A 144179-nucleotide genomic window follows, 5' to 3' on the forward strand; every position below is an offset into this window, starting at 1 on the left:
TTTCTCAGCTTTTGTATTATCTTTTGTTTAGTCTCTTCCCACATATCCTTATCTGCCACACTGGAGTCATGTTCTTTTGTAATTTTAGTAATTTGGTCTCCATTCGCTCCACTGTCAAGATTTTTAATACATATGCTATAACCTGTGAGTATCATTTTTATAATGACATCGATCCTACTTATATATGTATATGTTTTGCACACATCCCTCTCCAGTATCCCTTGTATTTTCTTTGTCCCTTTGTCTACATTATTTTGTACCACTTAAAGTGTGTCCTACATATATTCATAGATGATTGGGATATTCCCTCCCCTGAATATGACCTACTCCTCCAGTTTCTTTTACCCCTTCTAGATGGACCACCACTGTCTTTTTTTTTGGTTGCATTTAAGCCTCGATGTTCTTTCAAACCTTGCAAAATGTGTCATTATTTCTAATTTAATTTCTACAAGTATTTTGCGTTTCTAATGCCATAACGGGAATGGATTCCATTCCTAGGTCAAGGTACAATTATAGTTTACAAAATTAGTATTGTTTCAGCATTTGATGTTAGCCAAGAGTGTTTTTATCATCAACCGTAATGTTACCAGAGCTGCCTTCTGCTGAAATTTCTAGGGTGTTACATGTATCTAGGTATGACTGCACATTCCTTTTATTAGATCTGTTGCTCTTACTACTATTGGAATTGTCTTGGTATCCTTCTTTTGAATTGCTGTAGCTTCTGCCTACAAATTCTGATATTTTATGATTTTTGTGTCTGTCTGTACATAAGACACTATAATGACAGGGTGTAGCAATTTCAGTGACCAATGCTACTTTAGTCAGTTTTTTATTAGACTATTACATGTGGCTTTCTTGCATGCATTTTTTTAAGTGTTAGTAATAAGTGATCCCATGTCATATAAACTTCATAATTTTCTACAATACTTTTTGTTCTTGTTTCCAATTCTCCTCAACCACTTCTATATTGCAGTGGTTACACAATCACCAGTACAAGAGTCTGGCCACATTATTGTACTTTCAGTGTACAGGCCCTCTACCATTAGATTATCACAAGCAGCAACAAAATGTGTTTATTGTTTTCAGTTCTTTTTTACAGAGTTTGCATTTGTCTTTTTCACCCATCTGTTAAATGGACTTTGTAAACCAAATGTGTACATAGTCCACTGTCCTTATTAGCCATTGTTAGCCTTCCATCTCTTGGTTTCATTTCACCTCTCCTTAACAATTTCTGCATCAAATTTTGCTCAACATGAGGTTGTTCCAGGAAATCTCTGTACTTTCCAGTGTATTTATGTCTTTTCCACTTTTCTTTCTTCCTCATCTGATCATTTTCTTTGTGTTCTTTTTTTCTTTTGTTTTTTTTTTTTGGCACATTCAGTTGCTGTCTGATTTTTGTCTGTTTCATTCCAAACTGCTTCTGCTAAACTAAGAAAATATGTCATCTTAAACTTCTTTTACTGATATTTCAAAACTTTTATTATGTTTAGATCTGATGAGGTTAGCAGATATGCATACAGTCTTATGACTGCAGATATGTACATGTAATCAATTTTGAGGAGGTCTATACCTCCTTTATTATGAGGTATATATAATCTTAGTATGCATGGCTTTTATGTATCCTTTGATAAGCATGCAGTATTTTTTGCATCTATATTACCCGATCGAACATTTAGGTTATCAAATACCTAAACATCGAACTGGTAATATTGAAATAAAAAAAATGGTAATGGCTGATTTAATGCAGGGAAACAATTTCCTTGGCTGTAAAAAAACAAACAAACTTTTAAAACCAAATGAAGTGGGGGCTTCACCCCCCCACCCCCTAACTAAATATACCAACTCCAAGATTGCTCTACATTGGACAAAAGGGAAAAATCCACATAACAGCCAAGGGAATTCTTTCCCTGCATTAAATTGTCCATTCGCGTTTTTTTTTTTTTAATTTGATATTACCAGTCTGATGTTTAGGTATTCGATAACCTAAATTTTCGATCTGGTAATATAGAACCATTTTTTCTTGTTCTCATGTCCATTTGATCTAAAACTTTGGGGGCCAATCAGTTATCCTAAAACTATAAGTTAGAACAGGAAGGGCAAATTGATGCATCACTTGAACTTTATTCCTTAGATATCAAAGCAGTTTTCAATATTAGGTTTAGTCTTCAGAAATATTCCTTAGTGTGCTTTATTCCTATTTGTTCATGTTTTATTGATGGCCCTTCATCTACGCCACATATTTATACACTAATTCCTGCTCATGTTCCTTTATATTACATTCCTGTCCCAGACTGATATTTTCTTGGTGCAGCAGCTTTTTGCAAGTTTTAACCTTTTGTAGTCCTGCTTTCAATTTCTCATCTGATGAACTATACAGTTTTAAATCATCCACAAGATGTAGATAAAAAATCTTTAAACAAGGTTGGTTTCTGGGAACCGAAGTATCAATAGACTAATATGCAAAGTAAGCAGCTTAATTGGTTAAGGGCAAGACAGAGCAGTAACAGTGACAAAAAGTAACCAGAAATACCCCCCTTTAATTTTTTATCCCCAGGATAATAATTTGTCCTTTGTCATGGCTTAATTGCAGAGTGGTTTGCCACTGTTTCAAAGTCACTATAATGTAACTGATCAATGTAAGATGCATCTTATACATTTGTAAACATTTCTTTATCTATAAATGTGGGATGGTGTAATCTGTTATCCATGGCATACTTACATTCATCCCCTTTTTACAATTTTCTGTTACGGCTTTATTTAGCAACAAATTATCCTTTTTGTTTCATATGACTTTCCTTTGTTATCATTTTGTTTTTCTGTCACAATTCATGTTTTTCTAAATGATTGTAAACTCGTGTCTGCATCAATTACAGTATACAATCCATATCTCACTTCTCGACTCCATGACCCAAGTGTTCGCCTCTCCATCCAGCTGCTTCACTCCACAGTTAAGTGCACCAAGCACATAGTAAGTCTTACAATTGCTGCTGAAAAAGGTAACATATCTCAATACCAAAAGAACTTGTACAGCTGAATTTCACCTCCAGTTGTAAAAGTTCAAAAGAAACAATAGCTTGCGTCAAAATCTATGTAAGGCAATTTCCAATACTCAGACTGAAAACTTAATTGTTTTCCCTCACTTCTGCATTTGTGTGTTCTGTACTGTAGTATTGAATCTGCTGGAGGGACACCCCCACCCCTACTCACAGACCTTTTACCTGGGCAGCCAAGTGCTCCGGATTGTGCAGAACGCTCCACATTTGTGTTCGATTAAGCCCACTGTTCCGCTGTTCCAAAGTGTGCAGCCGTTAGTCCGCTTAAGTGCTTTCGTATACAACTACAGGTAAAACAAGTTTACTGGTTAAGCGCTTTTGTCTGTGTAATTATACAGACAAAAGTGCTTACCAGTAAATTCTTTTTGTTACTTCATCCAGCAGAGATTAGGTGCACTTGAAACTTTCATTAGTCTTATCAAAAAAATGCAAAGATAGTAACAATGCTGTTACAGCAGGTAGGCAGTAGATTCAAGAATGGTGAAACAACTCAAGAATACTTATGATAGCAAGATAGTTCAAGTCTAGTCAAGCAGCATATAACCTGATTAGGACTGAGACACAGTGCAGGAAACTATGCAAAGTGAATGGCTAACTTACTTGCCGTCAAACTGTATGCTTATGCATGGGGTAGTCACAACAATATTATGATTGCTGGTAGTGTCAATTTGTCAGAAACGTTTTTGCAATAAATGCTTCACTTCCATTCATTAGGGAATCTGTTGAAGATACACTGGGGGTAAAAGGCTGCTGACCTACAAGGGCTTTGCAGTTAGCTTTTAGTGCATGTACTACATTCTCTGCAGACAGAATTACAAATGCCGATTACTTTATCCCAGCATTAGTATACAGATGCCAAAAGACAGACTGTCATTCAGTTCTTCCCGTACTTTTAAACATTTCTGCTAATCCTTCCTGTCTAATGTGTATAGTTTTACTCTGTGCAACAAAGTATGTATGAACATTTAGTTTTGCTGTTTTATTCATAGGTGTATAATTTGTTCTGCTAACCACTAGAATTTGCTAGCCACATTGATGCTTTAAGACTGTGATCTAGCAATGGGTACTATCCACCAGAAAAAAAAACTCAAGGTCATCAGTAAATTATTTCCTGCTACAGGTCATCTGACCAGTGGGGCTATATGGAGAAATGTATCACTTCAAATGTATTATCGAAAACTTTTTCCTTCCTCTGACATTTCTTCCACAACTGCAAAGCAGACACACCTTTATTAAGCTAGAGCATTAGCTAACAGCCTAAGTTATATAAGTGGTCTATTTTAAAAATTATAAGTCAGTATTTTGTCACAGCTATGTTACTTTCCACAGAATTTCAGACTACAGTAAAAAAGATTCATATAGTACTCTAGCATATCTTTTAACAGCCCTTATTATTCGCAATGATTCATGTACTTTTGTGTCTGTGACCTGTCCAGTTAACGGTTTTTCTGTTTTCCAGAAGTATTTAGGAGAAGATGGCTGCCTATTTTCTTTTATGTAGATGAGCTTAGCAGAATTAATTGCAGTTTTTTTTTTTTTCCTGAGACTGAGGAACATTAGGTGCAAGGTTCATAGGTTCATAGGTTCATAGGTTAGTACTACATTGTCACCATGCCCTGCCTTTGTTCCATAAATGTTAGTCTCATTTGTGGATCTCTCTGCTGAGTCTGTCTGTTGTCACACTGGATTTCCCTAGGATGTGCATTGCTATCAGAAAGCATTGGGAAGAGGTTGCCCACTGGCTGCCATTCTCTCAGGGCCTCCCGACAAAAGAGATAAGACCTGGTTCCTCCTTGTTTGTTTATGTACCACATAGACAAAGTGTACATGACTTTTACTTGCATGGAATTCTGGAAAGTACAGAGGGCTGTCAACACAAAATAGTAGAAAGAGGACAGTATTTTAAAGGTGGCATTCACATTCAGATATATTTTAGTTGAAAGGCCATGGCTATGGTAATGGTACACTTTTCGCGCAGTGCGAAAATAGGGTGTTCCACATTTTGACTGTTTGTCACACATTGCAATGGTCTGTGTTCCACATTGGCCTCTTAGCAGGTTGAGACCTATGCCTTTTATTGCTGAAGGTGAAGCTAAATTAACACTTTAGCATATTTTACTCTAGCAGTGTAAAAAAATCCCTGGAAAGGCAATAAAAAGCCCATAACCATAAAATTAAATGCTGTGACTCAAGTCAAGTATTTATAGTTTCAGAGACCTTGTCTTAGTATCCATAAACATTCTACCTCATTGATTGTTTTTGGTGGTAAACCTTATGGGGGAGGGGGAGTAACTGTATTCTACTGAAGGACCTGTTTGGTCCACCCCTCATCTCAGTTGTTCTCCCACTACTTTTGCCTTTGTGGCTCCAAATTCATAATCACTTCTCTACCCCATAACCCAAGTTTTCTCTCCTTCCAGCTGGTTTACTTTACAATATGGTACACTGCATTTTTGAATTTCTTCAAGAAACAACTTATATCTGGAAGCTAATGTGTTCAATAGAATAATGTTAAACAAAACCAGAAAAAAGACCAGGAACACAACATCAATCGATTTAATAAAATAGGAACAAAATCACAAAGCTTTTGATCAAAGCTCTCTCTCAATGCATTGTGAAATCTGCTCTTCAAACACTTTAACTCATCTCCAAGAAATCACTCAACAACCTGTCATCTCCATTGAAACCTGGCTTACAATGGCTCAACTCTCTTTAAATATCTTATTAGACAGAATTGAACCAACTCAGTTTACTAATCTCCGAGTCAATCCCTTCCTTTGCTTTCTGTCTGTCTGTCTGTCTCTTTCTCTCTCTCTCTCTCTCTCTCTGTGCCCTTTCTGCCATTACTCCTGCTGAATGATCTGATGTTTGTATCTCCTGTATTTCTATTCAGTTCACCTTTTGAAGGTTTTCCACTTTCCCCAGTATCTTGTCCAATCTACTAACTCAAGTCAGGCAGTGTCTTGTAAATATGAATTCCCTCTTTTAAAAATATGTTTCCATCTGTATACCATTCTCCTCTCCTTATTTCAAGTTTCTTTCTAAATCTCTTTTCACCTTCATTTTGACAAAGAGCCCATCTTTCTCATGCTCTAATGTGGCATAGAAGTGCCCTCTAAAGATTCCTCTCCATCCCTTTTTATCTGATTCCATTCTTCAAATAACTTGTTCTAAAAGTCTGCTATATCTGTTTAGGCCATTCAGATTACCTATTGCCTATATTCTTTCATTTATTCCTTGCCAGTTGATCCACCTTCCAAGAACTTGTGTTTTTCTGAGTACTGTTTGTCAAATTGACAACAGTGTTACAGTTTAATCTCAGAAAACCACTCTAAGCAAATGTATGGTGTCCCCTTTCCTCCACTGTTGTGTGACTGTTAAGCTGATATATATAATTCAAGGGGGTTGGGGTCACCCTCCACATGAAGGGAGGGGAGAAAAAAAAACATAAAATTGTGCTCACTAAAAGTGGCTTTCAATTAATTTTTTTTATTGCTTTAAATCCGCGGTGGTACAGCGGTAGTGTTGTCGCCTCACAGCAAGAGGTTCTCCCGTTCGATTCTCGGCTGGAGTGCCTTCTGTGTGGAGTCTGCATGTACTCCCCATGGTTGAGTGGCTTTTGAAAGACATGTGTGAATGAGCATGCCTTCTTTGAAGGTTGGGTGTTGAGCTGGCACCGCAGCACTGAAAAACATCTACTGCCAATCATTAGCGGACTGGAGTTCTGCTGTTGCGACCCCTAACTGGGAAAAGCCGAAAGAAGAACATCTGTCAGAGAAAAGACCTTCAATAAAAAATCATGAATCTCATCTTTCCATCTCACTTTCTCCACCCTTTCAGTCACTACATGTAATCCCTTTCTGAAAACTGTGACAAAGCCCTACTGTGCCTCCCCCCTCCACTCTGTCATCTGTTCTTTCTTTGGTGTACTGTAAACTCATCATCTTCCATCATGCTTTTACCTTTATTTTGGTCTCTCTCCTGGATGAATACCACACCATTTGGATTATACTCTTTCTGCTGTATACTTTCTTCTTTTGCTTAGGTGCAAAATCCCCTCCCCATATTCCCCATATTCCAGTTTACTACTTTCAGTCTGTGTTCAATCCTTTCTGTTCTCTTTGTTTTTATCTTGCCCTTCATCTTCCTGTCATTGCCCCTTGAATGGCTCCCCACTCCTGTGTTTTCCTGTCAATATGGACCTTCTGTCCTTTGGACTTCTATGCACAACCGCCTCTCTATAATACAGTTGCATTCACTGATCTCCAGTCTGCAATTTGCACGCCTCTGCACTCGTTATTCACTTTGTCCCTTTTTTCCATTTCTCTTAGTTCTGCTCAGCTTGCATTCAGTTCTACCTGATTGTCTCCTTTTGCTGTTTGATATAATTTATCTCACCTTTTTCTATCATTGCAACTTATTTCCTTTCCAATGATCTTATTTTTGTGGCAGTTACATGCATTCCATTTCAGTTTGCTCTAATGCGTTGCAGTTCAGCCTAAGACTAATGTTCCCATCATGTTTTTCTTTCCTTTTTTTCCAAGCTTTCTAAGACTCCCCCCCATTTTGCTTTCAACTATGGCAATATTTTTGTCCACTGCTTAAATGAGAGGACTCTTCTGTTCATAGATCCATTTAGCACTTTCCGTTTGCTTTACCCCTTTCTTCTGTCACTTCCCTGTCTTTCATCTCTTAGTTACTTTGCTATGTAGCCATCACACAAAGCCAGAATAGCATGGGATTTACTGTGCTTGCATGAGCTTGTTTCCCTTATGTCATTTGTTGTTTTCTATCTCATTTCTCCCTGTATGACCAGGCTGTTCAGTTCTTGAAGGGCTCTGTCCTTTTGGCTTCCTTCTCCTCTATTCAGATTTTACTGCCACTGCTCCCATTTCTGTTTTTCCCCTCCTCCACTCCTTTGTCTTCATTTGACCTTTCCAGGCCATTCAGGCCCACTTTGGTCCAACAATTTGTGTCTTTCGGCTTTTCCCGGTTAGGGGTCACCACAGCTGAACTCCGATCCGCTAATGATTGGCAGTTGATTTTTATGTACCGGCTTGCCAGGCCTGATGCACAACCTTCAACGAAGGTATGCCCATTCACACATGTCTCCATACAGAAGACGCTCTAGCTGAGAATTGAACTGGACAGCGTCTTACTGTGAGGTGACAACGCTACCGCAGCACCACCACCGCGGGCCCCCACTTTGGTCCAACAATGAATATCTGAATCCTCTTAGGCTGCAGTTGCAAATTTTCTCCATTGCCACTATGTACTTTTTCTGCATCTCTTATGTCTGTCTCTTCTTATAACATATTTCTATCTGATTCTCCTAATGTTTTTTCTGCTTTGATCAGCTTCTGGTTGTGCTTGATGTTTCAGTCTTTGTGTCTGCCCATGTATTTGCTCAGTCTTCTGTGTTCTTTGTTCAATTTCTGTAGTTTACCATTTTTGCAGCTTGATTGCTCCACCTATGTCAACAGCACTCTGTGTTCCTTTGTTAATTTCCTCTTTAGTCCGTTTTTCGAAGGGTGCCTCTGTGTCAAACATGTCCCTTGTAGTTCTATCTCCTTTCTCAGTTTTTACACGTTTTTTTCTCATTACATTTTTAGAAGGATATTTGGATTTCATTCTCTTTATCTGTTATTCCAGTGGCTACTCTGTGCAATCTCTGTGCCAAACATTTTTGTTTCTCCTGCTGCATTAAAATTGCATGTTTCTCTTCCATATTACAATTAGAAGGCACAGTTTTTGAGCACATGGGAATCCCTTGGGCTTTTTGTGTCGCCAACAAGTCAGACATCCTTTTTCTCAATGTATGCAATGAATCAGTAGAATTCACCACCAGTTCTATAAACATACCATTAAACAATAGACGTTAGCGTGCCCTTGCCGTTTTTTAATGTTTTCTTTAGGTTTATAACTGTGTAGGCATGCCAATGTGCTTCAGCTCCTTTACTCTTGCACCCTCCGTTTTTTCAACTCTGTGTATTCTGTTATTAATTATTTTGGTAAGTCAAAAATTGTTTCCAGAAATTCTAGCAGTAGTCTTTACAGTTTTCACCACTTGTTCTGCTACCCCTGTTATCTTTAGATGGTTTCTTCTAGACCTGCTTTCTAGGCCAAACAGTTTTTCTTTTGCCATTGTAGTGTTTTTGTCTACTCTATTTGCCTTATATTGTGTTCCAGTACCTACAACTTGACCCTGTTTTCTTCTAGGTCCTAGGTTATTTCCTTCAGTGTATCCACTTTTTTTCTTGTTTGCCTACTGATTCCCATATTAGGCCTGCATTTTCAACAACTGCCACCAGCTTCTAAAAGAGGTTACAGAATAGTTATTCCTGAGGTTGCTGCTTTAAACTCCAACAGCTTTTGTTACTTATTCTTTTTACACTCCATTCTCCAATTTTCTTGTTTTTATTTCATCTAGAACTGACTGATTAGTTAATTTTTTCCTCAACAATTTCTTCAAAGCAGTTATCTTTCTTGGATTCTTTGTTGTCCTCTTTTAGATCCTTTTTATTTGTTGACAATTGCATGATTTTGTTACAGGACACTGGAAGATAGTTACCAGTGGGAAAAGATTATTTCAGGATTTTGGGAGAGATAATTAGGACTGCAGTTTCATAAGACAAAATTGGTGGCACTTAGGATAGGAGAAAAGGGGTGAGGGGTAGGTTCATATTATATGATCGAATGCTAGAAGTAGCAAACGATCTATTATCGAACCCAAATGCACGAAACCACAAAATGTCAAAGGAACGGATCAGCAAATTTTTTCCCAGGGAAAAAATTCAATGATCAAAAAAAAAATTTACAGGCAACATAAAGTACGGGGCTTTGCCCCCTACACCCCACACCTCATGTGGGGGGCTGTGCACCACACACCCCAACTTAAATAAACCAACTCTGAGATTGCACCACAGTGAAAAAAACAACAAAGTCCAGAGAACGGCCCAGTGATTTTTTTTCCCTGTAAAAAAATGTGCTGATCTGTTCCTTTGATATTCTGTGCTTTCGTGCATTTGGGTTCGACAAATGAGCATTCACTATTTCTAGCATTCGATCATGTAATAGGAACCCATGAGGGGTTAGGATTAACATGAGCCAATGGATAAGAAAAGTATATAGGTTTAAAAACAGATTCAGGAGTGAGGTTTACTATAAGGAAACATTAGGAAGCCCTAAAAGAGAGGGTGAGGAAGATGCTGGATAAATTACTAGAGATCATTTGGAAATTAAAAGAAATGGTGGAGCTGGTGAGGATTATGACCTTCCCATCTGTGATTTATATGGAGAGACATACAGTGGTTGAACAATAAAATAAGGGTGTAAAGATGACTCAAAAGATTTGTGATAGATCACATGGAAGGGGGTAGAATAAGAAAAGAGTGGCTGAGTTTGAAAGTTTGATGGAGTGAATGAGGGATGCCAAAATTTAGAAGACATATTAGACATAAAAATATGGATCTGTAGAAGATAGAATGAGAAGAGGAAAAGAACGTCATCAGTAGCATGCCTTTTAAGATTGTTTACATAAGCCCAGATCATATAATTCAGAAATAAGTTGGAGGAAGAACTGTCAGGTGTCTGCTGAAGGAGATGAGATGAGATGAGATTTTGGAATGGTAGGATGGCAATGAAAGTTGGGGAGGTATTAGTGAAGTGGAAGAGTTTAGAATTACAGCGGAATGGGCATATGTGGAGAGAAAGGGGTAATGATAGCTTATGGATTATAAAGAACTAAAGGATCTTTTGGATTAAAAGAGAGACACTGCTTGGATTATGGAAAGGTTTTAGCTAAGGTAAAGATGAGAATGGTAAAATGAAGGGGAAGAGATGGAGAGAGAGAGCAGTGGATTTGAGAAAGGGGAAGGGAAGAACGTGGTAATGGAAATCAGAAGTGGTGAATAAGTGTTGTCTGAAAGCAATGGGGTGTGAAGAGTCTGTGAAGGTAATGGATTTGCTACAGAATCAATAAATGTGATAAGCTGTTGCATGTGGAAGGATTGCTTGGAACAGTGTGGGCCTGGTTGGGTGTGTATACTGGAGAGTAGTGTGTAGATGATATAGGAGTGTGATGTAGGTAGAAAGAGTGGGGAGCAATAACATTGCTGGAGGGGTCTGAGAAAGAGATGGACCAACTGCATATGTGGTGGAATTTTGGGCCAGTGAAGAGGATATAGAACAAAATAAGAGAGGTCTGGAATAAGGCCAGTAGAAGGGAATTAAAGAGTGCTGGGAATGTTGTGTATTTGCAGTGAAGAAGAATGATACAGTGTTGCATTGCAGGAGAAAGTGGAAGTACTAAATGGTAGTAAGAAGGGTAAAAAAGAGAATTGTGGTTGATTAGAAGCAGCAGAACATGGGGATTATAATGAAAGTATAGCTATAAAATGAGTGTGCAAAATTTGGAATTTGAGGAGGGGGTGGGAAAGATGGCATTAATTTTTTAGAATTGGTGAAGATCTGAGTTTGACGCAGAGGGAGGGAGGGAAGGATGAGAATGAGGGACAATTGAGATGTGAAGGGCTAGACTGGGGATGGGGGTCAGTAAAGATACAGCCACTGCATAGGGTTGTATCGATGTCAGGCCTGCTTATTGTCATTATTAACATAATTGTTGAGGAAAAAAGGGAATAAGATAATATATGAAGGGCTGTGAATGCTTTGAAAATGAATGCTGACATGGTTTAGGAAAGAAGAAATATGGAATATACATTATAGATTTGTTAGGGATGTATAGCAAAGCTATAGTATATTCTAATGGTATAAGTTGCATGTTTTTTTAAGTCTTGCAGGAATTGTTATTAATGAAAATGAAGAATAAATTGCAAGAAGAGAATAATAAAGGTCCAGCGAAAACTGGATTTCCTGTCCTTTTACAGCAGGCTTTCTGCCCAAAAAAAATATTCTCGGGGACCGGTTTCATACTGATCTACATGTTTCATTAATTATAACATTTAGAAAGGATTTGCTATATTTACAGATTTACATACTTCAAAAATAGTGAGACAACTACCCCCTCTGATCATATTGTCAAATCTTTCAATACTGTAAAATATGTATGAGTGACTAACATCCCAATGCCCACCAGGCACAAGAAATATTAGCCTAATACACTAATTTCAATCTTTGTGTACTTTCTTCCACAAATTGTTGTGGCCTGGCTCTGTAAACAACTTAGCCATCTTGTTTTGCAAATCAGTTTTCATCGATTCCCTGCCTTCAATCAAGCTGATTATAAAAGACATAAAAGGTGAGAGGTGATGTCTAGCCCGATGAGAGGGAGAAGTTTAAAGAATAAAGGTGGGGCGCTTGCCATTTCTTCTTGCAGCCTGAAATTTCTGAGGTAGATCTTGTAAGCCTATTTGAGTTCAGAAGCTGAAGACAAAAAACTCTTATATTTCCTTTTAACCTTCTACAGATCCGTCTATCCAGCAATAAAGGAGCAGAGAAATGAGTTTGACTAAACAGCCTAAAAAGATCCCTTAATGGCTTATTTCACACTTTTCTAAAAAGAAAAAAAAATCATATCCCTTATTTGATGTAATCTTGAAAAACATGATGTCACTAATCTTACTGAGTACCTTATAGCATGGGACAAAGCATGCCATGCTTATTTCCATGAGCTAATGTATTCAGGGTGCACTGAATAAAGCCATATACATACCTGTATTACCCAAATCTGTGTGTCAGACAATCAAAAATGGTATTTGTTACCCATGCCTGAAAATTAAATGGGTATCAGCAACAGTCTATACTACAGGCAGTGTGATTTGCTATCTTAGTGGCTTTTTATTGTCTATGCTGTTGATTAGGCAGGGAGTAATATAGCACATATATAACAGCAGTAGAAATGGGGTAATTTATTCTGATGGAATCTCTGGTTTACAGGGAAGATCAATGGCTTCCAAGTGCCGATTAGAGTTTCCAGTCTGGACTGGATAGCAGATTTGATGACATACAGCCTTACTTTATAAAGAATCATAGTGCAATTAGGTCAGACCCCTATGTGGCACAATCAGATGGCCTTAGGCAATGATTAAATGAATAATGCAAAAAAGAAGAAGGGACTTCTGATGTCCCATCTAACTTCTCTATACATATAATTGCAGGAGCCAGTGATTTAATTATATGAAGTGGGTTGCATTCACAAAAGTGAGCTAGAAGTCCATACAATCTGACAGTTTAAAACAACAGCCACTTTAGTCTAGCAAATGTTTTTTTTTTTTTTTTTCATCCAAATAAACAGACTGGGGTTGCTTTCATTTTTAACATTATGAATTGTGATAATGAATTTCTTGCTATTGTGCTACTCTTCATTAATTGGTATAAACAGGTCCCTTTGCATAACGGAGTCAATAAGCATAGAAATTTTGGAGGCAGTCAGTGCTGCATGATGTTTGTATTTATTCATTTATTCTGTTGGAAATTGTATGCCAGGTTTGTCTGTCTGGGTCTGCAAAGACCCTTTTTCTGGGGAGGCCTGGGAGAAAAGCACCAGAACAAAAATTTTATAATTAATGATTATACTTGTTGAGAGTTTTAAAACAATATATAGTCATGGAAGATGACTGTGCAAAGTGTAAAAGAAAGACATGTTATATAATCTTGTACAATATGATTTTAAAACAATGCAAATTAGAAAGTGTAACTTGATATGAGATGTTTTGATGAGTAGAAAGCAGATTATTTTCCTGCATTTGGGATAAATTACATAACATACTTGTTTCAAATTCTAGAGAAACTAATCTGACCTAATCCCAAGATTAACTTTTTAGCAAATGTTTATGAAATCTTCTTTGCAAAGTCTTTCTAAATATCCATAATAACTCAGTTTGGATCATGGGCCTTGCATGAGGTAAATGGTTCAGCACAGATCCTGAATGACTTACTCACTAGCCATAACATGGGCTTTATTCTAGATCCACTTTTGAGAGGTATAATCTGGACAGTAGATTCACTCTCTCAGGCAGACAGAAATACAGCCCATGCAGAGGGTAAAGCATGGCTGGCCATATCCGTAGGAGAACAAGGCCTTGTTTTGCAGAATGTGTATTACAGGCTGTCTTTTAGCCTTGTTTCATTTTATACCTAGGCTATATACTGTAAAATAAATTTTTGAATCAGTATGCCTACTTTATTGACAAGCATAAATAAATAATTAAATAATTCACAACAGCTATAAAGGGTGAGTATCTATAACAGGTGAGTTAAACTAATTTCTGCAAAACACTGATAGTGGATGAATAATGGTTATCTTCCATATCAGTTAAGATGGTAGCTGTTGACACTTAGGGCATCAGTGCACAGTTGGTTTCATGTATGCCATCTTATGTTAGTAAATACACTGGCATGCTTTTATTGTTCATGTCTTATTATATTAATATTCTCACTTTATTTGGCTATATGGGTCCACTTTGTAATTTTGAAATATTGAAATCTCGAATTTAAGTATTCCGAAACCATAAACCCAAAAACCCAAATCTTGAATTTCAGTATTCCGAAACCACAAACACGAAAACCCAACCACAACTCACAAACTCGAAAACACACAACCACAAAATTTAAAATCCCGTACTTATGCTACACATACAGTACACACATAAACATACACAACCCCCCCACACACAATCAAACTAATGTAAACTACATATAAGCAGGGGGGCAAGCCCCCCTGCGCCCCCATGAGGGGGCAAGCCCCCCACCCCCCTACTTATATATTCTAACTCTGAGATCGCACAAACAGTAACACAAATGAAACTCACACACACACACACACATACACACACACACACACACACACACACACACACACACACACACACACACACACACACACACACATCTTACAGTCCCTCAAACACACACTTACACACACTAAACCTCTAACCAACATACTTACACACACAAACTTACCAAACTAAACCCAAACATCCACATTCCGTACCACCGGAAGCAGAAATTTGAAATATCCGTACTTCGGTATTTTGAATTTCGCGCTTCTGCCAGTTTCGGAAATGTGAGTATTCGGCTTTGTAAGTTCGAAATACTGAAATTCGAGATTTCAGTATTTCGAAATTACAGAGTAGACCCATATATATATATATATATATATATATATATATATATATATATATATATATATTTTTTTTTTTTTTTTTTGGTAGATAGTATGAATATAATAATAAAACCCCTGGGAGAAATGTCTGCTTAAGTGACTTACTGAAGTTCACACATAGGCAAATGAGGAAATCAAAAAATCAAACCTTGCACCACAGGAACTACAGCTCATGGCGTTGGCCCTCTATTCCAACCTATGGATTTAGTTTAAGAAAAAATGTCTCTCTAGTAGTTATCTGGTGTTCTTTCGATGACATCAGCAAAGTGACTGAAATCCTTGAAATATACATTATTTGGTAGACCATATATGTGCATGTTTCACTGAGAGAATAAATGCAGTCACAGAAGCCTCCTGGTATGCTTACTATGACTTTTGCAAAGTGTTTTAGCTTGTTGCTAGACGATCAGGGAAGATAAGGAAGCAAGACATTAGATTATAATGCTATTGTGAGGAGAACAGTGCAAATACACTGCATCTGTATACAAGCAGATTTCAGCAATTTACCTATGAAATCACCTCAAAATTGCAAGAAAAGGAAATATTCATGGAGAGACAGGTATGCCTGAATACGTCTTGATTGTGCACTGGCGTTAAACAGGGTTAATTTCCAGCTTATTTAACTTGCATTCTTGTTGCTAGCAAGCACACTGATGAGGGGCTAAAAAAGTCTCAAGTGCAGCTAGTAACTGTGTAAAATTAAAAGACTAAATTAGGATCTGTTCTTTAAAACAGCCGAGAATTCACAACTGATTAAATAAACTCCATTGTTGGACTTGCTGTCAGTTTAGCTCAGTAGTTGCTTTTATACAGAAAGCTAGAGTTGTGTATTTCTTCTGTTTAAAACAGCTGGTTACAGATCTGCCTGTACCAGAATAGCCATTAATTGTCACAGCAGAAATGCTGTCTAGCAGATAATTCATTATTGATAGATGTTTGCAAATTTGTAAAGGGCCAGAACGCAATGCATTATTGCTGAATACCATAGATCTCAAGGGTTGACAGCCTTTTTGAGCAGCTTGCCAAAAATAGTGACTTCTGCTTCTTACAAGGTGTTAAGAGCCAGGCAGACAAATTGCAGAGGGATGCTGGCACTTGATTATGTATATATATTTAAAATATTTGTCATAAATTACAGCCAATAAATTTGCTCAATTTTCAAATAAGTATGCCAAAACATTTCTAAGAAGAAATGCTATTATGTCACTTATCAAGATATTTCCTTCTGCTGGTTTCCAGTACAGTGGAGTAGAGTTCCAGGCAAAATATGCTTGAGTACTCTTCCATAGTACTGTTACTGGGGGCTGCCTGTATTATAGCTGGTTATTTGTGAATGGTCGATGCATGCTGAAAATAAACCAATATTCTTCAGTCAGTAAGTGGTGATCTGCAAACCCTTGGGGAATAGATATTTTGCTTTTGGTAGATGGCTTGAACTGCACATCAGGGCTATGTTAGGTGCAACCTTGGTGCTCATAACTAGTTGTGAAATGCATTAGCTCTAATACGTAGATCTGCAGACCATCATAAGCAAACATAAAACAATTTAGTATACAGTGGCTCCATCCATGGCCTTTAAGTCCTCTTTTTCTGAAGTATAACCAAACAATCTACTTATGTCATAATTGTGAGCTCAGAAAAAGGGTAAAACATTGTAAGCCTATAGCTAGTGGGATTTGACTTTAAAGTAAAAAAAAGAAAAAAGTGAAAAGTTATGGGCATTTAGAATTCATGCCACTGAAACATTGTTATGTCCTTAAGCTCATTTGCATGTATCACATGGGCCTCTACTACAGCAGGTTTACATTTTTACAGTGAAGACTAGCTTATCTGGGTCTTGGAGTTTTTCATTAATGGTTTGCCAGTGTGACCTATTTACCCTTTCTTTCAACTTTTTATAACTTTGAGATAAGTCCTGGTATGTGCATTACAATAGGACTGATAGCTCTAGTTAGGAATTGGTGTATGTATATAAATGTTATTACATTTGATTTTATTGTTTATTCAATTGATTACTGTTTTGTATAGGTTTTTATGATAAAATAAAGGTTTTAAAAAATATAAAGCAAAAGAAAAAGAAATATAATATTTCATATGTCATACAATAACTTTTCAAATACATATTGGGCAGGATTCAATAAACTCTACATGACTCGCTAAAACTATGTGCGTGTTGATTTTTGTTCAGTAAGCGGCTCTACAAATCATAAAGAGCCGCACAAACACAGTAAACATCATGTCGTGCTAATTACTGCATAAGCAGCTGAATTGTATGCTAATAAAACAATCCAAGATGGTGGAGCTATTCAACAAGCTATAAAGCAGTCGCATGCACTTACTGTAGCCTTTTGCCTTATATTCCAAAACCTATTAGAATACAGGCACAGGAAATACGTAGGAGGGAAAGAATGCTGCGGGCTCTTCTGCATGTGTATGTGCAACAAGCTCAAGTCTATGCTGCTGCTGCTGCTAGACCACAGGCAAGGGTATTTAAGACCCATTTTAACTTTTCATGATCTGCATGAGGTGGAAATACTAGAGTGAAACAGGGCAGATACAGGCCCACTCCATGAACTCTGCAACCTCTGACATCCTCATCTGAGACCAAGGGTGAACCAAGGTGAATCAATACCTGTGGAGACCTAGGTATATGTAACACTTAGAATTTTAGCTACAGAATCCTTTCAATGACCCACAAGAGACATGCTGGGGTGTCACAGGCATCAGACTCCAGGATCCTACACCAATTCAGAATGTTATGCTATAACATTCCAGTGACTATATATATATATATATATATATATATATATATATATATATATATATATATATATATATATATATATATGTGTGTGTGTGTGTGTGTGTGTGTGTGTGTGTGTGTGCATGTATATATATATATATATATATATATATATATATATATATATATATATATATATATATATATATCTACATATGTTTCCTTCCTACACCCAAGGACAGGGCTAGAACTTAACAAGATTTCTACTCCATAGCAGATTTTTCTGAAGTCGTGGGTACCATAGACTGTACACACATTGAGATCAAAACACCACCCAGGGAAGGCTGAGGGGTATACTGCAACAGAAAGGGGTTCCATTCTCTTAACTACCAGGTCATGTGTAATGCTGAGGGACTCATCCTGAATGTGTTTGCTGGCAACCCCAGCAGTTACCACAATTCCCATATCTGCCACAACTGACAGCTCTTCCAGAGGTGATATTCCACAGGGACAAATACTAGGGGATGCAGGGGATGCACTTGAACCATGGCTGATGGCACCCATCAGAAATGCACACACACTCACAGAGGAATGCTATAATGAGGCATGCAATCAAACTAGAAATATCATTAAGTGTGTGTTTGTGCTGTTGAAGTAATGGTTTGTGTGCCTAGATACATGGTGGGAGCAGGCTCTGCAGTATGACCCTAGTACTTGTGTCAACATTATCACAGTTTGTGCTATTCTACACAATATCATCCATCAAAAACAGCTACAACAAGAACACCAAGGGCTAGGAGCAAACATTCCACCACCACTGACAAGATAACCACATCCACACACAGATGAGGAGTCGGGGGGCGCCGTGGAGCCCTTTTGCCTAGGGCACCAGTTGACCTAAGGCCGCTCCTGACCTACACCCATAGTAGCTGGGATTCCCCCCCCCCGACTCCTCATCTGTGTGTGGATATACATAGGAGTGTAAAATATGCCCTAGCTCTGTCTGACAAGTAATGGATAACACATGTGCTGACCACCCAAGGCATACACCTTTCATCCTACTCACATACATACAGTAAAAATGAGGCAATGCTCGCAGACTTTACGTACCCATGTAATGGATGTGAACTGCTAGCATCAGACAGTCAGCCCCGAATGACAACAGTTGTTACTGCAGGACTATCAAGGTAAGTGTGGAACCTATAAAAGAAAAATAAATGTGTAAGAACATGAATGAATGGCAGATACCTGCATCCTGCTACTTGTAAATGTACCTAATTAGGATGTGTGTGAGTTGTCCAGTAATGTCATCAATATGTGACATGACTGACTTATGTAATATAGCAATAACCCATGCCTGGGTGCGGGTAATGCTGGATTTACCCACGGTTGGTGTGGTTTGGTCATGAGGGTGAAGCCAGAGTGGCCAAACAAAGCCAACAGTGGGTAAATCCAGCATTACCCACACCCAGAAGTGGGTTATTGCTATTATACAATGACATTATTTAAGAAAAAAAATAATTACTTTTCTTAAATAATGGCATTGTATAATGCCTCCTTGCTGCCCTTCTGCAGCTGTCTGGTATTCTGCAGCAGTTCTGATGTACTGCGAATGTGTATGCCTACGCAGTACATCAGAGCTGTGGGCAAAAGCAATGGAGAAAGCAAGATCTCCGTTGCTTTTTACAAACTGTTTCGCTATGTTAAATGGGTTTAACATAGCGAGACAGATTTAAAAAAAGCAACGGAGAATCTCTGTTGCTTTTTTAAAGCTGTCTCGCTATGTTAAACCCATTTAACATAGCGAGACAGTTTGAAAGCAACGGAGAACGCAAGATCTCCGTTGCTTTTTACAAACTGTCTCGCTATGTTAAAGGAGTTTAACATAGCGAGACAGCTTTAAAAAAAGCAACAGAGAATCTCCATTGCTTTTTTTAAAGCTGTCTCGCTATGTTAAACTCCTTTAACATAGCGAGACAGTGTGAAGCAATGGAGATCTTGCATTCTCCGCTGCTGTAAAAAAAGAGTTATAGTAATGGAAAAAGTCCGGGCGACCGGACCTTTTTCCATTACTATAACTCTGATTTACAACGTGCACGCTGACCAATCAGCGTGCACGTTTTTGAATATTAATGGGGGGGGGGTCGTTGTATAATATGTATTTATGAGCTTAACAACTACCATGCCTCATACATCTAAAATACTCTATATAGAAAAATCAGTCCAAACTCTACTTATTCCTCCAGTCTCACAAGTGGATCAATAAGCATGACTGCCATTTCAATGATTTCAAGGTAGGAATTACAAAACTAAACTGCTGTCATAATTAAAAAAGAAATCCAAATTACATTACCAGTACATATCTCAAGCATTCAGTTAGCCATCCACCCCATCCATCAGATATATATATCCATGAGATATATGAATCCAAATGATAGAAACAAAGTGGTGGCACAGATATCGTCCTATGACAGGGTGGGGTGGGGGCCAGGAGGCTAAGGCTGACCTCAAAGTAGTCAGAGAAGAATGACTAGGTAGCATAATCAGCTCCCCTCATAATCAACTGTTCTCTGGCAACTGCAGCCACCTTCCTCCAAGTCAATGAAATCATGTCAGTGGACTGATGCTGCACCTGTTCATAATTACGGCCATGACCACCAACTGCATTCACATCAATGACTATCTGGTTTCACATGTCTTCTTGGCCGTCATATCCCCCAGCCTTTCTCAAGTAGGAAAGCTCCATGGCACCTCAGAGCCTGGATGATGACCTCATTCTCAGTCTCACTAAAAGGGGGGTTTGTGGGCTTGCTGGCTTGGGTGCCATAATCCTCTGTGACATAAAACAGAGAAGGACAGAACCCATGAATAGCACATAAGTAATGTATCTTTTCCAAAAAAATAATCATGATGTGTACACATTGTCAATATAAAGCACTTGAAAGCACTGCTCATTTTGGATAATAGAATGGTTGGTTTCCCTCCTTCACTCTCCAACACAAATGAAATGGTCTGATCATACCCATGAACAACACATAAATAAATCTTTTATTTTTTTCAACAAATACTCAGAGGCTGTGCATTCATTGTCAGTATAAAACACTTGAAACACACTTCTCATTTAGGACAACAGAATGGTAAGTTGAAGCCCTCACCCTCCAAGTCAAATGTAAAAGTTTGGACAAGCACCCCCATTCTGTCAACATTCCTATACTGAAGAGTATAGTTATGTCATTGGTTACTGGATGACAGCATTGCTAAATAGTCAAGAATGCAAACTAGGAATGCCAGACAATTTTCAAACTGTGCCCACCACTGCTGTGGAGGTTGCCCTGGGCAATCTAAGAAGCCTGATGCCTCTGCAAGGCACATGTACAACCCCTTGCATTAGATGAAAAACATAACAATTACAATTCTCTGAAATCTCATTTGAAATTGCAAAAGCAAATGGCAAGAACCTACTTGGGCTGTAAGCATAACCTCTGTATCTCAAAAGAAAAGACCTACAAAAACTGCATATGCCGACACTGATGTACAAGAAGTGCATACAGATCAACCTTCATTTATCTACTGGTTATAATACATTTTTAAAAGACTGCAACCTAAATGTCCTTAAATAATAGAAGCATGCATTAGAAAATAAGTGCTTCTCTGCAGAGAAATTTCCTTCATAGGAATGACAATCTGCTGTTTTGTGTGAAGCAAGTCTTCTCACCGTCATGTTCCTCGGCTACAGGTTTACCTTTTTATAGTGTAGATTCAGCCCTCTGAGCACTGTGAAGATACTAATAATGTGTAAACTGATAAGATTTTCTGAATACACATTGTCTGACTTCATGTATCTGATGTAAACATAGTGTAGCCTCTACACCATTGTTAGGTGTTAATGGCTTGTAACTGTGAATGATTAGTGTGAGTGAAGGGAAACACAATAGCAATTCAGACACCCTTCCCTACAGTGGGTGTGTCAGTGAGGATACACTTACAAAGTATGGAACTAACTTCAGTGAACTTTTAAATAAAATCAGACACCAAGCATGTATATTTTTTCTGGCCATACTAGCACAAGTCTCCTGCCTGTGATGAAAATTGATGTTCACTGTTATGTATTTGTATCACACTTTGAAAGAAAAATGATAGGAAATGCACTACAGATTGCATGTCTAATAGTAAAGCAAAGATAAGGGAAGAATGACAGAATACAAAGAGAAGAAAGAGCTGCATTTCTGCAAACATATTTGTTAATAATTGTGTGATCACACATTGCACTAGATATATTAGTCACAGTACAACCAACAGAGAATGTTCAACTGCATGAGCAGTTAATACTGGATATGAAATGTGAATTGCTTGTATGCACATGATTTGATTGGTATTGAAAAACGATGTCTGTGGCAAAGAGAGATAACCCACTACAACTGTGTTGTGTAGGTACAATAGTCCAATGGCTCAAATATAGAGTGTGTAATTGTTTAAACTTTGTTTCCCTTTTTTAATACCTTATTTATTTATTTATTACCACGTGGATGGTATGTGGCAGAGCGCATGCTCAGTTAGCTGCTTAAAATGTGAAAATTTACTTTCAATTGCCTTGTAGAGTGCAAACATGTTCAGCAGCATTTCATGGTGGTCAGTAATGTGGATGGTAATAACTGCAGAAATTCAACCTGTTACCCAACTGTCTCTGTGGCATGAGATGTTAATACATCGAGTTAAAAAAGAGATAACACAGGTAAAGTGTGGTTGGAATCCCACATTAGTTATTTTTACTGAGAAAGGGTCACAATGAGTATTTACACAAGTAATATATGTTCACTATTGCCTTTTACATTTTGCTGATTGTCTACCTAGGCACAGACAGGGTTCACAACTTAAGGAAAAAATTGAAAAATGTAATTTGATTTACCTTCCTTCATGTACACAGGCTCAGTGGCAATCCACAGTTACCAGCACTCTGGAAAGTGCTGTGTGTGGAAAATACATCTGCTGTCCAGCTTTCCCTGTAGCACCAAGTGTAAGTGCAGTGAGAGCATGGCTAGAAAATATATGAGCTAGGGGTCAAATCCAGCACATTCCACTTTTTAGTAAGGATGCCCAATGTAATTAAAAAAATGACTATAAAGGTAATACTACATACCAATAGATATGTATAGCAGGTTGATTGACAAAAAGGTGTCATTACTGGTTGCATACGCACACTTTTGTATGCATCATCTGTGTTACATGTGTAACTGGTTTAGCATGACAATGATGATTATGCAATAAAATATGCAGCTGCATAACTGTGATGGACACAATACTGTAACTGACAATCATCTACACCCCTCTTGTAACCCACGTATAGCTGTAAAACAGAATGTATTGTGAGGTATGTATCATAGCTCCAAACTCTATTACTAAAGTCATGCTAGTCTACCCATTTCTAGTATATTGTCAGACATCAGTCCTGCACCACACCTGAGAATGTATAATCCAGGACCTTTTAATGTCACACACATACAGACCTGATTGAATTATAGTACCAGTCACTATTTAAGCTGTTTATCTTTAGTGACCATGGTTGACAAACACATAGGTTCATAGATTAGTACTAGGCTAACTACCCTTGTGGGCCTTTTCAAGCCTAGCCAATTACCCCATGTGAGAATCAAACCCTGCACCTTGTGTCTATAAGGTAAACACCTTAACCATTATGCCATCCTCCCACATTTTCTGTGACAATGAAGAATAATCATATGTGTGGAAATATATGCATTCTGTTTTACATACGTTTGACTTCCTCTTTCTACAAATTATTTTTAACACTGTGTATGTCTCCAGAAAATATGTGCCAAGTCAGCCCACTGATCCCTCCAAAGTAATGGCTTAAATGCCAAGTCATTTAGCATTTTAGTGTTGACCAGTGGACAATGTGTGACCAGGTGTAACAGCACACATGCCATAAATCAATGCCAAATGTCACATTATCCTTGAAGTTTTATAAACTCTCTTCCTGTTTGTTTGGCAATGTTTATCTTTGCTTACCACCATGCAAATGTGGTTGGCATGGTTCTGCATGTTTTTGCATTGGTCTTAAAATGCAATATCACAAATTGGCAAGAAACCATTGCAACTGTCGTTGGAGAATATTTGCAGAAATGGCAAGAGATGGGAAGAATAGTGTCATATTATGGGCACAGAGGCTGGTGTGGAGGAGTCAATAATATTTGTTGCACTCCTTGAGAAGCACTACAGCTGTAGGCTGCTGCATGGGGACTATATTGGGTCTCAGTATAAGACTGAGGCTTGCAACAGCCTTGACAAGGCTGTCTCTAATGTCAATGGCATACCATGCACTAGGGAGCAATGTAAACACCACTACAGTGACCTAAAGAAGCGCAAGCAGGCACAGCTTGACCAGTGGCTGGACTAGTCTAGCACTGCTGACAGCCCCCCAGTTGTGTAAGTATAGAGATTAAACAACTTTAAATGGTATAGAGAGCTGTAGATAGTTAAGAGTGATATGCATAATGCTTTTCTGTCTCTTCTTTCAATTTCTATTTTCAGCTGTGGAGAAAATCTTGGTGAACAGGGAGGCATATGCTGAGAGGTTGGAGTGATTCTGAGAGGTAAGGGGCATGTATGCAGCACAACTGATCCTAACTTTAATAAATATATTGTGATTCCATGCATCAGTGTCAAATTCAGCATGCATATCTTAACTGTAACAGCAAGTATCCATACTGTCTGCTGTAGCTTCTGGTAGTTGTAGTAGACAAGTGTAAAGGGGTATTTAGATTATGTGGGTTCAATTCCCACAAGTGACCTACAAATTGGGATTCAACAAGTATCATTCCTACATTTGACACACAGCAACACTGGCTTTAATGCCATGCTGTGAAGTTAATCTGCAGTATCGTTTATACCATATATAGAACATCTGCATATTCCAAGGATTATGTGTAACAATTCACAATCATCTTTTAGATTTTGAAACTCTATAGCTAGAATAATAATAAAAGGATATTTATTGTAATAAAGCATGAATATGACATATCTTGTTTCTAATCATTTATTTTCTTTTTTGTCTTACTGCACTCCTTATCTTGTGTGTGTGTGTGTGTGTGTGTGTGTGTGTGTGTGTGTGTGTGTGTGTGTGTGTGTGTATGTCTTCTTTTTCTTCTTCTTCTTTTGGCTTTTCCTGGTTAGGGGTTGCCACAGTGGAACTCCGGTCCACTAAAGATTGGCAGTAGATTTTTATGGTGCTGAGGTGCCAGCTTGATGCCCAACCTTCAACGAAGGCACGCCCATTCAAGCATGTCTTTTGAAGGCCACTCGTCTGCGGGGAGGACATGCAGACTCCACACAGAAGGTGCTCCAGCCGAGAATCGAACGGGAGAACCTCTTGCTGTGAGGCGACAATGCTACCGCTGCACCACCATGGCTCAACTGTGCGTGTGTGTGTATGTATGTATGTTAAATGGAAACACACTATTCTGATGTCATACCTTTCTGACAACAAACCAAATGTTTTCCAGCAAAAGGAGATGGGCCAGCTGCTGTGGCGCAGCCTGCCAACCCTCCACTGGTTGCTGTACCAACATTCAGCACCTCTGGGGAGCAACTTGGCAGTACCACCTTCACAGGCTCTGCACTACCTGGCTACCCACATCAGGTAGCATTGCCCTGGCTGCTGGTGCATTGGTTCCCTCTGGGAGTAATGGTGGATAGATTGATTACATCACCAATCAGGATCTACCATCGATGGTGCATGATGTCATAAAAAAGTGGCCTTGGTGCCGCATCAGCCACATGAGGAGGTCACTCATTAAAATAGAAAACAGACTCCCATATGAAGCAGTCTCACATGGGAACTACATAAGGGGACCATGATGACAGTTCTGAATGTGAGGTCTTGATTTTCACATTTCCCATGCTTGATGAGCATGTGCCTCTGATATCCCCTACCTATCCCCAAACATGATGTTCCCCAACAGTTTATGTCCATCACCATCCCTGTGTCTATCTTTTTTGTCATCATTGTCTGCACCTGTTTCCTTACCTACCTTATCTTCCTGACCCTTATCCCTATGTCCCTTCACCAACAGTCCTCGATTTATAAAAAAAATGTCCAGTTGTCACACACAAAAAAAATTGTACCATTTGTAGCTCTTCAATTCACAAATGTATCTTCTTGACACAATTGATTTTGTCCATTTGGTTGTATGACATGATTGCATTGTTGTCCCCCATCTGTGTTGTGGTGACAGCCCAAATTCATCAAATTTTCTCTCATGTCCCCATTATTGTGTTGAAGAAGTGGAGATCTATGGTTCTTTCCTAATTCTCTCCTGCAAAATCTTTTATTGCTTTCCTTTTATTTGACCCCTGCTTACCCCCTTCCCATTTTACCACTGACCTATCTACCCCATTTTCACACCTTTAATCTGGTCAAAAATAGAATTACAGACCACACACATGGCCAGAAATGGCCCATAAAATTCATTCTCTTTTTGTCCTCAGTATTTACATGGAGTTTGGCATTGCTTACCAATTCACATGTGCAGTGAGTGCCTGTCCATGTGGCTGTAGCAAAACCTGGTGAGTTTTTTCCACTGGTTGCACTAGTCTAATTATATCCACACAATGGTGCTTAAACACACTGCACTATAGGACCACTTAGTTAAACCAGAGTAAAGTCACTGATTTGAAACAGTTAGTCAGGCAGTTATGTACACTGCTGGATGTAACAAAGTGTAACTTCCTATGTGGAGTGTTGACATAAATCACTTGAGTGAATTGTTTTTGTCCATAGCATCAAGAGTTGCAATTCCAGATGCCTCTCCCTTCATTTCTTACTGTAATGTTATATATCTATCATATCTTTACTCACCAACATCTTAAGATTTGCCCCAGTCATGAGTTCTCATAAAGATATATTGGATATTGGCCAAAACAAATTATTTGCATTGACCTCCATCCCCACAGCTACTACATATTTATCCAACCTTGTTCTGCTTGTCATAAGCCTGAGGTCCCTCTCCTAACCCTTCTTTACCCCTATGTCAGTCACTTCATGCTGCAGAGTATGGCAGGTTAATAATGACAGCACACCAAAACATGTCCATGAATGTTTCATTACACCAAACATTAAGTGTATGTTCATCTCTCCTTGTATTCACCCCTTCACTCCTGCCCCTCTTTAAGTGTGTGTATCTATTAGGCTGATGGACATACCTCTCAACCTGGAGACATCAAAAATCTGGACAAGGCCCATAAAAAATAGGTACAAATATGTATGCTGATTAACATCTAATTTGCATACATATGTGTGTAACCCCATCCACTCTAATGGAATTGTGGGATACCAACTTTCAAACTTTCAAAGACAACCAAAATATGGCACCAGAGTCCCCCTGCAGCCATTCCAATGTCCCATTACCTGGCTATTTTGCCCCATTTGCCATAAACATTAATGTATGCATACTGTTTTACTTCTACAATGATTATTTGGATTTTATTTTTACATCTTGCAGCACAACAATGCACAAACACTAACAGACATCTGCTAAGCAAAGCAATACTGTTTCACAATGAAAACAGACTTGGCATTAAAACTTCTCTGCCCTTGAGACTCACATTCATTGAAACAACATTGAAACCGACACCACATCCAAAGAAAATGCATCTGGTCAGTGGTGGATAAAGATTACCTTTGGGCTGTTTTCAAATCATTGGCCCCTTGCACACAAAACAAGAAACATACATGTGTTCTTTTATTTGATACACCTTCCTGACTTTATTAAGTTATATTCCTTGTATAATACAGCACACTTGTTAGACAGAGCACATTTTAAATTTATTGTTTGAACATTTTTCCAGTACGCTGTACTGTAGGCAATGAAACAAAATGCATGAACCAATAATGACAAAACTGCCCAATTCAGAACATTTCCATCATAAAAGTCTACTTTCACACCCACACTATAAATAGAATGACAGTAGTGTAAAGCCATAGGCATCTTGTACAGCGTCTCGCACTTATTTTCAATTTCAGTTTTTTTTTTGGGGGGGGCAAAAGGTCAAAAAACAGGGACACATTTTAAGCATTGCTTGTATAATTTTGAAAAGTTGCTAGAATAAAATGTGTTATCACCATGCATTTCACTGGCAAGTCTAGAAGCCAGGACCCAATGCACTGCAGTCAGAGCAACATATCAATATGCCAAATCAGCAGTTTCCTGAAAAATATGAAATGAAACTTAATGGCCATCATTTAGTGAATTCAGTTCTCACTTCTCACTATAGCTCTCAGCCTCTTAGCACAAAAAACCTGGACAAAGCCAGTAATGGGGTAATAAAAATTCAGTTCTCACTTCTCAGTCATCATAGCTCTCAACCTCTTAGCACAAAAACCTGGACAAACAAACCAATAATGGAGGAATACAAATTCTGTTCCCACTTCTCACCATAGCTCTCAACTCTCAACACAAAAATCTGGACAAAGCTCACAAGTGATGATGACTAGGGAATTTAGACTCTTTTTACCCTGTACTGAAGGTACAGGGCTTGAGCATGAATACTTCTAGCCACCAGGTGTATTAAATGGGGGCATTTACACACACACACAAAACACCTTAGCAGCTAGAAATAGGTACCAGTCACAAAGAAGCATAACGGTAAATGAAGAGTAATAATTCTCACCCATCAAATTCGTTTGCACCTTGCCAGACAAAAATAACATACTCTTCCTGTAACCTTTGACTCTCTATGTTAACCAGGTAAGCGAGGGGACGACTTGGGAACAGTCTGGTTAAGTGATTTGCTGAGAGCTGCACAGTAGGCAAATGGAGATGAAGGGAACTAAACCTGTACTCTCATCAACAGGAAGCAGCTCATTAACAGTTCAGAGTTTTCATCCTTAACTGCCAGAATTTTCAGAAAAAAAATTGAATGATTTTAACTCTTAAAAAAGCATGCAATGTATGTGCCATTTGGGTTGCTAAATCATAAAAATAGTCTTTGTGTAGGCACTATTAATCTGCATACCCATAAAAAGCCTCTTAGAGAATATAGTTTAAAAACATACACTCTATTGGAAACATACATGAAAAACAATTTGTTTAGATGCTATTCCTCACTGTTCCCAAGATCTTTTTGTAAAACATCTGCATGTTATCCTTTTAAAATATTTTCTGCCAGAATAATTAGGACTGCTTTTTTTTTTTAGAAGGGGTCTTAACTTTTAGACTTGCACCTTTTCAGGGAAAGCAAGGATCTCATAACTTTAGCTAATAGGCACTGAAATAATAATGATACTTGTGAATGCTCAGCAACAGAATAGTACAAGTGGAATAGAATGAAATACCTGTCCCAAGTAGGAATATGGCTGAAAACAGCAGTACATGAACAAGCAGGGCCATCCCACTGCAGTCATACTGGCCCTGGCAGTGAGGAAAAGGACACCTCCACTTCTTTAAAGGAGTGTTTCAGTACCATGGTTGGTGACAAAGCCATAACAAAGCTGTAACAGATACCACCTGTGGGCTCACTGAAGTAACGATGAATTAACAGACAAGAGACAACACACAGCAAAAGTGAAACCTCCACCCTCCCATCTGATATTTTTTTAAAACATGAACGTGAGCTCATAGGAAAATCAAACCAGCTTACCCTGAGAGGCTAGTTTAACACTCTACGGTCACCATGGTAACACCAAATCAGTCAGGTTAGGGTCTTTCAGCTTCACTCATAAATGAGATATGAGTTATCTGTACAGATGAACTCTTTTCTAGATGTACCCCTACTAAAACACTAAAAGATCATATAAATCTAAGTCAGTCACTAGCAGTCAGGAAGTCATTGATTGCAAAAAATCCATTACCTACCACCCATGAGTCAAGGCAGATGCCAGATGCAAGACTTTTGCCCTGCTCAGCATAAGTAACAAGCACAGTGCTCAGAGTTGATCACTCAAGTGTCTCAAACTTGAAAGCATTTTCTTGCAGGTTCAAAATGGTATGCAATGCAAGAGGTAATTTTTACAATATACCCAGAGTTGCATCATCGCCATTTAAGCCACATTCACTACATTTCTATTACACACGCACACACACACACACACACACACACACACACACACACACACACACACACACACACACACCATTCCTTACTTGTTCCTGCTGCCGTTCCAACTTCTGAACATAAATAAAATAATCCAAGAGTGCTGCCCAGACAGATTGCTTGCTGCCTCCGGTCCGCCGATAATCCCCATTAGAAAACTGCTGTCCGTTCTCGCTCGCATTTGACCAGCCGGAAATGTGCACGATATGAGCTGCTTGAGCTCAGTTCTGACTGGCTGGTAGGCCTGATTGAGCTGACGTCATTGCACACGTGATGACGTCAGCTCAAACAGCGCGAACATTTTTAAAAAATTAAAAAACAACAGAAAAAAATCGGAAATGAAGGGGTGACACTCAGGAATCATGGCACCCCTTCATTTGGACCCCAAAACTCGGTAAAAACTGAGTAATTCAATACGGTTTGGAGGTATGCTGATGGATACAAAGGTCATCTCATGGTGTCTGCATACTGGCATGACTCTGCTGATGGATAATCTTGACTCAATAGTGAACAATGCTGCTCTAGTGTGCAAGGTTTCAAAATCTGCTGTAGGATTTCCTTTGTATCACATTCAAATGATAAAGGATGAAAAGTTTATCTATTATGATGTGGAAACTGTCCCTACTGTGAAGAAGCATAGTGCACACCATTTCAGAATATCTAGCCCTTTGCAAATATTTAGCCATGTCAGCTAAGTCATAATAGTTCAAAATATGCATTACCCCTTGTTATTTGTAGCAATGCACTTCCAAATGGTATATCAGTGCTTGGGCCTTTGTCAAACAGACTCCAGAATAACAGATCTTAGCAGCATTATTACATTTGGTATGGGTGTATGGTGACACTAGATATTGGTTATCCATGATCATATCCCATTGATATTGTCAGTAACTTATAGTAATGTGGACATACCTTCACCTGAATATGAAGGCACATAACTCATTCATTGCACCAGTGCTGCTTCCCAAGTATGTATCTGTATTTGTGTTTGTCTCATCTATACAATAACCCGAAAAACAAGTGCATGTCTGTCTTACTTCTGCAATATGCATTCATGTTGTCAGGATGTATTTATATGTCCTTTTCCAAGTTGTGATCTCACAATCATATCAGAAGTCCTGGCTTTCCAAACAAGTCTCATAACAGTATATATTACCTGGGACACTATGATGACAATGATGATGATGTCATCCCCTACAAAGTACACTGTAACATTGTTAAAATCCAATTTCTGATGTGATGTTAGCATGAAATACTGTGTTCACTAGCTTTTGGTTGTGTAATTAGATAGTTAGGGGTTCTAATCCCACAGCAGTCAATTTGAGTGTGTCTCTGTCTGAGTGTGTGTAATCAGCAGAGCATGAGTCCAGGTGCTGCCTCACTCAAGTAACATTCAGAAGACACTTTTATACTGCTACATGACTCCACATGAATTTCATACAGCCCTCCCAACATCCTCTTCTCAAAATACACCGACGATGTCTTCCTCTATAAAGTGCACTCTGACACTTTTAAAAAATGACTTGTGCGGTGGTGCTAGCATTAAGTAGTGTGTTCTGCAGCTTGTCTATCTAGATAGGTAGGTGTTTTAATCTCACAGCAGTCAACTGTATTGTGCCTGGTCTGTTTTTGTGTGTTCATACAATTACTAGTCTGGAGCTATGTCAGACACTCCTACCCAAATATATTCTTCTCAGCAGACACTGATGATATCATTCTCTGTAAAGTGCACTCTGACACCGTTAAAGACAGACTTGTATGGCGGCACTAGCATTATGCACTGTGTTCTGCAGCTTGTGTAACTAGATAGGTAGGGGGTTCTAATCTCACAGACATTAACTTGAGTGTGTTTGTATTCATTCAACTATCAGACTGGAGAGATTTTTACACCAGAATGTGAGTCCACACCTATGTCACACTCTCCTGCCCAAACATTTTCTCAGCATACATTGATGATGTCATCCTATATAAAGTGCACTCTAACACTATTAAAAATCAGACATCTGTAGTAATGCTAGTTGTACATTGTATGGAATACAGCTTCTATGCCTACACAAGTTGTTGTTGTCTTTCGGCTTTTCCCGGTTAGGGGTCGCCACAGTGGAACTTCGGCCTGCTAATGATTGGCAGTAGATTTTCATGAATGCAGAGGTGCCAGCTCGATGTTTAACCTTCAATGAAGGCATGTCCATTTATGCATGTCTTTTGAAAGCCCACCCAACCATGGGGAGGACATGCAGACTCCATACAGAAGGCACTCCCCGCACTCCAGCCAAGAATCGAACGGGAGAACCTCTTGCTGTGAGGCAACAATGCTACTGCTGCACCACCACGGAAGTTATAAGTGTAGTGTTCAAATCTGACCACGATCAACTGGTGTACGTGTGGTTGGTGGAATATTACAGTCATTATATGTTGTTTTGAATCTCTATTCATTTGACTCACACTCAGGAGAACCTCTTACATTGATCCCTGAATCAAATATCCCCCTTTCCCTCTGTGTCTACATAACATCCTTTCTGTGTAGCACTGAGGATGTTGTCATCCCACAGATGCATGCGCACATTGTGAAGCAGAGTGCCTCCATGATCCTCTGCACATCATCTCCAGACAGAAGCAGAACCCTTCCATGACCCTCTACAAGCCATCTCAAGATGACTGGTTATTCCAGTATTTACAACTTTGATTTCTAATTCTGTCATGGAGTCATGCAAAGCAGTCTGTATTAAATCAAAGACATACACAAATACCCCAACTATCTTCCTTCATATACATATAGCAATTTTGTGTTTAAATGGTATAATAATGGCTAGGATTTTATGTGCTCTTAGCCAGTAGCCTAGTAATGTCATATGATCCCTCTGCTGCTGTCATTCACATGTGCTATGTTGATGTGTGGATGTACTGTATCCCTACAACAGTGTATTCCAATTTGTGATTTCAGCTGTCATACTGATGGCTACTTCTGCCATTTGATTACATGTTCCTTCCATAACAGTTGTAGTATTATGCCTCCTGAGGACTGACATTGGATGATGCTATGTCTATTGTTGACTTACTAAGGCATGTGTTCCTATACTACAGTATACCAAAAGTATACACAGTTGTTGTGCAACCATTTCAGTGACAAATGCAGTATGACATAGGTGTGCATGTGTGTATCCAGCATCTGGAAATGTTATCTGACATACAGCAATATCACATCATACTGTTTAAATATGCACATAAGCCTGGGTTTATCCACATGTTAAAATACTGTTATATAGACAAACATATGACATGTTGGAATTTGCTTGCAACTTTGTGGAATTCATTGTATGCAGCATTGTGCTGTTATTCACAAGGATTATACATGTTTTCCCCAGCATCATTGTGTGACTGGCTGCGTTTGTGTCATTAACTGTCCTGCATGAACTGCATCCACCTCAGTTGTCATGTGTCCACATATGGTGTCAGGACCCTCACCCATGCATTTCCACTGATAAACACAACATTTAAGCATATGATGTACAACTGATGTAATGATATGACATAGGCAGAGTTGAATGACTGTGGCAACTGTTCCACTGTGTTGCATGTGATACAGACCAAAAGTTATATTTGGAGGTGATGTACAGGCTGAACTCCAAATGTAGCATAGGTACAGCTGTAGTGTTACTGTACTGATCACACATGTACCACTACATCATATCAGTATTACCACTTCACAGTTTGAGCGAACAAATATGGATGTATGTCGGGATGTTACAGCAGTATAACACTTTTACTGGCAATGTTAGGGGAACATTGATCATGTGGCACATGTGATGAGTGTTGAAATGTACTTATACAGTGTGCTCCATGTATTGTTTGGTATGTGTACATCATCACAGTGACAGTTTCCTCTCTCATTGGCACTAGATTTTGCACTGCTGTACTTTATACGCACATGGCCATAGCTGATGCATTGTCATCAATCTCACATTCTACTGTACCATTCATTCTAATGGATCACTTCTTAATTCATACATCAATTGTGGATGATTCAGATAATATCCATTGCTATTTCATGGGTCAGATCCATGCAATACACAGCTGTGTATAGGGAATCCACTCATAATAACATTTGTAATTGCTGTGATAAGTATAGCTGATACCTATGTCATTCAGGGATGCTTTAGTCAAGTGTATCACATCTGTCACAGTAAGCTCCCACACATCTTATCAGCCATACAGAACCATTATTTGGGATGCATAGCCATTATGATTTGATAGTGCAGACTTCCCTTCAAGGTGCTGTACTAGACACATGTGTGATATCTAGTTCTGTGTTGCACCCAGTAAATACACAGGTCAGTGACAACATTGCTGACATTGGTTTGATTCTTGCAGTTGTGGATTGTGGATTATGTATCATGCAAACCTCTTATCTGGCCAGGACTGGCCCTTATTTCATCTCCAGGTTTAATACTGTCCCTTATAACCCCTCTAAAAAGTTGTCATTTTTGGTGAAATGATGATGAATTCACCTTACAGAATACTGACAATCATTAGAATTGTACATTTTTGTTCCTGCAGAACATGTATAATAAGTTCCAGTCACTTATTCTGTCAATGCTACAGATTAATGATCCCAATGTTTTAAAAGTGCCCATAATTGTTCCTGTTTCTGTCTACATTTGTCCATGAGTTTGTTGCTATGTGTGTATGATTGGTTGTGAAATATACTGACATGTTAATCATATTCAAGCAAGTAATATGCTTGATCTTCACACTATGCACATACCCCCTGTTGTATATAATGTCCTTGCTAAATGTCCTCTCCAGTGAGCATGTCACTGATGTTTATATCACAAACATTCATCTCCATTGACATGTAACCATGTCTGACCTTCACATATATACTGTTATGTGTGATGATATAATATACTTTCAAGGGATGTGTAGGCAGCAGTACATACTGTGCTGTCTACATATGTGCTTATTGTAATGTTACTGGCTTGTCTTGGAAGTGTACATACATTGACATATCCAATCTTAGGGACACTGACATATTTCCCATGTCCTCTTCATCTTTTGTCATTTCTATCATTCATGTCTGTGCCCATTTTTATCAGCACTCATTCCCAGCCTAGTGCATGTTTCAGTGTATTTGCCCTTACTGCCCCCCCCCATTATTTCATTCTGCAAATAATTGTTGCAGTGTACATTGCACTTTGCTTTACTGTGTTAATAGTGTTGTTATTGCAGCATTTACAACTTTGGTAGTCATTTTGGTTGTTTGCGCAATCTCGGCAAGTAGGTTTGCTTATAATCACATTTGAGTGCTTGTTGTTTCTGTTCCCATGCTGTTCTACATAGTTTCCTAGCAGCAGCATTGTTGCTAGCCACAAAACCATGCTTGCATATGTATAAGTGTGATGAGCAGTATGAATATGCGATTAGTGCTACTGCTCATTGCACTAACTCAGAAACTAATTCCCAGGATAATCTTTTTCAGGTGTAAAGTGAGGTTTAGAAAAGCAATCAAATGTAAGTGCCACTCTGTGAACAATATATGCATAAAGCCAACCCCATCACTATGCTGTTAATTGTAATGTTATGTCCCATAATGAATGTAAATCAACAAAATGCTAACTACATGTCTTGCTAAGTGAATGAGATTTCTTGACCAAAATATCATTTACTGAGTGTCAGTGGGAGGTATGACAGGCAATAATTAAAATGAAATATTTGTCTTTGTTAGTTATAAGGCTGAAATAATTTAATATTGCTTGCTGATGTTAAATTCTAATCTATTAGTCTGACCAGCTGTATAGTTTTAATTACAGTTCTTCATGACTCTTGACTTGGGGAGCATGACCAAAAATATGTACAAAACACATGCACACTCTTGCATGAACACATGCACACACACACACACACACACACACGCGTGCGAGCAACACACACACACACACACACACACACACACACACACACACACACACACACACACACACACACACACGCGTGCGAGCACAAGCAATTCCACAGTTTTCAAGCCATCTTGATGTCTACAAATTCTTCTCTGTAAAAAATTCAGTCTGTTCCAGCAGGTTACTCCAACAGAATTATTTTATTAATGCTTTTTCATTATACTCCCAATGAGCATCATCTAACTTATATATCTATATATATATATATATATATCTATCTATATATATATATATATATATATATATATATATATATATATATATATATATATATATATATATTTATTTATTTATATAGATATGAATGTGTGTTTGAAACAAACAAGTTTAAATAAAGTTTCACTCTGAGGCACAATATGATCAGTTCATACCAGAAACTACTCATTTCATCTCCCAAGCATACCACTACCCATAACTGAATTAATTAAGTAAATATACCTCTAAAATGTATATAACATACAACAACAGTAATCACCACAATTTTACTGGAAACCAAACATAAAGCTTTCTGCTTGTAAGGCTAATGTGACAGACACTATACACAGAAAATTCACTGCACTAGATGCAAAATATTGATACTTCAGTCTTGCACTCTTCAGTTCTGGCTTGATATTAATAAATCTGTTAATTCCAGGATGTTAGTTGCCAGCTGACGTTGCTAGAATCAGTTCTCTACTGTTAGCTAATAACTCAACACTCACTCCACGTTCAGAAGGATTCTTAATCTCTGTAACATAAAACACACATTTGTTAAAATCTGTATATAATATTGAACATCTGTGTAACGAGTTAGTGTTTCCTTTCCTTCTTATAGAAAGTGCATGACGTTGAACCCTTTGCAGACGTTTACTGCCCATTATTCCAACATAATAAGCATTACAAGAGGTACATGCAGCTACATCAATAGCATTTCTACTGACACAAGTAAATTGTTCTTGGGCCCCATATGTTTTTCCTGTTTTCTCATCACAATTTTATGGGCTGTTAGCAATGAATCTATAATTGCCTCAAACAGCACAGGCACACGTTACCTTTGTTTATTGTGAAACTGTTTCCCTCACTCTATGTTTCTCATTTATTCCTATATTTTTTTTGGTTCCTACTTCTGATGTTAAAACAATAAGAGCTATGGCCCTCAGTCTGTGTAATGGCTGTACTATTTTTCAGAATATTTGAATTTTTCTTATTATGCTATTAATAACAAACATGTCAGCACTAAAATGTGCTTCCATCACCAGGAATCTGTCATGTTCTTGTACATCATAAACCACACATTGACTGTTTGGTTCTCTTTTAATTTCATCCTCTTATAGTATGGGGTTGAATTTCCCTTTTTTCTCTTTGCTCATTTGTTCTACAATTTCCTTAACTTCTTCCTCACAGTAAACACTTTCCCCAGGATTCAATAAAATATGTGTAGGCTCAGTATAGAGCCTACACATAATGTACCCATGTACATGGCCACGTTTCCTCCTTGGCAGCATGTCTTGCATATTAATTATAATGTGCTGCCGAGGGAGAGCATAGTAAGAGTGATATTGAATCCATGTAGGTAGAGGTGTAGAGACTATCCCGTGGTTTTGAATTGTCCAGGGAATTCCTGGTCAGATGTCATATACAGGGTGAGTCTCCCTGTATTGTACCCTGCTACTGTTGAAATGTGCTGTGCATTAATATTTTGGGTTTTAACTTTCTATTTTTTTAATGCCCATTTGAGTGGTGCAGAGTGCAGCAGTGCCAAGCTGCACTTAGACATATACAGCTGACACCTGCTAGACATCAGAAAATAGAAACAGGATGTAATTAATTATTCATTTTTTTAATGTCCATTTGCATGGCACAGCATGGAGCACAGTAGAGTCGAGCTGTGCTTACAAATACACTATTGACATCTGACAGACATTTAAAAATAGAAACCAGATATAATTATTTATGTCTGCTTTTGTTTAGGCCCCTTTGTGTAGTCCAACGAGATGCTTAGCAACTCTAAAAGGTAGCTTAGTAGTATATGTGAAGATATACTAATTTGCATATTATCCATGTAGCTAAATGAGTAGAGTCACAGCCTAAAGCTTTGTAGGTCCTGGGTTTGAGAACCTAGCACTCCTACCATTTTTAATGTAATTTAATTTCTTGTTTAATTTAAAAACAAAACTGTCACATTGACAAGAGCTGCATGATGCTAAGCAATGCTTAAACATGGTTAACAGTTACTACTGTTTGCACGTTGTTAAGCTTTGCTAAAATTGTGCGAGTTTCCACAATGCTAAGTAGGTTTGCGTGATGCTAAGTAATGAGACGCTTTTTTTGAATTTTGCAGTGTGATGTGTAGGAGTGGGAAAATAGCCTATATTAGGGCCAATAGGCAGGAATTCTGCACTATTTGTTGGAGTCTGTCTGACTGTTGGTATACCAGGTGGTGTTGATGAGGGTGCACACTTTCAGGTGCAGAGATGGGGTGTGCTGGAGTCCATGATTTCTGTTGGATTCCTAGTATGCAGTTATGAACCTACGCTTTTGCAGGGTGGTTACTAGGGCTAGGAATGTAAGGCTGAGGTCTGGGTTTAGTTGGCCAGGGAACTTACCAGTGCTACTGGCATCCCCTGCATTGGTGAGCAGTGTCATCACCACTATCATGACCTGGACCGTAGAAAGAAGGGAACTTTGGACACTTGGGTCCAAGATGCCAGGGATCGGCATACCCCAGATATATGTAAGTATTTCTTCCACTACTTTACTAAAATACAAGCTGAATCTGTGCAAAACTAGTATGCATAAGTGTGTGCTTCTGTTCCAACAGCTGCAGCTGAGAGGGCTTGCAACATGCAGTCCCTTGCCAGGCACCTGGCCAGGATGTTCCAAGAGTGTGGTAAGTATGGATATATTACGATGACTGTAGTGCAATAAACAATAAACAATAAAATTGTAGTGCAATAAAGAATAAACAATAAAAACTGTAGTGCAATAAATACATAATAAAAACTGTAGTGTAATAACCAATAAACAATACAGTTACAGTAAGCAATAAGGTGTAAAGCAGGAATATGGTGTCATAACATAATTTCAGCAGAGCTGTATGCATTGCATGTCTATTGTAATGTTGCTGCAGTCAACTGTAAAACTGCAATAATGGTGGAATGCAAAAGTAATTGCGTGAAAAATGTATTGTACAACCCACAGTACAGTTCAAGGCTATCTCCAGGCCACTTTCAGTCACATAATGCTCTCTTTTCCTCCCACTCTAGCAACAGAAAGTATATGGGTGAGGTAGCCCCATGTTATGGGGAGATATTTTGTGTATACTTCACAAATACTTAGCAGCAATATCAATAAAGTATAAAGCAGGATTGTGGTAGCATAAAAAATGTGTCTAAATACTTGCAGTAGGGCTGTTTTCATTGCATGTCTGTTTTAATGTCACTGCAGTCAAGTGCAAAACTGTAATAACTGTGGAATGCAAAAGTAATTGCTTGAAAAATATATTGCACAACCCACATTTTGGTTCAAGTCTGTCTGCAAGCCACTTTCAGTCACATAATGCTCCCTTTTCCTCCCACTCCAGGAACAGAAAATATATGGGTAATGTATCTCACTTTATGGGTAGATATTGTGTGTACACTTCACAGATACTTAGCAGCAATATCAATAAAGTGTAAAGCAGGATTGTGGTTTCATAATAAAATGTGTCTAAATACTTGCAATAGGGCTATATTCATTGCATGTCTGTTCTGATGTCACTGCAGTCAACTGTAAAACTGCAATAAATGTAGAATGCAAAAGTAATTGCTTGAAAAATGTATTGCATAACCCACAGTATGGTTCAAGGCTGTCTCCAGGCCACGTTCAGTCAGTAGGGCTGTATTAATTGCATATCTGTTCTAAGTTGCTGCAGTCAATTGTTACATTATTTTCAGATGTCCACTGCAGTCACATCTTTTGGGTTCTACTACCATGCCTGTCAACTAAGACACGATGGCTGTCTAGACTACTTAATGCACACAAACATACCTCTCAACTGTCATGATTGTTTGTAATATAATTACAACCACTCAATCTGCCCGGTCCATGATTAGCAGATAAATGATTACCTGGAATGCAGTATATTGTCAAAAGCATTTACAGAACACCATGGTAGTCATGTATGTGCACATTATGTGAAACCATTCTGTGTCGTTGTGTACCTGCATTTCTTAGTGCTTGGCCCACACTGTCCCATGCTAACAGCTTGAGAGGTATGTATGTGCTACATCATCTATAGAGGAATTGTAGTCACTGTACTCACAACTGACACTGCATACTTATAGAATTATGTATTGGGGTCTTTTTGAGGATATCATCTGCAATGTCACTAATGGTATGATTTTCTCTATCTCACCACTCCTTATCTTCTTTAATTTATTATTGTTATTTATTATTATGATTTAATATCAGTGTATTTTGTTAAACTAGCTATATTTTGTTAAACTTTAATTTATTATTATTTATTACTAATTATTACTATTATTGTTATTTAATACAATAATTTCCTTAACCTCTACTCTATAATTATGTAATAATGTATCCAGTAGTAGTGAATTGCTTTTTAAACTTTAGACTGAGAACTGTAACAAACCCTCATCTTTGTAAATATGTATCTAGTACTAGTGTTTTTGCTTGTTCTAATTATTTAGCTTAATGGAGCTTATCTCCCTAGGCCTCTACTGAAAATGGACATGTATCCAGTTGGACTAGCCCAGTCAACAAATGTAAAATAAAAAAATAAATAAAAATAAATAAAATATTATTATGATACAATATTAATACATTTTGTTAAACTAACTGTTTTATTGGCCTTATAGGTTATTTCATACTGGAACCAAGCCCTTTAAGTAAGCACAAGCACTTTATTCACAAGTGAATAAAGTGCTTGTGCTTACTTAAAGGGCTTGGTTTCTGACCTTCCTTTGGACACTCGTTGCAAGTCCTTTCTTTTGGTTTTTGTTATTGAAGACTTGCATACATCTTTCATTTTGTTTTTTTTTATTTCATACTGGCTTGCTGTTAACATACTTACTGTTATGGTACTTAATGTTGTGTGTCACATAATATACCTTAATATGTATTTGGAAAAATCAATATAATGTTCCATTATGTTAATACTAACATTGGTTTAGTTATTACTAACCTTAACTTATTGTTATAACAAATTTACTACAGCGCATCAACGTAGGCTGGTTTTGGTGATCCACCTACTTTACCTCCTTCAGCAGTGGCACCAAGCCCAAGCATGTCTGGGACCCAGACTGGTAGTGCCTCCTCTGCTGCCTCAACACTAGTTGTGGCATCGGTAGTTCTGATCCATGGGATGGGGCCATCCCCCCCTCTGGGAGCAGTAGTGGAGGCAGAGTTGTCACCCATGATGAACTGCCAGTTTTGGAGCACAGGTTCATGTACCATGATTTTGGATTATGCCTGCACCAGCTGGAGAGCATGCTGGCCACCCTGGTGGGGCAGGCTTGTCCAGGAGACCAATCTTCATCACTGACACCCCATGAGCAGTGACAGAGCAGTGCCAACAGTCCCATGCGTGGGGACATGAGTCATGTTGCTGATTCCACAACACCCTCCCCATCCAAGGTGTTCACCCCTCTCTTGTGTCACACACCACCCTGGTCTGCTGTCTTGTCTGTCTCTAAAACCTTCCTTACCTACTCCACTTACCTCCCACACATATACCTATGTCCCTTCCCCAACATTCCACGCTGTCCTTAAAAAAAATGGGCACCTGTCCCCAAAAAATGATCACCCCATACATAGCTCTCCATTTCACACACATGTCCACTGGACACACATAATTTGGTCCAATTGGTTTGACAACGCAATTATATTGTCCTCACCCCTCTCTCTAGGGGTGAGAGTCCAAATTAATATATAAATTCTGTCAAAGTGCACATTTGTTGCTGTACAAGAAATGGATAGCTATGGTCCTTTCCTACACCCTTCCTGCACATACCTTCCTATCTTTCACTATGTTTTCCCCCTGATTGCATCCCATTTCACCACTTTCTTATCTCCCCATTTTTCTTTTCTTTAAAGATTTTTTTGTGTGACACTGCATAAAGTGGAGCAGTATGCAGTGTTGCTAAGCTCAGCTAGATGGAGCTATATTGATATATATCTTTTAAATGATAATAAAGACGTACAAAATAATCACCTGTCCCCTATTGTGAATCCATGATCATTGCACCTGCAGTCCATTGCATTAAACTGCCACACCACACAGCTGTTAATTAAAACAGATTGTTTAAGCAAAATATAATAACTGCAAGTTACAGTCATTAAACAAGTTAAAGCAGAGCTGTGCATCGTGTCACATCACGCAAACTTGCTTAAAGTGTAATGGAAAAAATGGGAGTGTAACTTGGAGTCTGGTGCAAGAGTATATCAGTAGAAAATCAGACATGGAATAATGTATGTAAGTGAGGTCTCTAATAGCAGGTAAAAGTACACATTTATCAGCAACATTTAGAAACACACCTGCTAAAATATTAATGACACCACACATGTTTAGCTGGGACTCTGGCAGAGAAATACATCCATATAAAGCCATTCACAAAATGAAGGATGTAAAAAAAAGAATGTCACAGCCTGTATGTGTGCATTTATATCTTGACAAATACACCTGCTGTAACAGTGACTCCGTAGCTCAGTCTGATGAATGCTGTGCAACTGGCAACTTTTGCCACACACAATCCTGGGTTCAAATCCCATGGTATGTAGCATTTAAGTTACATTATTGTGACTCCAGCAATTAATGACTGATTCATACACTATTTATCCACACAATGCATTCCAAACCAAATATCTGCTTTTCACTGATGGAAGTCACAGGCCTGCAGATAGGAACACACTTCACATATCCCTATAGCTACACTATAAGTGCATAAAGTGTCAGGTCATGCATTAATATGCATTCACAGAGGATTTTAACTTAGGTAATGCAAATGAGGCCCACTAATGTCAGAGTGCAGCACACAATCCTTTCATAATTACATTACAGATTAGCACAGCTGCACAACTAACATACACATATGAAGCCCCCTGCTAGTAACAAGGACTGCCAGCATACACATTCCAAATGAATACCTGACAGCTGCCGAAATGATTGACTTAAAGTTATATTTACACCCTATGTTGCTCAAGGACATAACAAACATGTTGCCTAGTACTCTGTTAGTGATACAGTTGCCTAACATACTTGCCTTAAACACATGCCTTAAGTTGAGTGGAAGGTGTATGCTCACTCTGGCTCTGCCTCTACAACAAGATTGACACATCTCCCTCAGTAACTCTTACAGCTTGTTACTCTCCAAAGTGTTCACACTCTCTGCCTATGCCTATTACCTGCATCTGCAGCCTGTAGCACACACATCTGCATGTAAAAGTAGCTGCTACAGACCTTCCCTCTGTGATGATGTAGTCTTTTCATCCCAGTAATGTCCAGCATGACATATCAGAAAGGGATTATAATATACATGAATGCTTTATATCTTGTTCAGTGGTTGCATGTTATTGGCAGATGATACTGTAAATCAGCTATGTTGGCTGCAATTAGCATTTCAGAACCACAGATTGGTTAAGAGGCAATCACCTGGTAATGATACGCATGTTGAAAAGGCAAACAGCTGGGTATGGGAACCAATCTGCATGAGACTTTCTTCACACAGTAAATGCATTGCCAAAAACCTTACATATCTGCACATATCAACAGACAAGTATTTTACTCCATCGGGTACGTAATCTTTGTGTTTACAACATGATGCATATGTGTGACTATACTTAGGGGGAATGAGGATTACAGCATTAAGCCTTTCTGAGAACTGTCATAATGACATGTCATTGATCTCCAGATTTGTTATACCTATAGAGGATGTACAATACATCAAGGGTTGAATGATTTTTGTCAATGTGGCACACTGGTCTTGTGGGACTGCCACTTTATAGTGGTTATAATAGCACACTGCTATTTGTTTGGCACTGTTGCTTTGACATATTATTGGGGGGTTGCCCCTAGGGGCCACACTACAAAGGAATCCAGTGTTGGGTGTATGATCATACACCAGTATCTGTCATGGCAAGCATGGGAATAGCTGACTATGGCTAGTATCTTAGTTGTATCCACACACATAGTATGTTTGCACACTGTGGAATATGACATAGGTTCATAGATAGGTACTAGGCTATCGGCCCGAGGGCCTACATAAGCCTTGCCAACAAGGTTCCCTGGCTTATGCCATCCAAGAAAGTTATTTTTCTGTGCCACTGTCAAGCAGAGAAACAAAAGTGATCCCTGGGGTGTATTTCCTATTTCCCATCCACTCACCAAGATTTTTCTTGAAGAGTGCTAATGAAGAACTTTGCTTGACATAGATGGGTAGCCTGTTCCAGAGTATGGGAAGTCTCTGGGACAGGAATCTATCCCTCCAGCATGTTCTGTTTATTGTGGTGACAAGCTTTATGTCTTTAGACCATGTAGCTTGGAGGTTTTGGGATTTCTTAAGTTGTAGCATGTCCAACAGCTCTGGGTTTGACATAGCTTTATATGTTAGGCAGAGATCACCTCGGAGTACGCGATATGCTATGGAGTAAAGCTGGAGTTTTTGAGATGGTCAGTGTAGGGCATCTGTTTGAGGCCAGTAATCCTCTTTGTGAGGTACTTCTCTGGCCTTTCCAGCTGCTGCAGATGTCTTGTGAGGTACATTCTTAAAGGGGCATTGTACTCTATAATGCGTCTAATGTGTGTCGAGTAGAGGGGAACAACAACCTCTTTTTTCATGGATGAGAACCCTTTTATGATGAGCTGTGCCATGTAGAAGGACTTCCTGACTACTGTGGCAATGTGACTATCAAAGGACAGACTACGGTTATCTGGGTCCCAAGGTCTCTTATCACACATTCGATGTTAAGCAGACTGCTGTCTATGTAGTAGTCCATGGGTACAGAGTTTTTACCAAAGTGGATGACAATGTACTTTTTGGCATTGAGCTTGAAGCCATGGCTCTGACACCAGGTGTCTGTCTCAGTGAGGCCCTTCTGTAGGATTTCTACATCATTTGGGGACTCAACTATGGTTCATAGTTTGCAGTCATCTGCGAACTTCTTTAGCCAGAGGTCTTCTGTGTTAGCCTGTACTATTGAGAAGTAGATACCAAACAGGAGAGGTCCCAGGACTGATCCCTGTGGTACTCCACTTGTCACTGGTTTGAGGTCAGATTTGGGGTATGCAACTTTTACAGTGTGGGTTCTGTTAGTGAGCTAGTTGGCAACCCATCTTGTGACATAGGGATTTATACCTAGTTTAGTGAGTTTAGCTATATATCAAGAATGGTGGATGGTGTCTAAAGCCTTGGCAAGGTCAAGATAGGCTGTGTGAACCACCTTACCCTCATCTACGGCTTTGGTGACTGCCTCAAAAAAGGTGATCAGGTTCAGGAGGCATGATATGTCTTTCACAAACCCAAACTGGGTGGGATCCAGAGTTTGGAGGTTACCAATGTCTTTGTTTATGAGTTCCATAATGATATGTTCCATGGCCTTGCAGACCAGGCTCATCAGGCTAATAGGGCGATAGTTCCCAAGATCAGTGGTGTCATCATGTGTGATCATGCTGTGGATACTGCCATCTATTATGTTCTTGTTGTATCTCTACATTGTGTACTTTCAAGTATGTGACCCTGACATGTGTTCCCATTTTTTTCTTTCAGAAAATGTGTATCCCAGATGCTGTGCCCTTTTCATGGATGCAGAGAATGATATAATACTGGAAGGCCTTGGTCAAAACCATGAACTCCTACTGTCCAGGGAGAGGCAAAACAGGGAACAGCAGGTAGCATTTTGGGCTGACCTTGTCTATGACATGAATATGAGCAGGTTTGACAATGTGCAACAGACATGATTAATGCTGCACGCAAAACAGCAGCAGATATAGCCAGGATTTATGGTGTCACTGGTTGAGTGCCTGCAACAGAACAACCACTCTCAACCACTGAGGAATGTCTGGTGAACCTAGGAACACATGGCAGCTCACTGGCATCCATTGCACCCTACATCATGGACGTGGTTGCCACAGTTACCACGGCAGAGGAGCATCCATTAGTTTAATGAGTATTGGAATACAGTAGCATTCAATGTGTCAGGGTGTACATACTGTCACTTGGGTGTTTGGTCTTTGTTCTTTATGGGGAAGGAGTTTAACTGTAGTCGGAATCTCACACTCAGATTTTGACCAACATAACAACTAACACAATATCTACTGTAAATGTTAACTATATGGATGCATTACCTTGTTATAGTGCAACATGCAGTGGTACTTACATTACCGCCCCCTCCACCTTTCACAGGTCCATCAGGTACCGGACAAGATCATGGTCCTTCTCCTGGTAAGCACAATATTGTTTTGTTACAGATGTAGATTTACAGCAGTGTATTCCCTAAAGTGTCATTCCAGGCCTGCTTCCTGGATTGCTGTACTGTCAGCATGATTGCTAACTGCATAGATATTTTCTGACTGTACACAAATTAGAGTCATACCTATGCCCTGTAGGTGTGGCCACATTGATAGATGTGACAGTATTGTCAGGACATTACAGATTGCCATATGTGTCAACTTTGCAGAGTCTTCACAAATGTCAGCAGTGTACTCCATTGTTGCTGATGAGATTGGTGTGTTAAGAGCTTTTATTTACAAATAACTGAAGCTGTTTTGGGGAAAAGTAGTGTCCTGATGTCCTACTATGTGAGGTTGGATTTTAAACAGGTCTGTATTAGTCACAGCAGTGTATAGAACTTTACATATATGGCAACATTGTACTACAGAGCAAAATAGTGCAGGCATTAATGTACTGCTTTTTCCCTTTCTTATCACAGGTGACCAGGAGGGTTGGTCTTTGTCCTCTACACAACCTGATGTCAGTGTCTCTTCCAACTCTGATGATGATGGTGGCCAGAGTGGGGACCAGGTGGGGGTTTCAGGGGATGAATTTGTCCCATTGGTTGACAACCCTCTTCTTCCCTCATTGTTACTGCACACAGCCAACATGCCTGCACATACCCAGTCCCTGGACGCCACAGATATTGGACAGTCAGAGGGTGGGGACATTGAACAGGAAACTGTAGCAACTATGGCTCCAGAAAGTGTAGACACTGGCCATAACCAGAGAGCTGTAGAGGTTCCACACAGGCATATTGCTAGGGGTGCTCATAGGAAGCCTGCTGTCCTTCCACCACCTATTACAAGTGTCACATCACTGGTCACTCAGCATATGTTTCGGGCCATCATAGGTTCATAGGTAGGTACTAGGCTATCTGCCCTAGGGCATTTATAAGCCTATCCAGAATTTGTTGGCTTTCACCTCCCTTTTAGACTAGATTCCTGAGCCTCTGTCCAGCAGGGCCACAAAAGTGATCCCAGGAGCAAATTTATGACTACCCATCCATTCATCAAGATTTCTCTTCAAGATGGTCAATGAGGAGCTCTGTCTAACATGGACTGGAACTCTATTCCAGAGCGTGGGAAGCCTTTGGGATATGAATCTATCCCTCCAGCATGTCCTATTTATTGTTGTGTCAAGGTTTAAATCCCTGGAGTGTGTAGCTCTAGTGGATCTGGTTTCATGGAGGTGCAGGCATGTTCTGAAAGGTCTGGGAAAGAATTCATTTGGCTGCTTTTTCTACTTTGCCTTTTCGGCACTGTAGTGCGATCTCGGTGTTGGTATATTTAAGTAGGGGGGTGTGGGGGCACAGCCCCCCATGCTGGGGGGTGTGGGGGCAAAGCCCCCCACCTTAAGTAATATTTTACTGTTTTTTTTTCAGAACAGTGATTGTTTTCCATTGGAAAATAATTGCTGTTCTGAAGTTTTGACGTTGTAAGCTTTTGCTTACATAGGGTCGATTATCTGTCGTTCACTCTTCTGAGCATGTGATATGATAATATAGACATTTATGAATGTCTTGTTCTGCATTCCATTGTGTAACTTTCACATAATGTGTGTTAGAGCAGATGTGTGCTTCACATGCATAAGGGGCCTGTTGCATATAGGGTGTAGTGTCTATGTTATGTACCTGTCTCTCCACTATGTACTATTTATACCACAGTGAGGGTGTAGGTGTGTAGAACAGGTAAGACATGTGTTAGTCCTGTCTTGGACACATGGGAGGTACACAGTGGAATCTGACAACTCCCTGTATGGCAACCATACACATCCCCTCCAAAACATGTACGACACAGACTACACATGTACAGTCTTTACACGGACTGCATAGGACATGTTATCTACAATGTGTATTGGTTTACCATGGAACCTGTGTGGCTGCTGCAGTTGTAAGGTATGCGTGTGTAGTGACATAGCAAAGGTGCCATTGCACTCAATGATAGGTGTGATGAGTGCCAGATTCAGTATAACAATGACAGTCTGGGGTTTACATGCCATACATTTCTGTATAGGTTGTAACAGATGAATGGATCCCCAGCTCTTACTGACCAGTGAAAGTCAAAGGTTACATTACTCTCTGTGTCCATAACTCCATGAGTAATGGCTCAACTGTGTGCAGTTGCAGACACTACCATATTTTCCAGGGGTGGATGACTTCCCAATGGATAGTATTATGCAGTCACTGGAATTCAGTGACTCTGACAACACCTGAATGTGTGTCTCAGGCCATCCTGGATAACTGTTGGTTATGTTTGGGATTCAGTGACAGCTCCTAATATGCAATCACCTGCTAATGTAGTCAGTCAGAGGTCACTGACAGTGGCTGTGACTACAGAGAAGAGAATGGCTGGAAGGGGGGACTCCATTAATGATGTCTGGGGAAATCCACTGTTGACTGGTGTCATTGCAGCGTAGGTCTCCCAATGCTATCTTCCCAGTATAAGACTATCAGGCACATGCCTATCTACCAGCTGACATGCCACTCTGTAAATAACCTACACAGTTTTGAGCAAGGTCTGCTGGCCTAATATTGTCAAACAGCTTGTCAGGCCATGCTAGGTGGAGTGAGTCATATTCTTCTCATCCATTGCATAGTTTAACACTCAATGATGTCCTCCAGTTAAGGTAGGTAGGCATGATCTGGCCTTGAAAAAAACAAATGGTGTCAGGTCTAATGTCAGTAGGTGTATGACATTGTTACTGCTTGTATCCATGCTAACTCCTTTCATGGCATTTCATATTAAATGATTCAAAGATCTAGGGACACTGCTTGGAATTACATGCTAGTTGTCCTTTGTGAAAGTAAGTATTGCAGTTACTTCCATCATGTTCCAAGAAGAGAGTCATCCAAGGTGTCTGTACAGAGCACAGACAAACATGTTTGGGAAGTGTAGTATGTATACCCTGTGAAGGTAAGGTGAGGGTTTTACACAGGTATTATGCAGTTGGACACTACCCAAGCAGTGTGTACTGGAAGAACACAATTACCTTGTGAAGACCGTGGGAAGCAGGGGTGTCCATGGAATTGCCAGTGCCTGGCAACAACTAATGCTCATCTCACCAAAAACACTCTCACATAGGATACCATGCTCCGATACATTTTCTGTCATCACACGCAAAACATTACTATGATGCTCATGATGAAAAGCAGGACACAGCCTGTTTGTTCATCCACATAGCTGTCCCACATCACGAAAGGCTCTGTAAGCTTTACATACTCTTCTGTGCGCAGATGCTTTAATTAGTAACCTGAGCACTCAGTTGGCTTTTGCATGTATTATGCCTTCTGTTCCAGGTTGGTGGTATGTTACTAGGGAACTGACAAGATGCTGATTAGGAGCACTGCTGCAGCATCATAATATAATGTGCAATATCCAGTGACATAGATGTCAAGGCTTGCCTAATGGCAAACAGAGCACATCAGCGGTGATCCGTCGTGGGTGACAATTTTTACAGCAAGTCATGTGTCCTGCCCTTCAACAGATTAATGGTGGATATCTGCATGACATGGGTGTGAGGCCTACTGCAGTGGACTGGCCACATTTGGCCAATGTGTGTCCTCCTTATGCATGTCTTAGACATATCATACTGTACAGTTATGTACCTGAAACACGTCTGTGTTCCCACATGTCACACAACAACCAGTGTGCAGTATGACAGCTTGACAGATATTGTATGCTTGCAAGGCCAACATAATGTCAGTAAAGTTGAACAAATCCTCTATGCATGCATGTGCATCCACATCTTCACTGCAAGGAGTGCCTACAAACACTGTATATCAGACTGTGAACCCCAAGGGTGTGGCACCATGACCCTAATTTTGCAGGACCTGCTGATGCGATGTGGAAAGTGGGCCCATCCCTCTACTCCTATGACACACAAACACAACGTGTGACAGATGTAACTGCATTTTGATCATGGCTTCCATGGTGTCTCCAACAGCAGTCATTAAATATGTCAATGAGTATTTTGCCAAGATGCGCAGCTCACATCCTGCACCACCTACACCCACATCACTAACACCTCATGTGTGCAGCTCCTTACCAGACACATTTCCAAACAGCTGACATCTGAGAAAATCATGCCTCTGGAGAGCATGGTACACATAATACTGCATGCACCACTCTCACCTGTCAAACACCTGAGGCAAAACACAAAATCACACCTTTCAGTCATAGGTGATTACATCATAGACACATTGATGTCTGTGTCAACACACTACAAATGGGAAAGATCACAGTTAGCTGTCTGTGGGTTGACACAATACTCCATACCACACTTTGCCACAAACCAAGGAATATCAGTTAACATAATGTTGACATCATAGTTCCTGCAGGTGTGTATGATTTGGGATATATGTCACCGGACTTTATGCACAAACAATGGAGGCACAACCTCCTCAGCTAAAACAAGCACATAATGTTGTTGTGAAATCATGTAGATACAGTATGTGACAAAATTAGCCACCCACACAAAGCAGAACCACAACTCACAGAGTAGTTACATGTGTAACCTTAAAGGAAAGGCCCAGATTGTTGGTGGGTCTATCCTCATAGGTAATCTGTAGTCCCACAGGTTCTGTGTCAACTTCATTCCCCTGTCCCTGCCACATGTGCCAAATGACATTCCTACAACCTGTCCTGTACCTTCCACATCTACAGAGCAGGTTGTAACTGGCCTCTCTATGGGGGATACACAGCATTTATTGGACATGCTAACATCCAAGGCTGCGTCCTACATGGGCTCTGACAAAGATTACTAACACCATTGGGAACACCTTGTAATCATACTGAAACCACTGTCTGTACCACAGCTGACTGGACAACAGCAACTGTTTTACCCTTGCACAGAGATGGTGCATCCACTGACTATAAGAATTATAGACCTCTTTGCCTGACTGTCCATATCTGTATGCCAATCATCATGGAGATGATCAGCACACATATATGTGATCTACACACAGTTGACTGTACACAGTTTGTATGTCTGACAGGGAGATCATGACTATTAAGCATTGTGGACATTTCTGAGGCAGTAATCAAGGACCCGGGTGAGGGGTGAGGGGACATCAAGGCATATAAGCCCCTGGACTTAGCCAAGCTGTCTGACTATATCCCCCACTCAGACATCATTTACAAAAGCACCTACTTAGACATCCATGGTAATATCATTGTAGAAGTCACTAAGTGACCCATTGATGGCACACATATTCAGCATAGGGACATCCACCTCCAATAGCCTAGTATGTGACATTAATAATACATGCTGGTGGGAGAAATCTATTTAGCAGACTTTAAAACACCTTTGAAACAGAGCCCAGCCTAATACAAACAGAGCACATCAGCAGACCTTATTACATGCCTGGCTGGGTGACCATCATTTTACAATAGGGCTTCTGCCTGTGTTCTTCTTGGACTGGGGCAATACATGCTGTTCATGTAAATAAGGGTATAAAGTTGCTTAGGATTGTGAGGGCTGTATGGCCATTATGCTAGGAAGGTTCAAATGTCCTATGGTTCAGTAAGCTGATGTAAAATGCTCTGAAAACCATACACACAAACCTGACTACATTGAGGATAGCACCACTTCCAAATACTGCTTACAGGACATGGCACACACATAGTGCCAGTTGACTGTATGTAGATTAGAACACTTACCTTTCTAATGGTGCACACTACAGATCACAGTACATGACACATGCAGCACAACTCATGCCTGCTATTACTATCTCTTTAGTACATATTATGCTTGATGACATCAGCAGACCTAGTTGTGGTCAGGCATTTGGAGGCCCACGTCACCTGCTGCAAATAAAATACAGCAAAACCCTACTTCTTTCAAGGTTACTGAGGTGATCATATTGATGTCATAAGGACATGCACACACACACACACACACACACACACACACACACACACACACACACACACACACACACACACACACACACACACCAAGTGGCCTGAAGTGAGATTAAAACCCCTACCTATTTAGTTTTACACACTATAGATCACAGTAATTATTGCACATTCCACGATAAAAGTCTGAGATTATAATGGCAGCTGGTAGTCTTAAGCTAGATGACATCATCAGGCCTTGTAGAAGAGGTCAGTTTGGAAGCCAGCAGCAACTTACAGGGCCAAAAAGTGCATAACATTGCAGTTTAATAGCCAATGAAGGAGTCTCAGTTTTTTTGCAAGGAGATACATGCATACACATACACACACACACACACACACACACACACACACACACACACACACACACACACACACACACACACCAAGTGGCCAGGAGTGAGATTAGAACCCTTACCTACCTACTCTTACACACTACAGATCACAGTACTTATTGCACACACCACGGCTTAAGTCTCATGTTACAATGGGAGCTGGTAGTCTTAAGGTAGATGACATTATCAGGCCTTGTAGAAGAGGGGAGTTTGGAAGCCAGCAGCAACTTACAGGGCCAAAAATTGCATACCAATGCAGTATGACAGCCAATGAGGGATTCTCAGTTGTTTTGGAGAGGGATACACACACACACACACACACACACACACACACACACACACACACACACACACACACACACATGCTAACACACACACAAAATAAAAAATGTGGCCCGGAGTGAAATTAGAACCACTACCTATCTAGTCTTGCACACTATAGATCACAGTACTTACCTCATGTGCCATGGCTGATGGCTGTTTTATATATGATTGCCAGTAAAATATTTGTAGATTACTCAAACTAGGCTTGTGTTGAACAGCATCTATGGACTGAAGAGTGATATTGATTCATACTGTTATCTATACCTAGTATCCTAGAAGTCAAATTACTGTTATTTATCCTTGCTATGTATCTACAGTTACAAATATGGCTATATGTGGCTGTTTGCACTTGGATGGGAAAGCCTCTGAGCAGGAACAATGTGATCTGTCCATGCATGCATAGACAGTATTTAAGATTACACCACCTGCTCACCTGTTGCCGTACATGTGGTGGCATCCAGCAGGCACAGGGGTCTGTAGGTAAGTGCATTATATACTGTTGAGCCCTTACTTTGGATCCTTTGAGCAACATTTTAGATATGTGACAGTGTAGCTTTACTCACCATTATTAGGGTATGTAGGACAATACAGACATCCACACACATATTCATGTATTACTCTTAGAGCTGATAGGGGGAGTGGGTTGAATGAGAGAGTCTCCATAAAAACTTTTTTGAGAAAATGGAGAGTTCAGAGATTATTTTTAGCATATATATCTAAATATATATGTATGTATGTATATATATATATATATATATATATATATATATATATATATTTTTTTTTTTTTTTATATGTATGTTTATGTTTTGCACCTCTGTTATATTGTCATACATTTATTTAGTTTTTGTGTGTATTTTATATATATATTTTTTATATATTTATTTATTTATATATGTGTGTAACATCTGCTACATATTCATATTTATTTATTTATTTATTTATTTATTTCCAGTTTGATTACTGGGGAAGTCCACTAGGCTGAAATGACCCATTTTCAGTGGAGGCCCGGGGATAAACGCTCCAAGATGCATTATACAGTTAATATACAAGTGATATAAAAGTATAAAAGATAACATTATGTAGAACAGTTACAAATTAACACATTTGGTATCATGCATATTTAACAGTTCATTGAGAGTGAAGTTGAGGGTTATACAGTTTCATTTGAGGAAACACTTATGTTTTAGGTTTGGAAACAATGTAAGTATGAGCATTTATAAAAAAAAAAGAAATAGTGGAATACACTTTACTTACACACATTTAAAATGGGATGCTATTTACAATATTTACAAGGTTGAGTCATGTGAGAGTAGCTATAGGAGTTGTTGGGAGCTTAGAGAGATAGAATCTATAGGAGTTGTCTGGAGATTAGATAGTCCCATAGAAGAATATCTATAAGAGTTATAGAGAGCTTAGGAACCAGAGATAGAAGCCCTGGGAGCAAATTCTTAGCATGGATTAGGTAGAGTGAAGGCAGATACATTTCCATTTAGAGGACAGGTGTTGAAAAGCTGGGGTTTGAAGTTTTCTAAGTTTGGTATAGTTCTTAGAGTGGATGGAAGGGAGTTCCATTTTTTGCCTAGTGAGTAAGAGAGGAGAAGTTGGCCAGCAGGATGTTTAGGTTTGTGGATAGCAATTAGATTCTGATGTTCAGATCTTCGAGTTCTGTTGGTTGTATAAAGGGGAAGGAAATTAGTTAGAGCAGGGCATTTTGTTGGGTGAAATACAAGTCTATTTTCAGTGGTGAGTTGGAGGTAGTCTAGGTAGTTTGGGAGTTCAAGTCAATTCAGGGATTGTAGGGTAAGACAAAGATGGGTGTAATTTTTGGATTTAGTGGCAAATTTAGAGATTTTGTTGTAGCAGTTTTCTAGCTTGGAGGTGATAGTGGAGGACAGGTTGGTTAGGAGAGGGGCTCTGTATAGTATGGAAGGAAGAAGATATGTTGTGGCCAGAGTATGCCTAGTAGAGTTGGAGAGAAAGTGATTGTTTCTGTACAGCATACTTAGCTTTTGGTGGGTTTCTTAATATTTTCTTGAATATGGATATCAAACCTTGGGTGTTCATCAATGGTAATGCGAAGTAGTTCAGCGGAAACAACCACTTCTATAGGTGAATTGGTTTGACTATGGACTTTGAAGTTGTTTTTGTCATAGGAGAGGGTCTTTGTAGGAGGGAATAGTAGAATCTTTGATTTATTTTCATTAAGAGAGAGGTGGTTTTGGTGCATCATTTTTTCAGTTGTTGAGAAAGCAATTTGGGTTTTAGTCAGCAATTCAGAGATATTTAAGGTAGAGCAGACTAAGGTTGAATCATCTGCGTATTGAATGATTTTGGCATCAGGAATAGCAGTGTGAAAGTTATTGATGAAGATGTTAAAAAGTATAGGGCCAAGGATAGATCCCTGTGGTACACCAGTTGGGGTAGGTAGGAAGGAAGAGATGGAGTTCTTCCATTTGACTGCCTGTGATCTGTCTGATAGATAACTGGAGAACCAGGATAAACTGTTTGGTAAGAGATGGAGGTTAGAGAGATGACAGAGAAGGTGCTTGTGAGAAACAGTATCGAATGCTTTAGACAGATCGAGTAAAACAGTAGAAACTAAGTGTCCTGAATCTTGGGCTTGATTGACAGTTTCTAGGAAAGAGAGTAGAGTGGTTATAGTGCTGTGGGCTGGGTGGAAGCTATGTTGGGTGGGAGTGAGAAGATTGCTTAAGGTCAGGAAAGGCATAAGTTGGAAGTGGATGCATTTTTCTAGGGTTTTGGAGATTGGTAAGAGCAGAGCAATAGGGCAAAAGTTTGAGATGCTGGTATTTTTGCCTCCTTTCTGAAGAGGAAGAATATAGGCTGAGTGCCAGAGTTTAGGGACATATGATTCCTTTATGGATCTGTTAATAATGATGCTGATTGGAAGAGCAATACTATCAGCAGCACATTTTAGGAAGGGGGAGGGAATATTGTCCGGAGCATTAGAGCAAGGTTTAAGTTTGGACAAAAGTTTTTTTATAAAGTTAGTGGAGATGGGTTTGAGCTCAAACAAAGAGGAAGGGTTATTAGGTGAGTTAGAAAGTGGAGAGATAAGGGAAGTTGGGTTATTGTTAGGAAAAGTCTTGGTGAGGTTAGAAATAGTTTCTATGAAAAATGAGTTAAATTCAGAGCTTAGTTCAAAGTCAGATTTACATGGATCAGGACAGGGATTATTCATGGAGCCTGGATTGAGAAGAGAATTTATTGAATTCCAGAATAGCTTGGGGTTTTTATTGTTATCGGACTGGAGTTTGATGTAGTAGGATTTTTTGTCCTTTGTGATTAGCTTTTTTGCAAGGTTACGCAGCTGTTTATATTGGAGCAGGGTATTGGGCAGTTTATTGTTTTGGTAAAGTTTCCATATTTTATCCCTTTGGTGCGTTATCTTTTTTGTCTCTTTGGATAGGGGTTGGGAGGGTGGCCTAATGGTTAAGGTGTTTGCCTTACAGGTGCAGGGTTTGAATCTCACAAAGGATAATTGGGTAGGCTTAAAATGGCTCGCAAGGGCAGTTAGCTTAGTACTAATCTATGAGCCTATGAACCTAAGTCAAGGAACTGTTTTACTTTTTATCCTTTTGTTTCTTAGAGGGGCTAGGGAGTTTAGGGTATCAAGAAAGACATAGTTGAAGTAATCTATAGCACTGTCAAGAAGAAGGGTGTTTAGAATTTGCCAGTTTATTTGTTTGAAATTGTTTGAGAAAGTAGTGGAGTTAAAGCTACTGATGTTGTGAGTGCAACTATATTGATGCTGGTATGGGGAAGAGCTAGTTGAGTGATGTATGAAGGCTGGGAGGTGGTCACTAATGGTATCAGGAATAGTGCCAGAGTTGGTTATTTTATTAGGATTGGAGACTAGGATCCAATCTAAAGTGGATCCAGATGGATTTATTTTGTTTGGTCGGCTGATGTAGAGGATTAATTGAGTGAAGTTATAGAGGTTAATGGATAGGGAGGGAGAGTGGCAGTTGACTTTATTCCTGCCAATATTTACGTCTCCTAGGATGTACGTTTCATAGTTAATTCTAGTAGAAGCCCATAGGAGAATTTCTTCGAGTGTAGAGATATTGTTACCAGGTGAGATATATATGGCAATGATGCAGATATGTTTATGTTTATTTAGTTTTAGTAGTCCAACAGTCAGTTCAGTGTTCTGGAACTGAGGAATTGGAATTTGGAGGGGAATTAAAGTAAGGAGGCTAGAGTAGACTAAGGCAGTGCCACCTCCATTTTTGTTTAGTCGATCATTTCTGAGACTATGAAATCCTGGGGACAGGATCTCAGAGTCAGAGATAGAGGGTTTGAGACAGGTTTAAGAGATGGCTAAGATGTCAGGTTGGTTATGGCTTAACCAAGCTTGAAATTGGTGAACTTTGCTGTTAAGACTTTGTGAAATGATTGTGAAAATATTTAGGGTGTTGTGGTAGGAGGAGGATGATAAGAGGTGGGTGTTGGCAATAGAGGGATTGCTGGGCTGAATGAGAGAAGAAGAGATAGAGTAGAAATGGGAGTAGGATTGAGGGTGAAGGTGAGTTTGTATGGTAGTTATCTTTGTAGGTAATATTGGACAAGCATTGGAGATGTATGGACTAGCATAGTATAAGGGAATTAGAAGCAGAGAGAGGAGGCAGAGAGCTTGGAGGGTATGATGACTTAAACAGAGCATATCAAAGCAAAAGGGAGAGTGATATATGTAGGTTTGGAGGATAGAGAAGGCTGATAAAAATAGAGGGCTTAGGAAGTAATGGAGGTTTTCTAGGAAATTAAGAAAAGAGGAGGGGACTATAATTATTTGGGCGGTGTACAGATAGAAGAGAGTAAGAAAGCATGCTGTAGGTGGGAGAAATTAAGAGGGGGAAGCTGCTATTGGAGAAGTAGGCTGGGAGGGAGGGTTGACAGAAGAATAAAGCTAGGTGTGCTGGGGGCAGGTGAGAATTGGGGGCAGGGTAGGGGAGCAGAGTGAGAAAGAGCAGACGAGGTGAGTACAGCAGAAAGGGTTCAGTAAAGAGCAGTTTTAATGGCTGTAGTAAGAAGGTTTTTACTAATGTTTTCAGGAAAAGTAATGCAGGCTGACCTTTACTGAGGGTAATTTAGCATGGAGGGAGAGGATATATGCAGTCATAGGATATTAAATTTCAACCTACCTTTCTGTACAAAAATATAACGTATCAGGATTAAAATGTATAAATAGGATTTACATTGGTAAATGCTGCAACCTAGTGGTAGAGGGAGATAGCAAGCAGCAGGGTTAGTCTAAACCCGTCTTAAGTTTAAATATAGACTTGGTTATGGAAAACAGGAGGTAGATGGACATAGCAAGCAACATGGATAGTCTAAACCCATCTTAGGTTTAAATATAGACTTGGTTATGGAAAACAGAAGGGGGAGAGGGGAAATGGTCTGTGATAGGCTGCTAGAATGCACACACGGGTGGGCAGGCTAACACAATAGGTAGTGCAACAAGTCCATATGTAATTAGTTGTGTAAAATGCCCAAGTGATATATGGTGGTGGGTAGAAAACAGGCTTAAACCCTGTACGTTGGGCCCAGGTGGCAAGAGCCTGAATTCCCTACCCACCACCATTTATAAAAAATTTACAGATTTTACCCTCATACTTGTTCTGTTCCTCATAAAATCTGTGATTTCTGTATGTTTGTGTCCTTACAAAGTCAGTAGTACATTGGTGCAGTGGTAGCATTGTTGCCTGACAGCTAAAGGTTCTCTGGTTTGATTCTTGGCTGGGGTGCCTTCAGTGTAGAGTCTGCATGTCCTCCCTGTGTTTGTGTGGGTTTTCTCGGGTGTCCTCCCATCTTACAAAGATGTGTTTATCTGGAGTGTTTCTCCCTGTCCTCTGCTGAAAATTGGCTTTTGTTTCAAGTCAGACTTCCTGGTTAACAAATGTTAAATAAAAATGACAAGCAATTGAATTTCAGACTTCATATTCTTCAAAAAGTACATGGTAACACAAAAGCTTTTATTCTAGCAATTTTCTAAGTTTATAAGATGGATATTTGAAATATGTCCCTATTTTTGGGACTGTATTCTTCCATTATTGGCTTCGCCCAGGTTTTTTGTGCTAAGGATAAGAGCTATGGTAAGAACTAAATTCAATGAATATGTTTGGGGGCTGTATTCTCCCATTACTGGCTTTGTCCAGGTGTTTTTTTTTGTTAAGAGGTTGAGAGCTATGGTGAGAACTGAATTCACTGAATATGTTTGGGGGCTGTATTCCCCCATTATTGGCTTTGTTCGGGTGTTTTATGCTAAGAAGTTGACAGCTATGGTGAGAACTGAATTCACTAAACGGTAGCCATTTAAGTTTCAGTCTTCCGCTCTTTCACAAAACAGCTGATTTGGCATAGTGGTATGTTGATTTGACTGTTTTGCACAGGGTCCTGAGTTCAAGGCTTGGCAGTGAAATGTATGGCGGTTGTTGTTGTTTCTTTCAGCTTTTTCCCGGTTAGGGGTCGCCATAGTGGAACTCCGGTCCACTAATGATTGGTAGTTGATTTTTATGTGCCAAGTTACCAGCCCTGACACACAACCTTCAACGAAGATATGCCCATTCATGCATGTCTCCACGCAGAAAACACTCTAACTGAGAATCGAACCCGACAGCGTCATACTGTGAGGTGACAACACTACCGCAGCACCACCATGTATGGTGGTAACAAAGCATTTTATTCTAGCAACTTTCTTACATTATAAAAGCAATGTTTAAAATGTGTCCCTGGTGTTTGGGCTTTTGTCACCCCCAATAAGTTTTGGCTTTGTCCAGATTTCTTGTGCTGCAAAGTTCAGAGATAAAGCTGAGTGAGTAGATTTTACAAGGAGCTGAGAGCTGCAGGGGAGCAAAAGTTTAGTGCTCCTTCCATTGTTAATAGCACAATAGGTAGAGAACTTGCTTTTGGTACAGAAGACTGTGTGTTCTACTCCCATTGCTGATACTGCACTGTGTTGCAAAGGAGGTGGATATTGCACTCCTTTTTGGAGAAAATACCTAGTAACTATGAACCTGTTATCAGTTTGCCATCCATTCCTTATTGCAGTATTAATAGCTTATAATTTCTTTAGTGTAAAATAGGTAGTTTATTCCTCAAGGGCAACAGACACTTTATTTGTAAATTAAACAATGAAATATAAAGTTGTTTGCTAGCAGCGACCTCTTCATTAGTTACAGATCTCTTTAATGTGGAATTATTTAGATGACTTTTACTTCTTCAGAGATTGTGCAGATGCACTGATACTGGTGGACTGTAGAAGTGTGAGTAGACTTTTATGATGGAAATGTTCTGAATTGGGCAGTTTGGTCATTATTGGTGCATGCATTTTGTCTCTTTGTTTACCGGAAAAATGTTCAAAACAATAAATTAAAATGCCCTCTAACACTGTACTGTATTGTACAAGGAATATAGTTTAATACAGTCAGGAAGGTGTATGAAAGAGCATGTGTATGTTTCATGTGTAAGGGGCCTGTGATTTGAAAACAGCCGAAACCCAAAGTTAATCTTTATCTACCACAGGCAAAATGTATTTTCTTTGAATGTGGGTTTCAATGCTGTTTCAATGAATGTGAGTTTCAAGGGCAGAGAAGTTTTAATGCTAAGTCTGTATTCATTGTGAGACTGCATTGCTTTGTTTAGCAGATATCCATTAGTATTTGCACTGTAAAATGCAAAATAAAACTTTCAGATGAAGTCCAAATCATTGCTGAAGTAAAGCAGTATGCACATTAGTGTTTATGGTAAATGGGGTGAAATAGCCAAGTAATGGTTCATTGGAATGGCTGCAGTGGGGGAGGCTCAATTTGGCCATGATTTTGTGAGAGGGGAAGGGCAGCAAACTCAGACAGCCCCAGCTGAACTATACCTCTCAACTGTCCAGATTTTTGCAGAATCAATAGATTTTTGCTTCTTATTTTAGGTCTGTTCCTCATAAAATTTGTGGTTTTCTGGCAAATCATTTAGGAATGAAGTCACTAAATAATGACAGACACTGAGTTTCAGACGTCATAACCTTCAGAAAAATGCATGCTAAAGCAAGACCTGTTATCAACTGTCTCAGTTTATACAAGAGCAATTTTTAGTACTGTTTATAAGTTCACCCAATATATTTGGCTTTGTCCAGATTTCCTGCATTAACAGGTTGAGAGGTACGTGCAAATAAATTGCTTTATAGAATTAGGCATATCCAAACCTCTCAACTGTCCCCAATTTTGGCTCAAAATGTTGCTCTTCCCCTAACAATCCCTCCACAAAATGGCAATTTTGGAAGAAAACATGGAGGGTTTACAATTAATAAATAACTGTAATAATCAGCGTTATAAATTACTTTTATTTCAGAAATGCATGTAGATACTTTTATTTTGTCAGCTGCTCAAGTTAGCAGTACTAATATTAAAAAAGTGTCCCTTCTTTGACAGGTTCACAGCTGTATTGTGTGGCTATTTTATATTTTTGCATCACATTTTTGGTTCGTTTTTCATACATTTTTTTTTTTTTTTTGGCAAATCAGTTGCAAATCATTAAAGACTGACATTCAAAAATAATGACAGACATCTCAGTTTCAGATTTCATACCCTTCAGAAAAGTCATACTAATGCAAGACTTACTATTCTATTATCTTTCTAAGTTTATAAGAGTAATATTTAAAAATTGTCCTTATTGTTGGGCCTTTGTCCCACTTCTATGTATGGCTTTGTTCAGATTTCTTGCTCTGAGGTTGAGAGGTATGACAAATGTGTCAGAGCCATCATAGTCAGCCAGCGACATTTCAAATTGTGACATACGTGTTGCACCCCACTCCCCATTGTAGGTACTATGGATGTGTCCAAGCAAGGCAAGGAGCAGTTATGCAGTATAAATGTGCAGAGTATCCCCCCATCCAAGGTAGACACAAGTACTACAGTGGCTATTCATCTGTCCTTTATTTTGCAGAATGTTCTGGTTTCTGTCATATTTTTATACTGTTGATTTATGCTTATTATTATTCAGAAAAGTGTCTGTTTCTCTGTGTTTAAATAGCAATGCTTTAATGACCATCAGGTAAGCTTGTCTGAGATTGTAAGATGCAAGTGAGTTTGAATAAGCATACTGTTAAAGAATTGTCAACATTGAAAGCCTTTCTGTTGTTGTCATGCAGAGAATACTTACATAACTAGATAACGTATAAGCCTTGGGTAGTGAAATGCATATGACAGTATTTGTAATAAAGGACAGGATTATATTATTTTAAGAAGCTCATTATATTTGTTGAAGACTTGCAGTCATCTTTGCAGGCTTTGCCAGCAAACTAAACAGAATGCCAATCCATCATGTCTGGTCCATAAACTGTGCAGTAATCCTTTAAGCAATGTATGTTGTGCTTGTTTCTTGTTTGCTTTTCATTTTTTTACTTTGATCATTTTTTCCCCATGAAACAAGTAGATAGTTGTTGTCAGGTAGCAGGTCTTTTTTGGATAAGAAACATTTTTACAAGTGGGGGTATCACAGAGATAGCTACTTTCAGCATGTTACTTGGTACTTTAATAAAGCTGAATATAAATTATAATTAGAACTGCAGTGCAAGGAGAAGTGGTTTGAGTTGAGTGTTGCTTGTTTTTCTTATACTTGATTTTGACTGGCATTCCAGTAATGTATTTAAAAAGTAATTTATTTGTTCATGCCTCACGACCGTTTTGTTTCCATCTAGATATTAAGTAAGCTATTATGCAGCCAATGCATTGAAATATTTTTTTTCTTCTACACTTTGTTTTGTCTTGATTGGACTCTCATAATGATGGTTTGGCATCCAGGGCAGTGTATTTCAAAGTTACAGTTTTTGTGGTTTTGAGCATAGCTCCTCCCCTTTCTGGTTGGCCACACCCATTCTCATTGACCCAACCCATTCAGCTGTCTCCTGCAGCCCCTCTTTGATTTGAAGTCACCAGCTGCCACTGGAGACAACACTAAATTAAGTAATATTGCAGGTAGATAAAAAGGCTAGAAGGAGAAGGCAGATGGTGACTGATATTTAGAGAAGAAAGGATAGTGTTACAGAACACAGTAATTAGATTGAGGCTAGGGTTAGATGTAGATAGATCAAGGTTGTAGAGGGAGAGTAGCTTTAAGGGAAATATCAGTATAAAGCAGCAGATAAAAGGCTAGAAACAATACAGGTTAAGCAATACAGGTTTCATTGTTCAAAGAAAACATTCATTCCTCAGCTCAGTTTATTATCAAAGACTCTAGTCCATTTGAGGGAAAGGATTAGACAGCAATAATGCAAAATGTATTCATCAATGAGCAAGGGGAAAAATAACACAGTCAACTACATAAATATTCAAGCAATTACAATATATTGTGCAAAACAATTTCCAAGACAGTGTGTAATCCGTGTGGTGTCCTCATAGACACAAATGAAAGGAGAATAGCTGCTAAGCCAATAATTGAGCGGTAAAGCTCATAGTAGGACCGTAGTTCCACCTTAAGAAAAAGCAGGCATTCAACGATGCACTTTAGTTGGTGTCCTTTTAAAATTACATCTTTTAGAGCAGGTTTCTGGATGTAACTAAGCAAGCAAAGTCAGCAAACGAGCCCCATTTACCCAGACTATTGTAATGCAGCAGTAGACAATGTGGAAAGAGCCCCACTTGTTCCAAAAGTGGCCTACTGCTGCTAAGCCGGTAATTATGTTAAGCAAAGTATAAAACAGGGATGTATATATAAATGTAGCTGTGTGTGTATGATATGTACATGTGTTATGTAGATATATGGGGAGAGACTGAAATGCATGTTTTATATATATATATATATATATATATATATATATATACATATATATATATATATATATATATATATATATATATATATATATATACACACACACATATATATATATATATATATATATATATATATACATATATATATATGTGTGTGTGTGTGTGTGTATGTGTGTGTGTGTATGTATATATATTTATATATATATATATATATATATATATATATATATATATAGTTCCCCTTCACAAGATTGAATAGATGGAAGCTCGAAATTCATAATCTTGAGACCAGAATCTCGAACTTCCATTCACTCAAAATTGTGAATGGAAGCCTTAAGTTTAAAAAAATACAAAGTTAACTTACCTTATTGCAGGGGGCCAGGTTCCCCTGTACCCTAACAGTTTAAATGTAAATGTTCCGTGACCGCACTATAGCAGAGGAATGGAAAATCTACTGTTTTGCACTTACACGTATAGCACAGAATGGGAGATTTCCCTTTACTTCATTATAGTGCGATCTCAGAGTAGGTATATTTAAGTAGGGGGGTTTGGGGGTGCAGGGCCCCTGCAAAAACATTTGAGAGGTGTTAATTTTTTTTTGTCCCTTTCATATGTTCGAGTTTCTCTACATTTGAGATTCTAGTTTCGAGTTTATGACTTTCAAGTTTAGAGAAATTCGATGATATGAAGGGAAACCATATATATATATATATATATATATATATATATCTATATATATATATAGATATATATATAGATCTAGATATATATATATGTGTGTGTGTGTGTGTGTGTGTGTGTGTGTGTGTGTGTGTGTGTGTGTGTAGTTATATATGCAATTGTAAATACATAGAGAAAGATATACTATCTATGCGAGAGACAGATAGTGACAGACGGATATGTAATCATATATGTATGTATTTTAAAAACAAAGAATAATGCTCACTACACTCTGTTCGCCTGATAATAAACAAGACTTATAAAATGCAACAAAAAACCAGGCTTAAATAATGGGAAGTATACTTGCTGTGTTCAATTCAAGTCGGTCACAAACGGTAACCAAATGTTCCACAAAAAGATACGAAGCTGTAACCTACAAATCGCTTTACTTTGTGAACTCTTAATCCAATAAAAAAGAGTCAAAATCACCATAGAGTGTTCATTCGAACCTACTCATCCACTGGGCAATAACTTGTAGAAAAAACACGCAGCCAGCATGTAAAAATAAATCCAAGCGTCCAGTAGAAACCACGTTTATTAAAATAATTAGAACACAGGGCTAGCGCTTTCAACGAATCTTCATCAGGCCACTAACAAACAAACATACTAACATCTATTTTATAGCAAAATGCTAGAGTCAACTACTGATGTCACATCCTGTTTGCACATACTGAAGTCAACTCTGATGTCACATCCTGTTATACATAAAATATTTAAACTGACATCACTTTTGTAGTAAAACGCTACAAGCAACTCTGATGCCACATCCTACTAAATGTAAAATCTTATAAAATGTTTTAAATTATTTAAAATATTTAAAATATATATGCAGACATTTTGTAAACAGTGTGCAATAAAAATGTTCTAAAATAACATTTCACCCTACTTTAACTGCTGCTGCATGTAACATTCAAGATGTTTTAAAATAATTTAAATATCTATGTAACCATCTCATAGACAGTATGCAGCAAATAAAGTGTTTCACAATTACATACTATCTTCCTATAAATACTGCACTTATATGCATACTAGTAACAAAAATGGCACGCATGTTTAGTATTTAATAATAAGCGATATAGTCCCATTTGAAATACTTGTATGTATAAATACATGTTTAAAATAGGGATCAAATTAATAAAGGTATTAATATCTATACATGAGCTATTTAGCATAATAATAACTGTACAAAAATGATCATTCAAAAGACTGCATCTAAAATGTGTACAGCGTGTGCTTCTAAATATCATAATATCTGTAACAGCAAAAATCATTCAAAACAGATATGTGCACACGCAAAGATGTTGATAGCTGATATTATAAACATAAAAATATATGAGACTAAAAGTGCAAAATCTGGTGAAATATGTATACTGGATGAAAGAGGAATACATGGTATATCAGCATCTTTCATAACAATTGGCCCCTAATAAGCCTGCAGAGTAAAATACAGAGACAACAATGGAGATAGAAATGGAAAAATGTGAGGTATGAACATGTTATAAATATAAAAGTAAAACCAGCCAGAAGTTGATAAAAGGGTGGCAAAGGGGTGAAAAGCTTCAATGAAGTTTCCTAGCTTTAAGTATGGGTTTGATGGAGACTCTGTCATTTTAAAATGACATCTTTTAGAGCAGGTTTCTGGATGTAACTAAGCAAGCAAAGTCAGCAAACGAGCCCCGTTTACCCAGACTATTGTAATGCAGCAGTAGACAATGTGGAAAGAGCCCCACTTGTTCCAAAAGTGGCCTACTGCTGCTAAGCCGGTAATTATGTTAAGCAAAGTATATAACAGGGATATATATATAAATGTAGCTGTGTGTGTATGATATGTACATGTGTTATGTAGATATATGGGGAGAAACTGAAATGTATGTTTTATATATATATATATATATATATATATATATATATATATATATATATATATATATATATATATATATATATATATATATATATATATATATATATATATATATATATACATATATATATATATATATATATATATATATATATATATATATATACATATATATATATGTGTGTGTGTGTGTGTATGTGTGTGTGTGTATGTATATATATATATATATATATATATATATATATATATATATATATATATATATATATAGTTCCCCTTCACAAGATTGAATAGATGGAAGCTCGAAATTCATAATCTTGAGACCAGAATCTCGAACTTCCATTCACTCAAAATTGTGAATGGAAGCCTTAAGTTTAAAAAAATACAAAGTTAACTTACCTTATTGCAGGGGGCCAGGTTCCCCTGTACCCTAACAGTTTAAATGTAAATGTTCCGTGACCGCACTATAGCAGAGGAATGGAAAATCTACTGTTTTGCACTTACACGTATAGCACAGAATGGGAGATTTCCCTTTACTTCATTATAGTGCGATCTCAGAGTAGGTATATTTAAGTAGGGGGGTTTGGGGGTGCAGGGCCCCTGCAAAAACATTTGAGAGGTGTTAATTTTTTTTTGTCCCTTTCATATGTTCGAGTTTCTCTACATTTGAGATTCTAGTTTCGAGTTTATGACTTTCAAGTTTAGAGAAATTCGATGATATGAAGGGAAACCATATATATATATATATATATATATATATATATATATATATATATATATATATATATATATATAGATCTAGATATATATATATGTGTGTGTGTGTGTAGTTATATATGCAATTGTAAATACATAGAGAAAGATATACTATCTATGCGAGAGACAGATAGTGACAGACGGATATGTAATCATATATGTATGTATGTATACACATATCTATACATAACAGGTCATTTTGATAAAGGGGCACCAGAACTGTACTCAGTGTATGAGCATGCCCAGTGTGATTGCCAGTACTTATAAAGTGACTCCAGCCCACACCTACCTGTACTCCAGTCCAGGATTTTTTGTTACAGACAATGACATCTGTCCCTGTTTCTGCAGTACTGCTCTTCACTCAAAACGTCCATGGGATTCTCCAGCTGTCTGATGTAATTATTATGTGACAGAGGGTAATAGTGTTACACCACACACAGACTGACAGTTTGCAAAAAAAAAAAAAAAAACATAATACCTCACATCCAATAGATGTGGATACTGCCAAGTTAGAAACATCAACACCATCTCAGATACTTACTCCCCTAGTCCACTGAGCCACACAAGCTGCCAGAAAAAAGGGACTCATTCATGACATAATCAACAGCATACATATGTACATTGTTATTACTGCATTAAGTGAGATATACAAATATATGGTCAGTTTCTATGTTACTGCCTTGAGATTGTCTGGCCTACTGATATACCACTGATGAGTTGCTGTTAAAGCAGTTACATGGGAACATTGTTGTGTTGGGGTGGAGGAACAACAACACATGTTCTGCTGGGATACACAGAAGTCCAAATATCATGTAACCACACTGTTTAACATCTCCCTTGACTCATGCAGTGACTATTCTAACCATGAAGCCTAGTGAATATTAAGAAACACATACTTGTGGACTGGGTATCTGTAGTCCCATGTGGATGTTACTTCTGTCCAAATAGCCCACTATATTTACTTGCATTAATGCAGGAAATGCATACATACTATACCATTTCATAGTAATCCTTTCAAGTACTATGTAGGGTAGAGACTTACCTTACGAGTGCAGCAGTTGACAGAACTATATGTCATAGCTGACTCTGTCTGATGAAAGCAATGCACAGCCGATACATGGATAGGTACAGGTTGTGTAGGTTGCCTGGCATAATTTTAATATATGTATGTGAGTAGGAGTAAGTTGTCATCCCCTAGGTCTCTAGATTGTCAGTGAATGTGCTATGCATTGTCTCTTACTCAAAGCCAGGGCATACTGAGCTTGTCTACATCTGCCTACAGGGACATCAGCAGGGGGTTCCTCCTCTGAGTCATCCTGTGACTGTGCCTCTGGTGAAGTAGGCACTGGTGGGGGGCTGTGTATCCCTTCCCTTTGCTGATCCTGTTACAGCTGTTTCCACAGGATCATATTGTGTAGCATAGCACATACTGTGAACATATCTGCACATGTGGCTGGAGAATACTGCAGGGCTCCACCAGATATATCTAGGCACTGAAATCATGACTTCACAATCCCAGACACATGCTCAATGATGTTCCTAGTTTGTGCATGTGCCTCATTATGGCTTTTTTCCACGGGTGTGTATGCATTTCTGATGGGTATCATCATCCATGATCCCAGGGCATAGCCAGCATCCCCCAGTAAATGGCCATACAGGATGTCCCCCCTTGCAAACATCTAGTAGAGCTGTAATGCATGCCAGATATGGGAGTCATGATGACTGCCAGGGCTGCCAGCACACACACATTTAGGATAATCCCCTGGACATTGCACATGACCTGGCAGTTGGAATGGTACCATTTGTGGCTGACATTGATTCTATCCTCCTCACAAGCTGGTGCCTTGATGTGTACATGAGTGCAATCCATGGCACCCAGTACTTCAGGGTAGTGTGCTACATGGTAGAAGTGTTGCATATTGCTGGCCCTCACCTCAGCGCTGTGGCGAAAAGAAGTGTAGTACCCTGGATACAGATGCCTGTGAGACCCCCATCATCTCCCCAGTTGGTCTTTAGAAACTGCCTGTAGCTAGTATCCTAAGGGCTACACATACCTTTGTTTTCACTAGGTTGGGTTCTCTTCTGTTGGCTCTGGGTCTGAGCTGAGGATGGAAGAGCTCAGTGAGTTATTGTAGTATGTCCCTGTCCACTCTGTAGTGCTTTACAATGTCCAGCTCATGTAGCTCCTGGAAGGTTACCCTGGGCCTGAACACTCTTCTCCTTCTCTGTCTAGGCCTATTGTCAGCAGCAGCAGCACTGACGTCAGCATCAGGCACATACAGATGTAGCAGACCTGCAGCAGCTCCTAGTATTATCTCAGTTAAAATTCCCAAATCTGTACTCCAGTGATGCAGAGTACTGGGTGAAAATCAGAATGTACTGTGTATGCATACTTTATACAGCTCTGCTGTAGGTGCAGAAAGTGTGATTGGCAAACTATGATGCATTCCACCTGCCTACAATATAATCAACATTGTTTAATGGCCCTATTTCAGTGTGCAATGCCACTCACCCTGCTGTGCCATGCAGCATAGCTTAAACAAGTCAAAACTTCTAATTGCATACATCTAGTTTTGAGACACCCTCAGCAAGATGACACAGCACACAAATATGCACACTGAAGCTTATAACAGCTTAGAAGCCAGTGGACACACCAGTTGATGTATATACATCAACATGGGTCTAAGCCTACACAAAGGGGATATGAGGACACAATTACTCCTTTCTGCTATTCAGTAACTCCACTTCATTTGCATACATATCTGTGCTCACAGCCTGGAAACTACACCCTTCATAGTCCTACCACATTAGCAAGAGCACCAATGCACTATTGTAGGGACCCCATGCAAGGTCCTGTAATACATTTCTGTCATATAATATTAATTTCTTATTTTTTCCATTTTTTTGCACAATGTGGTGCACAGCACAAACATGCCAAGATTATTAAAAAAAACTTAATTTAACTTATTTCCTTTGATTTTCCTACATACAGGATAATAGTTTCACTCGTGTGTACGTGCTATTACTTTTTCAGGGGATTACTGTCCATATATCTACAGTTTTACACCCCCTTTTGTCTGTCTACACTTCTGTACGTGGATTTTTTCCGCATACACTGTGGACACTGACACGGAGTCTGAACAGATGCCTATCTGCTTGCTGGATTGCTCTACCTGCCACATTTGCATGAAATTTATGTGCTTATGAGACCATTTGCATGCAATGGAAATTTCCGTTTTTGTGCATGCATATGTTCCACTCAGCATTGCTTACTGTACCTCAAAATGCTTGCGTCTTTGTAAGCAGTGCGGTGCAATGCCTACACAGAAAAACAAAATAAAACTTGAAGGCTTTATTAAATTCTCTCTTTTGTGTAAACATGTTGTATTAGTCTGAAGAATGTCATTTAGTACTCTATGGATTAAAGTGATAACTTAAAAGCTTCACTTTTTTTGAGAAACCTGTTGAAGTGGGTGTGTATATATATATATATATATATATATATATATATATATGGTTTCCACTGGAATGTCGGTGTACCATTGCACAGCTATGAAGTATTCGAACTACAGATGTTATATATATGGTTTACTATTGAAATCTCGAAAGTAAAAAAAAATAAGGTAATTAACAGCGAACTAATTCGCTGAAAGTACACCTAACCTAACCGTCCTAATGTCGACAATCAGCTATTTGGTATAATGGTTGCTGTGTTTACCTTGCAGACATAAGGTAGATGGTTTGATTCTTACTTGGGGTCATTTCCAGACTAAAAAAAAAAAAAAACCTGGGGATCATGTCAGTCGCCTTGCTAGTCAGTGGTCCAGGGAAGTAAATACTGTGGGAAGAAATAGCCAGGGAATTGTTATGGCTAGGCTTGTATAGGCCCTAGGGCTAATAGCCTGGTACCAACCTATGAACCTATATGTGTGCAGGTTAAATGAGTGAACATCATATTTGCGAATGGACTGTGCATTCACAAATATGAACATTTGAAGGGATGTACAGGGATCGCGGTACAGTGTGGTTAGAGAAATGCATCTCTTTCCTCACTGTAGTGCAATCTCGGAGTTGGAATATATAGTTAGGGGGGGTGCAGGGAGGTTTGGCCCCCTGCATAATCTGGATGTTAGGTGTGCTAGCTAGGGAGGAGCGGCAAGGGTGGCATTGCTATTACGTGCAGAAAATGTTGTGTCTGACATTTTCAGCATTAACAGCTGATTTTTCACATTAGGAAAGTTAGGTTATGTGTACTTTCAGGGAATTAATTTGCTGTTAAGCACCTTTTTTTTTTACTTTTGAGATTTCAGTAGTAAGCCATATATATATATATATATATATATATATATATATATATATATATATATATATATATATATGTGTGTGTGTGTGTGTGTGTAACATTACACACACACATATAGTTTAAAACACTAATTTTAAATGCAGTCGATAAGCAATTAATCAATAAGCAATTGTTGACTGAAAAGCCAACCAAAAAAAATCTTCATTATTGAATCAGTACTCATATCAAAAGGAAATATAACAGACTTCCTTTTGCAATCAATAGAATAAAAGTAAAATCTAATAATACAGTATGCTTGTACACATAACACCACACCACACCACAATGTATCAGCCATTACAAATAACCCAATACACAACTTTCACTCACTGTTGTGTTTATACATCTCCCACCCTTCCACAACCCCACCCACAAAACATATGTTCTACGTTTTATGTGGGTATACCCCTCATTTAGAAGATTTGCCTCCCCATACCCTTACTTATGTATACCAAACCAAAATCACACAACCACTGCAAAATCAAAGTTACCAGAAAAAAAAATGTACTCGACTTCACAGGAGTCACATTTAGAAGGATTCAATGAATTGTGATTTCAACAAACAGGTAACATGGTTCCTATTCCATACAGTTACTCATCAAAAAATGGAATGCTAGTTGAATGTTTCAGAGATCTGTATGATGTTAGGTAACAAATTTCCATTTGTATATGGCAGAATCCACTCGACCATTGCTACTAACTCTAGAGATAGATGAACAATACTCAAATTACCTTGCAATGTTTTAATTTCAGGGAGATTCAAGACTTAACTTTTATTCTACGCCCAAAGGAAACTTTCTTGCATAAAGTGGTATAACACATGCACCAGTTATTTCATCTAAGTCATGTATAAAGAATGGTTTGGCACTGCATACAGCCTGCATTTAATAAAACACGAGCAGCTGTTACCGCATCTATAATCTGAAAGCAGTTCTAGATAACAGCCTTGTTAGATGTGTCCCATGTAGCTGCCAAAGCCAAAGGAATTAAAAGGATGAGCAATGCAAAGGCACTATGGAGTCACTGCTTGATTTATGCCAGTGCAGCTGGCCAGACAAATCTCTCCTTAATGTGTGAGCAGAAAATGAAGGTGCAACAGACTAGGTGTTGGCTACGATCTTGTTTTTTCATGACATCCCATTTCTGTGAAATGCTGCTGTCATGAAGAGCATAAATAGAATGATTTAGAAAATACTGTCTAGTTACAGAGCAGGAGAAAAATAACTATTTCTGTAACCTGACCTGGAATCTATTGCCCAGAACTGATATTCTTATATGGTGGCCATGAATCAAATTGTGCAGAAGGAAATCTCAGTCTTATCCGATGACAATTTATTACCATTCTCCTGCAGCGATCACCTCTGACATAGGATTTATTATATGTGAAAAAGAAATGATTTGTATTGCTTTCTTACAGCAATATATTAAAATATCATATCATCTGATCAGAATGACTGGCAGCAAAAATATGACACACACATTGCTACATGATCAGTGTTTTCCTTTCTTGTTCCAAGAATCACTTTGGGACTAAAGCAAACTCATGAGCAAGGGTCAGGAGTCACCATGGAAGAGCAGGAAAAATAAACAGACCCTAATGAAGAGGGAGTCAGTTAAATGGTTGATTAGTTAGTTTTATTGCAACTGTGTGATGTGTGGGTATGGTCGATGACTACACAAAATGCCTGCTACTATATTTAATACTGCATTCATTCTATTGCAAATTATTTTCACTGTAGTCCAAATATTTGTATTTGTTGTCACACATTGCATGTAATGTGCACAGTCATTATTGTTATAATTTATGAGCAAGTTAAGTTTTTTTTTAATATGAATTATGTCATTTTTCTGGATTGATCTTGCTAGACTTTTTTGGCTTAGGTCAGACCTAAAAAGGATCCTTGAACCAGTGTGTTTACCTGTAAGCAAATGTACATATGTATATATAATATATGTAGATATATATATATATATATATATATATATATATATATATATATATATATATGTATATATATATATATATATATATATATAGGTCCTTGTTAGATTGTCGAAACACAAATTAGCGAATTTGTGTTTCGGCAATCACAATTTAGCGAAAGTGCATTTTGTCAAAATGCACTTTCGCTAAATAGAATACAAAGAAAGCATGCAGTCTGCATGCATCGTTAGTTGTAAATCAACATATACTGTTGATTTACAACTAACGGAACTATTGCTGACATTGTACTATAGTGGGGATAAGGGAATATTTCCTTTTCCCCACTGTAGTGCGATCTCGGAGTGAGAATAATAAAGTAGGGGGGTGTGCAGGGGGGCTTGCCCCTCTGCATAACAATGTTTAATGTTTTTTTTGTTTTTTTTTGTGATTATTTTGGGTGTAGCGAATGTGCATAGTCGATAGTTTGCACTTTCGACAAGATGCACTTTCGTTAAACTGAATTATCGGAAACACAATTCAATGGATTGTGTTTTCGATAATTCAACAGTGACCCATATCTATATTTATATATATATATATATATATATATATATATATATATATATATATATATATATACATACATATGTGTGTACACAGCCAACTCTTTGCCAGCTCCTCTGCTAAACTGGATCCTAATGTATATATATATATATATATATATATATATATATATATATATATATATATATACATATGTGTGTACACAGCCAACTCTTTGCCAGCTCCTCTGCTAAACTGGATCCTAATGTATTCAAGATTACCCTGTCCACATGACTATCAGATTGCATTATGCACACTTATCAACAACAAAATTATGTTGTCGGCACTAAGTCACATTAAACAAGATCCATAACAATTTCCATGATTCCTCAGTTGATCACATTTGTGCTGCAGCAACATGGTCAACAATACATACCTCTATCAGGCTGGATGTGAATTCCAGATCAAGATATTCCTTTGATTCCAGCATCCCCAAGGATATCGTGTCATGAGGGCATCCAGAAATATAAGTAGCTGTGGATTCTGTCCTTTTACTTGAGATAGATAGAAGGGATAATGTATGACAGGGAAATTATGGATCTTTGTTATCCCACTCCATCCACCTTGACATCCTGTCCAAATTCCTCCTCCAGATTGTCACTTCCTGGTTTATGAACAGAACTTGTAGACTTACCCTTAAGCTCATACTCCAGTTATTTTTCATGCTCTCTTATTACCAACATATCATGAAGCAGGCAACAAACTTGATATGAGGGGCTGAGAGGACCCAGGTGCATTATGAGTGAAGGAAGGGGCTCAAGCTCTGGACTGAGATAAAATAGCTGTAGCAGTTGCTAGCTCAGATCCACTACAAGGTCTTGCAGATAGCACAACGGGCTAAAGCTATGACCTGTTAATTAGCTGCTTCCTGTTTCAAGGGTCAGTGTTTGAATCTTTTAACTTAATTGTATGACCTTGAGCAAGTCACTTACACAGACATTGCTGTGAGAATTTGGGAAAGGCTCCCTAATGGTCTTCTTGATGGGGAGCCTTGTCAGAACCTTCGACAGCAGTGGATAAGCCATTAGTCAAGATGCGGGGAAGAGGATAACACAAATCTAGTGTTATGTAAGGACATAACTTCCATTTACTAGGCATGACATAATTTGAGCAGTGTTTTGGTCTTGCCATGGACTCTGACTGGAAGTGGGAAGCTATACTAAACCAACATTCATATGTTGACTGCAAGGTTCATAGGTTCATAGGTAGGTACTAGGCTATTGGCCCTGTGGCCTATATAAGCCTAGCCAAAAATGTACCCTGGCTTTCGCCATCCAAGAAAATTATTTTCCTGTGCCACTGTCAAGCAGAGCCACAGAAGTGATCCCCGGGGTGAATTTCCTACTTCTCATCCAATTATCAAGATTTTTCTTGAATTGTGTTAATGAGGAGCTTTGTTTGATATAGACAGGTAGTTTGTTCCAGAGTTTGGGGAGTCTCTGGGACAGTAATCTATCCCTTCAGCATGTTCTGTTTATTGAGGTGACCAGGTTTAGGTCCCTAGAGCATGTAGCTTAGTGGGATTGGGATTTATTTAAGTGGAGCATGTCCAACAACACTAGGTTTGACATAGTTTTGCATGTTAGGCAGAGATCACCTCTGAGTAGGCAATATACGATGGAGTAAAGCTGGAGTTTTTTGGGACGGCCTGCATAGGGCATCTGTTTGAGGCTGGTAATCATCTTTGTGAGGTATTTCTGTGGCCTTTCCAGTTGTTCCAGAAGTCATGTGAGGTACACACCAAAAGGGGCATTGTACTTTATAATGGGTCTAATGAGTGATGAGTAGAGGGGAACAATGACCTCTTTTTTCCTGGATGAGAAACTTTTGTGATGAGTTGTGCCACGTAAAAGGATTTCCTGTTAAGTAGACTACCACCTATCAGCAACAAGGAAAAACCAATACACAACGTATTCCACAAAAAAGATAAAGCCTATGTGGTAGTTCATGGGTACAGAGTCTTTACCAAGGGGGATGACAATGCACTTTTTGGCATTTAGCTTGATGCCATGGCTTTGACACCAGGCATCTGTCTCAGTGAGGCCCTTTTGTAGGATGTCCACATTAGGAGTTTTGATTATGGCTCCTAGTTTGCAGTCATCTGCGAACTTTTTTAGTCAAAGACCTTCTGTGTTAGCCTGTACTTCAGAGAAGTAGATACCAAACAGGAGAGGACCCAGGACTGAACCCTGTGGTACTCCACTTGCCACTGGTCTGAAGTCGAATTTGGAGTCTGCTACTTTCACATTGTGGGTTCTGTCAGTGAGCCAGTTGGCAACCTAGCTTGTGACATAGGGATTTATACCTAGTTTAGTGAGTTTATCTATAATTCCAGAGTGGTGGATGGTATCAGAAGCCTTGGCGAGATCTAGATAGGCTGTGTAAACCACCTTACTCTTGTTGACTGCTTCAAAGAAGTCTATCAGATTTAGGAGACATGCTCTTCCTTTTACAAACCCGAACTGGGTAGGGTCCAGAGTTTGGAGATTTCCAATTTCTTTGTTTATAAGTTCCATGATGATGCGTTCCATGGCCTTGCAGACCAGGCTCGTCTGGCTAATGGGGCAGTAGTTCCCAGGGTCTTTCATGGCTCACCCTTTGTGTAGTGGGGTAACCATCACTGTGCGCCATTCAGTGGGCACAAAGCCTGAGGTGAGGCTATGATTGAACATGGTACTTAGGTCGGTGCCAGTTCCTTCTGTAGTTTTGTGTAGAACACAGCCTGGGATGTTGTCAGGTCCCATGGATGCTGTTTTCTTGGCTTTGGAGAGTGTGTTTTTTACCTGTGCAGCCGTGATTACAGGAACATTGCATTTTCTGGTATAGAGATAGGTCATTTAGAGGGTGAGAGGGGGTAAAGTTAGCACTGAACCTATCTGCCAGGATGTTGGCAATATCAGTTGGTTCTGTATATTTAGTGCCATTGTGCTGTAACTCAGAGCAGATCTGAGTGTTGCCATTGAGATGCATGACATAGCTATAGAATGCTTTGTGGTTGTCTTTAGTATCAATGGTGATTTTGTTTTCAAAACTAGCTTTGGAAAATTTTATGAGGGATCTCAGCTTCTTACTGAGGCTGTCCAGGGAGTTCTTCCAATCATGGGATTTTACTATTTTTGCAACAGTTTCTTTCTTCTGTTGTAGAGTTTGTTTATAGCTGGGGACCACCAAATTGGCTTAATTTTTTTTGAGAATAGCATCTTCGTTCTGTTAGGGATAGCACGATCTATGCACTCTTGTAAGTGCTTATAACTTGCATTTGTGTAGGATTCAGCAGTCGTACCTCTATTGTCTGTCTGCATGGGTGTCACGAAGTTTGCCACTTCTGCCTTAAGAAGTGTGAAGTTGGCTTTGGAGAAATTTTTTACGGTATTTTCTCCTAGTGGGGGGTGGGGGCAGTATGTGGATGTCTAGGGTGATTAGCTTGTGGTCGGATCTGACCAATGAGGAATTGACCTTTGGTGTGGAACACCAATCACCCATGTTGGTAATGACCAGGTCTAGGATATTGCTGACCCTGGTGGGGGGTGTGGATAAGTTGATCCAAGGCGTTGGAATTTATGAATTCCAGAAAATATTGAGCAAAAGAGTAGGAACATGAGTAGTTTTCCCAGTTAATGGTGGGCTAGACAAAATCATCCATTATTAGGGTGTTGGGTTGTACCCTAATATTTTCCAGTGTATCAAGAAATGATGAGTGGGAATCCTGGGGCATGGTGGGGGATCTGTAGCAAGCTACAATTTGGATTGCAATCTTACCCAGAGTTAGTTGCACTTGGATAATCTCGGATGAATTATGCTGAACAACTAGCCTGGAGGTGTGGATATCCTTAATGAATACTGACACACCTCTTTCTTTAGTGTTTCGGTCCAGGTTAGGTGGCCGAAAGGTGTGGTATGAATTATAGCCTGGTAATACAGAGGTGCTCTCTGGAGCCTTGAACCAGGTCTCTGACACTGCACAGATGTCAATGTTCTCCATTTTGAGTGCCTCGAGTGAGTGCATTTTGAGGTTTAGACTTCTAGCATTGAGTAGCAATACCCTCAGATTTTGCTTGCTTGTACCTGTTATGGTGGTGAATTTGTCATTGGAATCTTGCCTAAAAAAGGCACTATAGGGGTGGCAAGAGCCTTAGCCAGTATCCAGAATCCCAAGGGAGACAGGTGCAGGCCATCTCTGGCAGAGCATCCTGGTCTGTCAATCATGTCATCCCAGGCAGACAGATACTGGATCCCCTTAGAATGACTCCAGAAGCTTAGCCAATTGTTGAAGTCAATCATTTTGTCCTTGTACTGTGGTATTATTCTGGGTGATGGAAGGATGCTACTCAGGGCTAGGGTCATACCTGCCTGAGCTACAAGATTGGAGAGCTCCTCCATGTCTCTTTTCATGTAGTCCAGTGAGGTACATCTCAGAATATTCACACCAACATGGACAATGACAGAGTCATATTTGTACTTGTTGTGGTATGACCTGAGTGTGTGCGTTATGTGGCAAATCCTGGCACCTGACAGGCAGTTGACAGTAACTTTCTCCTTGTTTAGCCTAGTGAGTGGAACATCAGTGTGCCTGACTATGGAGTCACCTCTGACTAGAGTACTGGATACGTTGTTATGCCTTATGGGCTGTGGTTGAGGGGCACACTGAGTTTGTGTGTTATGTGTCATTTGGGTTGTGTTGGGGGAGTGAATGTTGCTTGCATTTTTGCTTTGTAGGGCTCTGTTGCTTGGGCAGGTTTTTAATGAGAGCCTTCATGAATGTAGCTGTGTGTTTTGTTTTTCTATGTGTGTGCTTTGGTGGTGTAGGTTTTGAAGGACTATGTGATGAGTATGGTGTGGTGCAAGTGTTTACCATCTCCTCTTGGCTGTCTAGTCCAGTCTTGGGTGAAGAGAGCTTTGCTTCCAGTTTGGCTATGTATGTGCATCTCTCACAGGTTGTAGTGTTGGGTGGTAGGAGGAGAAGGTTGTCTGTGTACATGAGGCAATTGCTGCATTGCCCCAAGATGCCCAGATTCATCAGGTAGACAGGAGAAACCATCAGGAGCTGACACTTAGACATGCCTGGATAGGTGCTATTCATTACATACTAAAAACTGTTTTCCTCTAGATAAGGGAGGAAAGTTGAGTGCTTTAGTAATTAGTAGCTTATTTAGTGCTTACAATGAGTTCTGAACAAGTGCTGAGCTCAAAGAAACAGGTTTAAGTGCTAAAACTAAAAAACTGCCTAGTTCTAAGGGAAATTTTAAAGAGCAGACTTTACGGCACGAGGAATAGTTTAACCCTAACTAAGTGGTGATGCATAAAGTGTGTGTGTGTGTGTGTGTGTGTGTGTGTGTATGTATATATATATATATATATATATATATATATATATATATATATATATATAAAACAGGTAGCAAATGAAAAAAATGATTTAAACAAATTAACTAATTAACCAATAAAAGCTAAAAACTGAGCCCCTCTCCAGCAGTCTTCGATCAGACAAGTGGTAACTGCACACTCCTGCCACTAGGGTGCAGGGGACCTTCTCGAAAAAAAGATGGCCTGGATTAGTGCTCACATCATACAAACAAAGCTAGATTCAGCAGGTCTGAATCTAGTCTATGCTACAGCAAACAAGGTGTACCAATTTCAGAAGGAAACAGTTTAAATAAGGAGGCACAATAAGCCATTAAACAGAAACTCCCAGCTCAGAAGGGCAGAATCTACTCTCTCCTCCCACAATAGTGCAGACCACACCTTCTTAATGTAAAATAACTGGCCCAAAGCCCAAGTGCTTAAACCAGTACTAATACACTTTAGAATAACAGACACTAAGCCTTCAATCAGGAACTCCCAACTTAGAAGGATGTAAGCTACCTGTCCTGCCACAACAGTGCAGACCACAAAACTTCTTAATGTAAAACAACTGGGCTGAAGCAAAAGTGCATAAACCAAAGGCTTAAAATAACAGTTACAATTTAATCGGCAACTAACAAGCAGTAATAAATGCAGCAGAATAAATGCAATTAAGTACTTTTAAGAACAGGCAGCAAAAGGAAAACAAAGTAATAAAGTAAGAAGAAACACAAGTACAGTAAAAGCAGATGAATAAAGTGCACTTTTTTATTTTTTATATGTAACAATAGAAAACAAGCAAACTGATTTAAACAAATTACCAAATTAATCAGTAAAAAGCTCAAAACTGAGACCTGTTCCAGCAGTCTTCAATCAGACAAGTTCTAACTGCACACTCCTGCCACTAGGGTGCAGGGGAACCTTCTCCAAAAAAGATGGCCTGGAACAGTGCAAAGGTTGTACAAACAAAACTAGATTCAGAAGGCCTAAATCAGGCTACGCTACAGCAAGCAAGGTGCACCAATTTCAGAAAGAAGCAGTTTAAATAAGCAGGCACAATAAGCCTTTAACCAGAAATTCCCAGCTCAGATGGACAGAATTTACCCTCCCTTCCCACAAGAGTGCAGACCACAAACTTTCTTAATGTAAAATAACTGGCATGAAGCCCAAGTGCTTAAACCAGAATTAATACACTTTTAGAATAACAGACAGTGAGCCTTCAATCAGCAATTCCCAACTTAGAAGGATGTAAGCTACCTGTCCTGCCACAACAGTGCAAACCACAAACCTTCTTAATGTAAAACAACTGGTCTGAAGCACAAGTGCTTAAACCAAAAGGCTTAGAATAACAGTTACAATTTAATCAGGCTACTACCAAGAAGTAATAAATGCAGCAGAATAAGTACAATTAAGTTCTTTTAAACAGAGGCAAAAGCAAAATAAAGTAATAAAATAGGAAGAAACAGAAACACAGTAAAAGCAGATGAATAAAGTGAATTTTTTCCTCTATGTATTAGGTAGAATGAGCTAATAATACTAGACTGGGAGGAGTGTCACAGATCAAATATACAGTAGGGGCGGGCAATTGCAAAGCCAGCAAGTATAACAAGAAGACACCAATAGGGAGGAAGGGAGGGTGAGGATCACACGTTGTTTGACCAGTATTTAACACAACAGGAATAAGGGTAGGAGAAAAATAGTAAGTTCAGCACAGATCAGAAGCCAGCAAATATATATGTATATTAATTATACTAGCAAGCCTTGAGACAATCAAATAAAACACACACGTTGTTTGACTAGTATTTAACACAGCAGAAATAAGGGTGGGAGAAAAATAACACTTTCAGCACAGGTCAGAAGCCAGTAAATATATATATATCTAAATCAATCAAGCAAAAACAATTAGGATACTGCAGAACTTTGAAAAGAAGTGCCCGAAATATACTTATCACTTTATATATCAAATTGTTTCAGTAGCACTCTCAGTCAGAACTCAAGGAGTTTCAAGCAATCAATGTAGAGGTAACAAACAGGGAATATTTATTATCTAGCAATCCTTGAGACAATCAGATACAACACACAAGTTGTTTGACCAGTATTTAACACAGCAGGAATAAGGGTGGGAGAAAAATAGCACTTTCAGCACAGATCAGAAGCCAGCAAATATATATATATATATATATATATCTAAAATCAATCAAGCAAAAACAATTAAGATACTGCAGAACTTTGAAAAGACATGTCCAAAAATATATTTATCACTTTATAATTTTAATTGTTTCATTAGCACTCTCAGTCAGAACTCAAAGAGTTTCAAGCTATGAATGCAGAGGTAACAAACAGGGAATATTAATTATACTAGCAAGTCTTGAAATAATCAGATAAAACACACAAGTTGTTGACCAGTATTTAACACAGTAGGAATAAGTGTGGGAGAAAAATAGCACTTTCAGCACAGATCAGAAGCCAGCAAATAAATATATATATATATATATATATATATATATATATATATATATATATATATATATATATAAATCAATCAAGCAAAAACAATTAGGATACTGCAGAACTTTGAAAAGAAGTGCCCAAAATATACTTTTCACTTTATATTTTGAATTGTTTCAGTAGCACGCTCAGTCAGAACTCACGGAGTTTCAAGCTATGAATGCAGAGGTAACAAACAGGGAATAATAATTATACTAGCAAGCCTTGAGACAATCAAATAAAACACACAAGTTATTTGACCAGTATTTAGCACAGCAGGAATAAGGGTGGGAGAAAAATAGCATTTTCAGCATAGATCAGAAGCCAGCAAATATATATATATATATATATATATATATATATATATATATATATATATATATATATCTAAATCAGTCAAGCAAAAACAATTAGGATACTGCAGAACTTTGAAAAGAAGTGCCCAGAAATATACTTATCACTTTATATTTCAAATTGTTTCAATAACCCTCTCAGTCAGAACTTAACTCAACTCATTGTCCAGAAAAAGAATTGCAAGAAATGGGTTGTGGCTATCTACTTTAAAACAGGAGTGAATTTTCTGTGGATCTAGTGAGTTCATTCGTCCCTGCTTTAAACATTGTTGTTCATCTGTGTTCTTGGCATAGTTCATGGGTGCTCTAGGCATAGATTGCTTTTTCATTCAAATGCACTAAACCGTTTACTGATCTTTTCAGGAAAGTGCTGCAGAACTTTCAGACTTTATGACTGAAAGACTATATGCATAGTCCTGATAGCTTGTATTTGTCTATTTTTTCTGATTGCCTGACTAATGTATTCTAACCAATGAAGCAAAACTTTCTTTACAAGCTGAATTGGTATGAGCCACATATGTGGTTTGCCTTAAAACCTATGCTTTTTATGGAATATTAATATAATCATCCATGTATTCTGACCTGTCTATGAAAACTTTCTCATTGACTCCATCATTTCAGTGGATTTCCAGATGGTAGTGACCACTTATTTTAAAGGCTACTTGTGGGGACAGGATCTTATGGTGCATACTGTGATGGTTTAACCTAAGTCTTTTTAAATGACACAGCCATAATAAAAAAGCATATTGTGAATGAAATGCAGTGGATGAATGTTGGGGCTAGCTGTAAAACAACAAGGGTTAGGTCATTTTGATAGGGAGAACTGTTTCTAGTGAATGTTATCTAATAGCTCTGTATCATAAGAAGGATGTATCCTTATTCAAGAAGACAATGTAATCAATAATTAAATATCCAACATTACCTGATGGGGGATTTAATAGAATTCAGTATTGTTTAAACATTAAAGTTAGTAGAATTTAGTACTGTTTAGCATAATCTGCCCCAGTAAAGCACCCTTATTAGTCTGCACCCAGAAAGCACCCTTAATAGTCTTCTAACCTCAGTACACCACCCCCAATCAAAGGATTAGATAGTATGGATATGAAATTTTGAAACTTCCCTGTAGCCAGCTTGGTGGATATGTGCATCCTAAGACAATGTAGCAATTGTCTCATTTTTATTGACAACCACTTAATCCTTAAAGAAGCAGACATAGTATGTGAGAAGTGTACTTACACAATGACACAGAAGGCAAAACGCTCGCATACAAGAGTAAGCTAAAGTATGTTGAGGCACTTACAAGCAATCTTTTTAAACAAGAAGATTGCCTAGACCATCCATTATCAAAGCTATGCCTCAGCATGCCCAAAGGCACTCAGAAAAAACAACACCTAACACCACACATGCTGTCTGTCTCAGTGGAGCACCAAACACTTAGTCACTATGGCAAGCAAATACTTCTCAGGACTCTTGGTATAGGGGACTCCATCGTAAGTGTGACATCCCTCCCCTTGGACAGTGATCAAGGAGTCTCAATCCTCAACACTGACACCAGTGGGGAATGTTCACTGTGAGAAAAATAGACCCACACAGTTTGTTCAGCTACAGACCTCTGCACCAAGTACAATTTCCCTTAAGAGCAAACAGAGAATGCACACTTCAGTCTTGGTGCTGATCTTTCTCTCCAGGCCCACATAAGACTCCCCACTGACCACTATACAGCTGAGTCCTTAGCCAGGTGTTCCAAGCCAAGTCTTCCACCGTCCTCTCTGTGAAATCAGTGCTCTAAGTGTCCCTCTCCAAAGTAGCTGTCACACACACTCTCTTTGAGATTTAATTTTCACACACACACACACACACACACACACACACACACACACACACACACACACACACACACACACACACGCACACACACGCACACACACACACACACACACACACACACACACACACACACACACACACACACACACACACACACACCTGGGAAAGGCTGGCACAGCAGCTTATCCACTCTGCCTTCTTCACCCAGACTATAAGATTGATTTGCTGCCATAAGAACACCTGAAGCTACCTACTTTAAGGCTCTTACCAGGGTACCCAATTACACTTAGTAAAATTAATATTATACAAATGGTAGTGTTTAACCAAGCAGCAACACTTTCAGGAATGTAGACTCATAGTGCCATTAAATAAATGCAAGTACTCTGAAAGATTAAATATTTTCTAAAGGACCAGATACAATGAAAAGTTTAAATATATTTAATAATAAATATTTAAAAAAAAACATGAAAATACTGAATATCTATTTACAATAAACACCAGTTTTAACCGCAGCAAACATAAAAAAACACAGCTGGAAAGACTCAGACAGATACAGAAAAAAAATCAGCATTTAGCTAATCTCACTATATGTTTTTAACTGACTGAAGAATTACTGATCCCTAGTTACTTACTAAAATAAGCAAGTTGAAAGTGGATGAGTGTTTTGTCAGGTCCCAAAACAGACTGTGCACCTCACATCTCTCACTAGTTTTCAAATACAATTTCAGTGCTGGCTAAAGAATGACATCACATCTGGTCACATGACTCTGTGGTTCCCACACTAGCCTCTCACTAAAATCTGAGACAGGATTTGGCATTGATGTTTCACAATACACACATAGAATTTTAGCTAAGGTGTATTATAGCATCTGGAAACTGAAAAACAATTCCAACACTTCCACCTTTCCTGCAGAAACTAACAAGCCATTCTCTGGCACCCCAGGGTAGCAATTAGTTCACCACTAAGGACAATAGAGCAGGGACCCAGGCCAGGCTTTTCACAGACATTGTGTCTCTGGCTGCATTCAGACCTGTGAGATAAAATCTTAATGGCCTAATCCAAGTCATTTAATTTCAGGCTATTTTTCTAAAGGTTAGGTTAGGTGGGGTGAGCTTAATCCCTTGTATCCTCTGTTAAAATATATACATTTCATCAGTTACAACAATGCAGTCTGACATACATGTACATTTATTTTCTGTTCAGCAGGACACACTGTTGAAACATTTTTAACACAGGCAACTTTACAAATACATTTTTAACACAAGCATCTGCACAAATCAGTTTGATATTCAAATCACATATAACTCTTTACAAAACTCCAGCTAGCTATGCTGGCATATGTTACACATGCACTGCCCTTCTGTCCCTGGCACAGCTGGCCCTACTTCACATGATCACAGTAAGATATACCAATGCCCCTCTAACCAGGCTAAACAAGGAGGAATTGGCATAATGGTTATGTTTTTTACCTCACAAACACAGGGTATAGGGTTTGATTTTCACATTTGAGGGAAACTGGATTGGCTTATAATGACTCTCAATGGCAGCTATCCTCTTACTTACCTAAGAACTTATAAGATTGAGGGCTGTCTAGTTTTTCATTAACCATTTGTATTTCCCCTGCAGACACTAGCATTCTTTAAGAAGGTCTATCACTGACTATCAAATAGTATCAAAGCTATGGCCCTAAATTCAATGCTAAGAAATGCATAATTGTATCTTTTGGGAAGTCAGCCATCCTAGTTAATTACTATGTTTGATAATACGCACCTAAGAGCTGAACCAATGGTCAGGGATCTGGGTATGCATGTAGACAGTAGGCTCCTTTGTGACCACCATGTGGCCACAATGCTGAGGAAATCCTTTTATGTTGTGCAATTTATAAGTAAGGGCATGACATTTAGGTCCAAAGAGGTCATTATCCCACTACACCCCACACTTATCAGACCTATCATAGAGTTCAATCCCCCCTTTGGTATGTACCTGACCAGGTATACGTAGCAACTAGACTGACTTCAGAGGTTCATTGCAAAAAGAATACAAGGTGTAAGAAGTCTGCCTAATGCAGAGTGCCTTAAAACCCTTACTTTTACTCAGTCTCCTATAGATTGCCGAGGGGTGATCTATGTCTGGTTCACAAAGCATTTGTAAGCCCTGCATGCATGAATCTCCTGCATATTTGTAAATCAAAGAGTGCCAGAAATACAAGGTATAGGGACCTCAATTTTGTCTGTGACTTAAACAGAACATGCTAGAGAGACAGATATGTTTTCCAGAGACTGCCCCTCTTATGGAGCAGGCTTCCCATCCATGTGAAGCTGAGTTCATCAATTACCCAGTTTAACAGCAACCTAGACCAAAGGATGGGGAATAGGAAATTTGCACCTGGCCTGGCACTCATGTTCCTTGTGGAGAGAGTTAGCTTATAAATGCCTGGCTCTTAATGTCCTTTTCTGATACACGATATCATCATTCTTTCAGGAAAACTTGGCTAGGCTTAGAAAGGTCCCATGGGTCATTAGCCTAGTAATAATCTATAAATCTATGAATCTATGAATCTATAACTGTTAGATGCTTATCTGGAGCCAGGATCTCCCAAATCATGCATACACTTAAGTCATTACTCCACAGGTATCAGTATGACTCCATCATAGTCCATGTAGGTGTGACTGACCAGTGATGTACCTCCCTGGGCTATATGAAGAGAGATTTTATGGAGATTTCTGACTATGTGTCTCAGGGTGGTATGAACTGAGCATTGAGCAGAATGCTAACATCCCTGAGGATGATTCCATGATATGAGGAAAAAAATATTGATTTCAACAACTGGCAGTCTTTCTGGTGTCATTCTAAGAGCAGCTAAGATTTGTCAGCTTGGGATGGTTAACAGACCACATGGATGGTCTGTACCTTTCTTCTTCTAGGCTTTTGAATAATGGCTACAAGTTTATCTAACCCCCATTGTGCTTTTTTTTAGGCAATGCCAAATTAACAAACCAACTGACATAGCAAAATCAACTCAACTGAACCTCAAGGTCTTACTGATCAATGCCAGTAGCATAAATAAAAATATACAATCCCTCATATGCTTAGCTGATTCCCCTAGCGCCCTGGGCCAGTGGTATAAACCAGCATTCCACTCCCTCATCTCTTCAAATGAAGAAAAAAAAAAAGACTCATTACAGTTAGATCAATGCAGCCCCCCCAGTAAAACAAACAAACAAAAAAAAACAAACAAACAAACAATAAAATGGAAATTCTACTGGCACACCAACCAGGTGGTCAGATGCATGACATATCCCAGCTTTTCTCCAGCCCCAGCCATTCAGGTCCTGTTTCTGTGTCTTGCAAGCAACCCTCATTTATCATATTTTTATTAAAAATATATATTTTAAACTGTAGCAATCTGTTTGCTACAAATATAGCAAACAGTTGCTCTACTTTATACCTGCCTGCACACGCAACTTAAGTGCTCTTGTTTTTAATTAAAAAAATCTTTCTAAACAGTAGCAAATTGCTTGCTACAACACAGTGGTTACACTTTATACCCTGCCTGCATGAAGCACTATGGTGCACAAGTTTTAGTTATAAAAAAAATAAATAAATAATTTTTAAACTGTAACAAACTGTTTGCTATAAATGCAGCGAACAGTTGTTACAGTTTATACCCTGCCTGCCTGCAAGGAGCACTAAAATGCTCAGGTTTTAGTTAAAAAAAAAAAAAGATTTTTCTTACTTTTAAACTTTAGCAAACTGTTTGCTACAATGCAGAAAGCAGCTGCTACAGTTTAGACAGCACATGGAGTGCTACAGTGCTCAGGTTTGACTGCAAATGCAATACCAACTTAAAATTCAGCATTACATTAAAGAGTGATCAACTGAAATCAGCTAATTGTGCCTCCCGACATTTACACTTGAGGCTGTTGCCCTAGCTATGCTACTGCACTCCTTCCAGCCTTCCTCATATTCAAGATAAACATTTGTGCAGTTAACAAAACATGATTTAAAGTGGCAGAGAGTATGTTGCCAGGACAATATTTCATTGCCTTCCACACTTTCAGACCAGTGATTGCATAGACAAGGGCTAAAGGTGTAGGAGTCTCAATATTCATGAATAACAAGCATACCTCTAGGGCAGTCAAACAGGATGATGTGCGGGAATTCCCTTATGTACAGATCACCATAGAGAAAATCCCGTACAATATCCTAGTCAGCTACAGGTCACTCTCCATGTCCCAAGATGTTCACAATGCATGGACGTACTGGAGACACTTACCATCCAATCTAACACCTTACTCAAGGGAGATTTTAATTACCACTGTATAGACTGAGAATCTTAGATGGCCTCAAATCTACACAGGCAGAGATTCCTGGACTTCATAAATAGAAACACCCTTGGCCAAATAGTGAATATGCATACTAGATGCTCTAACATACTACACCTCTTGCTCACAAATGTGGGAAAAAGCTGCAACCCCACCAATATCTCATTCTACTTGGTAAGATCTGACCAGTAAGCTGTCTTCTTTGAAATTAAAATCAATTCCATAATCCCATTAAAACCAATAACAGTTAGGAATTATTCTAAAGCAAATTACCTTTTATTAAGTTGATGGTTTCTCAAAATCCAATGCCCGTCCAAACCCCGAGAACATAGCAGCCTATACTGAACTGCCGTCAGAAACTATGTACAGCCATGTCAATGGCTGCATAGAGGCTGCTGTACCTACCATAAGTAAGCATAGAACTAGCCCCAGAAACAAACCACATGGGTGGCATCCGAAATTAAACAAGATAAATAACAAAAAGAAAAAAATATGGCAAAAATCAGGAAGGGTAATTCTCATAAAGATAAAAACTCTGCCATCAAACTATATGCATTTAAGAGGGATAATTATGTCAAGCAAAACTAACTTTGAGGTTAAGATAGCCTCCTGGGTGAAAGAAAATAATAAAGCATTCAGCACCTATGTCAGAAACATCAAGGGCATCACACAGCAATGTGCTGAACTGGTGGTTAATGGTGCTGCATTCATCAACCTTGGCAATACAGAGAACCTGTTAGTAGACAAATTCATTTCCAACTTTTACACTTCACCCTTGAGCATCCACCAGAAAAATACCTTCAAACATACCCTCTCTAACTCTCCAACTACAAATAGGGAGCAAGTAATGTCTCCCTAATACCATCCCAGTATGCCTCCTGAACAGTCTAAAATATGACTTATCCAGATTCCAGCTGTCATTACTTAACTATAGTTTTAAAATAGGCTTTGTAACATGTGAATAGAGGACTGTGATGGTCATCCCCCTTCATAAGGGAGAACCATCAACAGATCCTGGAAACTACATACCTATTATTCTGACTAGTCTTATTTGGAAAGCCATGGAAAGAATTATCATGGAAATTATCAACAAGGACATAGGAAACTTCCAGATACTGAATCCATTCCAGTCTGGCTTTGCCAAAGGAAAGTCATGCTTGCTGAATCTGGTGAACCTCTTTAAGAAGGTCACTAAGGCAATGAATGAGGGGAAAACTGTACATGCTGCCTACCTAAATCTGACTAACGCATGTGATACCATATCCCACTGAGGTTTTGTCAACAAACTTAGGAATTAGGTATAAACTCCTTTATAACATGCTGGATAGCTAGCTGGCTCACTGATAGCACATATGAGTTAGAATTGGTGAGGCCACCTCCTCAGGGAGGACTGTCACCAGTGGAGTCCTCTAGGGCTCTGTGCTAGATCCGCCCCTCTTTGCATCTACTTCTCAGATATCAAAGCCAATGTCAAATACCACTGGCTAACCACATTCTCAGATGATTGCAAACTGGGAGCAGTCATTGAATTACCCCAAGTTGAGAACACCCTTCAGGAAGTTCTAACAGACAAATGCTTGATAGCAAAACCATGGCTTAAAACTCTACACCAAGAAATGCATTATGATACTTTTTGAGAAGTCTGGCACTCTGGATAACTATGTCATCAATAAAACATTAGTCAGGGATCTGGAAACTCACATAGATAGTAACCTAGCCTTCAACCAATGTGCTCAAGGTAGCAAGTAAATGTTGTTATGTTTCTCAACTTATAAGCAAGGTCATGGCATTTAGGTCCAGCGAGGTCATCATACCAATGTACTCAGCCCCCCATCAAACCCATTATAGAATATAATTCCCCCATCAGAATGTACCTGACCAGACACATGTGGTAACTGGAATGTCCACAAAATATCCTATGCAGATCACGTCAAAGCCCTGTCTCTTTACTTGGTATCATATAATCTTCTGAGAGGTGACCTTTGCCAGGCATACAAGTCATTCCTGGACCCTGTTTTGAAGAACAGTCTGCACATCCACAAAACAAACAGCATTAGTTCTACTACATTAAAAGACCTAAATGTCGCTTGTAACATAACTAGGACATCTTGAAGAAATAGATTTGTTTCTCAGGAATTCCCATTCTCTGGAACAGGATCACAATCCATGTGAAACATGGTCCCTCTGTATCCCTATTTAAGTGTAACTTGAACCAATAGATGGGTAATTGGAAACTCATCTCTGATCTGGAGCCTATGTGTCTGATTGAGAGAAACAGTCAGTAAATCGCTCCCCCATTAAATCAAATTTGTGGGTAACATTTGAGTTGCGTGGCCAGGCTCATAAGGGCCCTAGTGGTCATTAGGCTAGTATACACCTGCAAACCTTTGAGATAGCTGGTTCATGAAAATGCATCTAGTAATGGCTTTTGCAGCTGATAGCAATTAGGTTTGATTTTTTCAATGTTTCACTGTTGCAGTTTCTTTTATCAGGCTATGTGCACCCCTTGCCCGGAAAACCACAGTGAAAAACTTCTCTAAAGCAAATTTCACACTCCTCAAAACCGAGGTGGAATCCTTCAAAACCCCCGAGCCTGTGGAAAATACGGCCCAGACCGCAGAATCCTTTATAAATGCATTATATGAACACCTTCAGGAATGCATGGATCATGCGATCCCAAATAAAACCAAGACCCAATCCTCCAAAGTCAGACATCCTGTCTAGTGGACCCCAGCCATAAACAAACTATACAATAGAAGGAGTAAGCTACTACATGATAGAGCAAAATCCAAAAAGGGAAGGTATCTCTGATCAGTATTAGCAAAAAACTACGGGCACTCATAAAATCATCTAAGGCCAGCTTCGAGAGAAAAATTGCACAGGACACTAAGGATAATCACAAGGCCCACAAATTACCACATAGGTGGTAATCCATTAAGTACAGAAGAAGTAATTAGGGTCCTGGGGACCCAAGTTGATAGCAAAGTGGTTAGAAAAACATTGTATATAGCCCACCTAATCATGAAGGGATTCACATCTAGATCAGGGGAGGTCATTGTGCCTCTTTACAAATCCCTCATCAGGCCCATAATTGAGTACAATGCCCCTTTTAGGATGTACCTTACCAGACACCTGCAGCAACTGGAAAGACCCCAAAAGTACCTCACCAAGAGGATCAAAGGGCTCAAACAGATGCCATATGTTGCCTGGTTAAAGAAACTCCAGCTCTACTCAGTGGCATACCGCCTGCTCAGAGGCTATCTGTGCCTGACGTATAAAGCCATGTCCAACCCGGAATTAATGGACATGCTGCACCTCAGAAAATCCAAATCCCATCAAGCTACGCGCTCAAGAGACTTGAACCTCAGCACTGAAATAAATAGGGCATGCTGGAGGGACATATTCATAATCCAAAGGCTCCCTTCACTCCGGAATAAAATCCCAGTCCAGGTTAGGCAGAGTCCCTCATTGGAGGAATCTTGATGAGTGGATGGGAGATCGTAGGTTTACCCCGGGTATCACTTCTGTGTCACTGTTAGACAGAGGCACAGTATACTAACCTAAAAAAAAGGCAAGCCAAAATTAGTTTAAAATGGGTGGCAAAAGCCAAACACACTTCTAGCTAGCTGATAAATGCCCTAGGGCAGATAGCTCCCAGATTAAAAGGTGTGGAGTGAAGCCCCGTATTTAAAATAACAGTTTTTGGTGTATAATTTACAGACTACTAAAGGAAGATGTATGCATTTCTTTAGTGACTGATGTAGTTTCAGTTTCACTTTATTTTTTATTCAATAAGCATAGCTGATGTGATGGCTTTGATGAAATGTATATTGGTATAAGGGACCATCGACTGCTGATCTATATGTATGTACATACGTATACAAAGCTGTAATCTGTAAGTACGTGCATGTTTGTATGTGTATATGTGCACAAAGTTGCATGTGTGCATGTGTGTGTGTGTGTGTGTGTGTGTGTGTATGTGTGTGTGTACATGTGCACACATGTGCATGTGTGAATGATGTGTTTGTATGTGTCTGTGCATGTGTGCATGTGTGTTTCTATGAGTGTGTGTACATGCGCTCAGCCATGAGCGAGTGCATTTAGTTGCATGTAAGCACAGGTGTGTGTGTGTGTGTGTGTGTGTGTGTGTGTGTGTGTGTGTGTGTGTGTGTGTGTGTGTATGTGCAGATGATTTTGGATGTGCACATATATCTTTGGGTGTGTTCCTCTCTGTATATATGTATGTATATATATATATTTCTGTATTTATGAGTATATGAGTGCATGCACACATCTCTATTTATATACAGATACACCCATATTGTTACATATGATAGATAGATAGATAGATAGATAGATAGATAGATAGATAGATAGATAGATAGATAAGTTGATATTAAATGTGTCTGTTGAATGTGTTTGCATGTGTTTGTGCATGTGTATGTGTGTTTGTGTGTGTGTGCGTCTGTGTGTGTGTATGAGTATACATATATCTGTGCTTGTATGTGTGCTTGTGCCTTTATGTGTTTGTGTATGTGCATGTATGTCTATTTATGTGTGTGTGTGTGTGTGTGTGTGTGTGTGTGTGTGTGTGTGTGTGTGTGTGTGTGTGTGTGTGTGTGTGTGTGTGTGTGTGTGTGTGTGTATGTGCATACACATACTAAACATACACTTACATCACACACACACACACACACACACACGCACACATGCACACACTTGTGTATATATATATATATATATATATATATATATATATATATATATATATATATATATATATATATATATATATATATATATATATATATATACAGATGGGTAGATATAAAGTATGTATGTGTACATATGTGTTCATGTGTTTATATACCTAGATGATAATCTAAGTGACAGACAGAGCATCTAAATGTGTCTTGACACAGTTGGTATGATCAGTATGCTGTAGTAGGACCTGGGAAAAGGATGAGAGCATTTACCTTTTCTATTTCTGTAGTAATAAGCAGTTTTATACTACAAGCATCTATCCAGAAGTAATGCTGAACCAGCTAACAACCTAAACATTCTTTTTCTTTACTGTAGAAGTTGGTGTGATATGTCCTAGCAATGTTTCCATGGTTTAGAAACTTATGAATTCCACTTCTTCACCATGTCCAAATATATTTTCGCAGGAGTTTAGAGTTTGCTGTCACATGATGAAAATAGCATAAAAATAGCTCCCATATGCAATTGTTCAGATAGTTACTTCTAGATTATTCTCCCATTTAATTTAGATAGTTTGTTAAATGGGTTATTTAATGCATTGAGGACTGTTTTCAGTGGAGGTCCTAGAGCATATCTTGTTAAGTGACTTGTTCAAATTCACAGAAAAAGCAAAGGGAGACTGAAACAGAAGACTACATAATGCAGGTCATCAGCAGTTCATACCCTCTGTAGTAAGCTGCAGTTTCCACATCCGACCCTACCCCACCTTGTCTTAAACCATTCTTAGTAGTGTACACTTTATCATCTACTGCACGGAATTTCTTTCCCTTTTCTCTTCTAAGGAGTACATGTTCCCTGTATCATTTGCTCATGTGTTTCCTTTAGGCTGCAGGATCCTGAAGGATAAAACGCTTACCTATAGAAATACATTGCAGGCAGATCAGCAGCAGGTATTGCTGATGTGTTTAGCATATAAATTGCAAATTGTTGAGGCTCTTCCTTCTGCAAGTTCAGCAAAGTGTATACATGCATATAGTCTGTGTACAGGTAGAATGAATACATGAACAAGGAGGTAGGAAAATGCAAACGATCTTGGGATATTTGTCTTTGTGATTATGAATTCTGCTTTTGCCTTTCTCACCCATCTTTGTGCACAGATTTACATCCCATTCTTTTCTCTCTCTTTACATCTTATTAACTTTCATGATATTCAGTCTTTGCACATATGTGATATCATTTTTCCTCTTACCACAGTCTTTGTGCATTGGTTTGCCTATGTAAATTTTGAAATAGCTATTCAGATGTCTGTCTGCAGCAAATGAATATGATTTTAATATCTGTATGCAAACACCATGTATGAATTTACTTTGGAAAGACTCCCTAAGGGACTGGCTATTAAATTCCAGAGTACCACAACACATCATGCTTTATATAGCAACGGATCAGTGAGGCCCTTATATTCATTCATATATTGAATTCCATTCTGCACATCATTCTTTTACATTGTTAAATGCACCTTCTAGCAGAGATGTTCATTTTCACAGCTTCTGTACCACAAATTGGAGTGGTTTCATTCTATACAATCAATGCTGAATACAAGTAAATAGAGCCAGAAAAGCTTATTTGTAACATACTATATTACTATGTTAAGTATACAGAACTACAAGCTGGTAAATAAAATGAAATTTACATTTATGCTTGACTACAGAGAATATAGTAAATGCTGTGCATTACCTTTGATGTTAATGTGTATATATCCTACCACAAATTTGAATCATTTGATACATCTCTCACAAAAATATACAAAGAATCTTAAGTCCCATTGTAACGTTAATGACAGGAATACTATGCCACAAAACAAGAACTGGCAAAAATGTAGAATGTAGTACTTAGAAAAGTAAACTATAAGAACAGTAGAAATTACAGGGTTTGATCCATACCTTGGGCAGCATGTATAGGCTTGAAAAGACCCCTGAAGTTATCAGCCTAATAATCACCTATATATAAACTATAATATACGTACTTGCAGGTAACAGAACAATCTATAACAAGGCAGATATGCAAGTCAAGGCCATAAGAATGACAACAACTCAAATGAAATATCAAATGTAAGTCAGCTTCACTTGGAAATAAAGACAAGTTTCAAAGAAGGAAATATAGTGGTGAAATTGTACTTAAAACTGAAAAGTGATTTGGGATGTTTGAACCAAGTAATCTAAAATTAAGAAACAAATTGAACCATTACTAATAAAAAAAAACTGTGCAAGGTGGAGACTGACTGACAAAAGCAAAGAGAATCTGAGAGCATGTAACAGTTGGTGGGCCTACCTTTTCAGGTGAGCTGTAACCTCCACTCAACAAACTTCCTATTTCATGACTGCATCATTGAGTGCTTGGTTTGCATGGTGTTTTATATATAAATGTATGTGTGTGTCTGTGTGTGTGTGTGTGGCTGTGTGTGTGTGTGTGTGTGTGTGTGTGTGTGTGTGTGTGTGTGTGTGTGTGTGTGTGTGTGTGTGTGTGTGTGTGTGTGTGTGTGTGTGCGTGTGTGCGTGTGTGCGTGTGCGTGTGTGCGTGTGTGTGTGTGTGTGTGTGTGTGTGTGTGTGTGTGCGTGTGTGCGTGTATATGTGTGTGTGCTTGTGCGTGTGTCTGTGCCTGTGTGTGTGTGTGTGTGTGTGTGTGTGTGTGTGTGTGTGTGCGTGTGTGCGTGTGTGCGTGTGTGTGTGCGTTTGCGTGTGTCTGTGCCTGTGTGTGTGTGTGTGTGTCTTGGAGGGGTCTACTAGATTTAGTCGAAAGACCCAAATGACATTCAAAACATCAATCACAAAGTGTACACTATCTGCTTAGTTTACCAAAGTTTCAACCAAATTCGTGTCATCGTTATCTATATCTATCTTTGTATCTATATTGATATATCTATATCTATCTTTGTATCTATATTGATATATCTATATCTATCTTTGTATCTATATTGATATATTTATATCTATCTTTGTATCTATATTGATATATCTATATCTATCTTTGTATTGATATTGATATATCTATATCTATCTTTGTATCTATATTGATATATCTATATCTATCTTTGTATATATATTGATATATCTATATCTATCTTTGTATCTATATTGATATATCTATATCTTTGTATCTATATTGATATATCTATATCTATCGATCTATACATTTTGTTTTATTCATTCCATCTTTTCAAAGTGAGTTTCAGTCACCCGTACCCTCTGTGTAAAAGAATATTTCTTATATCTTATCTAGGTTGTCAAGATCGTTGCTTTAAGTATGTTCACTTTTTGGCATTTGTCCACATGATTTCATTATGTCCCACATCTTTCTTTCATTCTGGGCTATGCATATTAAGTTTTTTTTTTAAATATATTTATTAATATTTGTTTACTGGGAATGTCTAAGTGGGTCAAGGTAGTGGTACCCATTTACAACTGAGGCCTATGGAGAAATGCTCCAAGTACATCAAAAATTTTTTAACAAGTAGTGATAATATAACTCCAAGTAAAAAATATTTTTTTTAAACAAGGTAAACACAGTGTATACTTATTACCCAATTTATATACATATATGTAAAGTATGTAAGTGGAACAAGTCAGTTGAACAGGTAAGTCCAAGTATTATGTGAAATATAAAGAATACAGAGGATTGCGGAGTAAGAAAACCTATGGATCTATGATCCATATTGAGTTTGTGCTAAGAAAAAATTAAAGCTGGAGAATAGGTGAGTAGGGTAACACATGCTAGTAGTGGAAGTTAAGATTTAGAGAGGGAAGAAAAGGATGTGGTGATCAGTGGATAGTTCTATGTTTAGTCTGTTTTTCAGTCTACTAGGCTTCTGAGGCAAACCCAGCATCATTATTGTCCACCTGTGAGTTGCTTCTGTACTACCTATGCATTTGAAATGATAAGCTCAGAAGAAGTGAGCACAGCCATCTAGATAGGGATTTGACAGATATGATTTACTCTGAAGAACTAATATTATGAAGTCTGATTCCTTGAAAAGAAACGCAAATCACCAGCTGTGCAAAATGTAAAGTACAACCATTATACAAATCTAATATACGTTTAACTCAGTAACACCTATGTGGTATGGAATGTTACACCTCTGGCAGCATACAAACATCTTGCATTCCAGAGCATTTTCTTAAAAGTAAACTTAAAAAGGGATAAGGTAAACAAATGTTAATATTTTGTGAACATTTAAAGCTATTAAAACTGTACAAATAGAAATGTTATCAGTAAGAGGTATGCTTTATGGTAACCATTTGAAATGTCAGGACCTCCTCAAGTGAGTCCCAAAATGTGGTGATTGAATGGTCGAAAGATCAGACTTACATATACTATGTCACAAATGGCATTAGCTGGAATAATCTTTTCTCCAGGGTATGGCAGTCTTGAAGTTGGTATATATATGTTTGGGGGTGTGTGGAGTGGGGATACATGGTCACCTTGCTCCTCCAGCAAAAAGACGTTTTAAGGAGAAAAGTGAGTTAAGAGATTCACTGTGGCACTTGGCATTTTGAGTGCCAACATTTCAGTTGGGAGGCATTGTTTACAGTGATAATAGTCAGTGTATTCGTAGTCTTTGCATAAATACTATAACATATTATAATACACACAAACCCATGTTATATTTTTGTTAAACGTTTACAAACAAATAGCTATATCTTGGAAACTGTAGTCTTTAGAACATTTTCGTTAACCAGACATAAAAGTTTACCTGACAACAAGAAATTCTTCTGTGGGTGCAGGTTTATTAAGATATTTACTGAAGTATGAAAAGAATATGCTTACCTGTATAATTAGTAATACAGCCAACACTGAATATCTATAAAGATGTTCAACTTACAGTGTAACTATCACACACAGTTTTCTTCAAGAACATCAAAGGTTTCACCATGTCTTGCAACCGTTTGTGAGTCACTTGATTTCTGAAGTATTAACTACACATGGAAATATTGTTTATTTTCATAATTACTAACAAACAGCAGTATCTCAGGTATAATGTGAGATAAGTGAATACTGACAATGAATTTTTCTGTCTCTCGCCATGAGATTTCATGCTATACCCCTTAATAACATGTAGGGGTCTCAGCTATAAAAATATGAACATAAATATGAAAATATGAATGAGTGAGGAATTAATTGATTAATTTCTGTACTGTAGAACATTCCTAGATTAACAATATTATGTCATTTTGTTAATAACTATTTGCAGTTTTTAATGCTGCTTATTATTATTTGATAAGTCACTGAATACCAGAACGAGTTATGGGTGTGAAGTGGAAGTATACAAAAATGGCGTTATAGGTATGACTGAGTTAATGTGTTTTTGGAGAAGGTAAGACCCCGATACCACAACAAGGACCATATGGGCTATACCACCAATTTCCTGATATGAACATCATCTGAGCTAACAAACTGCAGACTCATTGCAGTCTTAGCACCTCTTTTAAAAATTCTTGAGAAATACATCCATACACAACTCATGCAATGTATTACTAGGTATAACCTCCTCTCTAAGATCTAACATGGGATTAGACCCAACCATGACACTATACCATTCTTCTCAACTTCACCAATATAGTCAACCAAAACCAGAATGAGGACAACCTAGTTTCCTTTCTTTTCCTTGATCTATTTAAGGCATTTAGCACAGTATCCCACCCAAAGCTCCCTTTCTTGGTTTAACAGTTATCTATCCAGTCTCCATCAGGCACTTAAATGGCAGCAATCGTTTTTTTCTATTCCTATCAGCAATTGTTGGTGTTCCCCAAGGGTTAATACTTGCCTCACACTTATTTAACATTTTCATAAATAAACTCCATGTCTCTATTAATCTTGCCACTTTTGTACAATATGGGATGACCCAACCCATATCTGCTCTGCCCCATCCATAACAAAATTACAAGAGATCACCCAAGTCTCCTTTATTGCCACTGAGTCCTGGCCTAAAAACTCACTTCTTACTTCCAAAAAAAATTCAAGTATATGTTATTCATCCCAAAACAATACTTTAATTAGAAACCCACATTTCATATTACCTCAAGTAATAACACTGACATCAAAACCATTAACCAGAATAAAATAATCAGTGACAACCTCAATTCTGATAATTTAGTCCATCAAGAAAACTCACTCCTTCCTTTACTATTATATGCTTCCCTCATCTTTGCAAAAATCAACACTATGGCTATTTGCTACTTCAAAGTAGCTAAGTTTGCAATAAATCTCCATAAGAAAACACATCACTGTGTCATACTAAAACAATCAAACTGACTTGAACGCCAATGCCAGCATACCTACACATAGCTTTTCATTGACCATAACTGCCTATATTCCCCCAGTAAATATCCACCATTATGCAAGTCTCTAGCCTACTCCTCTTCTAGGAGTCTATATCACATTGTCAAACTTTTAAAAGTTCGAATGTCATATGGTCGACACCATATGATCGAACTTTTAAAAGATTGAACATTTTAGCAGAGATCTCTGTACAGTGCAGAATGGGAAGATTTCCCTTTTCTGCACTGTAGTGCGATCTCGGATTTGGTATATGTAAAGAGCGTAGGGTGTGGGGGGTGCAGGAGGGCTTGCCCCCCCCCTGCTTAAACCATTCAGGTAGGTTTTGTTCTTTGGTTTATTTATTTTTTATTACATTTTCTAACTTTTAAAAGTTCAATCATATGGTGTCGACCATATGATGTTCGAACTTTTAAAAGTTCAATTATGCAATATAGATGCTCTTCTAGAGACCTTCATACTAGAAATAAGCTTCTACTATACATACATACAAAGAAGTATGTCCAGCACAGCCATTAATGACCCTTTCACTTGCCAATACACCAAAATTGTTGTTCCCATATTATGTGCCCAGGTTGTTCTTAAAAATATCTAGACTATTGCTAGCTTTAATGTAATATGGTAGTCTATTCCATGCATCAGCTACTGTGTCAGAGAACCAATTAGTACACCTCTCATTCTTATATAATCTTCTACATAGGTTGTCCAATTAGATTCTCTACTATTGTTTGATAATGCCAAACATTCCTACAAGTTGCTGTCTTTAAATCCCACATATAGCTGAATAAAATCTCCTCTTAAATATCTGTATATGAGATACAGTACAAGTTAAAATATTTTAGTATTTCATAATTACTTAAATGTTCACATCCATGGATGCCCTTGGTATATATTTGCTGTACTATTTGCAGTTTACTCATGCTTGTTTTCTTACTGTACATCAATAAATCATTCAGCACTACTAGTGAATCTCTCTTTACTCCCACTGTGTGCCAAAACTCTGGAATAAGATCGCTACACAATTAAAACAAGCAGATAAGGGTAACCAATTCAAAACCTTGCTTAAACCATATCTAAACCAAAGCTGGCTCTGTTCTTCCTGTTAATCTGGCTAAGTCTTTGCCCCAGATATCTCTTAACCAAAAAAACTAATTTCTAACCCACCTACTCTATCTTACCTCATAAAATATCATTAACTCAAAATGTCACTTTTTCTGCCTTCTCCCTTCTTCAGTTACTAATCGTTCACTATCTGTCATTTTTCCAGTCATGTCATCAATCGACTTTTTCTTTCATTTTTATTGTTAAATCCGTTTATTAACATCTATATCTGAGTTTACTACCATCCAAGAAAACAGCGTCAGATCTATTTCTTTACATCCTTGTATTGAAAAGATGAATACATTTTTTTTTTGTGTGTGTTTCATTCTCCTATGGTGCTTATCCAGTGCATGTACATTTCTTTTACAGTTTTCAGTAAATGTATTCCCTTTATTTTCATTCAAAATGTATACTATTCTTGTAAAATGTACGGTGTATATAAATACATTTTTATTTTTTTAAACATTTGAAATGCTGGGTCTTGTTAGAGTAAGCCCTGAAACCCAAGAGTGAATGGCCGAAAAAACAGAATTACATATACCAAGTCCGAGATGGCCATTTCTTGGACGTTTCCATTTTTTTTTATTTCGAGGTACGGCAATCTTTGTGTTGGAATATATAAGTTCTGAGGGTGTAGGGGTGCAGGGAGGCATGTTTAAAGGAGAACCGTGCTCTTCACCTGTTTTTTTTTTTTAATATTTTTTTTTTCTGCATTCAGCATTTTGAGTGCTGACATTCCAGTAAGGAGCCTTTATTTTTATGTATTACATGTGGGGAGCTTTTCTCACTGGGCCACCACTTTTATTTTTTTTTCCAGTCAGACATTTCTGGTCAGCAAAGAATAAATGAATAATTTATTCTATCTTATCGGGCACCTCAACATGAGAAAATCTGAATTCACTGCATGAAATAGCTTCCTGTGGTATTTCTCTAATCATTACCCTTATTCTGAATATCATTTCTCTCACCCTAAGTCTCTATGACCAACACAACAGGTACTACATTGCACCCCTCACATGTGGGACTGTGTTCTCCCACACCCCTACATAAATATATATATATATATATATATATATATATATATATATATATATATATATATATATATATATACACACACCAGCTTTTAGATCTCAACAATGGGGAAAAAGGAGAAACTTCCTTTCCAAACTGTTTCATAATCTTGCATTAGAAGACACTGCTGCAGTCATAAAGCTGTTGATGACAGGGTAGTTGATCAAGAAAAGCTGACAAGTTGTATTCTGTTTTGACATATATAAAACATAATACACTGACACACACACAGACACACAGACACAGACACACACACACACACACACACACACACACGCACACTACACATACACTACAATATGCAACTAACCAGGATGAGGAATAAACCTTAGTGAGCCCCTGGATATGTTAGTTATGTTAAAGTCAGTCACATGCCAAATAACCGATCATCTTAATATTATAGCAGGGCAATGAATGAAATCCACAGTGTTCTTTTATTCAACACTGGTAACATTCATAGAATCTGAGTTAAGTACAAATGGAGAAGGGAGGTTACTGGGTCTACATACAAACAAGTCATGGAGTTGCATGCATGATATGGTGTTTTATGACTTCTTAAAAAAAATAGGAGAAATTATTTTTGAAATTGTGTATCAGGTATGACCCCTTACCGGCATTGTCTAGTTGTTCCATATTGGCAGGACATATGAACTTAAAGCACTCTGCCCATGGCACTGAAAAGTCTTAGTCACTGTCATCTAAAACTAATGTTGTTAGCTTACTAACTTAATGCGTTCATGCCAAGTAAGAAGTCTGGCTGGAGTACGGCAGTTTTTATTTAGCATGTGGAATGCAAGGCACACATAAGCACAGGCAATTGTGTCTGATAGACTGTATAATCCTAAATGAGATAATGTATAGGAATGTGAAATTAAAGGATGTCTCCACAGCAACTGTTGCAAATTTTTGTAGCCTGTATTTAGACCACTGTAAATGACATGGGTATAGATAGCATATAATGACTCTGGCAAAAAACAGGAAAGAAAAAAAAAAAACAGATGAAATAAGTGCAACAACTGTGTAAACCAAAGTCTCAGTGATATGGCAAGTAGCTTTTTACCCTTGTAGAGCACATATAACATTTGTTGAATTTTCTTGACAGCTACAGCTATTTGAGTAGTGTAAAACAGATTCTTGTCAACAGGGACTCACAAATATTTAACTCTGTCCACAATGGCAACAGATATGACATTCCTGGAAATAAGAAAAAGGAGTAAAGATCTATACCGAGGGGGAGGGACCTGAGACTGAACAACATCACTTTTGATTATAGGTTTTAGGTTCATCGACAATTATTAGGCAATTGGTTTGCAAGCCATTTCAAGCCTAGCTGAATGAAAAACCCTATTCAATGTGTCCATCTAGCCTCAAGCAGTGCAAAACAAGTGAGGCTGTGAGAAAGAATATGAGGCTGCCCATCCAATTATCTATATTTGCTTTGAAGATAGTCAGGGAGCTACTCTGCCTGACATGTAGTGGATGTTTTCTGTAGAGGTGAGAGTTACATTGGGATATGAATCTGTCACACCAACGTCTTATCTGCTGATGAAGGTTTTGTTCTTTTAACCAAGTATTTGAGGTGCCATTAGTTCTGCAAAGGCAAATGAGATCAAATAGGGTTGAATAATTCATAACACAAAAGGCTAGACATAGATTTTCATGGAGGAATCCGCAAGAGACTGAGAACAGAGAAAGGGCTGGTAGTGTCTCCTGATTACTAAGATATGTGAGGCCACAGATCTTTTAGTTATGAATATCTGAAGTATCTCAAGTTGTGTGATAAGCTTAGATAAATACATGCCAAAAGCTGCATAATATTCAGTAATGGGTCTGATAAGATATGAGTAAAGGGGAATTAAGACTTCTTTGGATCTAGTGAAGATGCCTTTGGAAATTAGATGGACAAGATAAAGGGCTTTCTGAACTACTGTGGAGACACAATTTGTCAAATGCTAAGGAATTATCAAAAAGAGTACCAAGATCCCTTACAAAAGTGTCATATTTGAGGAGTGCATCTCCTATACAGTCAGTGAAACTATTTTGTTCACCAAAATAAACAAGACTACATTTCTTTTACATTTAATTTCAGATCATTGTCCTTGCAGTGGTTGTTAACATGGTCTAAGCAATGTTGGAACAATTATGAATCATTTGAAGATCAGATAACAACACCCAATTTACAGTAATCTGCAATCTTAATTAAGCTAAGCCAGAAGTGCTGGCTTGAAGGTTTAAGAAATATATGCCAAGTAGGACTGATACAAAAACTGAGCCCTGTGCTACACCACTGGTACCTGTTTTGCTTTCATTAGTGGCACCTGGTACTCTAACTGCATGGGTTCCGTCAAAAAGACAGTTAGCTATCCAATAACAATATAAGGATTTATGTAAAGATATGCAAGTTTATCAATAATGTTTGCATGGGGAAAAGTGTCAAAGGCCTTCTTCAGGATTAAATATGTTCTATTTGCTGTATAACCACTATCCACTGGTTCAGTCACATTTTCAAAGATATTAATTAGATTAAAGAGGCAGAATCTTCCTTTGATAAAGTCAAATTGATGAGGGTTCAGGGTTGAGGGATTTTTCAATGTCCAGATTAATGAAGTCTTAGATAATATGCTCCATAGCTTTACATATGAGGCTATTGAGACTAATGGGTCTATAGTTACCAGGGTCCGTGAATGGGACACTTTTATGTAATGGCATTACAATAGCTGCTTTCAGGCTTCAGGAATGTAACCAGTGGGGAGGCTTAAATCAAAGAGGTTAAGTTGGGGTTCAGAAAGGCCATAGCTGGCACTGATAATCAGGCAACCTGGCTGTGATGCCTGTGTACTGGTACAGCAATCAAGAAGCCTCAATCCTCACCATTAATACCAGTGAGGGGCATCCATATAGGGAAAGGATAATAAGTACACCCACAATAAAGTACAATTTCTCTTAAGAGCACACAGAGATCACAGTAAGTCTGGGGCTGGTTTCTCCATTTCTCTCCGGGTCCCCAATAAGACTCCCCACCGGCACAGCTACAGGGTCCAGATCTCAGCCTAGTAGGCAAGCTAAATCCTCCAGCACTGTCTCTGTCCACCCAGTGCTTCATGTTCCTGCCCAAGTAGCTGAGACACACACACACACACACACACTCACACACACACACACACACACACACACACACACACACACACACACACACACACACACACACACACACACAAACACGCACACTTTGAGATAAAATTTATATACAACCACACAGACACTCCTGGGGAAGGCTGGTACAGGTTCTCCAGCTGTGCCACTTTTACCCAGACTATAAGGTAGAAATCACTGCCACCACCCAGCTAATATTTATCAGCTACTCAAAGGCCCTTATGAAAGGGTGTCCAATTATACTGTGCAATATTATTATCCAAATGGTAAGTGCGACTGAACAGTCAATACTTATTGGGAGTGACTTGGCACAGTATCACTATATACATGTAATGTACTCTTATAGCTTAAATTATCTCTACACAAAACAGCCACAGTTGAAAGGTTTAAAAATATTTAATAATTAATAAAACACAAGGCAATACTTCTTACTACACAGTGCTAGTCAAGAGTTCAGAGATCACAGAGAAATACTTAAAATAATACAGTGGAAAAGTTCTAACACCAACACAGAAAAACACTTAGTCTAATCTTCCTACTTCCTAGCATTTTCTAAGATAAAACACATTTCTAAAATCCTGCTTACATATAGACACAGGCAGAGTGGTGAGTTGGATGTTTTAAAGACAAATGCTCAAAATGCTCTCATTCTTTCTGTCCTTAAATTGATAACACAGTACTACTGATTCATTTTAGATTGCATCATTTCTTTCTGGTTCCCAGGCTAACAGACTCTTAGAGATTAACAGCCCTTTTGATCTTGCAGCTGGTCACGAACCAGAGCAATAAAAGAAATTATACATGCAAATTCTAGCCATTAACTCTGGCCTCAAAACAATAGGCAGAATGACTTTCTCTAGACATCTCGGCTCTTGAGTTTTGACATCAAAGAATTGCCTTACCAGCTTTGTTATAGCAGAGTGCACTGTTGTTACATTTTTGCAGTTCCACATTTAACACCATTTTTTCCCATTTAAGAGAACAAGCCTCTGGCTTATATTAATATATACAAATGACAGAATTATCTACAAAATTCTATCTGGCTAGGTTGGCAGCCTTCACCTATCTTCACACTGGTATGTTGTCAGGTCCCATGAATGAAGTATTCTTAGTTTTTGAAATTGCAGAGAGAACTTGTTCCACGGTAATTAATGGGGGTGGCTGGGACTTTGAACCTGTGGGGAAAGCTATAACTGTGGGTGGAGTAAAGGATTGCGCTAACTTTGCTAGGAAATAAGCTATTTCCTTTGGGTCAGCATGAGTAGTACTACTGGAGACTATCTCCAAACACTCTTGGGTATTAGTTCTTCATTTCCTAACATAGTTAAAGGAGAATTTGCAGATATATTTTGGTTGTCGTGGCTATTTTACATTCATGCTGTGCTGCTTGTTAGTTTTCCAAAGTATTCTCTTACTGTAGGTAGAATGAGAACTCTCATAAGCATTAAGCAGTTTCTTTCTCATTATATAATATATTTATATGAGCATTCCCCACAGGAGTTTGTTTTTAAACTTCTCATTATATTTGTTGATTATTTGTAAGTATTCTGTAATAAAACATTGTCAAATAACTATATATTTCTGAAAACCAGGCAGAACATTATTAGTTTTAAAGAAACATTTTTTTCCAATTCTGTTATTGGTATACTGAAATTTTATGGCTTTACCACAGGAAACCCATATTCAATGCAAAACTGGAAATATCGTAAAGAACCAGGAATGATTCATGAAATCTCCCATTTGTCAAATATCATGTAGAAGAATGTAGGAGAATCCTATCTGAAAATCTTGATCTTTCTAAAAGAAAGTGATGTCCAATTGAGTCAAAAGCATTTGTAAACCTGATAAACATGGTTATAACAAAGTTACAGTTTCTAAAATAATATAATATGAGTGACAAATGGGCATATAATCCACCCACTGGCACCAATATATTTATGTTGACATGGGCTATGGGCACATGACCCACCCTAGTGTCTGTTAATAATCTGTAAATGTGGTTGGCCTTAACAGCATAATGTAAATGTCCAGTGCTAACTTGGGTAGCAGCTAACATTTGCTACAACCAAATAAGATTTATATACTGATCAGATATGCAGGAAGTACAAAGCCTTTTAGTTGTGCAAGATAATTTTGCTAATAGACACACACACACACACACACACACACACACACACACACACACACACACACACACATTATTTTGCAGGAAGGGATAATAATACTTGTGCTGTACCACTCCCCCCCCCCCCACCTTGCCTGCTTTGCAACAAGATGCAAACAGCCAAAAGAATATGGTGCAGGAAGTTCTCATTTAGTGTTTGACCTTAAAATAAGCCAACCCTTAAATATCTGTATGGCAGCAATAGCTATAAGAAGTCACTTTTCAAAAGATAGATGTCAGCAGTTGATGTAGCACCAGTTCTAAACACATAACAAGATACTAATAAATAAGCCACTACCACAAGTTTAAAAATTACATTAATAACACTCCTCATCAATTAAGTTAAACTAAATGCATTATGTAAACAAATGTACAGACAAATCTGCATTTGTGAAATGCAATATAAAATGAATGGGTTTCAACAGAAAGATGGCACATTAATGAAATCTATCATAACAGTTTATCTGGTGCTATCCTTTACTGTAGTTAAAGATTTTACTAAATTATGTCCATGACTTAAGTCTAAACAGCAGTTGTCAAGTCTTATAGGCAAATGAGCTCTAGACTTGATCTTCTAGAGCTTTTCACTTCAAATGAAAGGAAAAAAATGAAACTTAGTTGGTATGTCTGCATAAAAGAGTCCCAGGTTTTCTGTATTTTCTTTTTGGTTTTAATTCTGAATGTAAAACTCCATTTTCCAAAGTCATGTGACTCTGGAGGAAGCAAGAGTCTAAATAAAGTAAGTGATCCTTTAATCAAGAGTAACATTTCATGGAAATCCTAACTTTGATATTTATGCACATATGTGAAATGCCATTTTTTTGCTTTTTGTAAATGAATATATATATATATATATATATATATATATATATATATATATATCAGCAAAGCAGACCCAACAGGAAGATATAGCCAGTACTCCACTCCAAACGACTCAAAGCCAGTAAAACTCCAAAATCGAGCACGATATATTCAAGAAGAATTTTAATGACGTTAGCGCTTTCACAGGTACCCCTGCTTCATCAGACGTTACAAATAAATCATCTCCATGCAGCATTCTATACCAAATTTTAAAATACATAATTTCCTGTTCAACCTCACTTCCTATTAAAATAAGACAAACTCTGCCTTAAAGTGATACTAATCCTATAAACATCAGCCACACACATAAAACTAAATTAAACAACTAGACGTCTTTCAAAACTAATATCTGACAAACATAATAAAATCCTTCATCAAACATACAATGTATATATAAAATCAGTCACCTGACAGGTAGAAAATAAAAAATATAAAGATAAAAAATAAAACATCTACTAGCAGGCATCATGTTGTAGTCATGCTATGCTTCATATCATGACAAGGATCTGATATCTAAAAATTTTTATACAAAACACGTGAAACAGTGCCTACTCTAAAATCTAATCACAGATATCCTGAACTAAGGTGCATATATGTTAAACATAAAAATACAATAGCTAAGATAACGTAGTAACAATTATATCATCTCAACCTGTCATAATAGAACAGTGCCTTCAACACATTGGCCATTAAGGTCCACATAGGACCTAGCGTTTAATAGATCTCTTTTTTAATCATGGTCTCAAAGGAACACTTTCATTCAGCCCTCGTTCACCCAACCTATTTCCATCTACCTGGAGAGTAGGCTGAGGACAACACTCAATAGGTTTCAGTATGTACTGAAAGACACTGGACATTTTTTGACTGACCTGTATAACTTTGTTTCTGAATTTGGTAGTGTGGAGACTCTTATTATGGTTACCCTTGACGTTGTCTCCTTGTTTACCTGCATACCTAATGCTGATGGAATTGCAATGGTTAAAGATCTGTTGTGTGAAACTATGTCTCTTACTGAGGTTGACTTCTTGATGCTGCTCCTTGAAACTGTGCTTGAGAACAACTTTTTCATGTTTGCAGAGAGGATATATAGGCAATGTACTGGTGTGGCGATGGGCACCAGTTGTGCCAACACATATGCCAACCTTGTGTTGGCTGCCTGGGAGAGAGAGGTCTTGTTATCCAATCCACAGGTCGTCTTTTATAGACGGTTCGTGGATGACCTCTTTCTCCTATGGCAGGGCACTGTGGCAGAGCTGGGATCCTTTTTGGAATATATTAATGGATTGGACTGTTTCCTGAAATTTACGATGGATCATTCTTTTGAATCCATTGATTTTTTAGATGTAACTATAGTCCGTGAAGGCAGTATCTACAATACCAACGTCTACAGGAAGGAATGCCATAGGACGTCATTTTTGCAGGCTGATAGCATGCACCATCCCAGAACTTTTACCAATGTGGTTAAAGGACAGGGACTGAGGATATCCAGACTTTGTTCTAATGATGCCTCTTTCCATCAGGAATTAAATAAACTGAGACATGATGTATATAGCAGGGGTTATGATCTTACAGTGGTTGAGACAGTATGTAATGATGTTGTTAGATTAAGGAATAGTAAGGGCAAGCCATATTATTCAGATCACAAACGTTCATATAGCAGGAAGGTATGTGGTACAGCTAACACACAACAACAGATACTTTTACCTTATGTTAAAAATTTGGGAATGGTTCAGAATGTGATAATGAACAATTGGAACATTCTGACCACCAACAAGGATACATGTAGGATAGTAGGAAACTGTCCGAGATATGTTTTCAACAACTCTAAAAGTTTAAAACAAGAATTGTGCTTTCCTAATCTATCTTCTTTGAATATGTCGGAGTGTACAGCAGTTGACCTAGGTACCAGAAGGTGTGGATCATGCCCCCAGTGTCCCTATGTGGACACGTCCAGATTTTAGGAATTCCAACGACGGTAAGCTTTGGCAGATCAGATGTCAGGCAGATTGTAACACAAGGAATCTTGTGTATGTCGCTACCTGTCAAAGATGTTTCAGGTTTTACGTAGGTAAGACCAATCGTTCCTTGAGAGAACGTATTCGGGATCACTTTTATTGCTATAATAGATTGGACACCTGTAGCGCAATCTCTAAGCACATGTTACAATTTGCCCAGCACACTTTTATGTTTCAAGTATTACATGTACAGAAAGTGAGTTCAAGGGGGGGGGAATTTAGTAAATCAAACTGAGTTATCAGAGATTGAATGGATTATGCGCCTTGCAGCCCATCGTGAACGAGGGCTGAATGAAAGTGTTCCTTTGAGACCATGGTTAAAAAAGAGATCTATTAAACGCTAGGTCCTATGTGGACCTTAATGGCCAATGTGTTGAAGGCACTGTTCTATTATGACAGGTTGAGATGATATAATTGTTACTACGTTATCTTAGCTATTGTATTTTTATGTTTAACATATATGCACCTTAGTTCAGGATATCTGTGATTAGATTTTAGAGTAGGCACTGTTTCACATGTTTTGTATAAAAATTTTTAGATATCAGATCCTTGTCATGATATGAAGCATAGCATGACTACAACATGATGACTGCTAGTAGATGTTTTATTTTTTATCTTTATATTTTTTATTTTCTACCTGTCAGGTGACTGATTTTATATATACATTGTATGTTTGATGAAGGATTTTATTATGTTTGTCAGATATTAGTTTTGAAAGACGTCTAGTTGTTTAATTTAGTTTTATGTGTGTGGCTGATGTTTATAGGATTAGTATCACTTTAAGGCAGAGTTTGTCTTATTTTAATAGGAAGTGAGGTTGAACAGGAAATGATGTATTTTAAAATTTGGTATATAATGCTGCATGGAGATGATTTATTTGTAACGTCTGATGAAGCAGGGGTACCTGTGAAAGCGCTAACGTCATTAAAATTCTTCTTGAATATATTGTGCTCGATTTTGGAGTTTTACTGGCTTTGAGTCGTTTGGAGTGGAGTACTGGCTGTATCTTCCTGTTGGGTCTGCTTTGCTGATATATCAAGTTGGGAATTTGTTTGTTGTTTTTCTCATATATATATATATATATATATATATATATATATATATATATATATATATATATATATATATTGGCTGACTGTCTAAAAAAAACTCCAGCTATACTCTATGGCATATCGTCTACTCCGAGGTGATCTCTGCTTAACATACAAGGCCATGTCAAACCCTGAGCTGTTGGACATGCTCCACTTAAAGAAATCTCAATCCCTCAGAGCCACATGCTCTAGGGATCTAAACCTTGTCATCACAATGAACAAAACATGCTGAAGGGATAGGCTCCTGGCCCAGAGACTCCCCATACTCTGGAACAGACTGCCCATACATGTCAAGCAGAGCGTCTCCTTGGCCCTCTTCAAAAGGAACCTTGACAATTGGATGGGAGATAGGAAATTCACCCTGGGGATCATGTTAGTCACCCTGCTAGACAGGGGTCCAGGGAAGTAAATATTGTGGGAAGAAATAGCCAGGGAATTGTTATGGCTAAGCTTGTATAGGCCCTAGGGCCAATAGCCTAGTAAGAGGTTAGTGATAGGTTAAAATATACACTCAAGACAATGCCATGGGCATTTGCAGATCAGTTTAAAAGGGATTGAGACAAATATTTGCCCCATCTGTTGTTTGCTTACAGAGAGGTGCCCCAGGAATCCACAAGTTTTTCACCCTTCCAGTTGCTGCATGGGCATTGGGTGAACAGGACTCTAGATTTGATTGAAGATGAGTGGGAGGGTGAGTGTTAATCAAACAAGGAGTCTGTTGTGTCATATGTCCTAAACCTCAGGACAAGGCTTAGGGAACTCATGACCTTGCCTCAGGAGAACCTGGCAGAAGCCTAACAGCAGAAAAAGCTGGTATGACAGGAATGCTCAAGCCAGAGAGTGTGCTGTGGGGCAACAGGTAATGGTTCTCATTCCTGTCAGACACAACAAGCTGCAGGCAGCTTGGCAGGGACCCTACAAGATGGTAAGGAAGGTCAGTGATGCTAACTGCATGTTAAAACTGCTAGGCAGGAGACAGTGGCACAAACTGTACTATGTTAACATGATGAAACCTTACCATGACAGGGAGGCCCTTGTGCTGCGTATTTGCAGTGGATGCCAGGAGGAGTCTGAGGGGGATCTAATGACTGAGATCTTCAGTGAGGCTCAGACTGACATCTCAGTGGAAGGGGTAGCAATGTCCCAGCAGCTATCCCCTACCCAGGTTCAAGAAATCCGAGCAGTGTTACAGGAGTTTGGGGACATGTTCACTGGGAAACCAGGATACACCCACCTGGTGCAGCACCAAGTGGATACAGGACCCCAAAGGCCTATTAAGCAGGCCCCTTACAGGGTGCCTGAGAGAGTCAAACAGACTCTGAGGGAGAAGATACAGGAAATGTTGGAACTACAGGTAATCCAGGAGTCCCCCAATCCCTGGACCTCCCCAGTGGTGCTGGTACCAAAGAAGGATAGCAGCACCAGGTTCTGTGTGGACTGAAGGAAATGAAATAGTCACACAAAGTCAGATGCATTCCCCATGCCTAGCACAGATGAAGCCTAGAGCAGCTGTGTGGGGCTAAGCATCTTACCATTATTGATCTTACTAAGAGTTACTGGCAGCTGGCCTTGACTCCCAGTGCTTGAGATAGATTTCAGCCTTTGTGACTCCTTTTGAGTTGCATAAGTTCACAAAGATGCCCTTTGGGATAAAAAATACCCCAGCAACTGTCCAGATGCTTACCTAGATGATATTGCCATCTACAGCCATTCCTGGCAAGAACACCTTCAGCATGTCAGGGAGGTGATGGGCAGACTATAGGGGGCAGGGTTGACCATTAAGCCCAGTAAGTGTCAGGTGGTTATGTTAGAGGTCTCCTACCTGGCACATAGAACCTTTCAAAGTGGAAGCCATTCCGGCATGGCCTGCCCCTGTTACCAAAATGCAGGTGAGAGCATTCTTAGGGACAGCAGGATACTACAAAAAGTGTGTCCCCAATTATAGTACCATAGCTGCTTCCCTCACAGACCTGACAAGGAAAAACAGACTAATAAAGGTAGTGTGGTCCCTAGCATGTGAGCAGGAATTCTAGAAGTGAAAAGGAGCTTTAGGGGGACCCCCTGTGTTAGTCAGTCCAGATTACAGCAAATAATTAGTTGTGCAGGTGGATACTTTAAACCATGAGGTGGGGGCTGTCCTCAGCCAGGTCTCCTCAGAGGAAGAAAATCACTCAGTGGTATATCTCAGTCAAAGGCTCCAATACAGGGAGGAATGTTATGCAGCTGTAGAAAAGGATTGTCTAGCCATAGTATGGGCACTGCAGAAATTTCAGCCTTATCTGGATGGAAGGAAATTCACTGTAGTTACAGACCACAATCCCTTAACATGGCTACATCGAGCCAGCCAGCAAAATGCTAAGTTACTAATATGGAGCATAGGGTTGTAGGCATATGATATGACATTGCAGCACCGCAGTGGGGTTAACAATGACAATGTAGATGGGCTATGAAGACAGGGAATGGAGTGAGGTATTACCAGATAGTCAACCCTTTCAAGCAGAGTTTCTCAAAGGTCAATTGAAAAACTACCATGAGTTTTTTTTTTTTTTTGGGGGGGGGCAGAGAGAAATGTCCCACTGCCAGCCCAGCTATCAGGAATTTTGTAAATAATTCTATGTCCTTTGTGAATATTGATATGATTTATACAGAAGTGTGTGTAAAGTACTGAGCTAAAAATGTAACCAAAGCATGCCTTATTGGAATAGAACAGGAATATAGCTGCACTATTGTGACTGTTTAGCTGTGTATGTTTAATGGAAACTGGAACAAAGGAGGTTAACTGGAAATAATTCAGAGAAAATAGTTGAAATTAATTTTATTATTGCATCACAAAAGTTAGTTTCAATGCAGCAAGGAGACAGGATGTATAGAACTAGGGTGCCTTCTGCATTGTTTTGTAAGTGTTTTATTGGTTTATGTCTCCTAGCAGTTGCAAACATCTGAAGGCTATGTATTTTCACAGAGAGATGCTAAATTCTGTTAGGTTTTGACAAAGGGGATTTATCTTGGGAACAAATGTCAGGTAACAAAAAGTGATGTCATGCAAGCTAACCCAGCAGTAATATTTGATATTAATTTAAGAACTCTCTCAGAGAGTGACTGTGCATTTTGTATCTGTCTTTTGACCTAACAAGGACATCCACTCATCACTACATCTGCACTTGCCTTGCTGTAAGTAAGTTTTTAGGGCATAGTAACTCTTTTAGATTCAGATAGGAATATAGTAAAGTGTAGCTTAGATGTTTTCTTTATTTATTTGAGACTGCCCTGCAATGTTGTTTTAAATGTTTCCTGTGATTTTGAACTCTGATGAAATTGATTGCTTACTGAGTATTGTCTTGTTCTTTTTTTATTTATTATTAAATATATTCAAACCTTTTCAATTGAGACTGGTCTATTTAGAGATATTCAAGCTCTTAGAGTACTTGCACATCTATATGTTGACAGTGTACAGCCACTCCTAAATAGCCTTGCTCTTGGTCAGACTACCCATTTGGATTAATAGTAACATATACACATTAAGATTGGACAGCCTTTGTTAAGGGCCTTAAAGTAGCTGATAAGTGTTGGCTGGTGGCAGTTGGAACTATCTTATAGTCTGAGCAGAAGGGGCATAGCTAGTAAACCTCTGCCAGCCTTCCCCAGGTGTGTGTATGTGTTTTTATATAAAAACTAAATATCAAAGTGTATATGTGACTGTGCCAGTTACTTGGGCAGGGACACAAAGCACTGGCTGGACAGAGAGGGTGCTGAAGGTCTTAGCCTGGCCACTCAGCTTAGATTTCAACTCAACAATATGTACCAGTGGGGAGTCTTACTGGGGATCTGGAGAAAGATGGAGAAACAAGTCCCAGACTGGCTGTGATCTATGTGTGCTTTTAAGGGAAATTAAACTTTACTGCGTGTACTTGCTATCCTCCCAGTGTGTACATTCCTCACTGTTGCCAGTGGCGAGGATTGAGGCTCCTTGATTACTGGGCCAATGTTTGGGCATCACACTGATTAGTTCTGTCTTAAGTGAGGCACTGCACAGAGTGGGATGTTCTGTAGAAATGTTGAGTAAAGTTATCTGTAAGACTGATCTAAAGAGTCAGTAGGCAGTGTTTGCATTTGTCTGCTTCTCTCTCCATTCATGGACTTAATGTTTGCCTGGAATACTGCAATGTCTCTATAATTAATCTCCTGCAAGTCTATTAGCTCTCATAATAGGACCTAGGAGCAGCAAAGGCCTTTTATAGGCCCTCCATGGCCAGTTCCTTGCTTTCATAGAGTCTTTCATAGAGTCTTGATGATCCTTAGCCATCCAGGATGGAGAACTATATCTAACTATACTTCTTCTATCATATAAAATTTCAGGTTGGAGGGAATCCATAGTATCTATCAATTTATTTGAGACATAGATACCAATTCCACCTGTTATTTACAGGTGACCTCTATATGTAAGTACAACCAGTACTTCCTAAAGAGGCTGTAATCATCTAGGACCACATTGGAGTGAGAAATGAATGGCCATCTGTCAAAAAGGGCAAGAACATAATTTTAGTACAAATCAAGCTCCATATCTTAGTATTTAATCTGTGTATGCTACGATAGTGTTGATTTATGCCTCTTCTCTGCTCCATATGTGTGTGCCACAAAGGAGGAAAGCAGATCATCAGGCAAGCAGGATGGCTCTTGGTTAGTTTGACTAACACACAAATGTTGTACTTGCAGGTATGGCCTTAAGAATAAAGAATCACCTGCAAGCAGTTTAGCATGACATCAGTATCATTTTTAGGTTTCTGACAAGTTAGGACAAAATTCTTGTAAACACCTGCTCAAGTTGTCTTATTTTTCAGTTCAACTGATAAAAAGGTAACATATGGCAGTAAGTTGTCTTTAACAGGCAGGTCAATTATAAGTTTTGTTATAATGCCTGTAGAAATCCATGTGAAATAAACTTTATTGTAACAGAACTTGAATGGGTAACACGTGTATTTTGACACCCTCAGTGTACTGCAGTGGGTAGAAATTTTTACATTTTTTAAAATTTTGGAAATTTTGAAAGGTTATAATAAGGAGAATATGGGGTAAAACTAAAAATATCACTCTCATTCAGTTCAGCAAAAGTAAAGGAAGTATCTCGGGTTACAAAGTACGGAAAATGTGTTTAATAAACTGATGTCAACAGCAAAGACAAACATGTCATATTTAGGCAGGGTTATTCAAGTTAAAAGTAATGAAGTACAACAATTCTGCTTTATATATTTTATTCAGTGTAACTCAAGTGTACATCAAAAAACAATTAAATAAAGCAAATAATAAGCATTCAAGTATACTGATAATCAGGGAATCAAAATGGTAGGATGAAAATTTTTACTAGAAACTAACCCCAGGTATAATTTGTGAATTACAACTGAATGTGCTAAAATACATGGTGTAGTGGATGTAGACAGACTGACTAACAACTTGCAGTCAGCTGGCGACTGCATATGCTGAGGAGATAAGCAGCTGCAAATCCTAAAGGTACTTAAATGCCCTGTTCTGATGAGCTTCCTAATTTGCACACTCACTTAACAGCTATGAGGCTGACTGATGATGACATCAAAGCAATTACCCTCGGTACTTTTCAACTGCTAGGATTTATGCATTGCACTAAGATTTTATTTTTCACCTGCTAGGATTTATGCATGGCACTAAGATTTTTGCCCACGTTTAGGTTCCTACAAAATGTATTGATGCTAGTCATAAAATGAGACCTATTTAAGGAACATACATTATTAAATAACTGAACTAAGCCTCTATAAAGATTCAGTTGCATTAATTATAATTACTTCAGTACCTGTAAACCTTCCATTATGAAAAATGAGAAAGTATTCCTCTTTTTGACCCTTTGCTATGATTTGTGAATGTCAGTGTATGGTTGTTTAATGCACAATGGCTAACAGATATGATTACCTTTACCAGCAAAGGAGGACACAATCTGGATTACTACAGAACTATATACTCCATAGAAACTGGAAAAACAACAATAAAATTCTTGATGGCAAGGAAAAATTATTCACCTAAGGTGACTTGGGTAGTTTCTTACAAATAAAATTTTGTTCTTCACTCAGAACATACTGCTCTAGTGTTAATTTTCAAATCCACTATGTAGCATTGAGATAATAGGAACCTTTAAGAAAATAATAATAATAATAATAATAATAATAATAATAATAATAATAATAATAATAATAATAATAATAAAAAATTGCCACAACAAAAGACAGGTCAGAATACTATATGTTGATCTAGATAGTTTTAATTTGTAAACATGAGGAAGGACATGAAAACAAAACTGCAAGTAGTAGAGGTTGAGATGGTATAACAAAATAAACCATTAGACAGTGAAACAAAGAGAAATATAGACAGCAAGATAGGTCATGATAAAATATAAAAGTGCAACATGTCACATAATTTCAAAAGTGCAGACAAGGAAAGATAAATGTGTTCATATCAGCACTAGAAAACTGAGTGTTATTACTGGTAAAGAAATATTATTTACCATTCTGACAGGTCTTAAGTGACATTATTTTCTAATATCCCCTGACTTCTGCACTGAGATTACGATGAACTAATGTTGATGAATGCATTCTTAATAAAGGTTTAATATCAAAATAGTCTTTAAGACTGGAACTTGCTCTGCATCTAGTTTTATTTAATGAAGTAACTCACTACCCCATTTATTTACTTTGATGCTTTAAAAACTAAAAATATAAAATGTTTAAAAATGTGTCATACCACTGAATATTTACAGAAAACATTGTTAGCTATTAAACATATTGGGATTTATATATATATATATATATATATATATATATATATATATATATATTATATATTTTTTTTATTTTTTTTTTGGAAAGTTTAAGAGTTGTCTTCCCATCACAGAGTGAATCTCTTGCAGTGTTAGTAGCACAAAGGGCCTTTATTAATATGTCCACAAAATTTTGCAAAATCCTCACAGAGAAGTATCTGCATCCTTTTTATTTGTATATTTCTCCCTTATCAACATTTTCTAGAAAAGTGCTTCAATTATTACTTTGTCTGCAAATATTTGATCTTTCACCCAATATTCACACATTTTTGGATTGCCTTTTTTATTCTCATGTTATTGCTAATAACATTTTAGTACTTATAGCCACCACACTATATGCAATATAAAATGTTCCAGCACAAACATTTTCTCAACTGAATTCTGTAATTTCAGAAATATTAATATTCCTACTGTCTAGCAGTACCAGCTTGAATATGGTCCAGCTCCCCCTTAACTATGAATATGATAAAGCAGGCATTGGGGAATGACGGAATGATACTAATTTGTCTTTCATTGCTAGAAAAAAAAATGATATATTTTGAGACATTTCATGCAATATTTGAAATGTAGTAGCAAGATGCATTGTTTAATTATGAAACTTGTGAGCACTAATGAAGTAGGAGGTCTTGAAGATTATACATGAAAAATAAAGATTTGAATGTTGAATATGAAGTTCCAGAGAAACAATGAAATATTTTTTTATAATTCCAGGTTAAATGCGAATGTCAAGATTATCTACAGAGAGGGTTCTATTATTCCATATGTTTTGAAATTAAAGTATATTGAGTTGAATGGTTTAAATATGGCAGAACTGCAAGAGAAAGGTCAAAACTATAACCTGGACAGATTGCTAACATTTAGAATGACCAGACACAGGCTCTTAAAATCAGAGACCCAAAGTCCATTTCAATTTATTTTATATTTGTTTATTTAACTGTTTGTTAGCTGAGTAAGCAAACTGATTTGATAACTTTTTCAGCAATGGCCTTGGACAGATAGCAAAATAAAACACAAAAGAATACCACAAATTTACAAAACGAAAGTATGTTCGCCATATAGCAACAATTCCCCTCTTTTAAAGGGCATCAGTAAGTAAAAGTACAATTATCATGCAACATCAGTGCCTTTTATATAGTACATTAAAGACATAGCAGTATATAGTCTTTTATGATATTATTTAACCCATGCACATACCTATGCAATGCAAGAACATAAAGTGAGCTATAACCTTACTGCGTATTGACAATGTTCAGGTGAAAACTGAAGCAATCCAATTCAAAAGAAATGTATAGCCCATGTCATCAGAAACAATGAAGTTCATACATATAAAAGGACCACAGACTTCTTAACAAATGGCGAAATGACAGAGAAAAAAAAAACAGATTTCCTAACTAATGAAACACACGAGTTCCTGATCCAAAAAGAGAAAAAATGTTGATACTCAGGCAAATTGCTGGGCAAAGAATCAGAAAATTACAGGTTTGGAGATTTTCAGTTGTGAAACAGATTCCAATGCTGTAAGGCAGTAGTCATAAAAATCTGTGATCCAAAGATGCATATTCACTAAAAAGACTCAACATGTCTGAAATACTGGTATGTAGTGTGTGATCATAAATACTTCCTGTATCTGCATGAGGTTTTGCTTGGTTCTAAAGTGTCAACCCGCATCACAAATATACAATGTCTTTAAGTATGAATGCAGCGTGGAACTGTGTGCGTGGATCCTTGGAAATGTGAGTGTTTTTGTGAGTTTGTGTATGTGTTTGTATGTTTGTGTGTTTTTGTGTGTGTGTCTTTGTGTCTGTGTCAAACTGTGTGTCCATATGTGTTTATGTGTTTGTGCATGTGTGTGTTTCTGTATGTTTGGGAGTGCGTGTGTGTGTGTGTGTGTGTGTGTGTGTGTGTGTGTGTGTGTGTGTGTGTGTGTGTGTGGGTGCATGTATGTGTTTTGTGTGTGTGTGTGTGTGTGTGTGTGTGTGTGTGTGTGTGTGTGTGTGTGTGTGTGTGTGTGTGTGTGTGTGTGCATGTATGTGTTTGTGTGTGTGTGTGTGTGTGTGTGTGTGTGTGTGTGTGTGTGTGTGTGTGTGTGTGTGTGTGTGTGTGTTCGTGTGTGTACACTGCATCCTGTGACTGGCCAGCATCTACTGCAACACTGATTTTCTGCCTAGTACCTATTATTTGCCAGAGTAAACTTTTACTCCAACTGACTTTGAAGATGACAAGGCAAATATCAGACAATGAAAAAATGAATACATTTGAAATGTAAATGTATAAATCTATATAGTTTGGCTGATTACACAAAAATGTAACTGCAACATCATAAGCTAAAAAACATACAGTATAAACAAATGTCGATATCAGGATATCATGTCTGCATATCATGTTCACAGATGCAAATGGCTAAGCTCAAACCGAGGAAGTCTCAGTCTACTGCAACCTTTCAATGCAGCCAGATGTAGTGATGTTAGCAGCAGCTTTTTAAACTACAAGCAGCATCAAAAAAAGATACTGTCCTCAGCTGCTCAACCCTACAGTTCCATGTATATGAAGCAGAGTAATTAATAGGGTAAGTATTTGAAATGTGGGGGCCCACTAGAGTGAGTCCCTAAACGGTAGACTGAATGGCCAAAAAATGACTTACATATACTAACTCGGAGATGACCATTTCCAGAATATTCCCTTTTCTCTGAGGAATGACATCTTGGAGTCGGTATATATAAGTTTAGGGGGTGTAGGGGGCTTGACTCTATATGGAAGGAGGGCAGGGGGTCTTTTCCCCTGCATAAAAGAAGTTTAAAGGAGTAGTGCAGTCTTTCAGATTTACCTTTTTCCTGGGTTTTACAACTTTTTTTCGGCCTGTCAGAACTCACCACTTTTAGTGCCAACATTTTAACAGGGATCCAACCAAAAAGCTAATCACTGAGAAGTAGTAGTAAATACAAGGCGATATCAAAATATTAATCCCCAGCCCCAGCAGCCAGTCTTCCACTGTTCATTAATCAACTTAAGCCAAGGTGACTATAAAATTATCTCAATTATGGTGCCAGCCTTCCAATCAAATAAATCCAAACATATTTCCATACAATAACCCAATCAAGCAAGTAGCAAATCAGTTTCATTTCATAGCAAATGACATAAACATCCTTTCATAAGTATAGACTATCATTGGCTATAGAACAATTAAGCATCATGTTTGCGAAAAAGAAAAATAAGCAAGGTTTTGATAAACTGTAAGATAAATATACTGGAATGGGAATTTCAGCTTTGACAATCAGTGCTTCATTTTCTACTCCATTCACCACTTATATGAAGACCTAGCAGTTTGTTATCTACTCCAAACATATTTGTTCTTTGTAAGGCCAATGTTTGGGGAAAACATCCCAGTGAAGGGTCATACTTAATGTGCAGGATCTGCATGTACTTTCTCTCTATTCTGCTACTCCATTTGCTATGCCTGTTTGGCAGTAACTTTGAATATTGTTCCAAGCATGTGGTCCTCTGCATATGTTTGTCTGTCCTCCTTTTTCACAACCTTCCTGCTACAACACATCTGCCCTCTTCTGGGTGATGGAAACAGTACAAAATCCCACTTCAGGACTGAGAAGGAGACAGTGATACAGTGATGATGCCTAGCTACTGCCCACTTAGATCCTATCATTCTGTCCAGACCTTTGGAGCTTGACCAATATGACTTAGATCACTGTAACTATACATGCAAGCTCTTCCTGTGTCATATTTAGCCATTTTGTTTTTTTTTTATATTCCTCGCTTTTCTGGTTGCAACCTAGTAAAAAAAAATCATTAGTCATTTCTGGATTATTTTATGGGACTTAGTACAGCATGCCTTATTTTTCTTGTGTAGCCTCCCCAAAATAATTCATGGGATAACTTTTGAAAACAACTCGGTCCACAAAGCAGATGAAGGAATTATAGTAATCACAGGAAATGCAAAGTAACTGAGACTTGTGACCACTTACATCTGTACCTATGTGTTCAAGGAGGGCTAGAACAATAAAGCCATTGGCAATTTGTAAATATTAATCCAATTGTCCAATTCACATCCCAAAAGGGACCTTATATTCCATAAACTGGCCTAATCATTGCTGAACATAAGGGGACACTGATCTTTTTAGATATGGATAATAGTCCCTTTGCAATTACCTTCACTAAGAAGGCAGACTTTCTGACTACTGTTGTTACATGATCACCAAAGGAGAATGTAAAAGGAGAATCTATTATTACCAGCAGTATTAGCTTTACAATTAGTATTAGTATTAGTATTAGTATTATCATCATCATCATTTAAGAGGTTATCTGAGCTATAAAACAGACAGTTTTACCATTTACAGTCTCACTACAGAATACATTCAGGGCATCTGTATCGAGCTTATGTTCAAGGAATCAACACAGACAGCTTATGCACAGGGTGTCAATTTAACTTCATGAGTCACAGCACATGATTAACTAATAACCCAACATATTAGTTTAAGATATTGGTATTTACATGGAAAAACAGATGGGCAGGACTAATCAATTCTCATTATACAAGTAAAGACCAGTACTAAAGGTGTAGAAATATCATTGTTAGTAAACAAGGCAAACCCCAACATACACTAGAAATGCATTACTAGGAACCACAAAATAGCTAATTGTATACTAATTTGAAAATAAATGCATATGATTTCACATGTTTCATGTACAGCAAGAATTACTCACAGGTTAATGACCTGGAAAGCAGCTATCAAGTAATGAGCAATACAAAGCCCAAAAGACAAGTCTAATCATGTGTTCAACACCATCACTAAGATCTAATTAATGAAAACAATGTAGGTAGATTGTTTAAAGTTCATGAACTCTCAGAGAGGGATGGTATGTGTAGGAAGGGCAGACAGTTTTGTGTCATCCAGTCTAAGCGGCAGGTAATTATACAGTTTACCTGATATAGAATTAATGCTTTCAAAAATATAGCTTAGGCCATGAATAACAATCCAATCCAAGCTACTTTATTTGCTTGAGTGTGTGTGTGATTGTGCATTTCTTTCTGTGTTTAAGGCAAGTTATACCAGCTGATTTTAACATTATTTCTAACGTAAATTTCCTTGTCTCTCTCTTGCTAAGTTTTGACATAAAAATTATTAACAGAAAAAACGTCAATGTAGCAAAGTTTCATTAAATATAGGCAGTTCATTTCTGATTCTAAAAAGACAAAAATATATTTGAAATACATCGCAGTTCATGGGAAATAATACACAAAGCCTACAGAATGCACTACAGAGCAGACCATGAACATTAATGTATAAACCCTGAGAAATGAATCCACAGACCTTGAAACATTAACAGCCGAGGCATAACAGATAAAGCATTCATTCAATATGCAACTAATGTGAAAACATTGAGAACGTACAAAAGTGCAACATGATTAACCACCATTCCATCTTAAATTATACTATTCATCTAATACTCTAATTTCAATGAGGATCAAGAATTTGAGAGTAAATGTATTATTTAACCCAAAGGCATGGTAAACTCCAAGCACAGTCTCCAACTTAGATTCTATGAGTACAAATGACTAGTATAGTCACCTGCTACCCTCATCTGATTTATAACATCTCTCTGGATATACGTATGCACATTGGTGGCTACAACAAATGTTTTTCTCATAATTTTTGGTAATAGGCATAGCATGCTCCTTGTCACATTCCCTGAAGTCACTTATGGGTTTGTCAATGCAAAATGCCCTAGATGCACAACTAGCCTAGGGAACAGCTGTGTTAGTGCCACATGTGTCATGTGAGTACTGTCTTATCTGGAAATAAAATGGGCCAGATTCATAAAGAGCTACATGAAGTGTCGTGATCTCGTTGGTGTCTCCTATTGCTGCCAAAAGAGTTGCATGCTAGTTGGTATTAATTAAGTGACTCTACAAGATATGTAGAGTCGCCTAACAATCAGAACTGGCAGAATATGCTAATTAAGGGTAAAATAAATAAACAAAGAGTCAAAGCTCATGCTAATTAACCAATCCAATATAGCAGAGCTGTTCAGGAAGCTATAAAGCAATTGTGTATACGTGGTGTAGGCTTTTGCTATGTCCACTAAAACCTTTTGGAGTACAGGCACGATCACACTTAGAAAAAAAATTGCTGGGGCTTGCTGCTGCTATTGCTATGCTGTCCATACAACAGGCTTTAAATCACTGAGCAGCTGCTGCTTCTGCCAGATCTTGGGCAAAAGAAGAGGAAGGGTGTTTAGACTCCATTTAACTTATCAGGACTAAATGAAACAGATATTGTTGAGAGATTCAGGATGGATAGGGAAACACTGCAGGAAATATGCAACTTCTGCCACCCCCACCTCAGGCAACATGGAAATCATAGACAAACCATCCCATTGGAAGCAAAAGTATATTTAGCATTATGTAAACTAGCTGCTGGTACTTTTCAGAGACCCACAGGGGATATATTAGGGGTGTCACAGACATCAGTCTCTAGAATATTTCATCAGTTTTTACATGCAATGTTACTAACTACAAGGGAGCATATATGTTTCTTAAGAACTCCATGACAGAGCAAGAACCATGCAGGAATTTTTTGCAATAGCACACTTCCTTGGAGTTTTGAGGGTCATAGATTACAGACACATAGAAATAAAAGCCCTGCATGGGGAACAGGGAAGGGGATAAATCAACAGAAAGGTTTCCAGTCTGTAAACTGTCATATTGTCTATAATGCCCAAGGGATCATCTGCAATGTCTGTGCAGGTAGCATAGGCAGTTTCCATGAATCAGACATATGACACACTTGTGAGCTATAAATCTGGTTTGCTAGGGGTGATATTTCATAGGTTCATAGGTTCATAGGTTCATAGGTTGATACTAGGCTATCTGCCCTAGGGCATTTACAAGCCTAGCCAGAGTGTGTTTGGCTTTCGCCACCCTTTTAGATTTGTAGACTGTGCCTATGAATAGTAGGTCACAGAATATTGTCCCTTTATGGTTTATTTATTGTGCCTCTGTCTAGCAGGGACCCAGAAGTGATCCCGGGGGTATACTTACGGTCTCCTATCCACTCATCAAGATTTCTCTTGAAGAAGGTCAGTGAGGGGCTCTGCTTAACCTGGACTGGGATTTTGTTCCAGAGTGATGGGAGTCTCTGGGATATGAATCTGTCCCTCCAGCATGTCCTATTTATTTCTGTGCTCAGGTTTAAGTCTCTGGAACATGTAGCTCTAAGGGATTTGGCTTTCTTGAGCTGGAGCATGTCCATTAATTCTGGGTTGGACATGGCTTTATAAGTCAGGCACAGGTCGCCCCTGAGTAGGCGGTAAGCAACTGGGTAGAGCTGGAGTTTCTTTAGCCTGATTGCATAGGGCATCTGTTTGAGTCCCTTTATCTTCTTGGTGAGGTACTTTTGGGGTCTTTCCAATTGCTGCAGGTGTCGGGTAAGGTACATCTCAAATGGGGCATTGTATTCAATTATGGGCCTGATGAGTGATGAATAGAGTGGTACAATGACCTCACTTGATCTAGATGTGAAACCTTTCATGATGAGGTGGGCTATATAGAAGGTCTTTCTGACCTCTTTGGCAACGTGGTTGTCAAAGGAGAGATTACTATCTACTTGGGTCCCCAAGTCCCTAATTACTTCTTCCGTACTTAGTGTGTTACCTGCTATGTGGTAGTCTGTGGGCACTTTGTTTTTCCCAAAGGGGATGACAATGCATTTTTTTGCATTTAGCTTTAGGCCATGACTCTGGCACCAGTTATCTGTCTCTGTGAGACCCTTTTGGAGAATGCTTGTGTCAGCTGGGGAGTCTATTATGGCACCTAGTTTGCAGTCATCTGCGAACTTCGTCAGCCATAGCCCTCCCGTGTTTGCCTGTACCTCAGAGAAGTAAATACCGAACAAGAGAGGTCCCAGGACTGAGCCTTGTGGAATTCCACTTGTAACTGGTTTAGAGTCTGACAAGGCTCCTGCAATTCTGACTGCATGGGTTCTATCCCTTAGCCAGTTTGCAACCCATCTTGTGACATAGGGGTTTATATTTAAGCTGGTGAGCTTATTTATGATACCAGAGTGGGGTATTGTGTCGAAGGCCTTTGCGAGGTCCAGGTAGGCTGTGTGGACCACTTTCCCTTTGTCCATGGCCCTGGTAACTTTTTCAAAGAAGTCAACCAGGTTCAAGAGGCAAGACCTGCCCTGAACAAAGCCGAACTGGGTAGGATCCAGTGTCTGAAGGTTACCGCTATCATTGTTTATGAGTTCCATGATGATACACTCCATAGCTTTGCTTTAGAGGCTAGTCAGGCTTATAGGGTGATAGTTACTGGGGTCCGTTGTGGCACCTCCCTTGTGGAGGGGGACCACCGTTGCTGTACGCCATTCCTTGGGTACATATCCTGTGGTAAGGCTGAGATTGAACAGGAACTTTAGGTAAGGGTTTAGCTCATCTTGTGGCTCATGTAGGACGCATCCCGGGACACCGTCTGGTCCCATTGATGCTGTGTTTTTTGCTTTGGAGAGGGCAGCTCTCACCTGATCATCTGTGATGTCTTGGAGGTTACACTCTGTTGTGATGGAGATTTGCTCTTTTGGGGGGATGGGGGGATTTGCACTGAATCTGTCTTCCAGGATGTTGGCAATGTCTGTTGGTTCAGTGTATTTTTTGTCGTTTTGCACTAACTCGGTGCATATCTGGGAGTTGCTGCCCAGGTTCCTGACATAACTAAAGAATGCCTTGTGGTTGTCCTTAGTATCTTGTGCAATTTTTCTTTTGAAGCTGGCCTTAGATGATTTTATGAGGGATCGTAGCTTCTTGCTGGTACTGATCAGAGTTGCCTTCCCTTTTTGGGATCTTGCTATATCATGTAGTAGCTTACTCCTTTTGTTGTACAACTTATTTATGGCTGGGGTCCACCAGACAGGTCTCCTGCCCTTGGAGGAGTGAGTCTTGGTTTCATTTGGGATAGCACGACCCATGCATTCCTGCAGGTGTCCATAGAATGCACTTGCAAAGGATTCTGTGGTTTGAGCCGTGTTTTCCACTGGCCCAGGGGCTTTGAAGGTTTCCACCTCAGTTTTGAGAAGTGTGAAGTTTGCTTTTGAGAAGTTCTTCACTGTGGTTACCTTGGCTGGGGGTGGGGACAGGATATTGATGTCCAGTGAGATTAATTTGTGGTCTGATCTTACCAGTGAGGGGTATACGTCTGGTGTGGAACATACCGTCCCTATGTTTGTGATGACCAGATTCAATATGTTATCCCCTCTTGTGGGGGTATTGACCAGTTGTTCCATAGCATTTGAGTTTATAAACTCTAGGAACCTTTGGGCAAGGGTGTGTGGGCTTAAGTAGTTTACCCGGTCAATGTTTGGGTAGTTGAAGTCACCCAATATGATGGTGTTTGGAGAGACTTTCATGTTCTCCAGTGTTTTCAGGAAGGCCGAATGGGGTTCCTGAGTTTGGGAGGGTGGTCTGTAGCAGGCTATAAACTGAAATGCAGTTTTGCTCACTGTTAGTTGCACGTGGATGGTTTCTGTTGCTTCGTGCAGTGCTACTAACCTGGAGGTGTGGGTATTTTTGATATATATGTATGCTCCCCCTCCTTTTGTGGTTTGGTCCGAGCTTTGTGGCCGGAAAGCATGGTATGAATTATAACCTGGTAGTGCTGGGGTGCTCTCTGGAGCCTTAAACCATGTCTCTGTTACAGCACAGACATCAATGTTCTCTATACTGAAGAGAGTCTCGAGTACATGCATTTTGAGGTTTAGACTTCTGGCGCTGAGTAGCATTACCTTTAGTTTCTTTTTCTCTGTATTTTCTATGGAGGTGGGTTTGACTTTTTAGCCTTGCCTAAAAAAGGCACTATGGGGGTGGCAAGAGCCTTAGCCAGTATTCAAAAGCCCAGGGGTGACAGGTGCAAGCCGTCCCTAGCAAAGCAGAGTGGCTTGTTGAGCATGTCATCCCAGGCTGACAGACACTGGATCCCCTTTGAATGACACCAATATTTTAACCAATTGCTAAAATTTGACATTTTTTCTTTATACTGAGGGTAAGATGCTACTCAAGGTCAGGGTCATACCAGCCTGGGCTACATGATCAGAGAGCTCCTCTATGTTTCTTTTCATGTAGTCCAGGGAGGTATGTCTTAGGTCATTCATACCTGCATGGACAATGACAGAGTCATATTTGTACTTGCTTTGGAGTGACCTGAGTGCGTGTGTTATGTGGTGGATCCTGGCACCCGACAGACAACTTACAGTGACCTTTTCCTTGTTCAGTCTGGTGAGTGGGACGTCAGTGTGTCTGACTATAGAGTCACCTATTACAAGTGCATTTGGTGTGTTGTTTAGCCTTATGGTCTGGGACTGTGTGGCACACTGACTTTGTGGACTATGTGATATGTGGGTGTTGTTGTGTGATGGCAGTTGTTTGGTGGTATGCTTTGGAGGTCTCTGTTGCTTAGGCAGGTTTTTATTTAGAGCCTCCGAGTATGCTTTTGTGTGTTTATGTGTTTGGTCTGTTTTTTCTATAGGCCTATGTGAGAATGGATTTGTGATGCATGCAGTTACCTTCTTCTCCTGATTGACTGTGCTAGTCATGGTTTGAGAGAGCTCAGCCTCCAGTTTGGAAATATAGTTTTGCTGTCTATTCTCGCCGAAGGGCATCTAGAAGGAGATGCAGGTTATGCACTGGAGCCCTGATTCATGATACCCATGAGAAATGTACGCAACCCCTCTAAACAAGGATACAATGAGGCCCATGCTCAAAACTAGGAATATCACAGAATGTGTGTATGGTTTGCCTAAATCATGGTTCCAGTGTCTGGACATATCAGGTGATGCACTGCAGTACGACCTGGGCACGTGTGCTGAAATTCTTACAGTCCTTACAGTCTGTACCATGTTATGCAATATAATTCATAGGAAACAGCTTCAACAAGGACAGCAAGGAGCAGGACCAGCAACAGCAGGTACATGTGGTACAGGTGAGCAATCTGAGGGAGAACCACCAGCTGAAAATGGTGCTGGGAGATGGAGGCACACACAGTATGCCCTGGCTCTGGCTAAAAGACAAAGGATAGCACACACAGTCACTACCCTAGCTCAAAGTCTAGGATCTCACACACATACAGATGGAAAAACTGATGCTTCTCAGATACTACAATCTTTCCTTATCTATGCAATGGCTGTCTTCTGATAGCATCAGACAGGGACAACCCCCTTAAGCACATATCTGTTACATGCAGTAATGAGAAGGTAAGTGTGGAACCTGTAAAGAAAAAAATATCTATCTGTCTATCTATGTATCTATATATATACATATATATATATATATATATATATATATATATATATATATATATATATATATATATATCTTTATCTACTTTGTTTAATATTGTGTGAGTACATGCCTATACTTACTGTTGGCAATATCCTATTCAGTCAGACATTCGCAGTCAAATGTAAAAGGTGAACTTTCATAACTTATTTGTGTTGCACTTTCAATGTGGCTTGATACAATGTCACATTATCATTACATCTAAACTCTTTATAACCTTGCTAATATATGTCTTTGTCTGTAGCAACTTTGGGAAGTATAGTAAAATGATTGCTTTTAATACCTTTGTCTGAGGGTTCAAATCCATACAGTTCAGTATTGCAACATATCACATTTGGTCTAACATGTAAATATAAATGATATTATCTGCAATATTTTATATATTTTTTTTTGTATCATTTGTGCACCACTAGGCAGTGCAAAAATAACTTTCACAATTTAAAGAAAAAGGGGAAAACTTTAGTTTAGGGTGCCATAGGTAGCACAAACCAACCAGACAGCATTGCGAGTCTGTTGGCACTCTGGATAGTACTCACGGAAAAAATACACCTGACAGTTATCTTTATGGCACAAGGTGTAAGTAAAGTTTGATGCAAGGTTGGAATCCACAGGTGTTATACTTTTCTACATGATTGTCTGAATATATATTTCATCACATTTTGTGATAACATTGTGTTGTTTAAAAATCAGTTGTCACTATTGCTAACAACATGTGATCATTAATCTGTCCACTTTAATATAATATGTCATTGACTACAATTCTGATATTGGGTTCCATAAAGTACAGGTCTGATGCAAGGAGATGTGCAAAGAAAGAACTATTCACTTGAATTCACTTCATTCACTGTAATTTCCCTAAAATATATTACCCTTGTAATGTCTTTTCTATTTGCCATCTGCTTGGCATCATGCAAACATGGTTTACTAGTTCAAGAAATAAGTGAACATTTTAGTTTAGGCTGCCTTAGGTAGCTAAAACATGCTTGGCAATGTTTTGATTTTTCAGCAGTCTGGATACTACTGAGAGGAGAAAATCAATGTCACACATAGCTATCTCTGTGGGACAAGGTATAAGAGTAGTGACTTCTGATAAATAATATAGACTATTTAGGGTTCAAATCCAGCTATAAGATATGTTCTAAAAAGGGTGTAAGAAGCACGTCTCACAACTTTTTGAAAAAGACTGTAACAGTAAAGAAAATTGATAATGTTGAATCTGTTTTGTAAGCAATGTGTCAGTAAGCCTTGCGTAATTATATGTAATTTAGCATATATGAATAATGTCTCTGAGATATACCCAAACTAATGTATATCAATTTTCCTAGACATGGCATTGAATATATTTTATATAAAAGTCACTGGCATATGTATGGTGGGGACAATACTTTTTTTTGCAATCATCATGACACATCACATATCCCAGTTATTTGTTAAGGACCAATATGTCTTTTGAAGTATGCATGTAACATATATTGACCTGTTTTGATCATCAGATTCAACTGTATCCTTGTGAACCATATTATACAGAAATGCATCCCAAGACAGGATTGCAGCCACACACATATAGGCCACCCTGAAGTGTATGTTCATTCATTCAGATATCACTAAATGTCAGATTTTCACAGTGTCAGGTTAGATCTCCTGCAGCAATGTCAGTTAATACATTAAGCTGCAATTTTTACCTCCTTTTTCCAATGGGTTTGATTCTCAGCTGTTACAATATCTTAACACTGGCTACGTCCCAACCTGATAATATGTCAGAATTCAGCAATCTTTCAACTACTAAAGTACAATCCTCGAAAGCCATGCCAATAAGCAGTCCATTGTTGAACAGTGGAACTTATGATAATGGGTGGAGCATGACACATGACACAGCTGAATGTCATTTTCATACCTTTACTGCAATCTGGTATAAGTAGTGTCACTGTGTCTGCCAAGGAGTCCATCTGCTTTCAATCATGCAAATGCAGTTGGCAAGGCTGTGCATGTTTGCCAGTTTCAGTAACACTTGAAATCAGAATTAGATACCAGTTTAGGCATATTTTATTAGCTTGACTTTTGCAGACATGGGTGGCATGGGAGAGGATGGAACTAAATTCAGAGCACAAAAGTGGGGTACTGAGGAGTCCAAAATATTTGTGGCACTCCTCAAGAAGCACTACAGCCATAGGCTGCTGAAGGAGGATTATACTACATCTCAATATCAGGCTGAAGCTTGGAATAAATTAACCAAATCTGTCTGCACTGCAACTGGCATTCCACACAATAGGGAACAATTTTGTCACCACTATAGTGACCTAAAAAACCACAAGGAGGACCGCCTAAGCCAATGGTTGTCCAAATGTATAACTGGGGACACCCCCAGTAGTCTACATATACTGCACTATTACCTGTCTATGGTATGACAGTAATCATCTAGCCAGCCAATGCAGTCACTCATAATGCTTTCATATATATATATATATATATATATATATATATATATATATATATATATATTTTTTTTTTTTTTACTTTTTGTTGTTTACAGCTGCAGAGGAGAAGCACACCAGCTCAGCTCAGAGAACCACAGGATAAGTATGAATCAAGTAATAATTACATCCATAATATTATTTTCATACTCTGGCATCGTGAGCAGGCCCACTTCATCATTTTCCTCACACACGCATACCTTCCCCAATAACTGTTGCAGCTTATATTAGGCATTTAGAAAACCAACTTTATTTTGTGGGTTCACGTTTGAGAAACAAACTTTTTTCAATTGATAATTGTTTAGAAGATTTTAACAGCAGTTTGTCAGTTAGATTTACATTATGGTAATTGTGATTATTAAGTTTGAAAGCCTAATTCCAGTCCATCACAGTGAAATAAAGGCAGATGTTTCTTATTTCCGATCAGTGGTATTTATTTATTAATACAAAACTACCTTACCATCATATATGGATGTTGCAAAGGCATGATATATTAAATTATCATAATTGTTTATTTATGTATTGCCAAATAAAAGTTTACTTAAAAGTTTACAGTGCTGTGACATGACAGATATCGAATTATCTATTTTTTTTCTTCTCCTACCCTTGTCTCTCTTTTTTTATTTTTATTTATTTTGTTTGTTTGTGTGTGGGGGGTTAGAATTTATTAATAATCTGCTGTTTGCATAATGTGATGATGGAAATTAATCATAAACAGCACAGAGATGTATACCAACCACTGCAGCTTGGCCTGCCATACCTTCACAGATGGTAGCAATGCAACATGTCAGTGTTACCTCTTTAACCCCTGCTTTGACTGCTACAATTACATCAGGTAGTTCTGACACTGTGGCACTGTGCTAAGCTATGCTTATTCAGTTTATTTTAAATGTAAACAAGATGAAGTGTTGGCTGTATGGATTACAGTGGCCATTATGGTAATAAAGATGATTATATGCATTCATATTTGCTGAAATTCGATGTTAGCAATTAACCTTCATAAATATAAATTCCTACGTATTGTGCTAAAATAACACTCAGGTCTAAATTACTTATTGGCATGCTAAAAAATTTTAAATACATATGGATGACAACAGATTTCATGATGTTTTGTCTGACTATTGTTTCTACAAATATTGGCTAAACCCTTTTACTTAGCATATCATTATCCTGCTGCTACACTGACCTGCCAACTACCTATTGTGAACACTGTCTTGTAAAGATCTTTGCGTGGATTAATTACCTCTATTTTGCTTTTTATTGCTTATTTTCACTAGCCGCACTATTCCAAGCATTTTTTATTAGCTTTGCAACTTATTTGAACTGTTTTATGAATTCTGATACTGTTTGCACTTTAACTGATCATTAAGTGTTTTTCAACTGTTGAATTGTTGAGGGCTACACATTCAAGTGTGATACCCATTTTTCTGCTTTAAAAGTGTTTGTTTTACTGTATCTGTTTTAATTTTTGAAAAAAAAAACAAAAAACAAAACAAAAAAAAAATCCTATCTTTCTACTCTTTTCCTGCCTTTCCATAGCCAGTAGAGTCTGGTTTTCAGATTTTGCTGAATTCTGGGCTATTTTGTAGTTTCTGTGTTGTCCAGACCTTACTAAGATCAAAGGAAGATTCTCTGTTCTGTTCATCAGTTAGAGTGGTGAGCTTTGCGGAGCCTATCTGTCACTAGAGGAGTGGTTTCAGCTCAGAATATATAGTTTTACTGGCCATTTTGGGCTATTTCTATCCCTTTCAGCTTTCTGTTTAAAAACCTGTATTTTTGTGGTTTTGCACATCGCACAGCACAGTTTAACTAGGGTTAAACTATTCCCAGTGTCAGAAAGTCTGCTTTTCTAATTTTCCCTTAGAACTAGCCAGTTTTCTAGTTTTAGCACTCAAAACGGTTGCCTTGTGCTCAGCACTTGTTCAAAACTTGTTGCAAGCACTAAATAATCTACAAATTACTGCAGCACTCAACTTTCCTCACTTATTAGGAGGAAACAGTTTTTAGTACTCAAGTTATTAAGCACCTACCCAGGCATGTCTAAGGGTCGGCTTCTGGTGTTTTCCCCTGTCCACCTGATGAATCTGGGTATCTTGGGACAATGTAGCAATTGCCTCATGTACACTGACAACCCTCTCCTCCTACCACCCAACACTACAACCTGTGAGAGATGCACTTATATAGCCAAACTGGAAGCCAAGCTCTCTCCAGCCAAGACTGTACTAGACAGTCAAGAGGAGAAGGTAAACACCTGCACCACATTACACTCAACACATAGTCCATCAAAACCTACATCACCTAAACCCAAACATAGTAACACAAAACACACACCTACATTCATGGAGGCTCTCAATAAAAATCTGCCCAAACAACAGAGACCTCTAAAGCTGAAATGCAAGCAACCAGCACCCCTAACACTACCCAAATGACACATAGCCCACAAAATCAGTGAGCCACTTAACCTCAGCCCATAAGGTAAAACAACGTACCCAACACACTAGTCATAGGTGACTCTATAATCAGGCACATTGATGTCCCACTCACCAGGCTAAACAAGGAGAAAGTTACTGTCAGCTGCCTGGCAGGTGCCAGGATCCGCCACATAACGCATGCACTCAGGTCACTCCACAACAAGTGCAAATATGACTCTGTCATTGTCAATGTTGGTGTGAATGACCTGAGATATACCTCCCTGGACTACATGAAAAGAGACATGGAAGAGCACTCTGATCTTGTAACCCAGGCAGGTATGACCCTAACCCTGAGAAGCATCCTGCCATCACCCAGAATGATACCACAATACAAGGACAAAATGATTGACTTCAACAATTTGCTAAGCTTCTGGTATCATTCTAAGGGGATCCAGTGTCTGTCTGCCTGGGATGACATGATTGACAGACCACAATGCTTTGCCAGAGATGGCCTGCACCTGTCGTCCCTGGGATTATAGATACTAGCTAAGGCTCTTGCCACCCCTACAGTGCCTTTTTTAGGCAAGATTCAAATGACAAACTCACCACCATAGCAAGTATAAGCAAGCAAAATCTGAGGATAATGCTACTCAGTGCTAAAAGTCTAATCCTCAAAATGCACTACCTCGAGGCACTACTTAAAATGGAGAACATTGACACCTGTGCAGTGAAAGAGACCTAGTTCAAGGCTCCAGAGAGCACCCCTGCATTACCAGGCTATAACTCATACCACACCATTTTCGGCCACCTAACCTGGACCGAAATACTAAAGGAGGAGGCGTGTCCATATTCATTAAGGATGTCCACACTTCCAGGCTACTTGCTCAACAAAATGCATCCAAAATTATCGAAGTGCAACTAACACTGGGCAAGACTGCAATCCAGGTTGTAGCTTGTTACAGATCCCCCACCATGCCTCAAGATGCCCACTCCACTGGGTAATATTAAGGTACTGCCCAATACCCTAATAATAGGCAATTTCAAGTACCCTACCATCAACAGGGAAAATTACTCATGTACTAACTTATTTGCTCAACATTTTCTGGAATTCATAAATTCTAATACCCTGGATCAGCTTGTCTATACCCCCACCAGGGGCAGCAATATCCTGGTCCTGGTCATTAACAATATGGAAAACTGATGTTCTATGCCAGAGGTCAACTTCTTGCTGGTCAGATCCGACCACAAGCTAATCATGCTAGACATCAATATCCTGCCCCCACCCCCCATTAAGGAAACCACCATAAAAACTTCTCCAAAGCCAACTTCATGCTTCTTAAGACAGAAGTGGCAAGTTTCACAACACCCATACAGACGTAAAATAGAGCTATGACTGCTGAATCCTATACAAATGCACTGTATAAGTACATATATGAGTGCATAGATCGTGCCATCCTCATCAGAACCAAGATGCTATCTTCCAAAAAACGGAAGCCAATCTGGTGGTCCCCTACCATAAACAAACTCTACAACAAAAGGAAGAAGCTATTGCAAAAAAGAGGAAAATCCCCCGATTGCAGGAACTCCCTGGTCAGCCTCAGTAAGAAGCTGAGATCCCTCATAAAATCCTCCAACGCTAGTTATGAAAATAAAATAACCACTGATTCTAAAGACAACCACAAAGCATTCTACAGCTATGTCAAGAATCTGAATGGCAACACTCAGATCTGCTCTGAACTACAGCACAATGCCACTAGATATACAGAATCAACTGATATTGCCAACATCCTGGCAGATAGGTTCAGTGCAAACTTCACCACCTCTCACCCCCCAAAGGGCCCATCACTATACCAGAAGAATGCAAAGCCTCTGTAATCACGGCTGCACAAGTAAAGACCGCACTCTCCAAAGCCAAGAATACAGCATCAATGGGACCTGACAACATCCCAGGCTGCATTCTGCAAGAACTACAAAATGAAGTGGCACTCCACCTAAGCACCACGTTCAATCATAGCCTCACTTCAGGCTTTGTGCCTACTGAAAGGTGCAGAGCGACAGTTTTCCCACTCCACAAAGGGGGTGCCACCACAGACCCCAGGAATTACCACCCTGGAATGTATCATCTTGGAGCTTATAAACAAGGACATAGGTAACCTACAAACTTTGTACCCCACTCAGTTTCTGTTTGTAAAAGGTAGGTCATGTCTTCTAAACCTGATTGATTTCTTTGAAGCCATCACCAGAGCTGTAGATGAGGGTAAGGTGGTGCACACAGCCTATCTTGACCTCACCAAGGCTTTCAACATCATCCCCCACTCTGGAATTATAGATAAAGCCACTAGACTGGGCATAAATTCCTGTCACAAGATGGGTGGCCAACTGGCTCACTGACAGAACCCACACAGTGAAAGTAGCTGACTCCAAATCCAACTTCAGACCAGTGACAAGTGGAGTACCACAGGGCTCAGTCCTGGGTCCTCTCCTGTTTGGTATCTACTTCTCATAAGTCTAGGCAAATATAGCAGGTCTTTGGCTAACAAAGTTTGCAGACGACTGCAAACTAGGTGCCATAATAGAATCGCCTAATGATGAGGACATTGATTCTACAAAGGGGCCTCACAGAGACTGATGCTTGGTGTCAAAGTCATGGCCACAAGCTAAATGCCAAGAAGTCTATTGTCATCCCCTTTGGAAAAAAACACTGTACCCATGAACTACCACATAGGTGGTAGCCTACTAAACACCAAAAATGTGATAAGGGACCTTGGGACACAGGTGGACAGTAGTCTCTCCTTTGATAATGACATCACAACAGTAATCAGGAAATCTTTCTATGTGGCACACCTCATCACAAAGGGGTTCACCTCCAGAAAAAAATAGGTCATTGTTCCTCTCTACTCATCCCTCATCAGACCCATTATAGAGTACAATGCCCCATTTGGCATGTACCTCACAAGACATCTACAACAACTAGAAAGGCCACAGAAATACCTCACTAAGATATCATATGCAGACCATCTCAAAAAATCCAGCATTACTAGCCTACTCAGAGGCGACCTCTGCCTAACATACAAAGTCATGTCAAACCCAGGTATGTTGGACATGCTACACTTAAAGAAACCGCAATCCCTCTGAGCCACAAGCTTCAGGGATCTAAACCCTGCCACCACAATAAACAGAACATGCTGGAGGGATAGATTCCTGTTGCAGAGACTTCCCATGCTCTGGAACAGACTATCCATTCATGTCAAGCAAAGCTCCTCATTAGCCCTCTTTAAGAAAAATGTTGACACTTGGATGGGAAATAGGAAATTCACCCCGGGGATCACTTCTGTGGCTCTGCTAGACAGGGGCACAGGAAAATAGCTTTATTGGGTGGTGAAAGCCAGGGAACTTTTTTGGCTAGGCGTATATAGGCCCTAGGGCCAATAGCTTAGTACCTATCTATGAACCTATGAAGTTGGTGCAGAGCAACACAGAGTACTGTTAATTACTACTGTTAAGTTCATCACTTGAAGATCTGATTACACATGTGCTAACACTTTGCTATGAGCAGCACTGATCAGCTTTGCACCACTGTACTTAAAGAGTACAAAGAAAACAAAAGGAGATCAAAGAATTATAATTTTCTTTTGCAAAACATATGTATGTCTGTATTACTGTTACCCAATGATGATCATGAGTTTTGAATGATGTTAACTCAATTAAGTAATTTGGATAAAGTAATATGTCTGCTACACAGTGTTTAAACTTGTAATGTGTTAGCTTGATAAACTATTCTCACAGCATCCATTACTGTTATTCTGCAGTGCATTGTCCTATGTATGACTTGCATTTTTGTCTTGCCAATGCAGATAGTGCAAGTATGAGACCATACAAGTGTGCCTGACATGATGTCACAGCAATGTTTGATTGATAATCCACTGGTGTGCAACAGTCAATATGTATGTCATCCCATTATGTGAAACATGTCAATGCCCCTCACAGTAACAGAAAGTACAGTAAGGACAGTATCTACACTGCATTATAAAAGTCTGTCATAACATGTGACAATCACAGTGATAGTGATGTTACATCATCCTGTGCACACACATACATTTGATGCACAACTTGAGATGCACAGTACCATCTGTTACAAGCATTAATTTTTAGAAATATTCCAATATCCAGTTTCAGGCAGTTCTGTATCTTCTCCTGTGGTGGTTTTTGAGAATTAGATTGCTCTCTAGATTGTGTAACCTAGATAGGTAGGAGGTTCAATACCCAACATGGATGATGCGTGTGTGTGTGGGTGGGTGTGTGTGCGTGTATGTGAGAGAGAGAGACTTTACAAATTACTTGTTAGTGGATCCATTTGCCATGAAAATATACTTTTAACTATTTTCATATCTCCTTTATTCCTATTTAGCATTGACATCTTCTATGAAACACATTGATGAGGTCATCCTTACAAAAGTGCAGTCTGTCCCCCAAAGTTGGACTTTTCCTGCAATGCTTGCAACTAGTAGATTGCTCTCTAGACTGTGTAACCTAAATAGGTAGGAGTTGCAATACCCAGCATGGAAGACTTGTGTGGGTGTGTTTCTCTTTCTCCCTCTCTCTCTATGTGGTTAAAACTGTGTATCCCTGAGTGGTGGATTCACTTCTTTTGAAAACAATGCATTTAATATTCTCACAGCTCCCTTATCACTATTTTACAGTAACATCCTCTCTGAAACACAGTGATAAGGTCATCCTGTCAAACGTGCAGTCTATGTCCCATAATAGGCAGATATCTCTGGTGCTTGCAACTAGCATATTCCTTTATAGACTGTATAACCTGGACAGGTAGGAGATTCAAACACCAGCATGGGAGACTTATGTGTTTGTCCCTGAGTGCGTGAGCTTGTATGTATCACTTGGTAGTGTATCCACTTCCCCTGAGAATAATACATGTAACTGTTATCACTGCTCTTTATATCTATTTATACAGTAACATCCTCTGGGACACACACTGATGTGGTCATCCTAACAAAAGTGTAATCTCTCCCCTTAGAATCAGACTTCTCCTGTGGTGTTTCTGACTATTACAGTGTTTTCTAGATGGTGTAAAATCAATAGGTAGGAGGTTTGATGCTCAGCATGGAAAACCTGTATGTGTGTAGTGCTTGTTGATGTCTCCATTTCACCTGCAGATGATGCATTTACATGTGTACATAGATCCCTTTTAACAATTTTATTGAAAACATTCTGCATCAAACACAATAATGAGGTCATTCTGACAAAAGTACAATCTCTCCCCTAAGATTTAGACATTCTGTTGTGGTGCTTGTGACTAATACTGTATTCTCTAGATTATGCAACTAAATAGATAAGTGGCTCAATAACCAACAAGGTAGAAGTGTGTGTGTGTGTGTGTGTGTGTGTGTGTGTGTGTGTGTGTGTGTGTGTGTGTGTGTGTGTGTGTGTGTGTGTGTGTGTGTGTGTGTGTGTGTGTGTGTGTGTGTGTGCGTGAGGTTGTTTACAGTTAGGCATGTATGTGCTCATTTAATCTATACTATACTCCTGATACATTTTTTAAACTCAAAGATGACTACACCATCCCCTAAGTCCACCTTTCACAGTCACAACTTCATTGGTACACAAGGGTACAGCTATGCATGCTGTTTATAATGTAAGGAGTACAATGTTCTATGCATTATATAAAGGACAACTTGCTTCTTTAGTCAATAGTGTCCACTAATTTGTACATTGATGCTTAAAATGAAGCTGTCATGCATTGAAAGATAGTCATTTAATATTTTTAGAGGGGAAGTGATGCAAACATTTATGTGGGAGGGGAGAGAACATTTCCATTCGTTGAGAGGACATTTTTTTTGTGCAGCATCAGTAAGAGCACATGATTACAACATTATATTGTCTGTCTACACCCCTGGTTCAACACACTGAATGAGGTAATTGTTTTGCAAGTGAACTGAAGCTATTTGAATGTCAAACATCTCCTGTGGTGCTTGCATGTCTGACAGTATTCTCTATAACATGTAAATAGATAGAATGTTTGACTATAGCAGTGCTTAACTTCTGCACATGTGAATGCCAAATGATTTCAGGATTGTTTTACACACATATGTAGTGGCAACTTTTATAAGTCCTGGTTTGCTGTAGGACTTCAGTTACCAGGTACATCTCCTTGGCAAACACTGTTGATGTCACCCCTTCAAAATGCTTTATGTCTCAATTGTATTTAGTATTCTCCTGTAGCCATAAACTTCCAGCTTATAAACAGTGATGTTGGCATCCATTTCACTGTGCACTGTCACAAGTGTACCTCATTGTGGTCATGTGGTACTTTTGATTTAGGCAATGAGGTTTAACTTGTGATCTTGGGTAGTTCTTTAAAGTCCATCCAATACTGTTCAGACTTCATTGTGTCAGTGATAATGTGACTGTATATGTCATTAACTCTGTTGTCAGGTGCATTGGCTTTGTAGACATATAGATGTCGATCCCTCTTGCTAAAAGACGTGATGATTTGTCACATAACAATGCTATTATTCAGAGAAATTATGACATTGGCTTCCATGTTCCTTACATAAGATATGTAGGAAGTGTTTTCCTCTGGCATGGGGGAATGAGGCAACATGTGGCTGTTGTTCTGTTGTTGCTATACTACAGCAATCACAGGCACACATATCCCTTGTAGCGATAACATGATATGATGCCTCATATAACCACATTTGTCACATTTGTAGTGACATTTCTACCATGGTGTGTTCATCTTGTAAAATGTTATGTATTTTCTGCAGTCAGATGCTCATGTGTTCAACATCCAAATTCATTCCCTGTAAGCATTATTGGGTCTTGTACTGTAATGCGTGACTGACATGTACCACAATGATAATGTGCCCATTTACACTGTGACAGACCTCTATGATATCTTTTGTCTCTGAGATTGTTTACCACACATACAGATGATGCAATAATTTAGCAGAGGTGGATTGTCACACTATTTAGAAGACTTCCATGGTGGTGCTTGTTGTTCATCCAGATGTCATTAGTCAGTAGAATTGCATCAGTTGCTGTTCGGTTCCTGACAGGGACAACATTATATGAATGTATTGACATTATATAAACCCCCTTATATTTAGTTATTACCATCCATTTTTATGTTGGCCAATGATATGCGAACAGAGGTTGTGATTGTATGGCACTGAAATGTTTATTCTTGGCATGTCATGCTGTGAGTGCTCCTGTGACACTTGAGTTGAGTATTGGCATTTATAGGATACCTACACAGATAGACTGGTGTGTCCTACATGATGGAAACAGCTTCCTTGTCAAAGACTCAGTCATATTGCAATGCTCAGTGTTGTGTGGATAGTAACATGTTTAGTTTATTTCTAGCATTCTAACTAAATTTGAGTGCTCATATTATATCTATTCCTCCTGTGTGGACACACACATTCAGTGCAGTTATTTGTGACAGCCTCCATTGCTATATGATGTGGCGCAAGCAGTCAATGCGGGGGTCTGGAGAGTACCTTGTATAATATACAGGGGTTTGAATCTGGTAACATCTGTCTGATGGTCTACAGTGACTTTCACACACACTCACAGGGCCAGATTTGTCATGAAATTTCATACCAGGTAAGTTGTCAGTAACCCTTACATGGTACAATAGTGCTGTATGACCTTAGGGGATGTTCTTCCTTACTTGACAGATATGTGCATATCTGTGGCACTTATGATTGCTATGCATCTCTCTCTGATAGCTGTTCTGGCACATTTTTGCAAATGACTTATTGCAAATGCTTCTTAGGCAATTCCTTGCTGATATGCATTACCTATTTACAAGATAATTAGGCTCTGTATTGCATTTTTTGCTCCAGACATGCATTTAATACTGCCATTGTTTCTGTCACAATATACAACTTAATGGGAGATGTGTGATTCCATAAATGTGTCTTTCTGTATGGAATACAGGGAGACCATCAAGAAATGCAATTAGTCCACTGTTACAGCACTTTATGTTGCATTGTCACTGTTGAATTGCTATTCTTTTACCATTCCCTGTAATTGTATGTGAGCATGCCCAGTATCAGTATGTCAGACATGTTTGCAAATCAGCAATGGCAAAACTAGACTCCTGACATCTGCTCAACCTTGACATTGGTCACTTATGTATGTTGTTTATTAGATTGGCATGTATCTTTCACATAAACGCACAACACTTGACTGTCTATTACATGCTTGAAAGTGATGAAGCCCTTTCCTATTGGTGTCACTGTCAGTTCCTTGCAAAAATATGCCCATTTCTGAGTTACCTGAAATTACAGCTGTAAGATCCTTTCGGTCTTGTGTGTACATGGTGAGATGGATAATGCATCAGTGCTGTCAGCCTTCATACATGAATTTCTTGTATATACATCCTTATATGCTATGACTGCCTTCAATGCATTCGTCCCGTAAAGTATCTTCCATCCTTGCAAACTAATATTTCAAGTCAACCATTTAATTAGCATGTATATCACATCTTCACTACACAACTTTGTAATTCAGCTTTATGTCCCGATCCATATCCTTTCTCAGCATGTCTGTTATTATTCATGTGCGAACCTGCAGGATTGGCATGCATAGTAATCATGGCATCAGTCTTGCAGGTTTTATGTCTGAAATGCCTCGGATATACTTTCTTCACATTTGCCTGTGGAATATGAGTACACTTTAAACATCTCTCCTCTCCAGTAGTCACACATCATTGTAAGACATTATTATGTACTAGTTCCCCCATATAATTTCCTCTTGTTCTGTATTGTATCCCTGTACTTGCTCATAATTTTTTCTCTGGGCTGCAGAGAGTGCTTGTATCAGATAGCTGACTATTCACAATCCATTTTGTTTTCATAGTGTGCTGCTGCTGGCAAGCACCTTCCCATGGCCACAAATACTATTTCTAGCCATGGAAAGCTGCTTGCATACATTCAGACATGATGGGCAACATGCATATTTGATTAGCGGTGATGTTCATCGAGCATTACATTGTGTAAGCACTATGTGGTGCATACATGACTGCTAATGAATCCCACAGTATATTGTCTTCCCTGAGAGAAACTGGATCCACCCGAATGTGTTTAACAGAGAAACACAAACCTGGAAGATGTATAGATACATAAAAATTAGAAAGGGAAACATCAGTAAAGTACTCAGATGTAAGTGTTAAGGATGCATCTGATGTAAAGATACTGCGTAGAACCATTTTTCTAGACAAAGTTACAAGTAATGCTTGTGTTTGTATTCTGGTAGAATCCAGATAGTAAATCTCCTGTATACAGTTATTGGCATACTCTGAAATGCACTGCAGAATATTATTTGACTGCTGTTCAAGAGTGGAACACTAGCTGGCAGGTCCCTAACCAAATCTAGGGTGCCTCCACTATGAGTAGTTAATTTACAAATCTCTGAGGAAACAAATCACTGGCCTCAGCTGCTCAACAAATCAACACCAAGACATAAATATATAAATAAATGTAATTCTTTTTTATTTAAAGTTATCAAAGAACATAATGGTTCCATCAAGTTTTGGAACCCACATCACAGGGATATTCAATTTGCTAGCATTGTGTTTTAGGCTGTAAATCTTTGTATTTAGATATACACTGTTCATACGAACTATGTGCTTTGCGTCTGTACTTTGTAATTAACTGTTTGGCTCAGGTAGCATCTGAAAAGGGTCCTCAGACCAGCCCAGTTACCCAACTTGACAAACATTAAACAAATAAATTGTAGATTATTCAGTCATTGCTAGCTAAAGCACTTTTTTTCACGTCCTCTCAAACTGCTTTTCTTAGGGATTCCAGCATCTTGTAGGGATGTGGATAAGTCTGGACCCCAAGATGGTGGTATTTGGTGCTTAAATTAGTTCAACCCGAGAGTGCTAAAAATATGTTTATTTTGGATTCAACACTCCTACACCTGTTGCCATTGGACAGGGTATCATCTACTATCATCTTAGATATGGACAGCAACAATTTCTCTTTTCCAGGTTCCCTAACCTCTGTTGCCAGACTAACCTGGTCTACCTGTGCCTTTATACTAGATTTTATGACTTGCACAGAATTTCTTACCTGGTTGTCTGACTTTAAAGTTCTCATCACTTGTTCTTTGTAGGACCTCAAAGGGTCCCTGACACTTGTTCTAAGGTAAAGGAACTTGAACTAATACTTAACCTCTGACCTGGAATGAAGCTGTTCTGTTATAGCCTCCCTATTGGGCAGCTTGTGCCCTTTCCATATGTTTGTATGCATTACTAC

Source organism: Protopterus annectens, chromosome 2.part0 (genome assembly GCF_019279795.1).
Source record: "Protopterus annectens isolate FY-2018-M chromosome 2.part0, PAN1.0, whole genome shotgun sequence".
NCBI lineage: Eukaryota > Metazoa > Chordata > Ceratodontiformes > Protopteridae > Protopterus > Protopterus annectens.